Source organism: Schistocerca nitens, chromosome 1 (assembly GCF_023898315.1).
Source record: "Schistocerca nitens isolate TAMUIC-IGC-003100 chromosome 1, iqSchNite1.1, whole genome shotgun sequence".
Classification (NCBI taxonomy): Eukaryota; Metazoa; Arthropoda; class Insecta; order Orthoptera; family Acrididae; genus Schistocerca; species Schistocerca nitens.
The window spans coordinates 742938771-743082949 of NC_064614.1; the positions used below are offsets into that span (position 1 = coordinate 742938771).

Sequence of the window (144179 nt, forward strand, 5' to 3'; positions counted from 1 at the left end):
GCATTACATATGCTATGTATAATTTGGACCAGTATTTTTTTACTGAAATAAATGGTTGGATTTCCATTATAAGCTTCATTATGAACTATTCTTTATTTATTAGTGGTCACTAGTTTTGGACATTGTGTCCATTCTCAAACCTCCATCTTCGCAAGTAATGGAAAAACAGCCAAGCATGCTGTTAGAACAGCCACAAAGGACAACCCAAATGACAATGCGAATAATTTAACATACAATAGCAAATTACAGTGGAGTTTTATTGGTCCTGGTAATCATATAGTACACAAATAGTACAATCTGATGTAGGACAAGTCAATGTATAACAAAATATAACATTAAATTTGCATTAATTTCGTTATATCTACATTAAATGTTACAATATACAGAGCAAATAATGTACAAAAATAAAGAGTAGATATTTTAAAGCAGAAAGAGCATGTACTGTACTGGCAGATTAATATTTGTATTACAGTAACATTTACATGGTAAATCATTAAAGTTCTGGTAACATTTATATGATATATCACTAACGCAAAGACACAAATTGTTAGTGAAATTTCTGAAGGAACTCATGGAGGTTATAGAAGCAGTGATGAGTCAAATATGCCTTAGCAGTTGACTTGAAATTTGCCAGGTCATTTATTGATTTAATTTGTGGGGGAAGTTTATTATAAATAACTTTCTCATAATACAGGGTTCCTTTTTTATTCAGGGTGGTGTTGGTGGGCTCTAGATGAAAGTCTACTTTTTTGCCTGTTATAGGAGTAGCCTTAAGAGCTTTTGGCTAAGAGAAGAGTTACCCTAGAAAATAATTCCATATTTCAGTTGTGAGTATATAATACAGTTTTCAGAGAATCTTTGTTGTAGCATCCCTCTAATATTCTCATTAAGTAGCATGTAGTGCTCAATTTCTCACAAACTTTTTTGATATGCATCCCCCAATTTAAGATTATCTTGGAGCCATGCTCCTAAGAACTTAATGTTGTCTACATTTTGGAGGTCTTTGTCGGATATCTGAGTCTGAACAGTTTGCTCGCCTTTTCTCACATTATAGAAATTTGGTGCCACTGTCTTCCTTGCATTTATTACCTATTTGTTGTGGACTGAACCAGTTTTCAATATTGTTCAGCATCTCTGTTGTAGACTTCTGAAGCATTTCCATTTCTTTTCCACTCATTAGCACACTTGCATCGTCAGCAAACTGAATGACGTTCCCGCAGAATTTGTGTAGGTCATTCACATGTATCAGAAATAGAAGAGGTCCCAGAACTGAAACTTGTGGCACTCCATTTTTAATGGAGTCATAGTCTGAATGGTGTTAGGTGAGTTTGATGAAATTTTGATGTTGCACTTCAACCACTTTTTTGACCGCTTAGGTATGACTTTATCCAGTTGTTGGATGTTCCTCTAATCCCCATGTTGTCAAGCTTAGGCATTAGTTTTGAGTGATTTATATCAAAAGCCTTAGAGAGATCTAGATATATTCCAATGACATTTTTGCCATTATCTAGTTTCTGAAGTACTTCACTTAATAGTTCAAAAATTATTGTATCAGTTGATCGGCCTTTCCTTAAACCATGTTGTGCTGTGGATAGTATTTTGTGCTCTTCCAGAAAATCTACTACCAATTGAAAAACTTTTTCTGTGATTTTTGGGAATACAGATAGTAAAGCAATGGGCCTGTAAGCCACTTTATTCTCTTTACCTTTTTTTGAATAGTTGTTTGAGCTTACCTGTTTTTAGGCACGATGGGAAAATTCCGGTTTGAAAGGAGGTTAGGTTAGTGTTGTTTAACGTCCCGTCGACAACGAGGTCATTAGAGACGGAGCGCAAGCTCGGGTTAGGGAAGGAAATCGGCCGTGCCCCGTCAAAGGAACCACCCCGGCATTTGCCTGAAACGATTTAGGGAAATCACGGAAAACCTAAATCAGGATGGCTGGAGACGGGATATAACCGTCGTCGTCCCGAATGCGAGTCCAGTGCCGGTTTGAAAGGAACTATTATAAAGGTGAGCTAATGGTTCACTAATGAGATCTCCACATTTTTTTAATAACAGGACTTCTTTCTGGGTTATTGGAAAGAGAAACAGTGAAGCAGGATTTGTGTTGGTATTTACAGATGATACCGGGCAGTTCATATTGCAAGGTTTGATTTCAGTGATTAATTGCTCACTTATACTGCTAAAATAAGTATTGAATACATTTGCTATTTCTTTAGGATCATTAATTCCTTTGCCATTACAATTCAATTTTATATTGGAATTTTGAGGAGAAACATTGTCAGTTTGCTCTTTTCACTATACTCCACAGAGCTTTCATTTTGTTATTGGCGTTATTTATATAGCAGTCCTTTGCCATTACTTTAGCTTCTTTGGTCACTTTTTTAAGTATCATTTTATAATTCTTGAAATATGCAAGGAATTCACTGGATACCATTGAAGACTTTGAGATCTCATATAATCTTCGTTTTTTAGCACACAACTTTTATACCTGTTGTCAACCAGCCTGCTACACTTAATTTTCTGATTTTTAGCTGGTAATGACATGTTAAAATAATGTGTAAATATATCCATAAATATGCTGAACTTCTCGTTTATGTTTTCGTGTCTGTACATTTCAGTCCATGTTTTCTTCTTTTAGTAAATTCCTAAAGTATTCAATGTTTTGTGAACAGTCGAAAGAGAACTCTTCACTTTAAGAAAACCCACCACAATAGAATGGTTCCATTTAAAAGTAATCATCACATGCATTAAGACGTTTAGCATCAATTCCTGTTTCGTAGTATGCAGTCAGCCACTGATGGATCCACAACCACTCCCATCTTGCACTTCCACATCTAACAGAAACCGATATCCATCACACTTTTCTTTCTCCACAGCACCAATGATATGAAACCTCATGTAGAAGATCCAGGCAGTACAGAGGATGTTGCAGTGTTACACAACCAAATCACCAAAGCGTAAACTTCATCCTATTGGCAGTGTGGGTGTTACCGTGCAACAGGATGCTCCCTCTGCATGTCGAATTCCTGGAGCATGGAACCACAGTGTGCAGCACTATGAAGGCACACTGCACAAATTGACACACACCATAAAGTCAAATCGTCCAGCAATGCTATCAGACCAAAAATCCTGTAGCACGTTAACGTCTGCCCCCATACTGCCAATGGGACGATGGTTAAGCTACAGCAATTTGGTTTTGAAGCACTGTAACACCCTCCATACAGCCCAGATCTTTCACCATGTGATTTTCATATCACTGGCGACCTGGAGAAAGACAAAAGTGGACAACAGTTACAGTCATACGAGGAAGTGCAATAGCAGGTGTGGTTGCGGCTCCATCAGCAGTCCACCGCATTCTTTGAAATATGAATTGATTGTCTCATCTCCCAGTGGGTAATTGTCTTTACGCATGTGATGAGTGCTTTGGAACAGAACCATTCTATGGTCCCATTTAGACAGGTGTTTGGTTCTCTTTTGACAGCCCCTCATATCAAACTATTTGCATTACCATTTGGAATGTCTGTTGTGGCTGTTCCAGACGTGCATACTTGATTGTATTTCAATTACTCATGAAGACATAGGGTTTGAGAATGGACACAATATCCAAAATTGGTCACCAAAATAAATAATGGATACAACGCAACTTACAACAGAATTCCAACCCTTTATTTCTATGTAAAATTATTGGAGATTAATGTTCGTGTTCAAATTTCATTTAGTGTTATATGTATAAATAAGTCCCAAGATATAATGTAAAATTCTGCAGTCTGCAACATCTGTGACTTAATTTTTGTCCTGTCCATCAGACCACTATTTTTCTTAATTGCAGACAAAAATAATGGTCAATCACTAAACTAGCTCATTAGCATTTTTACTGGATATAAAAAGTCCAGAAAAAAATGGATCAAAATAAAAAATGAGCATTATATTTTTATTTTCCTAATTCCAAATGTTCTATCCATCACTCGTGGAAATGCCAACATTAAACTGGCAGACAGTTAAAAGTTGAGTGAATGTGCACAAAGTGGTGGGGGAACACCACTTAAATGATGATGGTGGCTAAAAAGGCAGTGCCCAATGCGCAACCTAGTTAAAATGACCTCCTCGCAGCAGGAGGGGCAAGAGAAGGTCGTCTAAGCCACTGGGAGAGGCTTAATAACCCAGAGCTTATTTCCATGAACGGAGGACCAGTGGCCATGCCAAAGTGACGTTGTTCTGACAGACAGCAACACGGAGGGAATATAAGAACTAGTGGGCTGAGCTGGGGGCGGGAGGGGGGTGGGGGGACTGTAACCTTGGCAGTAGTTTCAGCAGTGTAGAACTTCCTGGCACTTTAGAAAACAACCCCCACCCCCACCCCCCAAAGAAACTGCACGTTTTGAAAAGTTCTTTGAAGTGCAGCAACATGTATGCTGCATATTTTTGTATTATGAAAGTGTATGTTTGAATTCCATAACACAGCACGTTAGTTTCTCAAGCATTGAAACTGACATTACAGTGTGTGTTTGTAAGCCAATCACAGCTCATGTCACGTGATCTTGCCAGCTGATCAGATGACAGCAGATATTCAGAGCATAGGACATGTGATGTAGTCAGCCAATAGCAACGTCACTGTTCAGTAGCGCGAAACATAAACAGGAAAAGCTTACTATTTAAAGTAATACACATAGTGTAGCTACAAGAAAAGATAAAACTTCATATATTTAACATTAGTCTTTCTTTGTGCGTGACACACCTTCATATACATAACACAAATGTGTCCGTAAAATTCTAAACAATGACGTAACTATCTGGTTTTCTGAGCTCAAAATTCTTACAAGTGGATGGCCCTCAAAGTGTTAAGCTTTAAATGAGAATCAAACGCACACGTAACATAATGCATCCTCTGTAAAATGAAATGTAATTTGAAAGTAATGCACTTAGATCACCACTCGCAATATTTTCTTGCAACCACAGAATTCTTTTCAGCAGTTGTCAGAGAGTGCCAGAAAATGGCGTTACTGTGCATGCACATCTATGACGATGTAGGAAGCTAACATGTTCACCCCTATATAGCATTAGGAGATCTAACATTATGTTGTAAACTAAACAGGACATCAAGAGGATACTCCAAGAGCATTGGAATTTCATAAATCACACTAAAATGCATAATTCGGCTGAAAGTGCACGTTCATATGACCAGATTCACAAAGTAGGCTCCAACCTGATATTAAGCACTTAAGTGGTTTTCGGGCTCCAAATTTTCTTTGAGTACCAGTCTCTTATTATCTCATGTTTGGTTCTTTATTATAGCATAACATCATACGTGCCATAAGATGAAAATGGGCATTTGTAATTCAGCAAAGAGTTGACATTAGAGCCAATAGTGAGGAATGAAACGCTTAATTTCAAATAAAATCAGGAAACTGGAACTAATAACATATTTTCCTATTCCATAATTATGTGAATGTATTTTAATTCATTTGCTAGCTCCCGGCCACAGAAATTCATTTTACATGAGAGCTGTAAGTGAAGAGGAAACAAGAATCACAAACCCTAAACACAGGTCATGTGGAGACTATGCCCCATCCTCATTACAACTGAGACTACTCTGAGCATGTGCGAATCTGGCAGCTTGGATGCACCAGAAAATTTTTTCCAGGTAGCATCTAGCTGCTTGTTGCTACTGCTGATAACAGCAACAGTCACACCTAAAGTAGCCATAAGCAGGAGCAGGAGCAGGCACTGTTCATAACCGACTCAACTGTGCATGCACATGAATTTGCTGGCAACTGCTAAAATGAATCTAACGTAAACCGTTGTGACGTCACGTCATCTAAAGCAGTTTGTTCTTATGAATTATTGTATAGTGTTCATCCTAAAGCCTTTGACACATTTTGCTGTTGGCAGACGCTTGTGTGTGCACCGTGTTTTGTTGTTATAAAAGGTGCATTTCCTTTGCAACTTAAGCTTTATCCCCCCCTTTGTTTATGGTTTATTGCTGCAGTATTATTCTGTAGTGTAGGTTAAAGTAAAATTCTTTGTTAGAGTATCAGTTCTTACCAGTCAAAATTGCAAAAATTTAACTCAAAACTAAAACACTCACAAAAAGTCCTGGAATTTTTGAAAATTCATGTGTTTCTCACAGTTTTGTCTGAGATGAAAAAATTTCTCGTTTGTTTCCCAGATTTCCCGGAGCGTATACACCCTGGAGCACGGTCTAGCTTCCTCGTAGAAAAAGCGGCATTGTAACACTCACGATTCTGAGAAGAGAAGGGTATCACCTGAGCCTCCTCCACTCGTTTCCAATGGAGAAAGGCAGGGTGATATCGAGAGGAGCCTGAAATTTCCACAAAATGGCGGGTCTATGATGACATTGTCTGCTAATGTCAGGCCGGAAATTGGGGAACGGATCTTGGTCCTAGAAGCAGTCGGAGGTTGGCCCACACGACGGAAAAGGGAGTGTAACTGTTAAAAGAACTAGTGAATAAGATCCAGCTAGCTTTTTTCCTTTCCCAAAGAACCGACGACACTGTGCAAATACCTGATTATAATAAATGCAAGTCTCCACACACGAATTGAGTCGCGGCACACCTCAGTTTGTCTAGGGACCGAGACATGGCCTTATAAAGAGGAAGTTCGAAGAATGGAATGTTTGGCAGCATTTGTAAGATATTCTGCCTGGTCATCACAACTGGGGAAATCCTATTCGTCCGAGGTCACCATGGAGGAGTATACCCTCCAGTTGCTCCTAGTAACCTGCCATTTGAGTGTGCACGAAGGTGGGGTAGGAGTCAGAAAATGGATATCACACGGGAAACGATCGCTCGAGTAAGTGTGCGAGAGAACTGACCACTCGAAATGATGGGCAAGCTGGGCAGTGCAGAAGGATAGGTCCATATAGGAATAGGTGTGCATGGAGCCTGCAAGGGTGGAAAAAAAAACACGGATGGTGCACATTAAAGTGACCAAGCAGCAGAAATACGCGAGATCTGCTGCCCAAAAAGCTGGAGGAAATCTGCCCTGGTGACATCGAATGACGAAGAGATATAAATGGTACAAAGGGAAAAGGTCAATTTGACCGGTAAAGGCAAACTGCGACAGCTTGAAGGTGGGTAGTCAGGGGGATGTACTTATTATGAATGTCAACCCAAGGAGCAGCATGACTCCCTCAAGAGATGGAATGCCAACCTCGGCGGGGAGGTCAAAACTGACCAGGAAGAAATGAGAGAGCTCAAAGTGGCCGTGAGGATACAATTTTGCTTTCTGAAAGCAGAGCAGAAGTGGACATTGCAATTCTATAAGTAGTCATAAATCCTCTTTGTTGGATATAATGCCACAAAAGTTCCATTGGAGGAGAGTCATGTTGAGGAAAAAATGAAGAGGTGTCACCTCAGCAGCTGCCGAGAGGCAGCCTGAGAAGACTTGCTGCAACAGGGCACAGAGGATCCTGCGCCATAAGGTCCACAGAAGTTTCAGCTTTCTTCTGCTGTCGACCTGCAGAGTCCAATGCACAAAAACGGTTGGTGGTGCGCACCGGCAACACTGAGGACAGCTGGACGAAGGTATCATGTAGTGACACTGTCAAAGAGGATCTTCGAGTCTGAAGGAGAAGACTGTTTGCCTTTGTTGTACTACTTCGAGCCTTTCCAGTTAGCAGAGGAAGACTCGGGTGTTGGCTGGCTGGAGGTACCTAGGAAGTCTTCACTGTCCTTTCTGGCCTGCCACTTTGTAGCTGGTGACTTTGCCCCATGACGTGAGAGTTTGATGGCTTGTTGCACAGCTGGATGAGGGGACAACGCTGCTATCATGACACTGGGCATTTTCAAAACCTCAGAGATGAATTTGATATCACATGTCTGCGAGGCCAAGGTCTTCATGGAGCGAGATGTAGCAAGAACAGTACTATAAGTGCCAACGCTAGAACATAGGTTTTGTGACTTGCCAATAACTTGCGAGCACCTGGGTACGGTACTTTTTCCTTTATCCCAATTTCCTGGACAGTCCACTCATTGAGATATACAGGATGATCTGGAGAAAAGGCGGCATCATCGCCATTGCAGTTAATACAGCAGGGAGAAGGAGGTGGACAATTGCTCTCACAGACATTCCTACGACAACTTATACATTTGGTCAGGTGTCGACAAGACATTCTAGTATGGTTGAAACGATAATGCTAGTAGAAGCGCATCTGGTTCAGATTGTACGGTCCAACTGTGACAACTTCATAGGCTGCTTTGATCTTGGATGGAAGCACCCATCTATTGAAGGTGAGAAAAAGTGTGCATGTGGGCACTAAGGTGACATCTACCTTTTTCATCACCCAATGGATGGCAATGACACCCTGATCAGAGATGTATATCTGTGTTTAGGCCTCAGTGAGACCATCAAGCAGCTTAGTGTAAATCACACCACGTGAATAATTCAGAGTTCTACGGGCCTCCGCATGAACAGGATAGCTGTGGAAAAGTGAAGCGGCAAGCTTGTTGTGCTTGAGAATCAAAAGTAGTCTCCAAAAGCAAAGTCCCATTCCGTAAATGAGAGCAGGATTTCATTGGGCCGGCAATTGCAACAACACCTTTCTGAATCGGATTCACCCTAAGAACTGACTACTTTCAGTATGTGAAACCACACAGGGAACTGTAGTGCAGCTGACAGGGTCTTTGAAACAGGAGCTTTATTCTCTTGGCATTTGGTAGATGTGGACTGCAAAGATGATGATTGCATCACTGCAAGGAAATCCCCCACAACTGGCAGCATATTCGATGGTGCGCTCCTTCCAACAGGGGGCCCCCCTTCACAAGGGGGCGCAACTGCCTTGGGTGACTGTTCACACTTCAGGTCACACCACCTGAGCACCTGACAGAGGGACCAACTGGCGATTTGGGAAGGTAGCAATTCAGGCTATCACCCCTCCCTGGACCTGGACTGTACTAGGAGGTATGTGCCAAGGGCTGGGAATTATCCGTTACCCAGTCACCTGTTACGCATCAGACGTGTTGGTCAGCCTTCAGCTGCGCACAAGGAAGAAAGAAGAAAAAGATAAACCTTAAATGCCAAAGTGTAGGAAGGAGAGGGAAGGTGAATGAAGAAAGAAGACTGTTCTAATGTCAGCTGCTGAAAATGCGGAACACATTAACAAAAACACCCCAGACTTGTCCCCCATGGGAGGGGAAAAAAGAATAGCAAGAGGATAGACATGCAGCACGGAAAGAGAAAGATGCTGCAAAGGTTGGGGCCCAATGGTAGCCAAGTACAAACCCGCCAAAGAGCAGCAAGTCCCATTGGGGGGACGGGGGGTAGCGGCGGCAATGGCTCATTTGTGGGCAAAGAAGATGGTAGACTTCTCTTGGTTGGTAGAATACTGGGGAAGTCGTGAAACCTATTCTAGAATACTGCTCAAATATGTGGGACCCATAAGAAATAGGCCTTACAGGAGATACTGAACATGTAGAGACAAGGGTAGCGTGAATGGTCACAGATCTGCTTGACCCATGGGAGTGTGTTACAGTGATGCTGAAGAAAATGAACTGGTAGACTAAGATAGTTTATGTTTATCCTGTGAAAGTCTACTAACAAAGTTTCACAAACCGGCTTTAAATGATGACTAAGAATATACTACAACCCCCCTACATTATCGCTCACACTGGGTGTGAAAGGACAAGATTACATTAATGACAGCATACATAGAGGCCTTCAAACAATCATTCTGCCCATGCTCCATATGCGAATGCAATCAGAGGAAACTGTAATAACTGGTACAATGGGAAGTACCCTCTGCCATGCACTTCACAACCATTTGCAAAATATGGCTATTGATACACTGATAGCATAGCAAATTAATGGCTAGTGCAGTACCTGACTAAAAGATTACAGAAAGATATACTTAATAATTCAACCACAGTAAGTAGATGGGTTCTTTTGACTGGGAATAAAAAACTTACTGGGTTCTACTAGGCTCAATCTCAGGTCACTTATTTTTCATACATGCAAACAACCTTTCATCTAACATACACTTACCCAGTGATATGAAACATCTAACAGACAGTAAAGTTAAATTTGAAAACAAAGTAAAAAAAGTGTTTCTTTGATGACTCCAGTTATTCCGTAAAGGTATTTCTAACTTTATAATGTGCAAAAGGTGATGGAAAAAGCCTTTTTTCAGCATGATCAGCATGTGCCCATAGTTACATAGGAATATAAATGAATGTAAAATACGAAATATCATTACGATTAATTGTACAAATGATTCACAGAACATGAAACTATGTTACTTACTTACTTCCCAGAAGAAAAATTATTGGCGAAAATGGTGCTGTAGTGCAACTTATGGCTTGATATTTGACAGGAGCATCAATGATTTCAGAGATTTGTTGTATACTTCAGAATTACAGGAATGGTTTCTAAATGATGCCCTGGACAGTTCCTTTGCTGTCCTCCTTCAATACTGCTCCATTTTATGGCCTCATATTTCTTTAAAGACACACACACACACACACACACACACACACACACACACAAACAAACTCGCTTCCTTTTAATTCAAACCGACAGATTACTGCCAGTTAAAGAAATGAATACAACCACAACTGCTCCCCGACCCGTATTGTAATAACATTTTGTTTACCAAGCACACCCAGCAATTTTTCAAAAACAATTTAACCCAAAATGAAAAAAAAGCAATTGTCGCTGACAGTATTACACAACTTTTATACAAACTGCAAGTGGAATACTTTTTACGAAGATTTCCCTTGTCACACAGGTAAGCAGATTCAAGTACTGAGAACAAAGATCAGGGCTGCTGTTTGGTTTAAACAGTGCAACAATATAAATATACATTCTTAAATAATAAATTTGGAAAATCTATAGGCCTACACTAACTTCATGCTCTACAACAATTCCTCACTGATGTGTGTTATAGTCCCTTCATCTATCCTGCAAACCAATTTTGCATCAGTTGTCTACCGTTAATTTCAAACTAAACATTTTTATTAAAGCATCATAATTTATTTACTCACACTAAGGTTTCACATTTTAATTAGGGCTCATTTTTTCAGCTGCAGCTGGATTTGATACTTGAAAGTGTTATGATAAATGAAAACAAAGTGATGAGAAAAATACGTTGAGTAAAATCTAATACATGCAGCAGTAACAGCCATTTGGGTTATATTTTACAACTAAAACGAAACATTTAACATAGTTACGTGAGAACAGTATATAACAGAGGGCTGTCAAAATTTCACACGATCGGAAAACGAGAATAATTAACAGCTTTAAATAATCAACACTCACTAACACTCCCAAAGAATCACAAATGACTTGGCCTCTAAACGTTGAGAGTTCCACCAAAGTAATTTACCGCTCCTTACGAGAATATTCTCTTTCATAAAACACCAATATCGGATGAGAAAATACTTCCAGATTTCATTGGATGACTGATTCTTCAACTATTCGCTTTTTCAAAATACCCCCAATTAACTCAACTTGCGATACAAGATCCGAAATCGACCTTTCAACGTCTCTCGCTCTCTCGACGGAAACTGGCAGCCACTCTAGGGCGGCCAATGCGTCTTTTCCCGTCCTATCGTAGTTTGGTTTACTTGCAAGAAATATTTTATCTTCTTCTGTTAAAGCATCAAATACACCTTGATATACGATCTTGCTCGTATGAAACTGTTTTATAGCTTTCTTCCGAGTCTCTCTTCTTTGCTTGTACATTATTTTCCAGTCACTGATTTCATTTTTGAGGATTTCAACATAGGCTTCAAACCCCACCGGGTAGTTATCGCTTGGAGCATCAGATGAACTGTCTTCCTTATCCATGAAAGCAACAGAACTTCTTCTGGTGAATATTGAAGATTTCCTTTTAGCGACTGCCTTTTCCGGATACATGAACTTCGTAACTAATTCCTCTGCAGTAGTGTCAGTAATATAAACTGCACCACCAGTATCGTCCATTCTTAACTAGAATACAAATAATCGTTCTATTAAATCAGTGTGAATATTTAACAAAACGTGCACATTCATTCATCAAAATCTGCAGGACGCGTTGGTCAATTCTACTTATGCTAACCACACTCACCAAGGACATATTCAGATTTTTAATTATACTTCCTGCTCCATGAGTCTTGAATGAAGTTTCCTTTTCCCTAGCCACCGCGTAAATTTAAATCGCCGTCGGCATTCCACAGATATTCTCTGTTCGGCAGAGATCTCCCTCGGTCATCTCCACGCTGTTCTCTGACGTCGTGGTTGTCAGGCATCTAAAACTTGCATATGCGTCCTCCACGCAGTCGGGGGCTAGTAAGTGTGACCGCACATGCGGTCTAAATATTGTTCTGTACAGTTTAGCTCGAAAGCTTACGGAAACATTAACGAAGAAATAACGGATCCCTGATATACTGGATATTGAAACAGGCTCTAACGCCAAGCACACTATCGAAAGAGTTACTGGCAGGGAGCGAATTTCCATACGATAATCACTTTCCAGTAAATAAAAATAATGGTGAATTCCTCTTGAAACACGTTTCCTCCTCTATACAAACGTCAGATAAATATATGCAAAGTGTCATGCCAACTCAAGTTAAATTACATCTGAGTCATCCATGATTACGGACGTAATGTTTATACAATGTACATCGAGGCATTAACATGAAACTAAAGAAAAAATAGATAGACCTGAATATGAAAAGAATACAGCAAGGGTTTGATGATGTGAGCTGTCATAATTTGACACTAAATAAAGGAACGGGAAATGTTCAGACGAAACAAAACTTTCACTTTTCATGGAATGACCCATCTACGTCTACACTTCGTAAGTTCCATTAGCGTATGTGGTGGAGGGTAACACTGAGCTACCTGTAAAATGGTAGCATCCTTGCCCCCACTGCAGTATGTTTGCCGAATACCTCAAATGTGCTGTTTCTAAGTTTCCATCTCCGCCAATATACAGTAAGAAGTATACTAGCCAGACATTTCGCACTATTTCAACACATATGTACTGAGCACCATCACCATAGACGTTTGATGCAGCCTGAGAAATACGCTGTGGCAGAGAACTGTCTTGAACTCTCTTACCGAGGCACACAGAATGCTGCATGGTAAGACATAAATGGTTGTCTCGCTATTGGAACTATGGTTTAAAAGATGCTGTTCAAATTAGATTGGCGGACAATATTATAAACAGAGACCAGGGCTACACTTTAAACAAATTTTGGATCCCTGTTTTATGTGATATTAAAAAACAACAGCCGTTGACTCGACCGGCAGAATATATTGATAATAAAGCTCAAAGAGATAGAGTATACATAGAGAGGTTATTACAAACAAGTAGAACTGCTAGAGCATCAACTGCAGCAAAACTGTGCCATGCACTTAACAGGAGACGCTGCACAACAGCGAGCTGTCGCCGTTCAACTGCATCCTACTGCTGCGCCAAGTCACCAATGAGATGGCGCCGCAGAGTCCTCCAAACAGCACACTGCGCTGCTGCACTGCACTACTCTCTCTATATTGACCTTTGGCTCTGACGCTCTATCGATGCAAGATACCCACTACTAACACCTAACCTTGCATGATCTGTTGCAGGCAAAAAGAAATACACTACTGCTCATACTACCCGATCCGACGATCGCAGAGGTTTCTTCCCTTGGTCCTTGCTTGGCACTTTTTTTCCAATGCCCTTCAAACCACTTCCCTTTGTTCAACTTTCGACCCAGTCTGACTCCGGATGAGCGAGTATTAATAGTTAATCATAAACAGACGCACGTAAATGTCGCAATACTCACATCCTCTGAAGACTTCGCTTAGTGATGCAGAGATGGCAGTAGACCTTTGTGTTGCCCATCATGCTGGTGTGGGCGTGGAGCGGTTCCACTCTGCGATCTTCGTCTTGACTGCCAAATTTACGAAAGCGTTGTTGAGGATTCGATGGCAGCTAACTGTTTGTGACAAACAACACAATAAATATGATTGCTGATCGTTTCATTTTCAGCAATTCTAGTTGTGCTCTTACATTCCTTCCTGTTACCACTCTCAGATAACGCAATATATTCGGAGATAAACAGACACACACACAGGGTGTATCAAAAAGAATCATCCGATTTGGCACATCTATATTTCTGAATCTAATAAACATATACAATGAATTTTGTTTTTTGATGAACAACAAACCCAAAAAAATTTTTTCATATCTTTTAATTGTTGTTGTTGTTGTGGTCTTCAGTCCTGAGACTGGTTTGATGCAGCTCTCCATGCTACTCTATCCTGTGCAAACTTCATCTCCCAGTACCTACTGCAATCTACATCCTTCTGAATCTGCTTAGTGTATTCATCTATTGGTCTCTCTCTACGATTTTTACCCTCCACGCTGCCCTCCAATACTAAACTGGTGATCCGTTGGTGCTTCAGAACATGTCCTACCAACCGATCCCTTCTTCTAATCAAGTTGTGCCACAAATTTCTCTTCTCCCCAATTCTATTCAATACCTCCTCATTAGTTATGTGACCTACTCATCTAATCTTCAGCATTCTCCTGTAGCACCACATTTCGAAAGCTTCTATTCTCTTCTTGTCCAAACTATTTATCGTCCATGTTTCACTTCCATACATGGCTACACTCCATACAAATACTTTCAGAAACGACTTACTGATACTTAAATCTATACCCAATGTTAAAATATTTCTCTTCTTCACAAACGCTTTCCTTGACATTGCCAGTCTACATTTTATATCCTCTCTACTTCGACCATCATCAGTTATTTTGCTCCTCAAATTGCAAAACTCATCTACTACTTTAAGTGTCTCATTTCCTAATCTAATTCCCTCAGCATCACCCGACTTAATTCGACTACATTCCATTATCCTTGTTTTGCTTTTGTTGATGTTCATCTTATACCCTCCTTTCAAGACACTGTCCATTCCGTTAAACTGCTCTTCCAGGTCCTTTACTGTCTCTGATAGAATGACAATGTCTTCGGCGAACCTCAAAGTTTTTATTTCTTCTGCGTGAATTTTAATTCCTACCCCGAATTTTTGTTTTTTTTCCTTTACTGCTTGCTCAATATACAGATTGAATAACATCGGGGAGAGGCTACAACCCTGTCTCACTCCCTTTCCAACTACTGCTTCCCTTTCATGCCCCTCGACTCTTATAACTGCCATCTGGTTTCTGTACAAATTGTAAATAGCCTTTTGCTCCCTGTATTTTACCCCTGCCACCTTCAGAATTTGAAAGAGAGTATTCCAGTCAACATTGTCAAAAGCTTTCTCTAAGTCCACAAATGCTAGAAATGTAGGTTTGCCTTTCCTTAATCTATCTTCTAAGATAAGTTGTAGGGTCAGTATTGCCTCATGTGTTCCAATATTTCTACGAAATCCAAACTGATCTTCCCCAAGGTCGGCTTCTATCAGTTTTTCCATTTGCAAAAAGAATTCGCGTTAGTATTTTGCAGTCGTGGCTTATTAAACTGATAGTTCGGTAATTTTCACATGTCAACATCTGCTTTCTTCGGGATTATTATATTCTTCTTGAAGTCTGAGGGTATTTCGCCTGTCTCATTCATCTTGCTCACCAGGTGGTAGAGTTTTGTCACGGCTGGCTCTCCCAAGGATGTCAGTAGTCCTAAAGGAATGTTGTCTACTCCCAGGGCCTTGTTTCGACTTAGGTCTTTCAGTGCTCTGTCAAACTCTTCACTCAGTATCATATCTCCCATTTCATCTTCATCTACATCCTCTTCCATTTCCATAATATTGTCCTCAAGTACATCGACCTTGTATAGACCCTCTATATACTCCTTCCACCTTTCTGCTTTCCCTTCTTTGGTTAGAACTGGGTTTCCATCTAAGCTATTGATAGTCATACAAGTGGTTCTCTCTTCTCCTAAGGTCTCTTTAATTTTCCTGTAGGCACTATCTATCTTACCCCTAATGAGATATGCCTCTACATCCTTACATTTGTCCTCTAGCCATCGCTCCTTAGCCGTTTTGCACTTCCTGTCGATATTATTTTTGAGACGTTTGCATCTTATCATAGGTGTTCAATATGCCCCCCTTGAGATGCATGGAATTTGTCAATGTGGTACTACAATGGTTCACAAGCTGCAGTGAGCTTGTCTTGAGTTACAGTTTCCACAGCTGCTGTTATTTGATGTCTCAGTGCATTCATTGTTTTTGGCAATGGAGGCACATGGGGGGGGGGGGGGGGTCTTCTGTAACACCCCCACAAGAAATAATCACATACAGTCAGGTCTGGTGACCTTAGAGGCTGAATCATTTGGTCCAGCAGGACCAACCCATCGTCCAGTAATGCTTTGATTTAAAAATTCCTACACTTCCTGATGCCAGTGTGGCGATGCCCCAGACTGTCAGTAAATAAAGTCGTTCGAATCAGTCTCCAACTGTTGTCGTCCGAATCAGTCTCCAACTGTAGGAAAAGAAAGTTCTCAAGCATATAGAGGTATGTGCTTCCTGTAACAGTGTTCTTGGCAAAGAAAAACGGTCACCGCAAGACCGCTACGGTCGCAGGTTCGAATCCTGCCTCGGGCATGGATGTTTGTGATGTCCTTAGGTTAGTTAGGTTTAACTAGTTCTAAGTTCTAGGGGACTAATGACCTCAGCAGTTGAGTCCCATAGTGCTCAGAGCCATTTGAACCATTTGAATCAAAAACGGTCAGTACACCTTTTCGTGTGCAACTGCACAAAACACATTAAATTTCTTCTCATGTTGTACAACTTCATGTGGCTGTTCCGTACCCCATATTCTCATATTATGGCGGTTCACATTTTCACCCAAATAGAATGTTGCTTCTTCACTAAACATTAAGTGTGGAAGAAAACTGTCATCATCCATCTGGCCAGGAACGAAATTACAGAACTCCACACGTTATTGTTTGTCACCTTCACGAAGAGTTTGCAACAGCTGAATTTTTTATGGTTTCATGTGTAAACATAGACGCAATACACACCATATGGTCATCAGGAGTATGCTGAGCTGTAGAGCTGAATGGCGAACGGATTTCTGCAGACACCTTATGAAACTTTAGCGGATGCATTCGGCATCTGTGTCAGACACTCGGGGATGGCCCGGCGATTTGCCTTTACACAAACAACCTATTTTGTCGGAATTGTTCATGCCGTCGTCTAATGCTCTGTGCTGTAGGATATCAACATCAAACCAAATACTAAAGTCCTGCTGAACAGTTATTACTGACCCCCAATGCGCAAATGTAGAATACAAAATGCTTTCTGTTGTCCTGACACAATTTTTACTAGAACTGACGTGATTCTTTTTGATACACCCTGTATGTGTGGTTTGCAAGAATATTTCACTAGAAGGAATTAGATCAGATTCCTACCTAAACGCGTCTTTTGAAATCGCGAAATATACTGAAAAAAGTCAAATATTTGTGACAAGAAAGAATATCAATGTCATTACTCGTTGTTTCACTCACAGCAACATTATCTTTCTTTTTTAATCCGAATGAAGTAATGAAATCGAAGAAATTCATTCCTGGAGCACGCTCTTATACGCAGATAACATCGAACGTTACAGAATATAATTCTGTTATATGAATAACAAAGTCCCAAACTGTGTTACAGACGAGAAAATGAAGGGAAAAAAAGTATAGACCAGAATGCGAACATGCTTCCTTCGACTCCCCAATTGAACATCCTATCACATGAGCACAGCGACTGGTTACAGTTTCGAGAATTATTATCGTTGTTTTATAATCTCCTAACGACTTTTACAGTTGACGTGTCTTTAACTGACATTTAATTATAACAAAGCGTACCTTGAGTGATGTATTTGTGGTAAATCTTCAATGCCCTGAAACAGAATACTATCATAACACGTTAGTTATAATACGAGAAGAACGAAATGCGATAAGTCCTCTCAAAATTAACGAGCTTGGGACGTAACGTAACCACCGATTTCAGACAAACGTCGGTAGAAAACGGTTGTGGCTTTCTCATTTTAGTCACTCGTCGTTCTGTGCTTGTTTTAAAGCTGAGATAATGCATGCGCGCGAACTAGGAAAATACGCAATTGACGAATTTCTTTTGAAATCATGCCTTAAGTTTGTGCAGTATATAACTGCACGCACAATAGCAGAAAAACTAAGAATATGTCTCATTTCATGTGCGTACTGTTAACAAATATTATCTGTTAGTGGTTTTGTTCATTTCTGTTATTCACCAGCGCAGAAAGAATTTTCATGTTTTTAACTTAACGTGAATGTGAAGAAATTGATGAAATGTATGATGAGATAAAACAAATTATTTGGGTAGTGAAGGGAGATGAAAATTTAATAGTCATGGGTGACTGGAATTCGACAGTAGGAAAAGGAAGATAAGGAAACGTAGTAGGTGAATATGGATTGGGGCTAAGAAATGAAAGAGGAAGCCGCCTGGTAGAATTTTGCACAGAGCATAACTTAATCATAGTTAACACTTGGTGTGAGAATCATGAAAGAAGGTTGTATACATGGAAGAACCCTGGAGATACTAAAAGGTTTCAGATAGGTTATATAATGGTAAGACAGAGATTTAGGAACCAGATTTTAAACTGTAAGACATTTCCAGGGGCAGATGTGGACTCTGACCACAATCTATTGGTTATGAACTGTAGATTAAAACTGAAGAAACTGCAAAAAGGTGGGAATTTAAGAGATGGGACCTGGATAAACTGACTAAACCAGAGGTTGTACAGAGTTTCAGGGAGAGCATAAGGGAACAATTGACAGGAGTTGGGGAAAGAAATACAGTAGAAGAAGAATGGGTAGCTTTGAGGGATGAAGTAGTGAAGGCAGCAGAGGATCAAGTAGGTAAAAAGACGAGGGCTAATAGAAATCCTTGGGTAACAGAAGAAATATTGAATTTAATTGATGAAAGGAGAAAATATAAAAATGTAGTAAGTGAACCAGGCAAAAAGGAATACAAACGTCTCAAAAATGAGATCGACAGGAAGTGCAAAATGGCTAAGCAGGGATGGGTAGAGGACAATTGTAAGGATGTAGAGGCTTGTCTCACTAGGGGTAAGATAGATACAGCCTACAGGAAAATTAAAGAGACCTTTAGAGAAAAGAGAGCCACTTGTATGAATATCAAGAGCTCGGATGGAAACCCTGTTCTATGCAAAGAGGGGAAAGCAGAAAGGTGGAAGGAGTATATAGAGGGTTTAAACAAGGGCGATGTACTTGAGGACAATATTATGGAAATGGAAGAGTAAGTAGATGAAGATGAAATGGGAGATATGATACTGCGCAAAGAGTTTGACAGAGCACTGAAAGACCTAAATCGAAACAAGGCCCCAGGAGTAGACAACATTCCATTAGAACTACTGACAGCCTTGGGAGAGCCAGTCCTGACAAAACTCTACCATCTGATGAGCAAGATGTATGAGACAGGCGAAATTCCCTCAGACTTCAAGAAGAATATAATAATTCCAATCCCAAAGAAAGCAGGTGTTGACAGATGTGAAAATTACCGAACTATCAGTTTAATAAGTCACGGCTGCAAAATACTAACGCGAATTCTTTACAGACAAAATGGAAAAACTGGTAGAAGCCAACCTCGGGGAAGATCAGTTTGGATTCCGTAGAAATATTGGAAGACGTGAGGCAATACTGACCCTACGACTTATCTTAGAAGAAAGATTAAGGAAAGGCAAACCTACGTTTCTGGCACTTGTAGACTTAGAGAAAGCTTTTGACAATGTTGACTGGAATACTCTCTTTCAAATTCTGAAGGTGGCAGGGATAAAATACAGGGAGCAAAAGGCTATTTACAATTTTTACAGAAACCAGATGGCAGTTATAAGAGTGGAGGGACATGAAAGGGAAGCAGTGGTTGGGAAGGGAGTGAGGCAGGGTTGTAGACTCTCCCCGATGCTATTCAATCTGTATATTGAGCAAGCAGTAAAGGAAACAAAAGAAAAGTTAGGAATTGGTATTAAAATCCATGGAGAAGAAATAAAAACTTTGAGGTTCGCCGATGACATTGTAATTCTGTCAGAGACAGCAAAGGATTTGGAAGAGCAGTTTAACGGAATGGACAGTGTCTTGAAAGGGGGGTATAAGATGAACATCAACAAAAGCAAAACGAGGATAATGGAATGTAGTCGAATTAAGTCGGGTGATGCTGAGGGAATTAGATTAGGAAATGAGACACTTGTAGACTTAGAGAAAGCTTTTGACAATGTTGACTGGAATACTGTCTTTCAAATTCTGAAGGTGGCAGGGGTAAAATACAGGGAGCAAAAGGCTATTTACAATTTTTACAGAAACCAGATGGCAGTTATAAGAGTGGAGGGACATGAAAGGGAAGCAGTGGTTGGGAAGGGAGTGAGACAGGGTTGTAGACTCTCCCCGATGCTATTCAATCTGTATATTGAGCAAGCAGTAAAGGAAACAAAAGAAAAGTTAGGAATTGGTATATAGATATGTAGTAGTAAAAGAGTTTTGCTATTTAAGGAGCAAAATAACTGATGATGGTCGAAGTAGAGAGGATATAAAATGTAGACTGGCAATGGCAAGTAAAGCGTTTCTGAAGAAGAGAAATTTGTTAACATCGAGTATTGATTTAGGTGTCAGGAAGTCGTTTCTGAAAGTATTTGTATGGAGTGTAGCCATGTATGGAAGTGAAACATGGACGATAAATAGTTTGGACAAGAAGAGAATAGAAGCTTTCGAAATGTGGTGCTACAGAAGAATGCTGAAGATTAGATGGGTAGATCACATAACTAATGAGGAGGTATTGAATAGAATTGGGGAGAAGAGGAGCTTGTGGCACAACTTGACTAGAAGTAGGAATCGGTTGGTAGGACATGTTCTGAGGCATCAAGGGATCACCAATTTAGTACTGAAGGGCAGCGTGGAGGGTAAAAATCGTAGAGGGAGACCAAGAGATGAATACACTAAGCAGATTCAGAAGGATGTAGCCTGCAGTAGGTACTGGGAGATGAAGTGTGGCATGGAGAGCTGCATCAAACCAGTCTCAGGACTGAAGACAACAACAACAGGCTAGGTTTCGTAATTTCCTTCTGCACTATCATGTACCATGCGCCTTTGTTTCGAATTCCAAAAATGTGGCAGTGTTGCCACTCCCTGGTATTATATCATTGATGGTGGTACGTTCACTCGCGCTAGGGGCAGCAGCAACAATTTGTGGTGCATGCGTTGTTACCCTTCTACACCATAGAGAAGGTCCACCTTTCACACTTTCAGCAGCACCACCCAGAGACAAGGCCAAACAACCGCATCTTGACGTCACAGCAAAGGGGCGATAGTAATATATAACACCGACACCAAAGTTATTGTGGGGCCCTTGAAATGAGCGTTTTTTTTTAATTGATACTTGAATGAGGTTAGTTTGCAGAGAGGACACATATAGATATGTATGTAGAAATGAGATAAAAACAATTAAGAACGCGTAACTTTGACTAATGCCGTGCAATATGACTAGCACATTTGTAAACAAAACTACTGACGACTTTGGAAAAATGCATTCTCATGTATATTAACTGTGAGGAACATCTGGGACACTTTTTAATGTGCAGTATTTGTTTAGTGAAACATTCACACATTTCCAAACAATATTTGTGTGGAAAAACACAGAGGCATGCATAACTTTCTGTTACCAGTACAACTTCAAGAACAAATTCTGTGACAATTTTGTTTCAAGGAACTACTTTTGAACAGAGCTCCACTGACAAATGACGCTAAGCAATGGGGCTGTACAGGTAGATTGATATATGTAAAAAATAGTATTTTTGTGTCATTATTTTCACCTAATTCTTCTATAACGACATTATATTAATTTTATCTCTCATTTCCTGAAGGCTGTTGTATGAAATTCTTTTTAAATAATCATTATGGCTGGCTACACTAAGCTTGACACTTTCCTGCAGTACTGATGCCTCCAATGTACTTTATCTTCTGGTCACTCTCTGGATGATCCTGCAGCTGAAGATAGGTAGGCTGGACAGATCGGAAAAGTGCCTTGTTTGGCATCTGAAACAAATCGAGGTTATGGAAGTGGCTGTGGCAGATACTTCCCAGGTAATGTTGCTAGCTTTGAAATGCTGTCATTCATCTGAAAATGAGCAGTGAAGTACATTTATCGTAATATCTACGCGATTACTCTGCTATTCACAATAAAGTGCCTGGCAGAGGTTTTAATGAACCACCTTCATGTTGCCTCTCTACTGTTCCACTCTCGAACGGCACGCGCGAAAAACGAGCACTTAAATTTTTCTGTGCGAGCCCTGATTTCTCTTATTTTATCGTGATGATCATTTCTCCCTACGTAGGTGGGTGCCAACAGAATGTTTTCGCAATTGGAGGAGAGAACTGGTGATTGAAATTTCGTGAGAAGATCCCATCGCAACGAAAAAAGCCTTTGTTTTTATGATTGCCATTCCAAATCACGTATCATGTCTGTGACACTACCTCCCCTATTTCGCGATAATACAAAACGAGCTGCCCTTCTTTGTATTTTTTCGATATCATCCGTCAGTCCCACCTGATGCGGATCCCACACCGCATAGCAGTACTCCAGAATGGGGTGGACAAGTGTGGTGTAAGCAGTCTCTTTAGTAGACCTGTTGCACCTTCTAAGTGTTCTGCCAATGAACCGCAGTCTTTGGTCTTCTCTACCCACAATATTATCTATGTGATCGTTCCAATTTAGGTTATTTTTAATTGTAATGCCTAAGTATTTAACTGACTTTACAGCCTTCAGATTTGTGTGACTTATCGTGTAATCGAAATTAAGCTGATTTTTTTCAGTACTCATGTCAGTAACTTCAAACTTTTCTTTATTCAGGGTCAATTACCACTTTTCGCACCATACAGATATCTTATCTAAATCATTTTGCAAGTCGTTTTGATCATCTGATGACTTTACAAGACGGTAAATGACAGCATCATCTGCAAACAATATAAGACAGGTACTCAGATTGTCTCCTGTGTCGTTAATATAGATCAGGAACAATAAAGGGTCTATAACACTTCCTTGGGGAACGCCAAGTGATGTGGCCAACAATAATATACCATAATCTGAAACATGCATTACTAACTTACGACAGAATAATTAGTAACTGCAAAATCCTACACTGACTTTACAGCCTTCAGATTTGTGTGACTTATCGTGTAATCGAAATTAAGCTGATTTTTTTCAGTACTCATGTCAGTAACTTCAAACTTTTCTTTATTCAGGGTCAATTACCACTTTTCGCACCATACAGATATCTTATCTAAATCATTTTGCAAGTCGTTTTGATCATCTGATGACTTTACAAGACGGTAAATGACAGCATCATCTGCAAACAATATAAGACAGGTACTCAGATTGTCTCCTGTGTCGTTAATATAGATCAGGAACAATAAAGGGTCTATAACACTTCCTTGGGGAACGCCAAGTGATGTGGCCAACAATAATATACCATAATCTGAAACATGCATTACTAACTTACGACAGAATAATTAGTAACTGCAAAATCCTACACTGGAATTGAATGGAACCATTTCTGCCGCATTATACCGTCTTTACGAAACTTGAACACATGAACCTTGTTTCCTGCTGTATAATTTCCGTCACGTTTTCAGTACACAATAGTTCATAATTGAAATGAAGACGAAACTGCATAAATATATATTATGTTGCGTTAAACTCACACAGACATAACATAGCAACACACAGTATGACTTCTGCAAATGTAAATAACAATCTCAGTCACGTAGCACAACGAGTTTTTTTAATATCCATAACGTTATTGATAAAACACAAGACAGCTGTTGAGTTTCGCCACTTCTCTCTGATGTCACAACTTCGAATTCTCGCAGTTGTTCGGCCTTTCCATCTAGATAGTTTAGGAATCAGTCAGTTCTGGCGAGATTAGCGTATGGTGTTTTTACCAGAAGATAGGTACCACGTGGACCGTGGAAATATTGTGTTCAGAGGATTGTTTGATCTGGCTGCACACCTGAGAAGAATATCATCAGTTTATCAGCTGGGAAAGTCTACATAGTCAAACTAGGTTTAATATTTTTCTCAGAAGTCTTTCCATCAAAGTTAAAGCTACATATTTCCCCTTGTTTTCTTTGCTGCAGGTTGACTTCCAGTCGTATGTTTTAGTTGCTTCTTCTGTATCTTATCACAATTTTTCACCACAGCCTTGTTGCTTATCCATTTGCCATTGGCCACTTGTTTTAAAACACTCACTTCTCTTCCTGTTAGCAGGAACATGATGAAATGTATCCTTCCTGTAAACAGCGCTGTGCATCGTATATGAAACCATTAATCCATGATGCTACTCTATGTCCAGCTTCAGATAATGCAGTTAGTATGAAGGCTTAGGCTAGGACCACATGAATTGAATATTTCCACAACAGAGTATGAACTGCAGGGAGAGGCAAAGTCCAGAAGCTCTATGGTGAGCTGTGGAATGAAATGCTAAGAGCCAAATATCAAGTCATCTGCTGTGCTACTAAAAAAAAAAGTTTTATGTATATGAAGCCAGTTTCTCAGTAAAACATAATTTTCACTTAAAAAGATTAAAAAACACTGTTTCAGGATTCCTGGTGTTCTCCTCTATGCAATTTTTCACTCGATTTTGTGGAACTATTCGATAAAAGAATTGATTATTTCATATCTTATGTTCTGATATTGCAGTGTGATTATGAACTGGCTCTCTTTTCGTTATTCCTTATACTTTTCTACGATATTTCTAAAATGTGTAAAATGCAGCACAAATTTCAAAAAGTTTGTAGGTAAAATGTAGTCACTTGTGCATTTTAGATCATAAATTGCTGTACACGAAATGTAGCTAACACATCGAAATTGTTTTTAACTCTGGAAGGAGCGACATATGTGCATATGCGGTTTATGAAGTCAATTACGGTCCCATTTTAAGTTAGAACTGCATAAAAAGTTGGACAGAGTTAGCTATATATTGTACACAGCATTTGTTCTTATCTGCACTAACAGTTTTATTTATGAAACTTTCAGTAAGTGTTATTGTTAACTAAGTTTAAAAAAGTATATTAAAACTGACCTGTTAACAATTTATTTTGCCACTATATTACAACTGAAATTCAGTATAAGAAAGAGAACTTCACTACACATTTTGGTACAATGAGAAGTAGAGTACTCTTATAATGAAGATGGCATACTTCATAACCACAAGAATGTCATGCAAGTAAACTAAATTTCCTGTTCTTTCTTTTTCAACTGGTAGTCACAATAGATATTTGACATTGTGCAGTGGTGGCACATGTAGGGCTGGTGGTTTTGAAAAAGAGAAATATACATTAAAAGTACTGGGAACGTCCAGCATGAGTAGTAGTTTACTACAAGGAGCGTTTAACATTTTAACATGATATGAGGGGATGAACCGAAATTTTTTAACTACTTCAGAATGTGTTTCTCAAGCTCTGACGAATCACGACACATGCTTTAGAAGCGAATTACAGAAGCAAGACATGAACATGAGAATATTTATATTTTCAACAGAAATGTTGGCTATAACTTTAATGTAAGTGAATTCTAGTATATTAATATTCTACCTCAGTCAAAAATTATCTCAGTTAAAAATAAAATAACTCAGTAATGCCTGATACTATTATTAATAATACTTTTGCCTCAATTTTTTAGAATAATGAGTAAATGTAATCTTACATATAACTTAAGTCATTTTTTAGAGATAAGAAACGTCAACAAATTTTAAATGAAATTAACAGGATGGACATGAAAAAACAGAAGGAAATTAACTCTTTTTAATTAACTTTACTGAAAACATAATTAGCTCAGAAACAGAATGAACACAGTCTTTTGAAACCAAATGCGATTGTACTAGAGACATCACAGTTTCTTCTGTTTGATATTGTGGAGACTGCATCTGCCCTAATTGAGGAGCATCACCCTAATTGTAAATATTTGCTGGTGTGTGTAATTTTGAAATATGTCATGGGCTTAATGCATGCATCGGTACATATTGTATAGGTGACTGACACATTGCATAAAAACCATGAAATGATTGCAATTTGCATTTTGGATACATTGCAGTAGGCATAAAACCTCCAAACGGAATTCCAGCTTTTGATGTGTGTCAGAATTATATTAAGTGCGCCACAAGGGATTGAAAAATGATTTGTCTTCATAATCAGGGGACGGAGAAGGAATTGGAGGCCTAACCAGAAGTGTGCATAATTCGGATTCAAGATCAGATTTCACACTTCTGATTGTTATTTTGTTTTGTGAAATTGATGAGCTTACTGAACTCTATCCAGATATTAAAGCATCATTTGATATGAATTGATTACCAGTGTTGTCTTCTGTGAGGGTTAATTCGAAAAGCTGTTCCATGTTCTGTATTCTGTGTTATGTAGATTGAAACTAAATCTTTTGCTTCTAAAATGGGTGCCAAGAACCCCAGCTCATCAGCAACATGTATTTCAGTCTACTTACTGCTTCTTTAAACAATGTTCCTTTGCTTCCTTGGTATATTTCTGAATTTAATCCCTAATGTTACACCATTATTGTTGAACCTTCTCGTGTGCAAGAGAAAAAAAACAAAATGGACTTTTAACAGCAACTTTGAAGTTTTTAACTTCATTTAATAATGTGTAAACATTTACTGTAAATTTTAAATATTTATTTCATGGGTCATTACTTAGGCTAGTTGAACTGCAATGTACATACAGAATTGTTAAGTCAACAGCCTGTGTGCTGTGCGATTTAGGTCTGCTTGCATTACAAGTGTCTGCCTCAGATGGTAGAAGAGAGCTCAAAGAAATTTACAAATGTTTCCCAAATCCATGCAGATTTCCCAAATTACATAGGGCCAATCAAGGGTAAACAAATTCGGTTGGTGAAGCCAAAGGTAGGTGGGACACTTTTTTATAAAGTTATAATGACTTCCTTTCCATTGTTTTTTCAAGCAGTGGTCGACACAGATTATGTTGAATTTGGATTGTTTGGAAGTGACAACATTGTGGAAACGCATGAACGAAAATGAATTGTCCTTAGCTTACCAAATGCAAGTCAGATAGTTATGCCATATATGTTTGTTGATGACAAAGCATTTGGGCTCTCAGAACACTGACTATGGCATTATGAAGATAAAATAAGAAAAGAATTTATCATGGGTTCATAGATACATTGAATGGTCCATTGGCATATTGTCAGACAAATGCTGTGTGTTCCATTAATCAATGAATGTGACTGGACTTTGTTGTTGGCATACGAAAACCATGTTGTGTTGTATATAATTATACACATGAGACACGGGCAACAAACTGAAGACGCATTTGGTGTGAAAGGATTTGCATCTGCCACAAATGTGGACAAAATAAGAAGGAATGAGCCAGCAATAATAAACAGAGGTGTAATGACAAATTATTTTGTAAGTGAGACTGATAAAGTGTCTTGGCAGTCTGGCATGAGGTCGGAAACGAAAGCGAAGGGTGCATGGGACAGGGGGACCTGTGGCCAGGGAATAAAGATTTGTCCCTTGGGAGGGAGGGTTGAGCGAGGCTGCTAGGCTGGAGGGTGTTGCTCGCCCTGTGAGTGACTCCCCTGTGCCGGGTGGCTGCAACTCCCTTTCCTCCTTGTGCAGAGCACCGAACACCAGGTGCTGTGCATGCTGGCGACCTCTTTTGTCAGCATGGGATATCGGCGCGAGTCGGCAAGGACACTTTGCCGCGCCAATGGGTAACTGGGGTGTTATCCACCAAACCCAGGAGCTGGTAACATCGCCTGGGCCAGGTTTGCTGGGTCCAGACCGCTGGTCGACTGAGTGACCGGCCCACCACCTAAGTAGGAGTGGGTCCTTGGCCAAGAGGTGGATGCCAGGGCTAGTAGGCGGTGAAGGGCGAGAAGTGCATCTGCTTATCCAGAGTGTGATGTATACTTTCCGAGGAGCACTGCGTGAAATCATTGATGATGGGGCCACCGAAGGGGACAAATACGTTGGTGGCGGCATTTTGAACACAGCAGCTCAGGGATGCCCTTGGCCTAGGGGCGAGATCGGTGGGCGAGATGCATCAGTTCCCCCCCCCCCCCCCCCCCCCCCATACCCATGCCAGAGGAGCTGGTCCGAGGTAAGAGACAGGCTCCCACCTTTTCACTTGTCTATGCCTCACAATGGCTGATCATGAGGCGAGCGACATGAATGCTTTTTTGAGGTCTTTGGTGCTTACTATTCCTACCTCAGAAGAGGGCCTGGGACAGAATGAAGAAACTGTTATTGAAAGGCATACTAGAATTAATCAAATACTATATTTAACTGTTAAGAATGGGAAAACTAGTCAGGCAGCAGTCCTGGCAATCAAAAATGAGCTCGCCACCTGGGCCCTCGCTTGTGCAAAGTTCGAGAGGCGACTGGAAGAATTAGAGAAAGAGAATGAGCGGCTGCATAAGCAACGAATAAAAACATGGGCTGGAGGGGCTGCGCAAGCACCCACCAAGACACAGACTGCAAAAGAAACAATTGCCAAAGTATCGAAAAGACTGGACACAGTGGTCTTCTTGAGACCTCTGCAAGACATTAAAAAGGTGCAGGAGACTTTTACAATCACTGTAAACTCTGCGAAAGACAAAATTAAAATAAATAAAGTAAAGGTGACAAAAAATGTAGTTATAGTGCATGTCACCACGGAGGAAGGTGGGAAGAAAATCTTAAATCATTCAAAATTAAAGAAAGCAATAAGGTGTGAGCTGCCCTAGAAGCGGAACCCTTTCCTAATTCTTGATGATGTACCTGTCACACTAAAAGAAAATGACATTTACGAAACAAACTGTCAACAAAATTTTAAGGACATAAACCTGGAAACATTAAAAAACGAGTTTAAGCTGCTTTTTAAAACTGGACCCCGGGAACGAGATGTCATACATCACATGGCTGAAGTCTCTAGGAAAATGTGGCGCAGGCTTACCACTATGGGCAAGATATACTTGGGCTTTCATGACATCAATGTGAGAGATTACTTAGTAGTAACCCTCAATTGTGGCGACTTAGACCACATTCACAAGCACTGCAAACGGGAGCCGGCTTGCTCCACGTGTGAGGCTGAAGACTGCGGCAGGACTGGGATATGCACCCCCTGTACGTGAAGAGGGAAGAAAACCTGCAACACCGCCGGAAGAAACTACCCTACCTACACGATGCTAGAGCAGAGGCTCATTGCCAGAACTCATTAAGGCTGAGACTACACTCGTACACAGGAACCCTAAGAGAAAGTCCCCGAGCAAAAGGTTGAGGGATGCACTGAGAGCCAGCAGATTCAGGGAATTTATGCAAAAGGTCACCAAGACCCAAACTCAAAGAGTGTTAATGAAGAATGTATGTATACAAACAGACCCTTGTGGTCAAAAAGATGCTTCCTCTCCTTCAAGGCAGGGACTAAGGTCGCCTGAAGATCGTGAGCGACCGAAAGGGCATCCTGTGGTAGGGAGTCTTTCGGTGACAATGCACAATGAAATGGTCACAAAATAGCGAGTGCAGGCTAACGTTGTGAGTAGTACAAAATCGCCAATAGACCCACCTTTCCAGAGAGGTTTGCAGGTGGACTCTATTAGGGTATACCTAAACCTAGAACACGCTATGCAATTAGCGTGCATTGATGAGCCCGCTCTCCTCACTAAAGCACTGACACATGTGGTGCGTCTCAGACACGAATATGGTAGGGACGTCACCTTATCGGTAATAGAGGCTGTGGATAGGATACAGCTCAAGACGATGAATCTCTCAACTGGTTTCGGGGCCCTGAAAAACTTAGTCAAAAAGGTGTTCAATTGGCGAAATGAAAAATTTGATTTGGAAGAATTATACAACCAATTGTTATTACAAACATGAGGATAGCTCATGACTGGAGGAAGAACTGGCTCGACTCTCACATACGAACAAACTTTCCATGAGCACGTTAAACATTGGACAAATAAATGTGCACAACAGTAAACTAGTAATGCAGTAACTCCAAAGGGTGGTGGAGGAGAGCAGTCTGGGCGTGCTCTATCTGCAGGATCCATACTCCCAAGCTGGGCAGATCCCCTTCGCAGCAGCGAACTGGCAAGTAATCCATAGTGAAGCGGAACCAAGAACTTCAATCATAGTCATAAATAGCGCACTGAGAGCTATAGTTCTCGCACAGCTCTCTGATAACCACTGCAACGTTGTGGAACCACAGTTGCTTATTGGGGTGCTGTACCTCATCAATATGTACTTCCAGTGTGGCAAAGGAATTGATGAATTCCACGGCATTGTGGGGGCACACATTTGTCATGACAGCAGGCATAAACGCGAAGCCCCCCATATGGTTCAGTGGCACTCGAGATGACAGAGGAGAAAAAGCAGAAGAAACTATCATGGCGTTGCAATTGATGGTTGCCAGTAACCAAGGGAACGCCTCTACCTACACTGGTGGTGGGGGTGAGGGCACAAATATTGATATTACCTTAGTAACGTCTAATCTCATAACTAAGGTAAAAGATTGGACTGTATGGGACCAAATTAATACTAGCGACCACAATCTAATAACTTTCTGATTGGGTGATAGGGAGTGTCACTGGGACGTGGGGTGGGAAATACAATTCAACTACAACAGGACTGACTGAGACCAATTGGCAAGGGAGAGTGATGTACCGACATTGCCAGAAGGTGACGAGAACATAGAGGAATATACCGAGGAACTGGTGAAAGCAGTTATCAAGGCGGTGAAGGCAGCTGTACCAACCATGAGGAGAGCCGTTGCGGCTTCTTCATCACTATGGTCAGCCGAACTGAGGCAGATGCGCCAGTCTGTAAGAAGGCCGAGGAGTTACTACCAACGAAGTGTCATCTCGGAAGAAAATCATTGTTGGTTGCATGTTTATAGGGAAGCAAAAGATCAGTCTCAACAGGAGCTAAGGGCAGTGAGGTTGAAGAGCTGGCAAAAATACGTTCAAAGCCCACTGGCTACTGACCCATGGGTATCCTGTACAAGTTATTACGGGAAAATAAAGATCACCAATGGTGGCGCCCACCGTCAGGGATGGTGGCTGGACGATGGATACTTGGCGGGAGACTGCCGAGGTCCTCCTCTGGCTCCTGCTGCCAGACAAGAGAGAAGATGATGATTCAGAGGAACAACAACAAATCAGGATAGAAAAGCAACTGGCTTATGAAAATAATTGCGTGGTTTATTCCTTCTCTGGAGAGGAGGTCGGTACCCAAATAAAAGCCCTTAAGAAGGGCAAAGCACCTGGCCCAGATGGCATTACAGCAGAGGTGGTGCAATTCTTGGCCCCCACTGGTGGCGCCTCTGACTAGGCTACACAATGAGTGCCTAAGGCTCAGGAAATTCCCCTCCATCTTGAAAAAGGCAAATGTACCAATTAAGAAATGTCCAAATAAAGACCCAAAAGAAGCAAACTCATACAGGCCCATCTGCTTGCTGGACCTTCAGGGGAAACTTTTTTGAGAGGCTGCTAGCAGACAGACTGACAGCACACTGAGTATCGTGTGGGATGGGTGACAGCAATTTGGCTTTCGGCCGGGGTGATCAGCATCTGACATAGTCACCCTGGCTACGGAGGTCTGTGGCTCAGCCCCTCACAAGTACATTGTTGGCGTCATGGTGGACATCAGTGGCGCCTTTGACAGCCTGTGGTGGCATTCACTCTTCTCCTGCTTGTAAGAGGAGGAGCTTCCAGGACCCCCATATGGCTGTCTTAGGAGCTGTTGGGAAGAAAGGGAGGTCTGGCTATCGTCCCCTAGCGGGAAAACCAGTAAAACGATAACAGAGGAGTGTCCACAGAGCTCTCTCCTGGGGCCAATCTTTTGCGGCATTGGTATGGAACACCCTCTTGGACAACTTAAATAACAGTCATGATGTGCTAGAGGTCGTAACTTACACAGATACCTCCTCCTGCTGGTTGGCGATGGTAGCTGTGAAGACGTAGAACCGAAAGTCGAAAGGGCCATATCCATCTTGACCACAAGGTGCCGAAAAGCAAAAATGACGGTAGAGCCTAGCAAGACCACTTATTTACTATTAAAAGGACAACTTTCAAGAAACCCAACAGTTAGAATAGACGGCTCACCATTCTTCAGCACTGCGAGGGCCAATATCTAGGTGTAGTCGTCGACGAGAGGTGGAATTATGCATCACATATTGAAACTCTAACACAAAGATCCCTGGAAACACTTAATAACTTAATTGGGATCGGACACAAACGTTTCCACCTGCCACCAGACTTAACAAAATTATATCATAATAGTATACTAACTTCGATTGTAGGATATGGGTCAGGAAGCTGGGCACACAAGCTCACAAGGGCTATGCTGCCATGGCCGTAAGAAGAGTGCAGCGTAACATGCTCTTGCATTTGGTAGGGGCATACAGAACAACTCCCGGGGGAGCACTACTAGTATTAATGGGACTCCGTCTTGATATAAAAATTAGAGAACAGGCAGCCTGGTATTGGGTGAAAAACGAAAAAAGGGAAAAAATAGTTGAAATAATGGGGATTTACGTAGAAGACAAATCTGGAATTAAAAAAGGGGGGAGGAGTTATGGCAGGAACAGTGGGTAATGAAGAAAAGGAGCAAAGAACACACGACTTGTTGCCCAATATCAAGGAGTGTCTACAGCTTAGATACTTCAAACCAACAAGAGGACTGTTGCACTTTCTCTCTGGACATGGACCCTACTGGCATTCCTATGCTGGTTTGGGAAGCGGGCTACACCAGCGTGTGACTGTGGTGCCGTACAGGGCACCCCACACATGTGGTGTATGAGTGACCCCTCTTCGACAATGTAGCAATGCAATGTCTCAGTGACGACATGTACCACCTGCTCAGGCAAGATGACACCTTTCACATTCTAAACAAACTTTCAAACGAAAAGTTTTGAAAGAATTTCAAAGGAACAATCAGCAGTAAATAAAACCCAATTAGACTCCATGCACCTGTCCTGTTCCTCCAGGCCGTGACTTGGTCAGGCGCTTCATGGATGGGATCCGCCACATAACGGATTAGGGGGAGGGTGTACATTACAACCGATCATGACCTTCACCAGAAATGACAGTAGAAATAAGAATTAGGTTTAGATGTAGGAGAGGATAAGATAATCCACTAGGATAGAACTGCAGCGACCCCAACATGTTGGGCCAGCCCGGTACCAGGGGTATGGCCACTGGGATTAGCTCGGTGGGCAGGGCCGACAAATTAGGTTTGTAATACGCTGGCACACCCATAACGCTGCAGGTAGCGTAGATACGCTTTAGTAGAGATAAAGTGGCATATAAATAAAAAAAAAATAGCAGTAGTCAACTAATCCCAAGTAACACAGTAATAAAAGAAACATGTAGCATAAGATAGCAGTAAAACTTAACAATGGCCATAGTGAAAAGGTAGTAGTACTAACACACCTGTAGTAATAACAAGATAAGCGGCAGTATTTGTAATACAGATATAAATTTAGGACCCGCTAATGTATTTAGGTAGTGGGTTAAATATGTATCATGTAGTTTTCTTAATAAAGAATTTTTTTATAAAGAAAAGTGTCTTGGCAGGACAGAAAAACTTGTGAAATGGCTTGCCACAGATGCACAAATGGCATCTATTATGTGCTTCTTAGATTTCAGGAGAGCCTTTGACACCACAGACTATGACATTTTACTCGCCAAACATAATAGCCTAATTTCTCGCCCTATGGTTTTGCTCATATCTGATGTCTCACCAGCAGTGCATCATGTCCGTCACCATAAAGTCACAATGGATGTAGGTAGCAACAAGCATCCCCCAAAGTTCAGTATTAGATTCTATATTCTTTTCATTGCACGTAAATGATGTATCATGTCTCTTGTCCTCTTCCAAATACCGCATGTATGATGGTAAACTCCCGACGTATCTAAGTGCAAAAACTACAAATCTGAAAACAGCTATTGAGAATCTCATTACCGACCTGTGTGCACTGTCAAAATGAGCGCAAGATATAGCATTAAAGCTCAACCCGTCCAAAACCCAAGCGATACTGGTTGGTCATTCTACGCTCATTGGCCCGAAATATCGGGAATACCTACAATCTTTGCCACTAAATGGGATAAATGTCAACTTCTCTCCTTCAGCAAGAATCTACAAGTAATAATAGATGAAAATCTAAACTGGATTGGGCACATAATTGTAATATGCAAGAAGACGTCAGCATCTCTCCATGGCCTACAAAATATAAAAATCTCTTCCTTCCTGATCATTGATTACAATGATATTATCATTCAAAACCTTTCTCAGTAAAGCTCACAGTGCCTGGGACTGATTATGAACGACTGTGCTCATTAGATCTGTGAGGTTCGGCTTTTTGATCACATTTCACCATCATATGCACAGCTATCCTGGCTGCATACAGACAAGTGCAAAGATTTCCATACCGTCTGTCTTCTCTACTGTCTTATTAATGAACACTGTCCCCCATATCTCTCCTTGGCCTTAATGCTTTTGTCTGAATAGCATGGCAGGAACAGCCATTCCCACCAGAGCTAAATCTTTTCTGTCCTGTGAATAAACTTGTTGTAGCTGGGATTCACAGTCATAAAAATTTTTTTGAAGGAAATCACCTTTACGCCAGTCACTGGCTGTCCTTCAAAAAATTTTCTGTCCTACTACATCGTTCAGCCACCTTTTCAAAGTCCTTCTTAGTAGCAGGAAACATACTTTGGAACAATCTCCTGCATCATATTAGAGAAGTAAATAAAATCTCCAGTTTCTGAAGGCAGGTAATGACCATATATACTAAAGCAGCAATACGGTTATCATTGTCCCTGTATGCACTAGTTACCCTTGCACATCTCTCTTTTCAGCTTGGCTTCCTCATTTCTCAGTCTTCTTAGCTAATGTAGTCTCCTTAAATTTCCCTTTCTCAAAACTCGCTACATCAGAAAATATCATTTTGTAGACCCATAAATTCTTTTTATCTGTCTCTGTAAATACTGTTATTAACGCCACATTTATTGTCATTATTATTATTATTATTATTGTTGTTGTTGTTGTTGTGTTATTATTATTATTACTGTTATCACTGTTACTGACTGCAGCTGCAGTAGTACAGATAATGCCAGTATTAACTTTGTTAGTTTACAGTCAGTATAATTTACTCACACTGCCATTGCATACGCTCATATCATTTTAATACTAGTTGCCACACTAAAATTGATATTTTCTGATGTAATATATACTGTATGTGTGAAACCCAGGTCCGATGAAATAGAGGGCCCGATGGTTCTAATCAGATCAGGTTAAATTAATAAAAAATTAAAAAAACTCATGGCAGCTGCTCACTGCTAGCCACACACTCTCCATGCACTGCTTGCCAATTGCTCACCATTCACCTACCGTTCTTGAATCCACACAGGGAAGACTGCTAGGCAACTATTGAGTCACCCGGCTCTTTGTGCTCTTGAGTCTTTTGCTGCTTTGTCTTGCTGCTTTGTCTCACACTTGGCCTGATTTGTTTGTCTCTATAGATGGGCGATTCGCTCCTGGATTGATTCAAAGGGCCAGATACTTCTAAGGAGTGAGCGATTGGTGACTTGGAAAAAAGTAGGGTTAGCTCCTCAGATCCAAAAATGTCTCTGTGGTGATATTAGTGACCAGAATGAAGATTCTGTGGCAGGCTGCTGGAACAACACCCCATGCCACATGCTGAAGGGAACATTTGCCAAGCTGCAACAAAAATGCACTGAAGACTTTGTGAATGTCTGGATTTGCACATACGAGGTGTGGCAATAAAGTAATGAGACTCTGAACAGTTCTCGGGTATCTGACCGAGTAGCGTTGTAAGTTCTCCACAATATTTCAGCAGACATACACGCTGCCATCTTCAGGTGGTTCCTGTGTATGTCTGCTGAAATATTGTGGAGAAATTACGACGCCACCCAGTCGGATACCCGAAAACTGTTCAAATTGGAAATATGAAGGGAAAACTTCAGATCGCATATAAAGTAATGAGACTGATTTTCTTTGCAAGATGTGGCAACCCTGCAGGCTTGCATAGGCACAATATCTTTGACCTTGGTCTATAAGCTGCTTCTAGTCCATGTGGCACAACCGATGCAACTGCTCAGTCGTGAGTTGTGCTGTAATAAGTTAACACACGTTTGTGTCTCTCGTCACGGAAATGGAACCGCACAATATTGTGCAACAGTATGCCATTTGTTTTTCGTTAAATTGGGTGAAAACGCGACGACAAATTACTGTAAGCTTCAGAAGGCTTTTGGAGAGGAGGTTATGTCAAAAGCTCAAGTTTTTCGTTGGCATAAAGTGTTTAGTGAAGGCAGAACGAATGTTGAAGATGAAGACCGCAGTGGACGACCATGCATGCTTGTGTGCTTCTTTGATTCCAAGGGAATTGATCATAAAGAGTGGATGCCTCCTGGACAAACAGTTAATCAATATTACTACAAAGAAATTTTAGGAAGACTTCGTAAAAGAATTCTTCATGTTCGTGCCAAAATTGCTGATAATTGGATTCTGCATCACGATAATGCGCCATCACATACTGCTCTGTCAGTACAGCAATTTTTAACCTCAAAACAAATTTCAGTACTACCACAGCCACCTTATTCACCAGATATCGCTCCGTGCGACTTTTTTCTATTTCTAAGAGTCAAAACGGCGGTCAAGGGACACAATTTTCAAACAACACAAGATGTCCAAAAAGCTGTGATGAGGGTCTTGGAGCATATTACAGAAGATGAGATCCAGAAATGTTACCATCAATGGCAGAAGCGCTCGAAAAACTGTGTGCAATCAGAAGGGAAGTACTTTGAAGGAGACAACACTAAACTTGACTAAAACAGTAAGCAACATTTTTTTTCACATCAGTCTCATTACTTTATTGACACACCTCGTATTACTAATGTTTGCAGCTTTTCGTAGCAATGAAAAGAATAGAAAATGAAGGAAGATAAATTCTACAGGGTACTGCATTAACGCAGAAAACACTTTGCGCCTTGTGCTGTGTGTAAGTGCAGTTTACAAAGTAATAAGTGCCGTAGAGGAAGTCGAGAGGGAAAAATTTGTTATAGGACACTTGGGAAATTGCTTCACATTGGCCTCAGCAAAAGCACGTCACATGGGATTTTCAATATTCTCTCGCTCTGTTCATGCATACTATTGACCCTAGAGAAAAAATGAATAGGTCCTTTTCTTGTAAGAAGTTTAATATCGTTTGATTTTATACTAGAATACGTTTTCGCTAGACGCTGCGATTTCGAGTTTATCAAGGAAAACGTACAAATCTGATATGCAAACTACATAATTAATAGTTTGCTTGAAGATAGTGAGAAAATAATGAAAATCTCGCGCGATTTGAATGCCCCCTAATTTAGGTGGTTTTTAGCTTATTTAAGGTAGTTTCGCAAGTTGATAGACGACAAATATCCTATATCAAATTGTTCATCTCGGCTTCCTCTAGACTACTGTGTTACACAGTAAACAGTTATCGTTTACATCCTGTATTTCTGATCTTGATGTGAAAAGAGAATTTCAATTTTCAGGAGGCCAAAAACGTGTACATACTACTGAATGAATCGTTACTTCTTACCCTTTGACATAACATTCCACTGAGAATATGTTGCTGGTGATCACGTGAGTCTTGCAAGCAGTAGTCTCCTATCACCACTTGCACAAAGCAGATCACAGAGTGATGCTTCCTTATGGTTCAACAGTCGTTACTGATTGCCAGCCGATCCTATGCACTGGCCGATCCTAATCGCCAGCCAATCCCGTGCGCCAGTTGATCCCGATTGCTGGCCACTCCCGTGCGGCAGCTGATCCTGATCATTAGCCAATCCCAAACGCCAGCCAATCGTGCATGGCAGCTGATCCCAATCGTATGGAGTTGTGGAATCACTCTGCTCTCTGCGCTCTTCGCTCACTCACTGATTTAGTTTGAAGCTCACGTCCTTGACACAGTGCCTCTCTATCCAGCTTTACTGGATATTTATGTGTTTCTATAATTATTTTTGTATTTATAATAGTGTATGTATATATTGTTATTTATTTATGTAAACTGACCAGATTAATTCTTTTAGGACATCTCTTACACTGGATCAGCGTTTTATATGTAACTTCAAAACTTATTACTTCACAGTTACTTAAAAAAAAAAAAAACAGAAAATTTTTGAAACTTCCTGCCAGATTAAAACTGTGTGCCGGACCGAGACTCGAACTCAGGACCTTTGCCTTTCGCGGGCAAGTGCTTTACCAACTGAGCGACCCAAGCACGACTCCCCCCCCCCCCCCCCCGTCCTCACAGCTTTACTTCTGCCAGTACCTCGTCTCCTACCTTCCAAACTTTACAGAAGCTGAAGCTCTCCTGCGCTGCGAAACTTGCAGAACTAGCACTCCTGAAAGAAAGGATATTACGGAGACATGGCTTAGGCACAGCCTGGGGGACGTTTCCAGAATAAGATTTTCACTCTGCAGTGGAATGTGCGCTGATATGAAACTTCCTGGCAGGTGCCGGACCAAGACTCGAACTCGGGACCTTTGCCTTTCGCGGGCAAGTACTGGCAGAAGTAAAGCTGTGAGGATTGGGCGTGAGTCGTGCTTGGGTAGCTCAGTTGGGAGAGCACTTTCCCGCGAAAGGCAAAGGTCCCGAGTTCGAGTCTCGGTCCGGCACACAGTTTTAATCTGCCAGGAAATTTCATATCAGCGCACACTCCGCTGCAGAGTGAAAATCTCATTCCAGAATATTTTTGGTGTGAGATGTATTCTTCTTTTGTCTGGATGTATCATGCATTTGTCTGTTACATCTTCTCGATTGAAATTATTGATCTTTCCATCTTTTCCTCGGTCTTCCTAAAGATATTAGGCTCACTGAGTAATAACCCTTCATTATTTTGTGTATTCTGTTATCTTTCATTCTTCTGATACAGTCCATTCAGTTGTTCCTGCAGTCCTTAATTTGTTCAATTAAGCTTTTCTCTCCCTGTTCTTCTTTGATGCCAGCAAACATCCTCCTGTCAGATAGTGTGCACCAAGCTATGCTTCCTATGAATGACATCCAGAATGCTTGTCTTCTCTACTTATTTCTTTTTGTTACAGGCAAAGATTCACTTCCAAATGTCATAGTTGCCTCTGAAATCGTTTTGTAGAACTTAGGTAGCGTTGCCTTTCTTACTCTAGTTCTGAAGGTTCTCCATACAGTTCTGTTAACATGATCAAATCACTCTGCTTTCTTTTGTATGTCCATTTTTGCCATGTACGAGATAGTATTTCCAAAGACGTGGAACGAGTTTACTCTTTATACTTTCCAATCATTTGTTGTCATTTTGCTGGGAATTGGCTCCTGTCCCCTGAAAGCCTTAACTTATTTTCTCTCTGAAGGTACAAACAGATTATATCCCTTAGCTGTTGTGTATAAAATGTTAACAGCTGTCTGGAGTGTGTTCTCAGCTCCAGGAAGTCATGACCTGAGATGTGTGGTGACTCTTGAGCTGTTATCAGATTTTTTTTTACTATGGAGACTCGAGATTAAGCTTTAATTACAGGTGAACCAATAGGTCTATCTGAAAATGAATTATATCATTATTTTCCTTGTTTCATTCCGTGCTGAGATATATGGAGCAATATGGTTTTCAGGTTCAAGATATATTTTTTATTTTAGGTCGTAGTAAGGATTGTCTGGTTATCGGCGTCTTCACTATGAGCTGATCACTTCAAAACTTGATACCTTGAAATGTATTTGTTCAAAAAATGGTTCAAATGGCTCTGAGTACTATGGGACTTAACTTCTGAGGTCATCAGTCCCCTAGAACTTAGAACTACTTAAACCTAACTAACCTAAGGACATCACACACATCGATGCCCGAGGCAGGATTCGAACCTGCGACCGAAGCGGTCGCGCGGTTCCAGACTGTAGCGCCTAGAACCGCACGGCCACCCCGGCCGGCTGTATTTGTTCGACGTTAATTTAATGTTAATAGGTTATACGCACATTTATGTGTAGTGAAAATGTCAAGTTAGAGAAGTTTTCAATAACTCGAAAAAAGTTCTTATGATTTTCCTAAAATATGTTTTTCTCAGTGCAGGATCACACATGACAGAAAGTGTGGGTTTGTTTGAAGGTCTCTTTTGTAATTGTAAGAAACTACAACCAATGTTAGAGTATAGTGTGATACGTATTTAATAAAGAGTGATATTTGAAACTCGTTCTGTGGTGCTAGACCCCAGAAATAACACTGTATAGTGGCGGAGTCAGTTGCTCTGTTGCCAGTCACAGGCAAACCGTTTTCCAACAAGCTGCGAGGTCTAGCACCCACAGAACCAGTTTTAGCTATCACTCTTTATAAAATCCATATCGCAATGTATGGTCACAATCGTTGTAGCTTCTTATAACCAACTTACTTAAAAAAAAACCCACGCTTTCTGTTATGCGTTTATCCAAGACAGAGAAAAAGTTTCTTTAGAAAAATCATAAGAACTTTGTTGTGGGTGATTGAAAAATTCTGCAACTTAGATTTCCGCTACCACTATGTGTGCCTATAGCCTATTAATATTGCATTAATGCTGGACAAATATATTTCAAGCTATATTGTTTTGGAATGAGTAGTTCGTAACAAACCAAAAAATTCACTGAAGCGCCAAAGAAGTTGGTATAGGCTTGTGAATTCAAATACAGAGATATATAAACAGGCAGAATACGGCACTGTGGTCAGCAACGCGTATATAAGACAACAAGCGTCTGGCGCAGCTGTTGATCGGTTACTGCTGCAATGGCAGGTTATCAAGATTTAAGTGGGTTTGAACGTCGTGTTATAGTCGGAGCACGAGCAATGAGACAAACCATCTCCGAAGTTGTGACAAAGTGGGGATTTTCCCAAACAACAATTCCACAAGTGTACCGTGAATATCAGGAATGCGGTAAAACATCAAATCTCCGACATCGCAGCGGCCGGACAAAAATCCTGCAAGAATGGTCCCAACGAGGACTGAAGAGAAGGCAGAAGTGCATGCCTCCCGCAAATTGCTGCAGAATCCAGTGCTGGCCCATCAATAAGTGTCAGCGTGCGAACCATTCAACAAAACATAATCGATATGGGATTTCGGAGCCGAAGTCCCACTCGTGTACACTTGATGACTCTACATCAAAAAGCTTTACACCTCGCCTTGGCCCGTCAACACTGACATCAGACTGTTGATGACTGGAAAACGTTGCTTTGTCGGACGAGTCTCGTTTCAAATTGTATCGAGCGGATGGACGTCCATGGGTATGGAGAGAACCTCATGAATCCGTGGAGCCTGCATGTCAGCAGGGGACTGTTCAAGCTAGTGGAAGCTGTACAATGTTGTAGGCGTGTGCAGATGGACTGGTATGAGACCCCTGATACATCTAGACACTATTCTGACAGGTGACACGTACAAAAGCATCCATTGTGCATTCCGACAGACTTGGACATTTCCAGCAGGACAATGCGACACCTCACACGTCCAGAATTGCTACAGAGTGGCTCCAGAAACACGTTTCTGAGCTTAAACACTTCCGCTGGCCACCAAAACCCCAGACATTGACATTATTGAGCATATCTTGGATGACAAACTGCCTATTGGCTTCTGTCTCGCGTTCTTCGGCCGACGTTCGTCTGATGATCTTACTGACGTTTCGCCAGGACGAGTGGCTAGCATTATCAAAGCTTCACCCTCCATTGCCGGTGGTGAATTGGAGCCGAGCTCGCGGCCGCAGACTATATATGTACCTGGCGCGCCAACGTCCGAGGTCTTCTCTGCTGTCATTACCGGTGCGGTTCTCTTCTTGCTAACTGCGACGGTCGTTCGCTGCAATACAGGAAGCCAGGATCCGTTTACCTTCAGTCTTTCTTCTTTCTTGTTGAGGCTGTTCCCGTGTTTTTGTATTTCTACAGCTTCTCTGAAGCTGATAGTGCTTCTCTACAGCCAGAACTTCCGTGTCGGCGAATTTTATTACGTGGTCGGTCTCACTCAGCGCGTGCTCTGCCTCGGCCGATTTCTCCACTTGCCCCAACCTACAATGTAGCTTATGTTCTTTGACCCTGGTGTTGATTGATTGTCCAGTCATTTCGACATAAACTTTTCCGTATGTGCATGGTATGCGGTATATTCCCGACATTGCAAGTGGGTCCCTTTTCTCCTTTGCCGATCTAGGAGGCTCTTTGATCTTCCTTGTCGGTTTGAAAATCGTCTGTACGCCGTGTTTGCTCAATATACGGCCGATTCAGTCCGTCAGTCTGTGAATGTATGGCAGAAAGTCGTACCTGACATTTATTTTTCTGATTTCTTACTTCACCGGCTGTTTGGCTCTGTTGCACTTCTAATATAATTTATGGAGTACCCATTTCTCCTCAGAGAAAAGGGATCCACATGCAATGTCGGGAATATACCACATACTATGCACATGCGGAAAAGTTTGTCGGAATGACTGGACGATTAATCAACACCAGGATCAAAGAACATAAGCGACATTCCAGGTTGGGGCAGGTGGAGAAATCGGCCGTGGCAGAGCACGCACTGAGTGAGACCGACCACTTAATAAAATTCGCCGACACGGAAGTTCTTGGCCGGCGGGAGTGGCCGTGCGGTTCTAGACGCTACAGTCTGGAACCGAGCGACCGCTACGGTCGCAGGTTCGAATCTTGCCTCGGGCATGGATGTGTGTGATGTCCTTAGGTTAGTTACGTTTAATTAGTTCTAAGTTCTAGGCTACTGATGACCTCAGAAGTTAAGTTGCATAGTGCTCAGAGCCATTTGAACCATTTGAACGGAAGTTCTGGCTGTAGAGAAGCACTATCAGCTTCCGAAAAGCTGTAGAAATACAAAAACACGAGAATAGCTTCAACAAGGCCGGCCGTGGTGGCCAAGTGGTTAAAGGCGCTACAGTCTGGACCCGCGCGGCCGCTACGGTCGCAGGTTCGAATCCTGCCTCGGGCATGGATGTGTGTGATGTCCTTAGGTTAGTTAGGTTTAAGTAGTTCTCAGTTCTAGGGGACTGATGACCACAGCAGTTGAGTCCCATAGTGCTCAGAGCCATTTGAACCAGCTTCAACAAGAAAGAGAAAAGCCTTAAGGTAAACGCATCCTGGCTTCCCGTGCTGCAGCGAACGACCGTCGCGGGTAGCAAGAGGAGAGCCGCACCGGTAATGACAACAGAGAAGCCCTCGGACGTTGGCGCGCCAGGTACATATAGTCTGCGGCCGCGAGCTCGCTCCAGTTCACCACCGGCAATGTAGGGTGAAGCTTTGACAATGCCGGCCAGTCGTGCTGGCGAAACGCCAGTAAAATCATCAGACGAACATCGACCGAAAAACCGGAAACAGAAGCTAATAGGCACCTTGTAAACAAGTGGCCATGAAAGCCCTTACAATTTTGTATATCTGTGACGCCTTGCAACGTGCTGTTCAGAAGAGGTCTCCACGCCCTCGTACTCTTACAGATTTATGGAGAGCCCTGCAGGATTCATGGTGTCAATTCCCTCCAGCACTACTTCAGACATTTGTCGAGTCCATGCCACGTCGTGTTGCGCTTTTCTGCGTGCCTGCGGTGGCCCTACACGATATTAGGCAGGTGTACCAGTTGCTTTGGCTCTTTAGTGTATATACTGAACTTAAAAGAAACTTGCTCCATGTAGCCTAAGGCAGAATAAATCAAGAAAAGGGTTGGTGTAATTCATTTTGTTTGTAATTAAAGCTTAAACTCGAGTCTCAATAATAAATACTCCTATCGTAGAGAAACATTTATCTGAGGCATTTTTGCCTAGAAACGGCGCATCCTTAAACTGGTGGGAAAGCTATGCCAGTGTCCTGTGAGTGCATTTTTTCAAATGTAGGACCCTAATGCACTGAGAAAAGAAAGTGACCCATTTTGAGTAAAATAGATCAAATTTTATTTATAAATCACACTACTGCGAATGACGACTGTAGATACTTAACTACAGTTACGCTATATTTCTTATATTCTATTTTGTCTCCAATAAAATTATTAAAACGTAACTAGAATCAGTGTTACTATTAAAATGTACCCATTTCATGAAAAATATTTAGGATTTTGTTGTAATATTTTTAATTTTTACAGCAGATGAAATGCAGAACATTTAAATTTAAAAACTTCTAGGGACATAACATAGACTTATTACTTCTCTATCTATGATCTTCCAAAACATGACTAAATCAGATTAAAATACAAGTATAATGACCTAGGATTAAAAAGGCAAGGTGATTTTATTGACTTTTGTGAGTGATGAGTCAAGAAAAAGGGCTAGTTCACTCCAGTGAGTAACCAGCTCTGATCTGATCTCTGAAAAGAATGGTTTTTGACCATCTAAATTCTTCACACAGAGTTCGACATTTGAGTTCGTTTTAAGATTTTACTATTCAAAGAGTGCATCTTGATAGCAGTTACTTTAATTTTTCCATATAGTGTGTTTTCCAGCGCTGCAGAACATAAGTCAACCACACTGCCTTCGTCGGGAAGAGCCTGAACCGGTATGTGGTATCATTTTACCAAATTGGACGAAAAAAGGAAAACTGCATTGCTACCAGCAGATAACTTCCTGTTCTTCTGGTTCCTCATCAAATTTGAAGAGATGTCTAAAGTCCAAGCGTCGAGCAGTACCTCCGGAATGGTGGATCAGGAAGCCAAATAAAATCTCAGTCAACTGGTGATATTTACGCAGACATTCGAGAAATCGTTTCTCGCAATTAGTTCTCTCTGGTATCTGCTTCCACTTCAGATGAAGTCCTGCTTACACGAAGTCAAAGTGTGTTTTAGTTCGTGTTCAGTTCACCATTGTCATTTGATTCTTGGCGTGATTCTGTTTTATTAACTTTTGTGACTCTCTCAACCCCAACTTATTTTCGTTTGGAAGAACCCATAAGAATCTTTACTAATCACAATTAATAAAATGTTATGGTGCTCCAATGCCTTGGTCGAATGGATTTAAGACTGAAACCCAACATTTCGTCCCCATGTGCAGAGAACACGTCTTGTTTGTGTATCTTATTCACACCCCAGCTCTCTACTGACTACAGAAAAATTCCGTTATTGCGTGCTTCCGCACAGGGGCATGACGTCTCATTTTTGAATACCTTAACACAGTCGGTCGTTGTCGACTGCCGTCGTCCACAGTTGCTATCACCCCCTGGCAGAAGACTGGGACACAACTTCTTCAGCACCGGAATCCACATATCATTCAGCCTCACCCCCTACTCCTTCCTATTGAAATCCCTGAGGTTTTTTACAGTCTCTATGGCTTCTCTGTGTAGCCTTTCATGATATCTACTTGTGGCTGCTAGTACTCGAGTCCTAGCAAAATAAATGTGGCGGTCTCCCCGCTGCTGTAGAGGACAAGGGGTTATTTTTAGGAAATATGGTGCGAAATTGTGATTTAGTGTGTTTCAGTGCGCGATGCGCCAGCCTCATAGCAGACGGTGGACGAAGGCTGGCCGGCGCGTTATGCAGGTGACACAGTTTTACAACGAGCGTCGGTATGTGTGTACATGCGCGGCAGCCATCAACAGCCAGAACGCTGCATTAGCAGAATTACGCAGGCGTTGGCCACGTGTGGCGCGGTTGCATTAGCCAACTCATCGAGAACGTTCTAATAAACACCGCGCCGCGTAACCGGCGAATTCAGCAGCGGTCTGCACTATTTAAGGCAGGGCTTCACAACATACGTGCTCGCGGAGCAAGCTGTGAGTTGCAAGGCGCGAGCACGGAGCAGCGCGAACACGCTACCCCCACTACCGGACCAGAGCGGAGAGTGGGGAGAGTCACGTGGGGTACACAACAGCTGCCGCCAGTCGATGAAAATCCTCGGCCACCTGCAGGGATATCACTCACGAATTATTACTGCGACAAATGAAACAAATAAAGGAGAATGTACACGTGCCTCATAATTTTATTAGGTTAGTGTATGCCTCTACCATCTGTAGACACTGAAACTAAATAATTCCACGACAATCCTATATTTTCAACACTTTCTTCAACACCACTTAAAATATCACCTCCGGTAGTAGTGTTCTTCATGGCTACTACATCGAGGAGCTCCTCCCTCACCTGAAGATCTCTATTAACACCTCTAATAAATATGGCAAGCTGCGCTGTTCCAGTGATATCAACACTTTCGTCCAGAGCTAGAGAATACGCCATAAAATCTTTACAGATATTTGCAAACTGGCTCTGGACGTCGTCTGCCATGTCCTGTATGCGACGCATAATGGTCATGTTAGATAATGGCACAATCAGAAACTGTTCAACTTGAGATGGACACAAATGTTCCGCTGCAGCTACCAAACATTCTTTTATTAAATCGCCATCAGTTAAGGGGCGCAGGGATTTTGCTAAAAGCAAACCAATTTTGTAACCCACTCTGAGAGCTGCCTCAGTTGATTTTTCTTCGTCGTCCAGATCTTCTTCGGATAGCTTCCTTTTAAGTTTAATAACTTCCTGTGCATGATCTGGTCCATCACATTTTCCACGTCCGTAGTTTTTCGCGTGGTACGACATATGTCGCTGCAAATTAAATTTCGTAAAAGAATTCAGCGTTTTGTGACATACTAATCATTTTGCAACACCATCTTTTTCAGTAAACAGATACAATTCCTCCCAATGGGGGTTGAACTGCGAAAGCATGGTTGGGGTTACACAACGGCGACTTCACATGACTCTTAACCAGCGAAGTGACTGTTACGAGCTGATCGTAGTACTTTAAACGTTACACAGTCGGCGCGAATTCAATAGGCACGCTGCGGCCCTATTCAAACGTGCGCGCGCATTTCCCCTCCCTCCCCACTCCGCGACCTTGCAGCTGCTCGCGAGCACGTGCCTGAGCAGACGCGAGTACTCGTGCTCAAAACCGGCCAGTTGTTAAGCCCTGATTTAAGGGCAGCAGAGTTGGGCATCGGCATCGGTTCGACCGACTGGGTGTCCGGTCGCTGTGACATCGTCGTCATCAGTGACGCTGTCCTCGAGGACCAGCCGGGGGAGGGCATTGCCTGCTGCTGCACCGGCGACTCCCGGCGTCGCCACGAGCCGCCGCATCTGCAGAAGGCGAGCTGGGCCAGGCCTCGTGCTGCTAACCTCCTACTGCCTGCACAGCCACTGATCGAGCACGGCGTCGAGTTCCTCGGGCTGCATGCATCAGCACGTCTCCACCACGACACGAGCGGTGGGGCTGGGCTACCGTAAAATGTATTGGAAGAACCAACAATAAACAGGAAGATTGCTAAAAACAGCCACCTTCTTCTACCCAGTCATGCCCTACAACCCCGACCACATCACCCGCTCCAGTCATCCTATTACACTGCAAAGCATGTTCCGCAACAGCTGATCTGTCAGTCCTCTCCCCCCTGCCCAATCCTTGCCCCACCCTTTCTACAACTGCCATTGTGCTCTTCTAGTCGTTTATTTGCCCATTTTCCTTTGTAGTACCAATGTACACATCCCCACAACTACACAGAATCCTGTAAATTCCTGATTTTTCCGGTGGTTGGCGAGTATCTTTGGCCTATTTTAGGTGATCTTTTATCTTCCACGTAGGTATGTAGATTAAGGTAATGTTCGATTTTTCAAGATTTTTCCTGTGCAGTCATGGACTTCCTTAATAAAATGCAGGAAAACATTGGATTTCACAGGCGCTTGCACATTGCTATGATTTTTGTGCAGTGGGTAACACTCTTTTTACTTCAGCAGATGAATAACAATATTCTTGAGCAATACATTAGTGAAATGTTTTAATTCTGCGTCAAGCATCTCTGCTTCGCAGATGTTCCTTGCTCTATCTGTCAATCTTATTATGATACTTTGCTTTTGCTGTGGATGGTAGTTCGAATCCCAGCATTGGTAACGGTCTGCATGTGTGGGTTTTCAGTAAATTATGTGGACTAAGCTACCATTTTCTTTCTTGAAAACTATCAAATAAAGAAAATTTAATCTTTCTCCTGTTTCCTTCTTCACGGTAAACTAAATTTTTGGATTGATCCCGTTGAGATGTTTGTGAAAACGACCTAGTTCTTCTCTGCCACACCTCCACAAAACAAACGTGTCATCCACATACCAGAATCATATATTCAGTTCCTTGTTGGCAGTTTTCACTGCCTGATCCCCAAATTTTAAGGGGCCCATGCTCCGCAGATGGGGACGAAACGTTGGGTTTAGTTGTTAAAGCTATTCGACCATGGCATCATAGCCTGGAACATTTTATTAATTGTGACATTTCCAGCCTTGAAAGTTTTCTTTGCATGTTACAACTTTCCCACTGTTATCGTATTAAATGAAATTAGACCATTAGATACACAACATTCAAAAAGTCATAAATATAACCAAACTATAATTACATGTTCGAAAAACGTTATTTGAAAAATTAAAAATTATTTCATAGCTGAAAAGACAATGACAAGTGTGCAATTACAAATAACTTTAGTGTCCACGAACGTTTTATAAACGAGAACACTCAAAGTAATACCCTCTTCATTGCCTCCAGTCTGAAGATAGAAACGTTGCAGAAAATATTTCAAACTGAGCAACGACTTTTACCACCAATTCTAATATGACTCACTGTCATAGTAATTTCAAACACGAAATGAGCTGTCATTTTTCTGAAATTTCCACATGTTCCACTCTTTGCACATTCTTTAAACCTCGTTGTGCAACATGCAATACGAAATTCAGTACAGAAAACTGTTGACGAGGTCAAAAGAGCAATTAAATTTCTTAAAAAGTGTCGATTTGCCGTTAGTGAACTTGCTGAAATACTAGAAAATTAAGAAAAAAACACACCAACGAATTACCTCCATAATGAATGGGAATTCTTCAATTTGGGAAAATTCAATGATGCCATCAGTCAGTTCCATGGAGCCGGCCGGGGTGGCCGAGTGGTTCTAGGCGCTACAGTCTGGAACCGCGCGACCGATACGGTCGCAGGTTCGAATCCTGCCTCGGGCATGGATGTGTGTGATGTCCTTAGGTTAGTTATGTTTAAGTAGTTCTAAGTTCTAGGGGACTGATGACCTCAGAAGTTACGTCCCATAGTGCTCAGAGCCATTTTGAACCAGTTCCATGGAAGTCACAACCCAGGACCTGTGACAATTACGGAATTAGACAAATATTTAGACCTGTCATATTTTTCTAGAACTAGAGATTCCTTATGCTTGTGTGAATCTAGATAACTGCTGTTTCCAACGGTTCGCCAGCAAGTTCTGAAAATATTTTTCATCAAAGCTATGTTAGTGCACTGTAGCACAGTATTTCAAAAGAAGCACTAATATACGCTGAGAAAAGATATCGAGTCATTTCACATAAAACTGGTCAAATTTTGCTTCTAAATCATAATACTGGTTAGTTCCTTCCTCTTAGGAACATAAATTATACTGTCGTGCTGATTGTAAACAACAATTGCAGATTTTTTTCAGCGGGCTGCTTAAATTTGGCCGAGCCGACTGCGACCTACATTCTCCCCTTTCCTCCAAAATGTATTTACTCTCTTGCAATACTATATTAACGGAAGCCACGAATTGTGTGCACTATTAAATCTTAAAATATGCATGCATTCATGCGCTTTTACATGACAAAACACCCACAATTAAAGGAAAAAACATCCAATATGAGAATTCCATTTTTGTTGAGAAGCATTTTATTCTATTTGGAAATACTGCACGACAGTCAGCCTTTTCCAAATTTTCCACTGACTGCCAACTCTGAAAATGCGTTACTGTGGTTTACTATTTTCAGTTTAGGCAAATACCGGTATTGTTCCCTTACTACAGGCCATAATCAATTTTTTCCGAATTACTTTCTTTCCCGACAGCTTTCAGTTCTCTTAAAGATGCAGCGTCTCTGCTTAAATGAAAAGAGCTGGATCGAAGGCGAGCCGAACATCTCTTGAGAGGCTCTAGGCATAGAAGCCACATTTACATTGGAAGGCGGCTAGCATTCGTCACTTTGTACTATGTATCACTGCATAAACATGCCTCACTTGTGGAAAGGCGATGTATCATGTCTTCAAGTTTTACTATAAGAATGATGTTCTACTGTGAAGTGTATTACTCGTAATATCCTTGGAACGGTCTAACGTCACAATTCCAAAGTATTTATAAATAATCACCTTATAAGCGACAACAGATGTTGTTCATCATGGAGGAGTTTATTAGCGTCAAAAACTGTACAACCACATTATCATGTATAAACACAAATTGATTTATGGCGTCGCATACATTAGACTGTAGCAGAAATTAAGCTTTAGTTACAAGTTTACTGTTGAAAAAATAATTTGAAAGAAGTTTTGGATCAGTCAAGGAAACTAAAGCATTTCAGTGGAATGAAAGATGTTAATTAAATTTGAGTTTCACTTGAGGAACTTGGGATGTTTGATGTGCTGAAGAAGTCCTGACTTGATTTCATATAAGACGTAAATTTAAATAGAAGATTGTAGTAGGAGAAAGATAGCTATTGTAGAAAAAGATTTGAACCCATTTAACTTTCTACAAATTATTAGGAGAAAGATAGCTATTGTAGAAAAAGATTTGAACCCATTTAACTTTCTACAAATTATTTAAACCAAACTTAAGATATATTGGAATTTTAATTTACATTTTAATTTTAATATACAGGATTACAATTTTTGATTTGTATGAAATAACATCGTCATAATTTCTGAATGGTTTGCGTTAGAACGTTCAAACTGCACGGTTGGCCACGGGCCTTGATGAGAATTAGTATGCGCAATAAGGTTTTGTTTAGTGACAAAGCCCACTTTCATTTGGATCTGCTCGTCAATAATCAAAAGTGGCGGATGTGGGGGACTGAGAATCCGTATTTCGCGATCGAGTAGTCTCTTCACTCTCTACAGGTGACAGTGTGGTGTGCAATGTCCAGTCATAGAATAATCGGTGCGATATTCCATGATGGCACAGAGACACACAAACGGTACGTAAAGGTTTTGGAAGATAATTTCTTCCCCATTATCCAAAGTGACCCTGATTTCGACAAGATGTGGTTCATGCAAGACGGCTCTCGACTTCATCGAAGCAGGGGACTGTTTGATGTCCTTAAGGAGCAATCTGGGGACCGCATTCTGCTGTGGGGTACACAGGGGCCACTGGCATGGGCCTCGATTGGCCGCCATATTCCCCGGATCTGAACACATGCGATTCCTTTTGTGGGCCTTTGTTAAAGGTAGGGTGCACAGCAATAACCCCAAAACCATTTCTGCGATGCAAACAACAATTCAGGAGGACATCGACAGCATCGATGCTCCAACACTTCGGCAGGTCATCAGAATTTCGTTATTCGTCTGCGCCACATCGCCAATTAGGGCAGACATATCGAACATGTCATAACCTAAGGCTGAATATCTGTAGTGACTTTTACATGCTGAGTGTGTGCACGCCGTAGTTTGTAACTACTGCCAAGTATATGTGTGAGACACCGTTCTCTTGTGGCCGCGCGGTTTGAGGCGCCATGCCACGGACTGTGCGGCCCCTCCCGCCGGAGGTTCGAGTCCTCCCCTGGGCATGGTGTGTGTGTTGTTCTTAGCATAAGTTAGTTAAAGTAGTGTGTAAGTCTAGGGACCGATGACCTCAGCAGTTTCGTCCCTAACGAATTCAAAAACATTTGAACACCGTTTTAGTCAAAAATGGTTCAAATGGCTCTGAGCACTATGGGACACATCTGCTGTGGTCATCAGTCCCCTAGAACTTAGAACTACTTAAACCTAACTAACCTAAGGACATCACACACATCCATGCCCGAGGCAGGATTCGAACCTGCGACCGTAGCAGTCGCACGGTTCCGGACTGCGCGCCTAGAACCGCGAGACCACCGCGGCCGGCGTTTTAGTCATCTGAGAAAGTTTGAAAATAGTCTCATTGTGTGCCTCCATGTCTGGTCGAATCGTACTGTGTACAGATTTCTGGGGCATACGCATGTGACAGTGGCCCGATGTTGAACCACATGGGAACGTGAGGGCAGGTGCAACACGACCACGTCTGACCCTCACAAGGGAGGATCTTAATCCCTTCATATACGCGTCTGCCATTCGAGAACAAGCATCGAAAATAAGCTGCACTTTTTACCCCCTATTTATCCCCAGACGGTTAGAGTGCGGCTTATATCTGCTAGTTGCGTTTTACATACCCTTGCTGTAAAATAATTATGCTCATTTGCGATAATACAGCTAACGTCTATAACCGAAACTGATAGCAAGGTATTTTATTATTACTACGCAACAGTACAAACTTTTGCCGGTATTTTATTGCGTTAATATTGTGTAGGTTTAACAGCATTGAGTCACTATCTTACAGTCCAGTTTCAGTTCCATATTCTTAGAGCGAAAAATATTACCAGGATGAAGAATTTGATGCAGTGTTAATGTAAGTTTCAAATTTACAGTTGAGCGCCATGTCAAAACAACTATCAACCGGGAGGCTGGAAAAAAGCATAGACAGGGTTGCTTCAGAAGAAAAATGTAAGAAGGCGGTATCAACGAGAAAATCATTCAGGGGCCGAAATGTGGCAAATATCCGGAACCCAAAGCTGAGATCCTTTCCTACGTGCAAGATAAGAGGAAAGATGGGATACCTATCTCACAAGAAATAATCCAACTGAAGGCCTTGGAAATCGCAAGAGTCTTAAATGTGCGATAAGGAGAATTCTATGCGAGTATTTGTTGGTGTCGTCGGTTTATGCAGAGAACTGGTCTTTTTCTCCGACGAACTACTACACAGCACACAGAATGCCAGCAGATTTCAAGGAGAAACTGATCAACTTCAAGTAGTGTTTCATCCGGTTCCGGAAGCCAGCCATACCCTTTTCATCAGACTGATAATGCCGACCAAACGCCTGTATTTTGTGACATGTTGAGCAATGTGACCGTAGACATGAAAGGAGCAAAAAGTGTCCCATTAAAAGAAACCAGGGATGAAAAAGTAGAATGATTGTGATCGTGGGCGCCCATAACCAAGAACCCCCCCTCCCCCCCTCCCCCCCTCCCGCACGGAGCTTTAGGGAAAAAGAAACAAATATATTGTAATCAGGTGTTTTTCGTTCAAGAAACTGATTTAAAACCAGTATTACGTACAAGTGGTTCAACATTAAAATATTTTAATATAGTGTTTTTTACACGTAAGCTTCATTTATTCATATGATATCAAACGTTCTAAAGACGCAGTGTATATAGATTATCCATCTGTCCCGATATATCGGGACCGTCAGAGTTAAGAACTTCTTGTTCCGAAATCCCGACAAGACCCAGTTTTGTCCCGATTTTGCAGAATACTGTCACGAGCATGGCTCAAGTACTAAAGTGACATCATCTCTTAGCGCAACACGTCAACGAGTTTATGTTGACAAGATCGTCTCACAGACAGCGTTGCATGTTGCGTATCGTGTGCCATTTCTGTGTAGTTCTTTTCTGTGTCGCTGCTTATGGCGAAACAAACAAGTTTTAAATTAGTGCAATAAATACATGTGCATATTTAAGTCACTGGCTTTCGTTTTACCCATATTGGTCAAAAGGTGTAGAATTTTGTGAGACCAATGTTTAAATTCAGGTTCTCTGTTTTCATTGGGACATACGCTTCTCTTATTGATCTTGTCATATTTTTTTTTTTTACCTTTTTAACTTTTTCGCCATTTCCACTATCAGAGATAACATCAGCCTGGTTAGGACTTCCCTGCTGCAATCTCTGTCATCACTTAGGAAATATTCAAGAGCAACAGTAAGCGTATTATCTTGCAACGGATGCCCACAGTATGAATCTGGGCATGCCCAAATACCTTTCTCATTCTTTATTTTACGAGCTTTTGAAATCAAATAAGGTGGGGAAGTGGGTATGTATATCTGCATCTGTTGCTTAGAGTAGCTACGTGGTATGAGTACCAGTAACAGTACCTTCTCTGTGTAGGCGGCTGCTGAGATAGCAGCATTTAGGTTTCAAAATCCCACATCACATTTCGTGCTCATATCACTATCTTCAGGTTCTGCACTAAGTGCATTTACATTATACACTTTACAAAGTTTTGAAGATGTTGCTCTTGTAAAACTTGTTTCAACTTCTGCCACTGTTCATTTTACATACTGTTTTCTTATTGTGCTTCGTACCTTTCCCGGACGTTTAAAGGGGGATTTAGTAGCGGCTACAGCAGAAATGCTGACATTCAACGCATTAACAGCTGCACACCTATGAATATATGCGTCCACACTATCTTCTTCAGTTTCACATTCGGATGATGGTGATCGTTCAGGTGGTTGTCACAAATTTCTTCTTGTAGTGAGTGTAGCAATTCCTGCACAATGGATGTGATGCTAATACCGTTACTTGAGGATCAAGATATTTCTGCAATACCTCTGACAGATTTCCAACAACTGTGACAGATTTCCAATAACTGTGACGTGTTTTTCACTTTTCTTAAAAACCACCTTCTTGTGTCTTTTTCATAGTCCACGCACCTCACTCTTTCACTACTTTTATTTCCTCACTGACATTGTATGTAACAAAAAGTTCACGCCAAACACAAAACTCGATGCAGAGTGGTTTATGTGCAAGTTCTCACTAGTTTGTTATAAACAGAAGAGCGCTGGAAGCAGTATTGCCAATATGCGGATTTTACACTAGAAATACAGTGATGCGAAATATGCAGAAAGTTGAAAAATTTTTAACAGAAAAATATAGCCCACTGATTACAACCTATCAACCAAACAATATTTTGTGTAATTCTCAGAAGTTTTCGGATGGGGGTTTTCGAGTAAATAATTTGTAAAAACTCGTAAAAATGCAATTTTTTACCTTTTTAGTAATATATATTTACATAATACAGACAACTGGAGCAGAGAAGATACTGTTTGTAATTACATTAGTAGTATCTGGTAATAAGATAGAAAACATAGCGTTCAGTGACTTTCCAAACTAGAAACAAAATTTTAAGTGGAAAAACAAATTTGTAAGTTAAAGCAAAAGCAAAACGAGGATAATGGAATGTAGTCGAATTAAATCGGGTGATGCTGCGGAAATTAGATTAGGAAATGAGACGCTTAAAGTAGTAAATGAGTTTTGCTATTAGGGGAGCAAATTAACTGATGATGATCGAAGTAGAGAGGATATAAAATGTAGACTGGTAATGGCGAAGAAAGCGTTTCTGAAGAACAGAAATTTGTTAACATCGAGTACAGATTTAAGTGTCAGGAAGTCGTTTCTGAAAGTATTTGTATGGATGGTAGCCATGTGTGGAAGTGAAACGTGGACGATGAATAGTTTAGACAAGAAGAGAATAGAAGCTTTCGAAATGTGGTGCTACAAAAGAATGCTGAAGATTAGATGGGTAGATCGCATAACTAATGAGGAGGTATTGAATAGAATTGGAGAGAAGAGAAATTTGTGGCACAACTTGACTAGAAGAAGGGATCGGTTGCTAGGACATATTCTGAGGCATCAAGGGATCACCAATTGAGTATTGGAGGGCAGCCTGGAGGGTAAAAATCGAAGAGGGAGACCAAGAGATGAATACACTAAACAGAGTCAGAAGTATGTAGATTGCAGTAGGTACTGGAAGATGAAGAAGCTTGCACAGGATAGAGTAGCACGGAGAAGTGCATCAAACCTTTCTCTGGTCTGAAGACCACAACAACAACAACAAGTTAAAGGAAGCCCATAACTGGGCAGGTGTCTACTAAATTTCAACCTTAAAAGGGAAATTTAACGCAAAACATCTGTTAGGTCTCCAGTACTTTTGGTTTATTAGTTTTTTTTTGTTCTCTACTGTTTTAAGAGTTATTTACAAAACATTCATTAGCGCCATTTACAAAAATTAAGATAAAACGAAAATAATTTATTTTTTAACACTCATGATATGGAGGTCTAATACATATTTTTTCCAGAGAACTCCATAAACACGAGTTGACATGACCTGTATGATTTGAGATGAAATTACGCAGGTCTTGAAACGAAACGATATTCGACGAATGACTTGGCCTGCCCGTTCCCCAGACTTAAATCCCACCGATCACGTATGTAATGCGCTGGGGAGACGTGTTGCGGCACGTGTACACGCACCAACGACCGTACAGCAGTTGCACCGCGCTGGTTGGGACGCCCTCCCACAACAACTCGTGAGCTACGTTGTGGCCAGCGTTTGAGCACCTTGAACATCATGCGCTCTCGTCCGCGGTATTCGCACACCATATTAAGAATAATGTCCCGCCTTTTTAAATACCCACGGGACAGTCATGAATCGCGGTGACTTCAGAGTAATTACTGTCTTTGAATAAAAGTCACGTTCAGTTGGTGTCATCGGGATTTCTTTCTATACAGTATACTACACTTTTTTTGTTATGGTTTTAGGGCGCAAAACTGCTACAGTCATTAGCGCCCGTTCTGTGGCTTAGGGAAGCGTAAAAAAAAAAAAAAATAGAAATCAGCAACAATGGGAGCGAAACTCAAAAAATGGGGAAACTAAAAAACAGAAAGAAAGCTTAGAAAACAACTATAGAAGGGGCTTCAAATGACCGACGTCATCCCACTGATAGTGATAAACTCGAGGACGCGATCGGCTGAGCGCTTGTCATCTGCTAAAATGGAAGATATATCAGGCGACAGCTGTAAACGGGCGCGTAGTGGGGTAAAACAGGGACACTGAAGTAAAAGGGGTCTCACCATCCACAACTGAAAGCAGTGGGGACAAAGCGGGGGAGGTTCGCCACTTAAAAGGCCTCGGTGACTAAAAAGACAGTGGCCTATCCGGAGTCTAGTTAAAATTACCTCCTCCCGACGACGAATTCGGGAGGAAGAGGCCCAAGCACAGGGAAGAGCTTTCACGTCCCACAATTTATTATTGGGAAGTGTAGACCAATGTGCGTGCCATAAAAGAGCAACACGACGACATAAAACACTCTTTAGATCGGCGAAGGGAATCACGCGAACAGTAGCCTGAAGAAGAGAGACTGCAGCCTTGGCCGTTATATCGGCTGCCTCGTTTCCACAGATACCAACGTGTCCTGGGACCCAGAGGAATGCCACAGAGACGCTCCCCAAGTGGAGCAAGTTGAGGCAGTTCTGAATCCGGTGGGCCAGAGGGTCGACAGGCCAAAGAGCTTGGAGACTGAGGAGACAGCTGAGCGAATCTGAGTATACAGGGTGATTCAAAAAGAATACCACAACTTTAGGAATTTAAAACTCTGCAACGACAAAAGGCAGAGCTAAGCACTATCTGTCGGCGAATTAAGGGAGCTATAAAGTTTCATTTAGTTGTACATTTGTTCGCTTGAGGCGCTGTTGACTAGGCGTCAGCGTCAGTTGATGCTAAGATGGCGACCGCTCAACAGAAAGCTTTTTGTGTTATTGAGTACGGCAGAAGTGAATCGACGACAGTTGTTCAGCGTGCATTTCGAACGAAGTATGGTGTTAAACCTCCTGATAGGTGGTGTATTAAACGTTGGTATAAACAGTTTACAGAGAATGGGTGTTTGTGCAAAGGGAAAAGTTCTGGACGGCCGAGAACGAGTGATGAAAATGTAGCACGCATCCAGCAAGCATTTGTTCGCAGCCCAGGAAAATCAACTCGCAGAGCTAGCAGAGAGCTGCAAATTCCACAATCAACTGTATGGAGAGTCCTACGAAAAAGGTTAGTTATAAAACCTTATCCGTAACTACCTAAACGTCAACTACCCAAGGCGATGGATCGGCCGCCAGGCAGCCCGTGACAGAGCACTTCATCACTGGCCTCCAAGAAGCCCTGATCTTACCCCCTGCGATTTTTTCTTATGGGGATATGTTAAGGATATGGTGTTTCGGCCACCTCTCCCAGCCACCATTGATGATTTGAAACGAGAAATAACAGCAGCTATCCAAACTGTTATGCCTGATATGCTACAGAGAGTGTGGAACGAGTTGGAGTATCAGGTTGATATTGCTCGAGTGTCTGGAGGGGGCCATATTGAACATCTCTGAACTTGTTTTTGAGTGAAAAAAAAACCTTTTTAAATACTCTTTGTAATGATGTATAACAGAAGGTTATATTATGTTTCTTTCATTAAATACACATTTTTAAAGTTGTGGTATTCTTTTTGAATCACCCTGTATAATATACTGTATCCGCTGATGGCGACGGATGTATTGGACAGCCTGGAGAACAACGTAAGGTTCCGCAGTAAAAACCGAACACTGGTCGGGAAGCCGAAATCTATTAGGGGTGTCGCCAACATTACAGGCACTCGTAACACCAAATGATGTTTTTGAGCCGTCAGTGTAAATAATTGTGGCATCAAAAATGGTTCAAATGGCTCTGAGCACTATGGGACTTAACATCTGTGGTCATCAGTCTCCTAGAACTTACAACTACTTAAACCTAACTAACCTAAGGACATCACACACATCCATGCCCGAGGCAGGATTCGAACCTGCGACCGTAGCAGTCGCGCGGTTCCGGACTGAGCGCCTAGAACCGCTAGACCACCGCGGCCGGCCAATTGTGGCATTCTTCATTTGTGCGCATAGAGTACCAAATGCCCGACGATAAACGAGAGAAGGGGTACCATCTTTGGGAAGCTGACAAAGGTCACGGAGCAGACAGGTGTGGGGGGAGGGGGGCGGAGCCAAGGCGGTGCTGTACCCCCAGCTGTCAAGAAAATTTTTGGAAAGTGGAGAGAAAGAGAACGCAGCAGTTGACGGAAGCGGACTCCCGGTGGTAGTAGAGAGGAAGGGCGACCTGCATACCCTAAATCCAAGTAGGCGTCGATAAAAATGTCATGGCCCGGATTAGCAGGCGTTTAAGACACAAAAGGACAGCTCGCCGATACTGTAGTATATATATATATTGTATATATATTATATATTATATACTAAATACTATACTGTAGTAGTTCTTTCTACTCTTGGCCCAAGTTTCATCGAGTTATGTTACGTGGCAGTGCCACATAATACGAAAATTAATTTCGTCGTTAAGGTTTGAACACCTGTGTGCATGTTGGAACCTATTTTCAACTTTTTATCTGAATTTATAGCAAAAGTTTGATTTTTCGATATCGAGTTGAATGGAAATATCTTTCTAAACATAGTGAAGACGAAAATAAAATAAAATTTGTGTCTTCTCGTACAACCCAAAATTATCAGGAAATATTGTGATATACACAAAAGCTCGCAACACTTGCTTCCTTACTTGGAGGATTTTCCTATTCATGCCACGCCAAGTACTGATTCTGTAAGACCTTTATCTACTTTCTCTAAATATGATAAACTTTTATCGCCGGCCGCGATGGTCTCGTGGTTCTAGGCGCTCAGTCCGGAGCCGCGCGACTGCTACGGTCGCAGGTTCGAATCCTGCCTCGGGCATGGATGTGTATGATGTCCATAGGTTAGTTAGGTTTAAGTAGTTCTAAGTTCTAGGGGACTGATGACCACAGATGTTAAGTCCCATAGTGCTCAGAGCCATTTTGATAAACTTTTATCGCCTATTTCACGAGTGACTGATCTCGAGTGGCTAGTCATGAAGCGTGACATTGCTACGATTTTTGCTATCTTGAAAAGATTAATGAAGTCACAGTTCGATCCTTTTGAGAAAATCTCGTTTTGAAACTAACTCTTATTTTAAGTTGAGCGGAGTAAATCTGTTTGTCTACTGCAAAGGTTATCCTTATTATCCGGAGTGTTTACCAAAGGTCCCCTATATCACAGTATTTACAACTGAGTCAGGAAACAGTTCAAATTCACCTCGAGCATTTTCCTTCTGAAATGAATAACCAGCTGTGAAGGGGCAAAATTTGAGACTAGTTCTCTTCACTGAATTTCAACTTGTTATTGAAATTTTCCTTAAAAGAATTCAACATTAATTTTAGCTCAAGAATGAAACTATCAAGACACTTAGTATTGATCACTTTTGCAATCAAATTAACAAAGCTATTCAAACAGAACTGACGTTACTCATTTTGCCTTAATAAATTTATTTTAAGCTTAAATAACTGAGTTTCACACTTGTAGTGTAACTTTCTTATTCAATACAAGACTTTATAATGCCGCATTTTTGTAAATAAGCTACACTAGGAAGTTAAGTACGAAAAGGGGCAAAATGTATTTTTCACTGATAGTAAGACAAGTCGCTGTAGAATGATCACTCTATTGTTTAAACATATCACTACACTCTCCCCAAACATGGCTGCCTCTTCTGTAAGAATTATAAACATGAGTGACAAAAACCTTGCTTTTGCGCAGATTAGCTTTCACGGTATCTTCACATCTCTTATTAGACATAGTACGCCGTATTGTCTACCATTTAGAACAATGCTTGATGTGTAACCCAAAGAAGACACAAAATTTTGCGTGGAATATTACGGATCCAGGGCAACAGCTTGTATGAGACGACTTACAACCGCCGTTTTCTCCCAGAAATTGCATAATATTTCTGCACGATTATCAACTTCGTAGAGCGCACTTTACCTGGACTGTACTCAAACACTGCCTCGGGGCGACTGTGTGCTTTTTGTGAGCTTCGTAGAGCGCCCAGAGAAAAGGCGGTAAAAGCAAGGTAAAACGTCCTAACGTTAAATAAAATATTCTTTCCTCAGAAGGAGAACGAGCATTTACAATCTGTATTAATGAAAATAATCATATATAAAACTAAGTTATATGCAACAGGCTGTTAAGTACTAAATACCTACACAGCAGTTCAAATGGTTCAAATGGCTCTGAGCACTATGGGACTCAACTGCTGAGGTCATCAGTCCCCTAGAACTTAGAACTAGTTAAACCTAACTAACCTAAGGACATCACACACATCCATGCCCGAGGCAGGATTCGAACCTGCGACCGTAGCGGTCTCGCGGTTCCAGACTGCAGCGCCAGAACCGCGCGGCCACTTCGGCCGGCCCTACACAGCAGTCTAACGTAATTGGTTTCATAGGACTGGACTATCGACGTAATCGATATTGAATTGTTGTTACCAACAACACATTACACAAAACATAAATGTAATGGTATTTCATTACAGTCTGTTCTTTCGGCAGCTGTGTCGTACTATTGGCTGTTAAACTCTGCTCACACAAGATTATCAACCTTACGGTCCCTTTCAGACACTGGCTGGAAACGAGAATGAACTGAAATTTTTCCTAGTCGTTTGGACTCCTGCGTTGCGCCAGCGTCCTACGATAAATTGCTGCTAGCACATTTTACTCTCCCATTGCGACAACGTAGCATCTACTTTTAGAAAAGTGGAGAGCAAGCGAAACAGCGCCCGGAAAGCAGCTGATTTCGTAAAAAGTGTTATCTTCGGACACTTAACCAGAACAAGTTAGGAGCTCAGCGAAATCCAGAATTTCAGTAAGCGGGTTTCGTGCCAACTAAATCTCTCAACCAGATGCTGGAAAAGACAGCTTTATCAAACGTTGTGATGTATCTGGATGTAAAAGTGGACGGTGACAGGGACCACTTGTAGATTTAGAAAACGCTTTTGACGATGGTGAATAGCATTGGCTCTTTGCAGTTCTGAAGTTCTCACGGATAAAATACAGCCAAGGATCAGAGACGTAGGTAGACTGCGGCAACTGTGGTCCCCGAGAACAACGGCCTCCTGGTACCCGAAGGATGAAATGAAAAAATTATGAGGATAAAATTAAATGAAGAGCAGAACTGGAAAAATAAGTAAAATCGATCAGTCAGATGACTCTTTTCTTCCTAGTATTATTTGACATTGCTATTGTTTCTAAACATGACAGCATTTAGGGTATAGTGGCGTTTGAGGTACGGGTTGAAACTGATTCGTAAATCGTTCGTGTGTGCGGGATGGTCGATGAGACCGACCGATGGCAGGAGATATTGCTGTCGACATTGTCAGTGATGTATCCCTCTTGTATCGGGTCTTTAATGAACTCATTGTCGACTCGACTCTTTGATGTGAAGGACCAGGAGCAGACAACGATGTGTAAATGATTCTTATTCATATGAAGTATTTACCACCGAAATGAAACTCAGCAATAAGCATTGATATTTATAGCGTCACGCTTGTTGGACATGGTATCGTTTGATCGCCGAAGTTGGCAGCGACCTAAGTCTGTCCGATACCAGAGACGTGAGGAGCCAAGGAAATATGGCATCACTGAACTGGAATGAAATTTTCACTCTACAGCGGAGTGTGCGCTGATATGAAACTTCCTGGCAGATTAAAACTGTGTGCTGGACCGAGACTCGAACTCGGGACCTTTCGCAGGAGAGCTTCTGTGAAGATTGGAAGGTAGGAGACGAGGTACTGGCGGAATTAAAGCTGTCAGGGCGGGGCGTGAGTCGTGCTTGGGTAGCTCAGTTGGTAGAGCCCTTGCCCGCGGAAAGGCAAAGGTCCCGAGTTCGAGTCTCGGTCCGGCACACAGTTTTAATCTGCCAGGGAGTTTCATCATTGAACTTGGTTTGAGGACTGACACAAAGACGATAAAGTTAATTATTTTGAGCAGAAGCAACAATTTCATTCCGTTAACAGCCAAACTATCTAGAATGCCTACGATTTACAGGGCAACTTAATTGCATGATAAAAATACAGCTTAGTAACTAAAATTCGTCTATCAAATGTTAGAAATTCATATAAAAATGTATTATTTCTTATGATATGTGCTTGAAAAACATATCGCCGTGGTGACACACTTGAATAGTTACACATTTTCTATACTTGCGAATGTGTAAGGACACTGGACACGGAATGAATAATTTTTCGAAACATAAATAACTTCAGAAAAGCCGTTATAAATAGTTTCGATGACTGATTTGCAAAATCGAACTGTCCTGAATATAACTACCGTCTCAAAAATCTCCATAGACTTACAGGGCGTAACTACGTTTCCTGTACAGACTTCAAAGACTTGTGGAAGGGAACCAAGACGGTTAAGTTTAGCGGAGGAACTCATGTGCGGAAACGCACCGTTTTACCGCTATACGGTTGCTCTCTGACTCCTGCTTTTTGTCGTCGTCGTCCCAGTTACAAGCAGAGCTCGCTGAGACGACCGCCGACAAGACGGATACGGAACCTTCGTACCACATTCCGGTACACACGATCACCAGTCCCTGGTCCTCCAGCAATCCGCCCCAGCCATAATCTACGCCAGTACGTCTTCCTTTGATACCGCAGGGGTCTCATAAATCAAGGATTTCATGTGACGCCTCAGCTGGTAGTCTAGCGAGTTGAAGTCGCGAGAACGTATAGGCTAAGCAATAGTGCCACCATGACCTGTCCACTATCGCCCAAATCGTTGGTCCAGATGATCTCGGACCGAATGTGAAAAATGAGGTGGTACATCATATCAAACTCAACTGAACGGCATGCAAACAAAACTGAACGGGCATGATAAATCACGTAATCGGTGAAGGATGTACGTAATACCCCAGTCAATGGCGCTGAATATGTGGGAGATTTGAAGGTGTGTTGTGGTATGTTGCATGTAGCGATGAAACGGTACGTTTCCAGGTGTGAAAGTAATAGCAATAATGATCAAATAATGAAAAAAATATATGTATTAGTAGCAACATTAGTTGGAACAATATCTGCATAATTATATATTAGCTAAAAATAGAGAAAATGAAAGTTTGATAGAAATATGAATACTAGACAGAACAAGATTTAAGACTAAAGAGTGGAACTGACCGCAAGACCGCTACGGTCGCAGGTTCGAATCCTGCCTCGGGCATGGATGTTTGTGATGTCCTTAGGTTACAAAATTGTTAAGGCTTTCGTGGCCACTTGTTGACAAACTGCCTATTGGCTTCTGTCTCGGGTTCTTCGGCCGACGTTCATCTAATGATTTTTCTGACGTTTCGCCAGCACGAGTGGCTGGCATTGTCAAAGCTTCACCCTCCATTGCCGGTGGTGAACTCGGACCAGTTCACCACCGGCAATGGAGGGTGAAGCTTTGACAATGCCAGCCACTCGTGCTGGCGAAACGTCAGAAAAATCATTAGATGAACGTCGACCGAAGAACCCGAGACAGAAGCCAATAGGCAGTTTGTCCTTAGGTTAGTTAGGTTTAACTAGTTCTAAGTTCTAGGGGACTAATGACCTCAGCAGTTGAGTCCCATAGTGCTCAGAGCCATTTGAACCAACCAGTGGAACTGAGTGGCAGAGTGGAACAATTAGAGTGAACATTATCACCTTTTAAAAACAAATACGCCTGACCAAAAAACTGATGCATCCAGCAGTAGAAGAGGAAACGAAATGAAACTTCACTAGTTGAGAGTGCATGTTATATTATTTCAGTGATCATAAAATCGAGTCAACTTTACAGGGGACTTAACGGTATGAGCCCAGTTATGAGTATGACGTCGCGCCTCCTCTGGCCTGGATGCGTGCATTGATTCGGTTTGGTATCGCGTTGAAAGCCGTTGTATCCTCCCCTGAGGCAATCTGCCCACATCTGTTGTAAATGGTCCTTGATATCTCGGACAAAGACATTTATATTGAGTTGACGTCAGAGCTGGTCCTCACATTTTCTATCGACGACGGATCTGAAGATCAAGCTGGCCACGGGTCAAACTTAGCAAATCAGACAGTTGGTTGAGAGACGTGGGATGTGTGTACCAGCATTGTCTTGTCCAAAACTGGCACCACAACACTGTTACGTGAGAGGTTGAGTGAGGGTGCACGACGTCCGTGGCGAGCAGTTGTCCCGTCAAGAGTTCTCTCACTCACTACACGCTATGATCTCGTCATAGCCGGTACCTACCAGCATCGTGATGCCACAAGTAACGCTGTAGTGCCTCTCCAAAACATTGGAAGAATGGCACCTCTCTACCCAGGCCTCCGCCAAACTCGCCGACAACCGTCATCCGGGGTAGTGCAGAAATACAATTCAACGCCGAACATAGTGCGACGTCATTCATAAGTAGTGTACGTTTTCCGGCCACGACACCATACTAATCGCAGCCTTTTATATTTATCCCCACTGCAAGTCCTCAAGAGTCTGTATAGATTATTTAGTTACACCCGGTATATACTGCAATGATTTATGTTCGGCATCTGCAGAAAGGTGCAGTGGGACTGACGCCTGTGTTTTGGTTGCCGGGGATTGTCAGAACTTGGATGTTTGTCGGTGGTTTACTTACCTTGTCAGTGCTACTGCTGCTCCGTGTTCTTATTGCATTTCGCACTTTTCTTCTGTGCTGACAAGGGACGGACATATTCGTTCCAATCGTTTCGTCTCAGACTGTTGCTGAGCAACAGTCTGGGTCGTTGCTGGAACCCCTGTATTGTTGAGAAATGCGTCACATCGCGGTTTGCTCTTTACATGCGGACATGCGGAAATTAATCTCCATCTAATTAAGAAAACTATCCAGCGATGACAGCAGGCGCAACAAGCGGGAAAATGTCCAGGGACCTCCGAGGATACTGGGCGTGTATGCCGTACGAAGAAAAGAGAGGAAAACTCAAAGTGGAAGAGAAAATTGGAAAAATTAGAAAAAATGACCAGTCAAGAGAAGTCTTTGGCTGTATTAAAATAATAAAAGATGGTACTGGAGATTCTTCAAATGTACACAAATGCAAATAATTTACTTTGTTCGATCTGTGGATCATTGGTGAAATGCCACACTACGGATACGAAGGTCTGCTGTTCGATCTCCGGCCAATCCTAGGATTTTTACATGTCACTTATCACTTCTTTCACCTCAGTTGATGTTTGTCAGCCTGAAAAAAGGCGAGCTGCATAGTGATTCGAAGTCCATATTAAACTGTAGGTAACTGGCTGAGTCTGTCAGTTCAAACATCACAGGATGTCAACGGCGTACCAGACCAACAAGAGAAAAAATGTTCGATTGTGTGTGAAATCTTATGGGACTTAACTGCGAAGGTCATCAGTCCCTAAGCTTACACACTACTTAACCTAAATTATCCTAGAGACAAACACACACACCCATGCCCGAGGGAGGACTCGAACCTCCACCGGGACCAGCCGCCACAGACCGCTCGGCAAATCCCGCGCGGCACCAGCAAGACTATGACTGGAAAAGCCCTGTGGTGTTCAAACCAATCTTCGGGTGGGGCACAGCTTTACCTTTACCTTTTCACTCACGCCAAGATCAGTCTGCATTAGAACTCGAACATCAGCTATTTGAATCTATAGAACGATAGGAACTAGACGTGAGCGCTACGGCAAAGTGTCTGTCAAAAGTGGTGTATACACCTGTGTGCAGAAAAGAATCTATTCACAATTTAAATTTAGTCATTTAATGTACTGTAGGAGGCTAATCAAGAAAGAACTCTGCATTTTGGAACAGATGTCGACATCTAATTTTTTTCTTTTTTTGGTCACTGTGCTGCGGTTTAAAATGGCTCTGAGCACTATGGGACTCAACTGCTGAGGTCATTAGTCCCCTAGAACTTAGAACTAGTTAAACCTAACTAACCTAGGGACATCACAAACATCCATGCCCGAGGCAGGATTAGAACCTGCGACCGTAGCGGTCTCGCGGTTCCAGGCTGCAGCGCCTTTAACCGCACGGCCACTTCGGCTGGCCGCTGCGGTTTAAAACTTATTACGTGAGCACGTCCAAAGTAACGCTAAAGGCATTAAACCAAGTGCGTCGGACTGGCAGATGCAAAGTCAATTATGAACGTACACAGTAATATTAGCCGAACGGGGTATCCGCGCGGTCTGAGGCTCCTTGTAACGGTCCGCGCGGCTTCCCCCGTCGGAGGCTCGAGTCCTCCCTTGGGCATGGGTGTGTGTGTTGTCCTTCGCGTAGCTTAGTTTAAGTTAATTAAGTAGTGCGTAAGCTTAGGGACTGATGGCCTCAGCCGTTTGGTCCCATAAGACCTAACGGTAAATTTCCAGAAATATTCACTGACGTTTTTAATGCTCTGATAAATATAATTGTTACAAATAAGAAATACAATGAACGAGGTGTAGGAATAGATCCTAAAATGAATCGATATAGTGCCTACGGCCACGAAATGTGAAAGTATGGATGTTTGCAACTACGTATGATCTCTTAGGAACGGTGCTGTCAGGAAGAGTCTTTCGACAAACATTCTACATTTGTGAAGAAGGGACATCGAGCGTAAAGTTCCTAAAAAAATAGAATAAAAACACTAAATAATAATTTTGTCGACATATATGAAAGTGAAAGGCTGACAGAGCCTACACTGAGGTGACAAAAATCATGGGGTGCTCCTACTACCGTGTCGGACATACTTTTGGACGGCGCAGTCCAGCATCTTGACGTGGCATGGACTCAACAAGTCTTTGTAAGTGCCCAGAAGAAATACTCAGCCATGCTGTATCTACACTCCGTAATTGCGAATGTGTAGCCGCTGCAGGATGTTTTGCACGAACTGACCTATCGATTATGTCACATAAATGTTCGATGAGATTAATTCGGCTGATCTGGGTGCCCGAACCATTCGCTCGAATTGTCTAGAATATTCTTCAAACCAGTCGTGAACAATTGTGGCCTGGTGACATGGTGCATTGTCATCCATAAGAATTTCAACATTGTTTGGGAACATGACGTCCATGAAAGGATGCAAATGGGCTTTAAGTAGTTGAACATGCAGAGCACCCAGTCTATTCCATGGAAACACAGCCTTTGCCATTATGAAACCATCACCAGTTTGCATAGTGTGAAATTACAATGAAATGAATATCCCCAGCTGCATACAGGTGTTGATAGACGTCTACGGGGACAGTTGAAAGTATGTGCGCCGATCGGGACTCGAACCCGGGATCTCCCTCTTACATGGCAAACGCTCTATCCAACTGAGCCACCGAGGACACAGATGATAGAGCGACTGCAGGGACTTATCTCTAGCACGCCTCTCGTGAGACACACATTCCCAGCTTATTGTCCCGCACTATATTCATAGTGCCCCTGCTCATTATACTCATTACTCGCGGTTTTTTGCGGATTCCCGTAAGAGTTCGGGCACAGTTTGTGCATCCGCACAGAAGAAGATGGTCAAATGGCCGGTGAGCCTTATATATATATATATATATATATATATATATATATATATATATATATATATATATATATATATATATATAGGGCCTTGAGTACCTTGTTGACAACTTGGATCCATGGTTTCGTGGAGACTGCGCCACACTCGAACCCTATCAGCAGCTCTTACCAACTGAAAACGGGATTGATCTAACCAGACCACGCTTTCACTGTCGCCTAGGGTCCAACCGATATGGTCGCGAGCCCATGAAATGTGCTACAGGCGATGTCGTGTTGTTGCTAAGGCATTCGTGTCGGTCTTCTGCTCCTATAGCCCACTAACGCCAAATTTCGCGGCACTGTCCTAATGGATACATTTGTCGTACGCCTTACATTGATTTTTGTGATATTTCACGTAGTGTTTTTTGTCCGTTGGGACTGATAACTTCACGCAAACGTCGCTACTCTCAGGCGTTAAGTGATGGTCGGCGGCCACGAGTTGTCTCTTGTGAGAGGTAATGCCTCAAATTTGGTATTCTCAGCACACTCTTGACACTGTGGATATCAGAATAGTGAATTCCCTAACGATTTCCGAAATGGAATGCCCCATGCCTCTAGCTGCAACTACTATTCCGTCCGTCAAAGTCTGTTAATTCCTGTCGTGTGAGCCTAATCACGTCGGACACCTTTTCACATGAATCATCAGAGTACAAATGCTAACTCCACCAATGCACTGCTCTTTTTACCTTGTATTCGCGATACTACCGCCATCTGTATACACGAGTATCGCTATCCCATGACATTTTCACCTTAGTGTATAACTAGCCTTGGAATGGCACTTTGTTTACACAATGATTGACAACATTTAATCCGAACAAAACGCTTTGTTTTAAGGAGTAATGTAAGATATAGAAGTTTTCGGGGTAATCCAGCCTTTGGTCATATCTGCCCACTGTGACGAAACTCTTAAAAACAACGCACTTTTGTTTTGCTAAGACATCTCCTTAGGACATTTCTCTTCCGTTTCCAGCACCACCCTGATGTGTCTAACAGAACCTACAGCTGCTGCAAAAGAGAAGCGTTCTTTTTCCAATCTAAAAATATTTTTAAAGTGCTTATCTTGTGCACTGAGTCAGAAACGGTTATCTGGTCTATGAATAGAAGGGCGGTGCGTATCGTCACAGCACTGTTTGACCGGGGAATGAGCGTAACAAAAAAGCTGAAAAATCTTACGAGATGAACACGGCAAGGGCTGCAAACCTATTTCCCAGAAACTTCGCTCAATGGATGAGGGTTCAGAATACGCGAACACGTGTCTCGAGTTATCTGTAGATATTCTATCGTTTTTAAGAAATAGTTTTCGAGGTGATTTATACTATGTGATCAAAAGTATCCGGCCACCTGGCTGAAAATGACTTAAAGTTCGTGGCGCCCTCCATCGGTAATGCTGGAATTCAATATGGTGTTGGCACGCCCTTAGCCTTGATGACAGCTTCCACTCCGCAGGCATATGTTCAGTCAGGAGCTGGAAGGTTTCTTGGGGAATGGCAGCCCATTCTTCACGGAGTGCTGCACTGAGGAGAAGTATCGACGTCGGTCGGTGAGACCCGGCACGAAGTCGGCGTTCCAAAACATCCCAAAGGCGTTCTATAGAATTCAGGTCAGGATTCAGAGCTGGCCAGTCAATTACAGCGATGTTATTGTCGTGTAACCACTCCGCCACAGGCCGTGCATTATGAACAGGTGCTCGATCGTGTTGAAAGATGTAATCGCCATCCCCAAGTTACTCTTCAACAGTGGGAAGCAAGAAGGTGCTTAAAACGTCAATGTAGGCCTGGGCGGTGATAGTGCCACACAAAACAACTAAGGGTGCAAGCCCCCTCCATGAAAAACACGACCACGCCATAACACCACCGCCTCCGAATTTTACTGTTGGCACTTGACACGCTGGCAGATGACGTTCACCGGGGATTTGCCATACCCACACCCTGCCATCGGATTGCCACATTGTGTATCGTGATTCGTCACTCCACACAACGTTTTTCCACTGTTCAATCGGCCAATGTTTACCCTCCTTACACCAAGCGAGGCGTCGTTTGGCATTTACTGGCGTGATGTGTGGCTTATGAGCAGCCGCTCGACCATAAAATCCAAGTTTTCTCACCTCCCGCATAAGTGTCATAGTACTTGCAGTGGATCCTGATGCAATTTGAAATTCCTGTGTGATGGTCTGGATAGATGTCTTCCTATTACAAATTACGACTCTCTTGAACTGTCAGTGGTCTCTGTCAGTCAACAGACGAGGTCGGCCTGTACACTTTTGTGCTGTACGTGTCCCTTCAAGTTTCCACTTCATTATCACATCGGGAACAGTGGACCAAGGGATGTTTAGGAGTGTGGAAATCTCACGCACAGACGTACGACACAAGTGACACCCAGTCACCTGACCATGTTCGAAGTCCATGAGTTCCGCGGAGCGCCCCATTCTGCTGTCTCACTATGTCTAATGACTACTGAAGTCGCTGATATGGAATACCTGGGAGTAGGTGGCAGCACAATGCACCTAATATGAAAAACGTATGTTTTTGGGGATGTCCGGATACTTTTGATCACCTTGTGTATGTGCCTGTTAGCGAGCAGACATTCCAACCCCAGCGGTAGCACAGTGGCTGGTGTCACGCCTTTCTATTGTGGCAAGCCGTGTTCCAAACTTGGTCATTATTTTTATTTTTGTTTTTCATTTATCCACACATGTGCGTAGAAAATTACTAGACGAATGTTTTTTCAATATATACTGAAATAGCGTTGTCCTTACTCGTCTACTAACTGTATATCTGATGAGTAAATTAAGGAAACCATACATGACTGGAAAAGTTTACTGAAATGTCTGATGAATAAATTAAAGAAATCATAAATGAGGGGAAAAATTATTTGAAATGGTTGTCGGTGAAATTCCTGTAATGCATCTTAATTCATAATCAATTGCAAGGGCCAGTCTCGGAAAAGTGATCCGTTATGCTTCATTTGAGGCGAAATAATTGCTAACGCATGAAATCTTCAACAATGTTATCGACTGCTCTTTCCCGACGAAGACTGATGTGAATAAATGTCGCTGTGGCAAACTTGTCTTGGGCATGTTTGGGACTTCTATATTTTGAATGTTTCTATGATTGGTATCATTCGAGAGAATGCACTCTTCCTGAAGAATAAACGTAAGAATAAAATACAAGAATTAAGATGTGATCTAAGAATGAAACATAAGAATACAAGAATTTAAAAAACACTGTAATCAGTGATAACACCACAGACAGCTGTTTTTATTGTTGTGATCTTCAGTTCAAAGACTGGTTTGATGCAGCTCTCCGTGCTACTCTATCCTGTGCAAGCCTCTTCATCTCCGAGTAACCACTGCAACCTGCGTCCTTCTGAATCTGCTTAGTGTATTCATTTCTTGGTCTAGCGATCTCTTGGTGCCTCAGAATGTATCCTACCAACCGATCCCTTCTTCTAGTCAATTTGTGCCACAAATTCTTCTTCTCTCCAATTCTATTCAGTACCTCCTCATTAGTTACGTGATCTACCCATCTAATCTTCAGCATTCTTTTGTAGCACCACATTTCAAAAGCTTCTATTCTCTTCCCGTCTAAACAGTTTATTCTCCATGTTTCACTTCCACACAGGGCTACACTCCATACAAATACTTTCAGAAAAGACTTTTGACACCTAAATCTGTACTCGATGTTAACAAGTTTCTCTTCTTCAGAAACGCTTTCCTTGCCGTCACCAGTCTACATTTTATATCCTTTCTAGTTCGACCATCATCAGTTATTTTGCTGCCCAAAACAGTATCACTCATCGACAGTCGTTTTCTAGGAAAAAAAACTGTCGAGTATCTACGGATGAGCCGAGGCACGTGTTTGGTTATTTTGACTCCTCTTCCAATGAGCGAAATTTCTTGGAAATCGGGTTATGGCACTTGCCGTGTTCTCCTTGTCAGTGACAGAACTCGAAGCAAGACGCTGTGCTTCTCGCAAGAACGTGCTGCCTGTGAGTGAGACGACTTGAGTGCCACATTTTGCTGAGATGAGAGTGGGCTGAGGGGGGGGGGGGGGACAGACGTGCAGGAGTGACAGGGGATCCCGTTCTAGAAACTTGCTCTGGGGGACCTATGACTATAGTTACAACACTCGTAAGAATAATTATTTACATCAAGTGCACAAACCTGATTGCATTTATAAGGGTCAACGGACATGAAATGGAGGCAGTACCTGAATAGGGAGTGAGTTTGTACATTGAGCAAGCAGTATAGGGAACTAAGGAGAAATTCGGAATAGGAACTATATTTCAGAGAGAATAAATAAAAGCTAAATAAAAAGTAAAACACAGGAAACGAGAGTACTCGAATTAAGTGAGGTGAGGCAGTTACACTGCCGGAAAAAAATGCAACATCCTCAAGGACTTTGTTCATTGACACCACGGTATAATATGTACATACTGAAGGGTTGTAACATTAGTGATTTGTTTGTCACTGTTATTGGCAATCAGATGCTGCTCAGGAGGCATGTCTGGACGCCCTCTGTTTTTAATACGAGGGTTGGAACTTAAATAGTGGCAACTATTTATTTACAGCTCGTACAAAATAGATACGTGCTTCAAAGTTTTACTGACCTTCAGAGTAGTCACCAGCATTGTATATATCCCGTTGCCAGCGATGTGGATGTCGTAGGATACTCTTAGCAGTGCCAGTTGTGTTGACAGTTCGAGCGGCGCGGTCTATTGCCCGACGAATTTGTAGCAGTTCTGAATCGAATGCCGTGAAGTGTTTCCTTCAGTTTAGATATCGAGTTGAACTCATGAGGGCTTAAGTCAGGGGCGCGCAGCAGGTGATATAGCACTTAGCAGCCCCATCAGTCAAACAAATCAGTAACAGCTGTACGTACTTGAGAATTGATTGTCCTGCAAAATGATGGTAAGGTCCTGCAGAAAGTGTCATCACTTCTGTCTCTATGCTGTTCATTTTCGGAACACAACCTGCGACCAGCTTAGAGACAGAAGTGACGACAAGCCGAGCTACCGTGCCGGCAACCATTAGGCTATCCTAGCACGACTCAGAGCCTGACCTAAACTTCCATATGTCGTCAACCATGTCTATCCTATTTCGGAATAACACAGCATTGTAAAAAATGACATATTCTTTCATGTTTACAATGATCACATATGCATATCTTATGAAATAACCCTTTCCACACCGTTTCGATAAAAGAATCTTTCAAATGGTCTGTGGGACTCGTAGTTCCTGAGATACTCAGATGTCTCAGATGTCTGTACGGTGGAGCCTGTAACTTTCTTTGGCTGAGGACTTGCAGCTTTATTGATTAAAATTCAATTAAAATTATGAGAACATCGTTGTACACTATCCTGGAGCTAATTCTCTACTCGCTTTGATTTTGAGAAATTAGTGGCGTTTTAATAATATTCGTACTAGTGCATAATGTGTCACATGGTGGCGAACTGGTGACAGTAGACATAGACTATCCATGCTGTCTGGTAGCAACAAGTCCGTTAACAGTGACAGCGAATTATCAGGATACGAGGCAAAAAATCGATTCACTACCTGATTGAGTGTACATAAGATCTTCTCGTGCAACTTTCCTCCGTTAACTGAAGCTTTGTCTCGCGTTGAATTCCGTGACCCTGACTGGTGCTAAGTAAGGCGTGCGGCGTGGCTATTGGCGACGTGGGCGTTAATGTAGATGTATAAGGTGCAAACTGATGCTATGTCTGCCCCGAGGCGACAGCTGCGGTGTCAGGAACGGCGAGTGCCGCCATTTCAGAGCTGTGCCGAGAACAGCAGACATGTTGTGTAATGAAGAGTCCCTAATACCGGTGTTGGTTTATACAGACGAAGAATGGGCTCATTCCCTCATGCGAGTCTGTATTCTGTACGTTTACTACAGTTCCAAAAGGAAGTTTTTTGTATTGTTCAAAATCCGGTAATAGGGGCAGCTTGTCAGTGGCCATATTGCTGGTCTTTAGACTTTGAATAAACTATTGCAAATACATAAAGACGCTCTCTTGCCAATAAAAAGGATAATGTCAAGCTTGATGGAACACACTGCCTCACATAAAAAGTGAAGCGCCCAGAAGACATGGTCCGATGTCAATGTAACTTCGTACGCTTACACACCATCGGCGGTTGTCTAAGTGATTTAAGAATTTGCAGTTCTGCGTGGCAAAGACAACAGCCACCACAGTGGATTAGTATTGCTCGTGTATAGTGTTGTTACCAGGCCGGACACGATATACACTGAAGCGCCAAAGAAACTGGTATAGCCATGCGTATTCAAACACAGAGATATGTAAACAGACAGAATATGGCGCAGCGGTCGGCAACGCGTATTTAAGACAAGAAGCGTCTAGCGCAGTTGTTAGTTCGGTTACTGCTGCTACAGTGGCAGGTTATCAAGATTTAAGTGAGCTTGAACGGGGTGTTATAGTCGGCACACGAGCGGTGGGACATAACATGTAGCGATGAACTGAGGATTTTCCCGTACGACCGTTTCACGAGTGCACCGCGAATACCAGGAATCCGGTAAAACGTCAAATCCCTGACATCGCTGCGGCCGGAAAAAGATCCTACAAGAACGGGACCAACGACAACAGAAGAGAATCGTTCAACGTGACACAAGTGCAACCATTCCCCAAATGGCTGCGGATTTCAATGCAGAGCCATCAACAAGTGTCAACCATTCAACGAAACATCATCGACATGGGTTTTCGGAGCCGAAGGCCCATTCGTGTACCCTTGATGACTGCGAGACACAAAGCTTTACGCCTCGCCTGGGTCCGTTAACACCGACATTGGACTGTTGATGACTGGAAACATGTTGCTTTGTCGGACGAGTCTCGTTACAAATTGAATCGAGCGGTTGGACGTGCATGGGTATGGAGACGACCTCATGAATCCATGGAACCTGCATGTCAGCAGGGGACTGTTGAAGCTAGTGGAGCCTTTGTGATGGTGTGGGGCGTGTGCAGTTGGGGTGATATGGGGATCCTGATACGTCTATATATGACTCTGACAGGTGACACGTGCATAAGCATCCTGTCTGGTCACTGCAGCCATTCATGTCCATTGTTCTTTCCGACGGACTTGGGTAATTCCAGCAGGACAATGCGACACCACACTCGTCCAGAATTGCTACAGAGTGGCTTCAGGAACACTCTTCTGTGTTTAAACACTTCCGCTGGCCACCAAACTTCCCAGACATGAACATTATTGAGGATATCTGTGATGCCTTTGAACGTGCTGTTCAGAAGAGACCTCCACTCCCTTGTACTCTTACAGATTTATGGACAGCCCTGAAGGATTCATGGTGCCAGTTCCCTCCAGCAATACTTCAGACATTAGTCGAGTCCATGCCACGTCGTGTTGCGGCACTTCTGCGTGCTCGCGGGGGCCTACACGATATTAGTCAAGTGTACCAGTTTCTGCGCTTCTTCAGTGTATAAGGAGAGTGAACGGAGAGTCAGATGCAAGGACGTAATCAAAGAGGCGTTCAGATGGTCCGGATCCCCGATATCACCTAAACGAAGTAGGACCTAGTTGCCATGTAGCGAATTTGAAAATATAAGGGTGGATCATAGACTTTTAGTTTGAGGGTCTTGCTACATCGTAAATGTTACGTACCGACACTCCGGAGCGGGTACACAAGCATCGATATCTGGGCAAGCGATTTGGACGGCATTCGTGGCTTTCCGAAATGCGTGCGGTGCGATGTAATCGCCGAATGCATCCAAACAGCACCAACGTGCTGTTATTTATTTCTTGACATCCACTGAAGAATGAAGAATATGTATGGGGCAGTGTGTCGGCCGAAAACCACCATTGTGGAATCGTGTGATAACGCACGTCCCCATATCGCCAATGTCGTAACGTAGAAGTTGTGGCAACTCAAGTGGGAGACACTCGAGCACCCGCCCTGATTTCTCCTCATGCGATTGTCACGCCTTCGGTCCCTTGAAAAAGGCCTTGAAGAAGCGACGATTGCCGTCGGACGAGGACATCCAGCAAGCAGTTAACGCACTTCTTCACGCAGCGGGACACGATGTTTTACCAAACAGGTATATTCAACCTGGTGCGACGATGGGACCATTGCCGCAAGGCCAGGCGATTTTGTCTTCTTGGCATAACAATTCAAGGCTGTACGGCCTTCGAACGGAAACTTTTTGATCGCCCCTTATAATTTGTTTTCGGTCGTACGACGAAAGAGAGTATTATCTATAATTAATAAGGTCACCGAAAGATTTAAGCTGCCGATATATCGGTAGCACTATTGGCTATCACCAATCTTACTTTATCCAAGACAAACTATTGTACATTGTTGGCCTTTCTTGAGTTCAGTTGTTATTTTCTTAATCAGTTCACTTTTTACTTGTAGTTGAATTTGATGTAAGCGCTGACGTTTGTTATTGTGCTGTGTGTTGTTCTGATAATTTCTAACTATGGATAAGTTTGTAGCGAGAAAGAGGAGAAACACGATTTTGATTCGTCCACTCGCGTTACGGCAAGTTAAAAATATGTATGCACTACTATATAGCCTAATTATCTATCTGTTGTTGTTGTGGCCTTCAGTCCTGAGACTGGTTTGATGCAGCTCTCCATGCTACTCTATCCTGTGCAAGCTTCTTCATCTCCCAGTACCTACTGCAACCTACATCCTTCTGAATCTGCTTAGTGTATTCATCTCTTGGTCTCCCTCTTCGATTTTTACCCTCCACGCTGCCCTCCAGTACCAATCTGGTGATCCCTTGATGACTCAGAACATGTCCTACCAACCGGTCCCTTCTTCTTGTCAAGTTGTGCCACAAACTCCTCTTCTCCCCAATTCTATTCAATACCTCCTCATTAGTTATGTGATCTACTCATCTAATCTTCAGCATTCTTCTGTAGCACCACATTTCGAAAGCTTCTATTGTATTCTTGTCTAAACTATTTATCGTCCATGTTTCACTTCCATACAAGGCTACACTCCATACAAATACTTTCAGAAACGACTTCCTGACACTTAAATCAATACTCGATGTTAACATATTTCTCTTCTTCAGAAACGCTTACCTTACCATTGTCAGTCTACATTTTATATCCTCTCTACTTCGACCATCATCAGTTATTTTGCTCCCCAAATAGCAAAACTCCTTCACTACTGTAAGTGTCTCATTTCCTAATCTAATTCCCTCAGCACCACCAGACTTAATTCGACTACATTCCATTATCCTCGTTTTGCTTTTGTTGATGTTCATCTTATATCCTCCTTTCAAGACACTGTCCATTCCGTTCAACTGCTCTTCCAAGTCCTTTGCTGTCTCTGACAGAATTACAATGTCATCGGCGAACCTCAAAGTTTTTATTTCTTCTCCATGGATTTTAATACCTACTCCGAATTTTTCTTTTGTTTCCTTTACTGCTTGCTCAATATACAGATTGAATAACATCGGGGAGAGGCTACAACCCTGTCTCACTCCTTTCCCAACCACTGCTTCCCTTTCATGCCCCTCGACTCTTATAACTGCCATCTGGTTTCTGTACAAATTGTAAATAGCCTTTCGCTCCCTGTATTTCACTCCTGCTACCTTTAGAACTTGAAAGAGAGTATTCCAGTTAACGTTGTCAAAAGCAATCTCTAAGCCTACAAATGCTAGAAACGTAGGTTTGTCTTTTCTTAATCTTTCTTCTAAGATATGTCGTAAGGTTAGTATTGCCTCACGTGTTTCAACATTTCTACGGAATCCAAACTGATCTTCCCCGAGGTCCGCTTCTACCAGTTTTTCCATTCGTCTGTAAAGAATTCGCGTTAGTATTTTGCAGCTGTGACTTATTAAACTGATAGTTCGGTAATTTTCACGACTGTCAACACCTACTTTCTTTGGGATTGGAATTATTATATTCTTCTTGAAGTCTGTGGGTATTTCGCCTGTCTCACACATCTTGCTCACCAGATGGTAGAGTTTTGTCATGACTGGCTCTCCCAAGGCCATCAGTAGTTCTAATGGAATGTTGTCTACTCCCGGGGCTTTGTTTCGACTCAGGTCTTTCAGTGCTCTTTCAAACTCTTCACGCAGTATCTTATCTCCCGTTTCATCTTCATCTACATCCTCTTCCATTTCCATAATATTGTCCTCAAGTACATCGCCCTTGTTTAAACCCTCTATATACTCCTTCCACCTTTCTGCCTTCCCTTCTTTGCTTAGAACTGGGTTTCCATGTGAGCTCTTGATATTCATACAAGTGGTTCTCTTCTCTCCAAAGGTCTCTTTAATTTTCCTGTAGGCAGTATCTATCTTACCCCTAGTGAGACAAGCCTCTACATCCTTACATTTGTCCTCTACCCATCCCTGCTTAGCCATTTTGCACTTCCTGTCGATCTCATTTTTGAGACGTTTGTATTCCTTTTTGCCTGGTTCACTTACTACATTTTTATATTTTCTCCTTTCATCAATTAAATTCAATATTTCTTCTGTTACCCAAGGATTTCTACTAGCCCTCGTCTTTTTACCTACTTGATCCTCTGCTGCCTTCACTACTTCATCCCTCAAAGCTACCCATTCTTCTTCTACTGTATTTCTTTCCCCAACTCCTGTCAATTGTTCCCTTATGCTCTCCCTGAAACTCTGTACAACCTCTGGTTCTTTCAGTTTATCCAGGTCCAATCTCCTTAAATTCCCACCTTTTTGCAGTTTCTTCAGTTTCAATCTGCAGTCCATAACCAATATATTGTGGTCAGAATCCACATCTGCCCCTCGAAATGTCTTACAATTTAAAACCTGGTTCCTAAATCTCTGTCTTACCATTATATAATCTATCTGATACCTTTTAGTATCTCCAGGATTCTTCCAGGTATACAACCTTCTTTTATGATTCTTGAACCAAGTGTTAGCTATCTTTAAGTTATGCTCTGTGCAAAATTCTACAAGGCGGCTTCCTCTTTCATTTCTTCCCCCCAATCCATATTCACCTACTATGTTTCCTTCTCTCCCTTTACCTACTGACGAATTCCAGTCACCCATGACTATTAAATTTTCGTCTCCCTTCGCTGTTGTTGTTGTTGTTGTTGTTGTGGTCTTCAGTCCTGAGACTGGTTTGATGCAGCTCTCCATGCTACTCTATCCTGTGCAAGCTTCTTCATCTCCCAGTACCTACTGCACCCTACATCCTTCTGAATCGGCTTAGTGTATTCATCTCTTGGTCTCCCTCTACGATTTTTACCCTCCACGCTGCCCTCCAATACTAAATTGGTGATCCCTTGATGCCTCAGAACATGTCCTACCAACCGATCCCGTCTTCTGGTCAAGTTGTGCCACAAACTTCTCTTCTCCCCAATCCTATTCAGTACTTCCTCATTAGTTATGTGATCTACCCATCTAATCTTCAGCATTCTTCTGTAGCACCACATTTCGAAAGCTTCTATTCTCTTCTTGTCCAAACTATTTATCGTCCATGTTTCACTTCCATACATGGCTACACTCCATACAAATACTTTCAGAAATGACTTCCTGACACTTAAATCTATACTCGATGTTAACAAATTTCTCTTCTTCAGAAACGCTTTCCTTGCCATTGCCAGTCTACATTTTATATCCTCTCTACTTCGACCATCATCAGTTATTTTGCTCCCTAAGTAGCAAAACTCCTTTACTACTTAAAGTGTCTCATTTCCTAATCTAATTCCCTCAGCATCACACGACTTAATTCGACTACATTCCATTATCCTCGTTTTGCTTTTGTTGATGTTCATCTTATATCCTCCTTTCAAGACACTGTCCATTCCATTCAACTGCTCTTCCAAGTCCTATGCTGTCTCTGACAGAATTACAATGTCATCGGCGAACCTCAAAGTTTTTATTTCTTCTCCATGGATTTTAATACCTACTCCGAATTTTTCTTTTGTTTCCTTTACTGCTTGCTCAATATACAGATTGAATAACATCGGGGAGAGGCTACAACCCTGTCTTACTCCCTTCCTAACCACTGCTTCTCTTTCATGTCCCTCGACTCTTATAACTGCCATCTGGTTTCTGTACAAATTGTAAATAGCCTTTCGCTCCCTGTATTTCACTCCTGCTACCTTTAGAATTTGAAAGAGAGTATTCCAGTCAACATTGTCAAAAGCGTTCTCTAAGTCTATAAATGCTAGAAACGTAGGTTTGCCTTTCCTTAATCTTTCTTCTAAGATAAGTCGTAAGGTCAGTATTGCCTCACGTGTTCCAGTGTTTCTACGGAATCCAAACTGATCTTCCCCGAGGTTGGCTTTTATTAGTTTTTCCATTCGTCTGTAAAGAATTCGCGTTAGTATTTTGCAGCTGTGACTTATTAAACTGATAGTTCGGTAATTTTCACATCTGTCAACACCTGCTTTCTTTGGGATTGGAATTATTATATTCTTCTTGAAGTCTGAGGGTATTTCGCCTGTTTCATACATCTTGCTCACCAGATGGTAGAGTTTTGTCATGACTGGCTCTCCCAAGGCCGTCAGTAGTTCCAATGGAATGTTGTCTACTCCGGGGGCCTTGTTTCGACTCAGGTCTTTCAGTGCTCTGTCAAACTCTTCACGCAGTATCGTATCTCCCATTTCATCTTCATCTGCATCCTCTTACATTTCCATAATATTGTCCTCAAGTACATCGCCCTTGTATAGACCCTCTATATACTCCTTCCACCTTTCTGCTTTCCCTTCTTTGCTTAGAACTGGGTTTCCATGTGAGCTCTTGATATTCATACAAGTGGTTCTCTTCTCTCCAAAGGTCTCTTTAATTTTCCTGTAGGCAGTATCTATCTTACCACTAGTGAGATAAGCCTCTACATCCTTACATTTGTCCTCTAGCCATCCCTGCTTAGCCATTTTGCACTTCCTGTCGATCTCATTTTTGAGACGTTTGTATTCCTTTTTGCCTGCTTCATTTACTGCATTTTTATACTTTCTCCCTTCATCAATTAAATTCAATATTTCTTCTGTTACCCAAGGATTTCTACTAGACCTCGTCTTTTTACCTACTTGATCCTCTGCTGCCTTCACTACTTCATCCCTCAAAGCTACCCATTCTTCTTCTACTGTATTTCTTTCCCCCATTCCTGTCAATTGTTCCCTTATGCTCTCCCTGAAACTCTGTACAACCTCTGGTTCTTTCAGTTTATCCAGGTCCCATCTCATTAAATTCCCACCTTTTTGCAGTTTCTTCAGTTTTAATCTACAGGTCATAACCAATAGATTGTGGTCAGAGTCCACATCTGCCCCTGGAAATGTCCTACAATTTAAAACCTGGTTCCTAAATCTCTGTCTTACCATTATATAATCTATCTGATACCTTTTAGTATCTCCAGGGTTCTTCCATGTATACAACCTTCTTTCATGATTCTTAAACCAAGTGTTAGCTATGATTAAGTTATGCTCTGTGCAAAATTCTACCAGGCGGCTTCCTCTTTCATTTCTTAGCCCCCAATCCATATTCACCTACTATGTTTCCTTCTCTCCCTTTTCCTACACACGAATTCCAGTCACCCATGACTATTAAATTTTCGTCTCCCTTCACTATCTGAATAATTTCTTTTATCTCGTCATACATTTCATCAATTTCTTCATCATCTGCAGAGCTAGTTGGCATATAAACTTGTACTACTGTAGTAGGCATGTGCTTTGTGTCTATCTTGGCCACAATAATTCGTTCACTATGCTGTTTGTAGTAGCTAACCCGCACTCCTATTTTTTTATTCATTATTAAACCTACTCCTGCATTACCCCTATTTGATTTTGTATTTATAACCCTGTAATCACCTCACCAAAAGTCTTGTTCCTCCTGCCACCGAACTTCACTAATTCCCACTATATCTAACTTTAACCTATCTATTTCCCTTTTTAAATTTTCTAACCTACCTGCCCGATTAAGGGATCTGACATTCCACGCTCCGATCCGTAGAACGCCAGTTTTCTTTCTCCTGATAACGACGTCCTCTTGAGTAGTCCCCTCCCGGAGATCCGAATGGGGGACTACTTTACCTCCGGAATATTTTACCCAAGAGGACGCCATCATCATTTAATCACACAGTAAAGCTGCATGTCCTCGGGAAAAATTACGGCTGTAGTTTCCCCTTGCTTTCAGCCGTTCGCAGTACCAGCACAGCAAGGCCGTTTTGGTTAATGTTACAAGGCCAGATCAGTCAATCATCCAGACTGTTGCCCCTGCAACTACTGAAAAGGCTGCTGCCCCTCTTCAGGAACCACATGTTTGTCTGGCCTCTCAACAGATACCCCTCCGTTGTGGTTGCACCTACGATACGGCCATCTGTATCGCTGAGGCACGCAAGCCTCCCCACCAACGGCAAGGTCCATGGTTCATGGGGGGGGAATTATCTATCTATAGCAAATTAATGTTGGCTTTGGAGTCGTTATTTTAAGGCTGGTAGAACTTTGGGGTTGCAATGGTTCAATATTTAAACGGCAGTGGAACAGTTAACAGCATTATAAATAATCTTAAAATCAGTGCATCAGAATACATCTGGATCTGCCTCGTCCCCACAGAAATCTCGTTGATCAACAATTTTATCGCCCAAACGGCGATTGTTACTTTTCTTTCGAACAATTGCTAAAAATCCTGCAGTTATTAGTCCAAATGGTAAAATATCGCCCAATCTGATCGCACAGGCAGTACTCAAGTTATGAAACCCGGTTCCGATACGGAACGACGGGGGTTTTCGGAAAGCGGAAGGGTTATGTGATGACAGCACGTTCTATAGTTCATTCGTTTCCAAAATATTTTTTTCAGCGGTCTGGTTAAATTTATCCGAGCCGACTGCGACCTACATCCTCGTCTTTCGCCCAAAATCTATTTATGCTCATGTAATGCTATAATAACTGAAGCCACGACTTCACTGCACTACTAAATCTTAAAATATGCATGCATTCATGCACTATCACATGCACAATTAAAGCAAAAAACATGCAATATGAGAATTCCATCTTTTGTTGTGATACTTTTTATTCTATTTTAAAATCACGTACGACAATCAGCCTTTTCCAAATATTCCACAGACCGGCAACCTCGAAAATGGGTTTCTGTGGGTTCCTATTTTCACATTATACATCATGTATAAACACAAACTGATTTATGGCGTCGCATACATTAGACTGCAGTAGAAATTAAGCTTTAGTTTCAAATTGAAATAATACACTCCTGGAAATTGAAATAAGAACACCGTGAATTCATTGTCCCAGGAAGGGGAAACTTTATTGACATATTCCTGGGGTCAGATACATCACATGATCACACTGACAGAACCACAGGCACATAGACACAGGCAACAGAGCATGCACAATGTCGGCACTAGTACAGTGTATATCCACCTTTCGCAGCAATGCAGGCTGCTATTCTCCCATGGAGACGATCGTAGAGATGCTGGATGTAGTCCTGTGGAACGGCTTGCCATGCCATTTCCACCTGGCGCCTCAGTTGGACCAGCGTTCGTGCTGGACGTGCAGACCGCGTGAGACGACGCTTCATCCAGTCCCAAACATGCTCAATGGGGGACGGATCCGGAGATCTTGCTGGCCAGGGTAGTTGACTTACACCTTCTAGAGCACGTTGGTTGGCACGGGATACATGCGGACGTGCATTGTCCTGTTGGAACAGCAAGTTCCCTTGCCGGTCTAGGAATGGTAGAACGATGGGTTCGATGACGGTTTGGATGTACCGTGCACTATTCAGTGTCCCCTCGACGATCACCAGTGGTGTACGGCCAGTGTAGGAGATCGCTCCCCACACCATGATGCCGGGTGTTGGCCCTGTGTGCCTCGGTCGTATGCAGTCCTGATTGTGGCGCTCACCTGCACGGCGCCAAACACGCATACGACCATCATTGGCACCAAGGCAGAAGCGACTCTCATCGCTGAAGACGACACGTCTCCATTCGTCCCTCCATTCACGCCTGTCGCGACACCACTGGAGGCGGGCTGCACGATGTTGGGGCGTGAGCGGAAGACGGCCTAACGGTGTGCGGGACCGTAGCCCAGCTTCATGGAGACGGTTGCGAATGGTCCTCGCCGATACCCCAGGAGCAACAGTGTCCCTAATTTGCTGGGAAGTGGCGGTGCGGTCCCCTACGGCACTGCGTAGGATCCTACGGTCTTGGCGTGCATCCGTGCGTCGCTGCGGTCCGGTCCCAGGTCGACGGGCACGTGCACCTTCCGCCGACCACTGGCGACAACATCGATGTACTGTGGAGACCTCACGCCCCACGTGTTGAGCAATTCGGCGGTACGTCCACCCGGCCTCCCGCATGTCCACTATACGCCCTCGCTCAAAGTCCGTCAACTGCACATACGGTTCACGTCCACGCTGTCGCGGCATGCTACCAGTGTTAAAGACTGCGATGGAGCTCCGTATGCCACGGAAAACTGGCTGACACTGACGGCGGCGGTGCACAAATGCTGCGCAGCTAGCGCCATTCGACGGCCAACACCGCGGTTCCTGGTGTGTCCGCTGTGCCGTGCGTGTGATCATTGCTTGTACAGCCCTCTCGCAGTGTCCGGAGCAAGTATGGTGGGTCTGACACACCGGTGTCAATGTGTTCTTTTTTCCATTTCCAGGAGTGTAATTTAAAAGAAGTTATTCATCAGTCAAGGAGACTGAAGCGTTTCAGTAAAATGAAATACGTTAAATAAAATTTGAGTTTGAATCGAGGAACTTGGGATGCTTTATTGTGCTGAAGAAATTCTGACTAGGTTTCAGAGAAGATGTAAATTTAAATTGAAGATTGTTGTAGGAGAAAGACAGCTATTGTCGAAAAAGATTTGAACCCGTTTAACTTTATATAAGTTATTCAACCCAACCTTAAGATTCTTCTGCTCTACTACAGTGAAATTTATATTAGAAAACTGAGCCGTATTTTGTTAGCAAAGCAGCAGCCATTGTACCGAAATTTATACGAGGCTGATGGTTATTGATCTATATGAAATAAAATCGTCATAACTTCTAAACGGTTTGCTTTAGGACGTACACACTGCACGGTTGGCTACGCCCATGATGACAATTAGTATGCGCAGTATGGTTTGGTTTAGCAACGAGGCCCACTTTCATTTGGATCTGCTCGCCAACAAGCAAAATAGGCGCCGTGGGGGACTGAGAATCAGCATTTCGCGATCGAGTAGTCTCTTCACCCGCAACAGGTGACTGTGTGGTGTGCAACGTACAGTCACGGAATAAACGGCACGATATTTCTTGATGGCACGGTGACACCCGAACGGTACGTGAAGGTGTTGGAAGATGATTTCATCTCCATTATCCAAAGTGACCCTGATTTCGACAAGATGTGGTTCGTGCAAGACGGAGCTCGACCCCATCCAAACAGAAGAGTGTTTGACGTCCTGGAGGAGCACTTTAGGGACCGCATTCTGCCTGTGGGGTACACAGGAGTCACTGGCATGGGCCTTGATTGGCCGCCATATTCTCCGGATCTGGGCACATGCGACTAGTTTTTGTGGGGCTGTATTAAAGGCAAAACCATTTCTGAGATGAAAACAACCATTCAGAAGGTCATCGACAGCATCGATGTTTCGACACTTCAGACACGAGAACAAGCATCGAAAATAAGCTGCACATTTTACCCATAGTTATCCTCGGAAAGTTAGGGTGCGGCTTATATCCGCTACTTTGCCTTTAACATACCCTAACTATAAAATAATTATGCTCATTTGCGATAATACAACTAACGCCTGTAACCGAAACTGATGGCAAGGCATCTTATTACTACTACGTAACAATACAAAGTTTTGCCGGTATTTTATTGCGTTAATTTGTGTAGATTTAACAGTATTGAGTCACTAGCTTACAATCTAGTTTCAGTTCCACATTCTTAGAGCGAAAAATATTACCAAGATGAAGAATTTGGAGTAGTGATGATGTAAGTTTCAACATTACAGTTGTGCACCATGTCAAAACCACAACCAACAGGGAGGCTGTAAACAACCATGGACTGGGTTGCTTCAGAAGAAAAATGTAAGAAGGCGACATCAACAAGAAAATCATGCAGGGGACTGAAATGTGACGAACATCCGGAACTCAAAACAGAGGTCCTTTCCTACGTGTAAGATAAGAGGAAAGATGGAATACCTATCTCACAAGAAATAATCCAACTGAAGGCCTTGTAAATCGCAAGAATCTTAAACGTGCGATAAGGAGAATTTCGTGCGAGTATTTGTTGGTGTCGCCGGTTTATGCGAAGAAAAGGTCTTCTTCTCCGACTAACTACTACACAGCACAGAGGATGTCAGCAGATTTCGAGGCGAAACTGATTAATTTCTAGCAGTACGTCAATCCGGTAGCGGAAGTCACCCACACCCTTTCCATCCGACTGATAATGCCGACCAATCGCCTGTATTTTGTGACATGTCGAGCAATGTGACCGTAGACATGAAAGGAGCAAAAAGTGTCCCGTTAAAAGGAACCGGGAATGAAGAAGTAGAATGATTGTGATCATGGGCGCACATAAACAAGGGGGGCCCCTCCCGCACCGACCTTTCAGGAAAAAGGAAAAAAAATATATATATACTGTACTCAGGTGTTTTTGTTCAAGAAATTGATTTCAAAACCAGTATTATGCACAAATGGTTCAACATTATAATATTTTAATATAGCGTTTCTTACACGTACACTTCATTTATTCATATGAGATCAAACATTCTTAAGACGAAGTTTACATAGATTTGCCATCTGACCCGATATATCGGGAGGTCACAATTATGAACTTCTTGTCCCGACATCCCGACAAGACCCAATTTTGTCCCAATTTTGCAAAATACTGTTACGAGCATGGCTTAAGTACTAAAGTGACACCATCTGTTAGCGCAGCATGTCAACGAGTTTTTGTTGAGAAGATCGTCTCACAGACGAAGTTGGATGTTGCCTATCCTGTATCGACGATACAAGACCTTCTAGATCTAGCGCCGTCATTTGAGAAAATAGCAATCTTGTCCAGTAGTACGGGGCTGGAACTATTTAAACAGCTCCACGAGGGAATCGGGGTAGTTGTCATTCGAACAGCGATCTGGTAAGACGGTTCTTTCTAGACGTAATACGAACAACGAATGCAAGGTAGCAATGTTTGAAGTTTTTATCGCGGCTATAAAGGGCGTGAAGTGTATAGTGACGTATACTTCGATGATTGAAAACACTATTAAACACCTGACTAAAAATGGTGTGAAAATTTCATGCGACAATTGTTTTCACGAATATATGTATCTGAATAGAGTTTTAGAAACTCATCATAACTCGGAAGATTGGAAGTCTAAATACTCCGTCGAAGAAAGATGGGTTTAATTTCTTAAGGAAACCGAATCCTGAACGCAAATACCAACGCTAAAATTATGCCAGTATTTGTTTTCTATTCCCACACCACAACGCCACTGTGGAATGTGTATTTTCGCCGATGTTGGGCCAGTGGACTGATGGGAGAAATCAACTGCTGCCAGCGACTGTGGAATCAATCTTATAGTACCAGTTTAACTAGAAGCTGACTGCATGGAGTTTTATAAATAACTAAAAGCGAAAAAACACTTGCTGAAAAAGGTGAACTCATCCGAAAAATATGGTGTATCAACTACTTCTGCCGCAACAAGTTCCATTAATTGTGTTGTAAATAAAAATTAATTATGTTACATAAATTTTTTACTTCATTCCTTGGCCGGCCGGGGTGGCCGAGCGGTTCTAGGCGCTACAGTCCGGAACCGCGTGACCGCTACGGTCGCAGATTCGAATCCTGCCTGGGGCATGGATGTGTGTGATGTCCTTAGGTTAGTTATGTAAGGTGTCAGGCAAATCCAACACCTTCCATGAAAACCCTGACATGATAATCAAATCCAGTAGTATGTCACATAGCTCCGAATAAATCGTGACATTAAATTAACCAAAGTAATACGAGTAACGAGTGAGCAAATGGAATATCACAGACTAACACAAGAATGCCTAAATGCATGTCATACCTTCCCACCGTGAGGGAGACGCAGTTCCGAGGGGAGAAACGAGAACAGAAGCCGAGAGCAGAACCGTGTTAAGCTAGATGGTCCTACGATAAGGGACGGACACCCACGTCTCCAGCTAACCGCTAGGACCACCCCCAGCCCATGTTAAAAGCTAGAGCCCTCCAGAAGAACAGTATGGATCTTACGATAACACTAAAAGGGCCACCCCAGCCGCAAGTTTTAGCGTGAGACTTTTTCGCGTCTCTGTTACGTCAGGACCACCACCCAGCCCATGTTAAAAGATAGAGCCCTCCAGAAGAACAGTATAGTTCTTACGATAACACTAAAAGGACCACACCAGCTGCAAGTTTTAGCGTGAGACTTTTTCGTGTCTCTGTTACGTTGCAAACTTTAAAAACATTGCCCCACCACGAAAAGTATAACGTTTCTCATTGGATAGACAGAATTTTTGTAGGCGGAGCTTAAGGTTAACATTGAGACCCTGATTGGTCAGATGAAAACACAGCCAGATAGTTTTTTTTTAAACCAACTTCGGTAAATTGTAGTAAGGAGAAGTTAGGACAAGAGTTACTTCCGAGACAGCGAGGTGAGCGGAGCTGGTGCTGTCCGCCGCCCCCTGACGAACACCGACAAGCTTATGAACGTACGCGATGCCGTATAACAGCGCATAAAGCTTCACTTTTTGCGTAATACTAGTGTCGATCGTCAATTAAAGCTCATGGTGTTCACATTTGCCACTTGAAGCAAAAATCTGAAACGCGATGATTTTTCTGTTATATAGTTATTGAGAAGCCACATCAGCCACTGTAATTTACGACAAGTTAGATAAGTAATCAAAGATAATTGAGGGTCACTGTAGACCATTTTGATAGTTTTCTCTTTTGTGAAACTTAATTTAAACCTAGATTATAGATGTGATATGGCGTAGGTCATCCTTCGATCCATTGTAGAACTTGGAAACCCATTCAGGGAATATTCGTTCACATTTTTGTTGAACGCAGTTGGTTTTTACCATCCTGTATTAAAACATTTCCTTTTATCAATAGTGCAATTTATAAACAATGTTTTGTGAGAAGAACAAAATTTCCAATGGTAAACTTAACTGCTTTCTCGACGTTATTTTACCAGCTAACTAAAAATAGGAAAGCCTTGAACCCCTTCCACTAAATTTAATTAGTATTAAGATTCTTTTACAGGGAGTGCAGTGGAGCTGACGCTGAAATCATTAAGTATTTGGTTATATCATCGCTAGTCTCACTGAACTCTTCTGAACTCTACATGTCATGTGTGGTCTGACGTCTCCTTACCAGCAACAGGTCCCAGGTTCAAACTAGTCAATTCCCTAAAAAACACGCTCAGAGCGTCGTTGCGCGAAATTGGTAGGGAGACACGATATAGAACAAACAGACACCACGCAGAATGTTAGATTTAGGTTTAAGTATTTCTACGTTCTAGGGGACTGATGGCCTTAGAAGTTACGTCCCTTAGTGCTCAGAGTCATTTGAACCATTTTGAACTTCACTTCCTCACCCCCTCTCAGAGTGTCCCGACGAGGTCCAAGCTAGCTATGGCAACCCCAGATGAGCTCCATACCATCACTCCTCCTCCCTTGTCTTGGCCCTACCTACAGTTATCGTATGGGCGCGCTTGACTGTGGTGTTAGCTGTTACAGGGGATGGGGGGCGGGGGGGTGGGGGGCAGTTAACCCCTTGTGTCACTCTGAAGAGAAGACCTGTGCCCAAAGAAAACTATCCTAAGGGCTTACTGATTCGCTGACAATAAAAGGGCTGGATGACAACGCAACTGATTGTTGACTGGCTGTGTACTGTTTGATATCGCAGACCTGGGCCACTGTTTGCTAAGAGAGCTATGGTAGTTCTGGATGCTTTTAAGGGACACCTAACTGCTGAAGTGAAAGATAACCTCGCTGCACAAAAGAGAGACCTTGTCTCAATACCCAGAGGAGTGATTTCAAAACTAAAGGCGCTAGATGTGGCCATAAACAAGTCATTCAAGGACAACCTCCGAAAAATATATTCAGATTGGCTCCTGGAGAAAGAAGTGCCCCTTACACTGTTTGGTAAGATTGTGCGAGAGGATTCTTGCGTCATTGTCCCCCACATCATCAGATGATGTTTGGTTTGTGAGGCGCTCAACTGCGCGGTCATCAGTGCCCCTAGAAAGTCCCAATTTTTTCAAATTCCAATCTAGCCACGGTCACCAATGATAATGATGATGATGATGATGAAATTATGAGGACAACACAGACACCCAGTCCCTGGGCAAAAAAAAAAAAAAAATCCCCAACCCGGCAGGGAATCGAACCCGGGACCCTGTAATCCAGAGGTAGCAACGGTAACCACTAGACCACGAGCTGCGGACCACATCATCAGAGTCCATCATAGAGGGTTCAAGAAATGCTGCGTATCGAAAGCGCTGGATGGCATCGAGGGTGACGTACTGTGTGAAGAGTGTGAAAAAAAATTGGGAGTGAAAGTGATAAAGTAAATGCCGGCAGTGATAGTGGTGCCGTATCATATGTTAGAACAAATGTTTACGGTTCGCACCTAGGTCTTACATGTAAGGCCAAGAGAATGTCTGGCATTTTTCTCTTCTCGGTTATAGTGAGGCTTATTTTAGTGCAAAATGGATAAGCTTTAATTCCTTCCTCGAAATTTAGAGGTGCCGTTTATATATAACGGCGGCTTATTATCGGGCCACTACCATAATGGAATGCCTGAAACATTCTGTGTCATCCTTCAGCACTGGTCGGACACTAGCAACAGCCAGGCTAAGGAAGAACCTTCCAATGCTCCTCCTCCACAACACAAACGGCTGTCCTTGGAGTGGTACCGTGACCGGGAAGCAAGGACTGCTGATGATTGGCGTCGTATTGTGTTCAGCAACGAATCGCTGTTTTGCACTACCCTGGACGACCATTGTCGGCGAGTATGGCGGCGACCTGGGGAGAGGTGCCATTCTTCCAATGTTTTGAAGAGGCACAGCGGTGTTGCTTCTGGCATCATGACGTGGAAAGCATCGGATATAACTTCAGGTCACCGATAGTAGTAAAGGAGGGAACTCTGATGGCACAACGCTATGTCACGGACATCCTGCGTCCTCGTGTGTTACCTCTCACGCAGCAGTATCGCGGGGTCAGTTTCTAATAGGACACATTATGTCCACACATGTTACGTGTCTACAAACAGTCAGCGGGATGTGAGTTACCCCGATGGCCAACGAGATCGCCATATCTCTCCTCCAAGGGACATGTGTGGGATCAGCTCAGACATCAACTTCATCCATTGTCAGTATCCAGGACAGCAAGCACCAGTCACAACAACTATGGGCTAGCTTGCCTCACGAGAGGATATAAGGGCTTCACGGCGTCCTTTCGAACTGAATCAGTGCATACATTGAAAGGGTACAGTACCGCCCAACATTGAAAATAGGTACGAAATTCTTGTCAGAACAACACATTTTTTGTGTAAAAGTAACTCAATTTCAATTAATACAGCGAAGCCGGATACCAGTGTGGCAAAGAATGACAATTTATTTATTTAATTGATCACATGTGCACTCCCTCAAAATAAATCCCTACATCCAGTTTGGTGAGATCTGTGAAATGAATGAATGTATGGTCGTCTGCTAACCACAGATAGTGAATGGGAATATATGATCATCTTTGAGTCGATCCTTTGGCTACCTTTGGTGGGACCAAAGAGATGGAAGTTACCAGAGCTTTGAGCGTCTGAAAGGTGGCTGACCAATAAGGTAGCAAGGTGCTTCTCCCACTTCGACAGAGGTGCGAGAGAACCGGAATACGGCCATGTTTCGGCACTCAGGCACTGAACCTTCTGCTGTAAAGACCTGTTTTTTTGTTGTGCTCCGTAATGAAAGTGTGGAGGCATGGTATGGATGTGGAATATTTAAGAGTAGTTAGAACTAATCATTTCTCTTTCCCAGGAACTTTTGTGGGGAAAATTAGAAAGTGAGGCAGGTAATTTTAAGGGGATTGTAGTAAACCAACGGTCACAATGAGCCCACGTGTAGTTATAAGTTGAGATACTAGCGTGTGTACAATAAGCTGAAATATTTAAGAATTAATAGCGTGTGTACAATAAGCTGAAATATTTAAGAAATAGCGTGTGTATCATAAGTTGAAGTATTTAAGAAATATAATTCCGTGTGACGCTAAATTTAAACTCTGAGAGAGAATCAAGGTGAGTCGGCCGTTTTTCCAGCAACGCCACTTGGCTTGCATTGCACAGGAAGACGTGCGTTTATCTCCCGAGTTCACAGTAGGAAAGTAGAATTACAAAGTGGGGCAGTGTCGCGTGAAACTGGGATAGATATTGATTGAAGTGGGAAAGCGGAAAGTGATGATGTTGTAACAGTTCTTTGTGTTGTATTTCATATTGTTGTTGTATATGTCATGTAATTTGGGTATGTGTGTTTTGCATGGGGGTAGCAAGGTAGTTTCGAAAGATTTGTGGGTATGCCTGTTCCTTCTGTATCGCTCGATCTGGAGGAAAGTTTCGTGAGGATGATTGTGAGAGGCGGAGTGTGAGGTATAATAAAAGATCCACCATCCGATCCAGGGAGTGCACTGTTGCGGTAAATAGATTACGAGACCATAGTATATAGATTCACTAACGTAAAGCCATGCCCACTGGGCGGAATTTCTCATGTGATTTTGTTGAAGGTTGTAGAATTTGTGTGTTTAGGAATAAATCAGATAGTGAATAGAAAGAGATTGGTGGCCTTTTTTTATTAAATTGTATGTTGTCATAATGTCCCGAATTCATATAAAAGCCATTAAATCAAAGACAAAAAGTAAATGTGGTATTGCCAGTGCGTAGTGTGCAGTCAGAGTTCTATAAATCACTGATAGTCAGATGCGTGTTTCCGTTGCGTATTATTCATGCAGGAGGATAATTTGTAACTAAATAGTAAGATACGAGAATTCATGTTGCTCGATAAATTAAGGAAGAATCCACTCGCTTGGCAATCCACTCATCTTGCAGGCCTGACTGCTTGATGCCACAGTATGAGAAAGGCAAGTGGGTGCCTCTCAACATCCAGAGCACACGGATGCAACGTCGTGCTTGTAAGTGGCTGATACTGGCCAGTTCTTTATAAAATTGACTCGATTTTGGTATCACTGAAATAACATCACATACTCTGTCAATGAATTAAATTTCATCTCGTTTCCTTCTCCTCTTATGGCAACTTCACTTTTTTTATTGTGCAGTGTAAATGCATTTTTTAAATAGATAACATTCTTGGTAAGGTATCTGGATAAATGGACTGTGGATAAAATTATATTAAAGATGGATTTTGGAAAATTCTGGAGGGCGAAGAGACGAGATGTAGATGGTAGGTGACAGGATCGTAGATATGCAGAAAGAAAGTGGATTGACTGCTTCATTTGGAGTAGAAGAGGTAGCGTGGTTCTTATTGATATTACAAAAAAATGGTTCAAATGGCTCTGAGCACTATGGGACTCAACTGCTAAGGTCATTAGTCCCCTAGAACTTAGAACTAGTTAAACCTAACTAACCTAAGGACATCACAAACATCCATGCCCGAGGCAGGATTCGAACCTGCGACCGTAGCGGTCTTGCGGTTCCAGACTGCAGCGCCTTTAACCGCACGGCCACTTCGGCCGGCTATTGATATTACACTGAAGAGCCAAAGAAACTGGTACATCTGCCTAATATCATGTAGGCCCTCCGCGACCACGCAGAAGTGCCGCAACACGACGTGGCATGAACTCGACTAATGTCTGAATTAGTGCTGGAGGGAATCTGTAAGAGTACGAGGGGATGTAGATCTCTTCTGAACAGCACGTTCAAAGGCAACCCAGGTATGCTCAATAATGTTCATATCCGGGGAGTTTGGTGGTCAGCGAAAGTGATTAAACACAGAAGAATGTTCCTGGAGCCACTCTGTAATAATTCTGGACCTGCGGGGTATCGCGTTGTCCTTCTGGAATTGCCCAATTCCGTCGGAGTGCCCAATGGACATGAATGTACGCAGGTGATCAGACAGGATGCTTACGTACGTGTCACCTGTCAGAGTCGTATATAGACATATCAGGGGCCCCATATCACTCCAACTGCACACGCCCCACACCATCACAAAGGCTCCAACAGTTTGAACAGTCCCCTGCTGACATGCAGGTTCCATGGATTTATGAGGTCGTCTCCATACCCATGCAAGTCCAACCGCTGGATACAATTTGAAACGAGACTCGTCCGACCTGGCAACGTGTTTCTAGTCACCAACAGTCCAATGGTGGTGATGATGGGCCCAGGCGAGGGGTAAAGCTTTGTGTCGTACAGTCATCAAGGGTACACGAGTAGGCCTTCGGCTCCGAAAGCCCATATCGATAATGTTTCGCTGAATAGTTCACACGCAGACACTTGTTGATGGCTCACCATTGATATCTGAGCAATTTGGAAAATGGTCGCACTTGTGTCACGTTGAACGATTCTCTTCAGTTGTCGTTGGTCCCGTTCTTGCAGGATCTCTTTCCGGCCGCAGCGATGTCGAAAATTTGATATTTTACCGGATATCTGATATTCACGGTACAGTCGTGAAATGGTCGTACGGGAAAATCCCCAGTTCATACTGTGTCCCATCGCTCATGCGCCGACGATAACACCACGTGCAAACTCACTTAAATCTTGATAACCTGCCATTGTAGCAGCAGTAAGCGATCTAACAGCGCCAGACACTTGTTGGCTTATATAGGCGTTATCGACCGCAGTGCCGTATTCTGTGTGTTTACATATGTCTCTATTTGAATATCCATGCCTATACCAGTTTCTTTGGTGCATCGGTATATAATAACCGAATATTCCATAGCAATGGAAATTTTACCTACAAACACTTCTCGTTTCTAATAAAAAAAGCTTTATTTGAAAACCAAACATTTTAGCACTATTGATATGGTAAATTGATATGCCGGTCTTTTTACCCGGTAATTAGCAAAAAATGGAAAGAAAAGACGCTGTAACCGAGATTAAACTAATACTGAAAAATTCCGGTTATTCAGAAATACAGTCGGTAACGGTTTTTCCCGTTCCTAGTCCAACAGCCAACCAGTCAGATTGTCAGTACTATCAATGGGTTTCTTATCCCTGATTATTCCTGTTTTCTGTCCTTCATTCCACCTGCCGATCTTACACTTTTGTTTCTCGCTCTTCTCAGGCTCAATTAACTTTTCCAAATTGAATCATTCTGCACAACTGTCATACATGCTGTTAGCTGTCATAGCTGTAAATGTGTGAATAGGAAAGATGTGTGAATAGGTAAGATGAATCTTACTAATTTTTCATTTTTATTTACTGAAGAAGAAAATTATTTGTTGAAATTTAATGGCTTGGTTCAAATGGCTCTGAGCACTATGGGACTCAACTGCTGAGGTCATTAGTCCCCTAGAACTTAGAACTAGTTAAACCTAACTAACCTAAGGACATCACACACATCCATGCCCGAGGCAGGATTCGAACCTGCGACCGTAGCGGTCTCGCGGTTCCAGACTGCAGCGCCAGAACCGCGCGGCCACTTCGGCCGGCCTGAAATTTAATGAAATTAGCAAACAGCATTACTGAGATACAAGCAAAGTCTGTAACCAATTTTTAATTTAATTTAATGTTGTTGGAGCTTTGCAGGAAGCCATATATCCATTACAACCGCTTAGGTTAATTACTACAATTAAATTTTAAATGCACAATTTTTGATACATATATAAAACTACAAATTCATTATTTGATATGTCAGAGCTCCATATCCGCTTCTTACAGGTAACGCGCTATTAAAATGTTAATTTTGAGTTTGTTTTCACTCATTAGAGTTTTATATTTGTTGGCAAGAAAATCTTCATTTTTAAAAGGTTTCCCCAGATTTTATTTTGATGTGGAGCGAATTTAGCACATCCCAAAATGATGTGGTTGAGATCTTTATGTTCGCAGTGTGTGGGAGAGCCAATCACGGACTGTACCGTGAAACTTGTGTGTCCCAACCCTATTACAGTAACTGACGTCATATACTCTTCATCTATAATCAGTAGTAAAATTTGTATGGACCAAAATGACATCCTTGGAACAGCAAAAGCAAGAGTACTTTTCTAAAGCGACAAAAAAAACTCAATACGACGAAAAGAAAATTTAAGTGATAAGAAATTTTCTCCTCCAATTAGCTTAGTTCTACGACAGCCTAGGAAGAACCTGTGATAATGGGAGAAGTGAGGAGATGACAAATATAATTATCAGATGGGTTACCAAGAAACATGTCTGAATAGCGGCTACTGCGTACTGAACACAACGATGTGAGTCTATATCCACTCCCAGTGCCTTTGCCGGCTTATTGCAACTGCATTGCGGCGGCACCTGATGGCGAACTAACACGCAACACTACACAGTTTTCTCTTTTTGTTTATGTGCATATTATAGGCATCGTAAGCACTCGCTCCATTTCATTAAGCACCCCACTCGGTCACTGAACACTTCCGGAGACTGCTGCTGGGTCGCCAGTGGATCGTATCTTGCTTTTTTCTGGCCTAAAATAGTCCTCATTTGACAGGAAAATCGCCATTCTCGTTCTGTTCGGAGATTTAGATTTTTCCAACAAAACGGCAGGAGAACAGAAGTCATTCCTTCTTCCACTTATCTATTTCCCACCAACAAACAGCTCACATGAAGCTCAAAATACTGTCGGTCAAATAAGTATTCGAATGAGTCTTTTTTCACGTGAAAAAACGGGACATTTGCAAAAAAATTGGGATAAAAAACTGGGCTAAATGGGACTCCACACAAAAAAAAGGTATTCTGCATATATGACTGCACGGCTTTACCAAGACAAATAAAAACTAAAGTTTATGCACGGAAAAAGGCATGTATTTTAACAGGCCACTCAAAACATGCTTGTAATAGCACTGCGTCACATAATAATTCATTGTTTTTCCAAGAAATGATTATAATTCAAAATATTGAGAAACTGATAGAATGATTTCTAACAAACGAACACTAATACGTAAACTGTTCGCCGGTCGGTGTGGCCGTGCGGTTCTAGGCGCTCCAGTCTGGAACCGCGCGACTGCTACGTCGCAGGTTCGAATCCTGCCTCGGGCATGGATGTGTGTGATGTCCTTAGGTTAGTTAGGTTTAAGTAGTTCTAAGTTCTAGGGGACTGATGACCACAGACGTTAAGTCCCATAGTGCTCAGAGCCATTTTTGTAGACTGTTCATCTACTTATCGGGAACACTGCTTCTAGCTTCCTACTTATCAAAAGACCTAATAACTTTCAAAAATTTTGAATTAGTTAATAACAGGTTGCAGAACACCTTGCAGGCAAGGTCTTGATAATAAGTCTTAGCCGGCCGTTGTGGCCGAGTGGTTCTAGGTGCTTCAGTCCGGAACCACGCTGCTGCTACGGTCGCAGGTTCGAATCCTGCCTCGGGCATGCATGTGTGTGATTTCCTTAGGTTAGTTAGGTTTAAGTAGTTCTAAATCTAGGGGACTGATGACCTCAGATGTTAAGTCCCATAGTGCTTAGAGCCATTTGAATAAGTCTTAACTAATGCAATTGCTTCAATAGTTTCAGAATTAAAACCGTTTTTCGCATCGATCCAAAGAGAATTCAAAATTGCAAATACCCATTCCACGACAGCATTTGTGCCTGGTTCAGCAAGAGCAAAACTCACAAGCGTCTCTATATTTTTTACACGAAGTACCCGTACTTTTAAGCCTCTGGAATACATCACATCATCTCTTACTTGTTTCCAAGTTACCTTTATCTCCTTCCTCAAATTTCTATGATACAATGTTGTTGACGCATTCTATCTCATCAAACAATGCAACTTCATCTCTGTGATACGTTGCACTTGAACCTACTATCTTAAGAATTTGCAGACAATTTAAAAATTTAGCCACAGGAACTGAATTTTGCAGTGTTATCCAGTTAAATGATTTCAGAGGTCGAAATGGATAAGTCCACTTTTCTAAAGAAGTCTGATTCTGTTACTGAAATCGTGGTTCTTGCCAACATTTGGACTGAATTTTAAAACATTTTTAATTAGCTTTGTGTGAAAGAAAGCCAAAGAAATGACTGTGCGTTCTTAAAAAACTGTTTCAATAATGTACAACAACTATCCTGAGACAGGAAATAAGATTTCAAAGGGTCATACATATCAATAACGCTTTTGATTCTCGTCAACAATGACTACCAACTAGTTCTGATACTACGTAGCATTTAGAATGAAATTTTCACCCTGCAGCTGAGTGTGCGCTGATGTGAAACTTCCTGTCAGATTAAAACCGTGTACCGCACCGAGACTCGAACTCGGGACCTTTGCCTTTCGCGGGTAAGTGCTCTATCATCTGAGTTAGCACGCACCACTCACGATGGCTGCTCACGGCGTCACTTCCTCCAGTACCTCCTCTCCTACCTTCCAAACTTCACAGAAGGTCTCCTGTGAAACTTGCAGAACTAGCACTCTTGGAAGAACTCCCGAGTTCGAGTCTCGGTCCGGCAAACAGTTTTAATCTGCCAGGAAGTTTCATACCCAGTATTTGCTTGTATTCAGTATCAACGAAATCACAGAATGATTTCAGTTCCTCTATATTCACAGTGTAAATGTGAAAATCTTGGAAATTCACAATTTCCATGTCAATGGAAAGAAAGTCTGCACTTGTTTGAACTCCACTGTGTGCCACGCGGGCTGCACAACCGATGCTTTGGATGTTCATCTTGAGAAAACTGTTTATAGTGTGGAATAATAATTGCTTGTTCCTGCCCTCTTGTACCCATCAGTGTTGGTATTACAGTTATCTGCACATAATGCGACAATCTTGTCAACTATATCTTGCTTTTTTAAAATATCCAGAATGTAGCTAGCTAATACACTACTGGCCATTAAAATTGCTACACCACGAGGATGACGTGCTACAGACGCGAAATTTAACCGACAGGAAGATGCTGTGATATGCAAATGATTAGCTTTTCAAAGCATTCACACAAGGTTGGCGATACCTACAACGTGCTGACATGAGGAAAGTTTCCAACCGATTTCTCATACATAAACAGCAGATGACCGGCGTTGCCTGGTGAAACGTTGTTGTGATGCCTCTTGTAAGGAGGAGAAATGCGTAGCATCAAGTTTCCGACTTTGATAAAGGTCGGATTGTAGCCTACCGCGATTGAGGTTTATCGTATCGCGACATTGCTGCTCGCGTTGGTCGAGATCCAATGACTGTTAGCAGAATATGAAATCGGTGGGTTCGGGAGGGTAATACGGATCGCCGTGCTGGATCCCAACGGCCTCGTATCACTATCAGTCGAAATGACAGGCATCTTATCCGCATGGCTGTAACGGATCGTGCAGCCACGTCTCGATCCCTGAGTCAACAGATGGGGACGTTTACAAGACAACAACCATCTGAACGAACAGTTCGACGACGTTTGCAGCAGCATGGACTATCAGCTCCGGTTACCCTTGCGCTGCATCACAGACAGGAGAGCCTGCGATGGTGTACTCAACGACGAACCTGGGCGTACGAATGGCAAAACGTCATTTTTTCTGTTGAATCCAGGTTCTGTTTACAGCATCATGATGGTCGCATCCGTATTTGGCGACATCGCGGTGAACGCACATTGGAAGCGTGTATTCGTCATCGCCATACTGACGTATCACCTGGCGTGATGGTATGGGGTGCCATTGGTTACACGTCTCGGTCACCTCTTGTTTGCATTGACGGCACTTTAAACAGTGGACGTTACATTTCAGATGTGTTACGACCCGTGGCTCTACCCTTCATTCGATCCCTGCGAAACCCTACATTTCGGGAGGATAATGCACGACCACATGTTGCAGGTCCTGTACGAGCCTTTCTGGATATAGAAAATGTTCGACTGCTGCCCTGGCCAGCACATTCTCCAGATCTCTCACCAATTAAAAACGTCTGGTCAATGGTGGCCGAGCAACTGGCTCATCACAATACGCCAGTCACTACTCTTGACGAACTGTGATATCGTGTTGAAGCTGCATGGGCAGCTGTACCTGTACACGCCATCTAAGCTCTATTTGACTCAATGCCCAGGCGTATCAAGGCCGTTATTACTGCCGGAGGTTGTTGTTCTGGGTACTGATTTCTCAGGATCTATGCACCCAAATTTCGTGAAAATGTAATCACATGTCACTTCTAGTATAATATATTTGTCCAATGAATACCCGTTTATCATCTGCATTTCTTCTTGATATAGAAATTTTAATGGCCAATAGAGTAATTCTGTCGTTTCTCTACCAGTGTTCTGAAGGCTACTTTGCACTGAACATCTGTGGTAGGAATAAAATACCTGAGTAGAATCGGCTCTAGCCGATTTGTGATTTGATTTGATGCATCAACCATCACATACTTAGCATTTTGACTGAACTTCATGCACTGCGTATGGCGATAAAACGTTCACTAATAGCGACTCACATTTTGCCCTTGAACATGTGAATTTCTTCTCCAATAGATCTCTGATGAGAAGAGCCGTGCAGACAATTGAACGGAAAGAATGAGTGTGCTTTCGGTATGGAACGCAAAGAGCCCTCCTGTCACAGCGATAAGTTTGTCTTCTTCTGTTTGTAGTTCATTCATGCTTACAAAAGAAATTATGCTGCTAGAAGTTCTCGCAGAAACTGCCAACAAGTGCTTCTTTTTCTTTACGCGTTGAGTTTTATCGGCGTGTTCAATGGAAAAAAACTGAATGACACAACGTACATTCTGCCTTCGTACTCGTGGTTTCCGCTAAGAAAGGGACCTCTTCTTTCATGGTTTTCGAGAAATATCTCGTCCTCTTCCCATATTAACGGTCACGAGCTAGTCTCATAAACTAGCAAACAGACAATGGTGCACACAAAGCAAGCTTGCCGAACCCAGTGTTGGAACTGCCGCCTACTCCTCATTGTTGTCTGTAACAGTCCGGAGACATCGTTTCGGATGCATCTACTGAAAATTTTCGTCATCTAACTGTGAATAGCTAATTCGTAACTACAAATATAATCGATCATTGATAGCCCTATAACGTTACATCCATCTGTCGTTTCTGCAGTAGCAAATAATCAATACGAATCGCGAACCCAACGCGTAAGTCACTGGCACTGAGCATGATGATGGAAAATCTTTTGTTCACACCTCTCCTCATGCCGTGACCTAAATTATGCATGCTTATTTGACCTTTGTGTTCAGGACAAAGCAAATATTAAAAACTATATCTGTAACATTAAATTGATGTAAACATAAATAAAGACAGAAAATGAGGCAAATGAAGATAAGGTTATTGCTGATTACAAAAATTCGGGACGTTTGGGATCCGTCTGAATATTTTGCGAGACAACGGGACATAGAACGTATAAAAGGACAGTCGCGTTAAAAACGGGACTTCTGGTCATCCTGTCTTATCCAGATTACAAATATGTATTCATACTGCCGCATTCTGCGATTTGCCCCGTTTTACTGAGTCTTTCCAGACAAATAAAGGCGCAGATCTAGGTTTCGAACCGGGTAGGGTCACAGTTCGTTACTGTCCTCCCTTCCAAATTTAACTTGCTATCACACTAACAGTTAATGAACCAAAGATAACGAAGTTTTTATAACGAGAACTATATTATTAATATTGGAGTAAAACATTTCGTACAATTTATGTACACCAGTGCTTGGTATATCGCTTGGCCATACTTTCCGAAAAATTCAATTCAGATTAAAACATCACCTAAAAGTGTCCACTTATTTGAGAAGTACCTGTGTTAAACATTTGTTTTAAGAACTACAATAATGACAAACTTCTACAGTTTTGACAGTTTCGTAATTTATACGTAAAATTAATCTGTGTTAGTAACTGGTCTGGAGCTCTGAAGTAAAAACGTGCAAGTGCTCCCCACTCGCCTCTACAATTAACAGCGTTGCATATTATGCAACATTCCATTCATAATCTGGCCACTGGAAACAACAGTAACACCATGAGGCTGTAGCAAGACCTTGGAGCATTCTGCATTATGAATGCAGTATATTTGTAAAATAAGAGTCGCCTGACCATGGGAGAAGGTATAGGAAATAGGGTTCACAAACAGAAGCCGATATCACAATTATCAAACATTCAGGCACATAAAAAACATTGAATCTGACTGAAATGTGCCTGTTTAAAAACAAAAACACAGAGAACTAACACAAAAAAGCTGAAGCTAATTATGTGGGACTTGGATTAACGTCGTTACTAAAACAGATACTTGTTGACATCGTACATCTACATGATTACTATGCAATTCACATTTAAGTGCTTGGCAGAGGGTTCATCGAACCACAATCATACTATCTCTCTACCATTCCACTCCCGTACAGCGCGCGGGAAAAACGAACACCTAAACCTTTCTGTTCGAGCTCTGATTTCTCTTATTTTATTTTGATGATCATTCCTACCTATGTAGGTCGGGCTCAACAAAATATTTTCGCATTCGGAAGAGAAAGTTGGTGACTGAAATTTCGTAAATAGATCTCGCCGCGACGAAAAACGTCTTTGCTTTAATGACTTCCATCCCAACTCGCGTATCATATCTGCCACACTCTCTCCTCTATTACGTGATAATACAAAACGAGCTGCCCTTTTTTGCACCCTTTCGATGTCCTCCGTCAATCCCACCTGGTAAGGATCCCACACCGCGCAGCAATATTCTAACAGAGGACGAACGAGTGTAGTGTAAGCTGTCTCTTTAGTAGACTTGTTGCATCTTCTAAGTGTCCTGCCAATGAAACGCAACCTTTGGCTCGCCTTCCCCACAATATTATCTGTGTGGTCTTTCCAACTGAAGTTCGTAATTTTAACACGCAGGTACTTAGTTGAATTGACAGCCTTGAGAATTGTACTATTTATCGAGTAATCGAATTCCAACGGATTTCTTTTGGAACTCATGTGGATCACTTCACACTTTTCGTTATTTAGCGTCAACTGCCACCTGACACACCATACAGCAATCTTTTCTAAATCGCTTTGCAACTGATACTGGTCTTAGGATGACCTTAGTAGACGGTAAATTACACCATCATCTGCGAACAACCTAACAGAACAGCTCAGATTGTCACCCAGGTCATTTATATAGATTAGGAACAGCAGAGGTCCCAGGACGCTTCCCTGGGGAACACCTGATATCACTTCAGTTTTACTCGATGATTTGCCGTCTATTACTACGAACTGCGACCTTCCTGACAGGAAATCACGAATCCAGTTGCACAACTGAGACGATACCCCATAGGTCCGCAGCTTGATTAGAAGTCGCTTGTGAGGAACGGTGTCAAAAGCTTTCCGGAAATCTAGAAATATGGAATCAACTTGAGATCCCCTGTCGATAGCGGCCATTACTTCGTGCGAATAAAGATCTAGCTAGCTGCGTTGCACAAGAACGATGTTTTCTGAAACCATGCTGATTACGTATCAATAGATCGTTCCCTTCGAGGTGATTCATAACGTTTGAATACAGTATATGCACTAAAACCGTACTGCAAACCGACGTCAATGATATAGGTCTGTAGTTCGATGGATTACTCCTACTACCCTTCTTAAACACTGGTGCGACCTGCGCAATTTTCCAGTCTGTAGGTACAGATCTATCGGTGAGCGAGCGGTTGTATATGATTGCTAAGTAGGGAGCTATTGTATCAGCGTAATCTGAAAGGAACCTAATCGGTATACAATCTGGACCTGAAGACTTGCCCGTATCAAGCGATTTGAGTTGCTTCGAAACCCCCAAGGTATCTACTACTAAGAAACTCACGCTAGCAGCTGTTCGCGTTTCAAATTCTGGAATATTCCATTCGTCTTCCCTGGTGAAGGAATTTCGGAAAACTGCGTTCAATAACTCCGCTTTAGCGGCACAGTCGTCGGTAACAGTACCATCGGCACTGCGCAGCGATGGTATTGACTGCGTCTTGCCGCTTGTGTACTTTACATACGACCAGAATTTCTTCGGATTTTCTACCAAATTTCGAGACAATGTTTCGTTGTGGAACACTCACGTTAAATACGTAGTTGTCACATCCCGAGTGGACACTAGGGAGCTCAGGCACCATTTTCGACCGTGCATCTGGAAATCTTTACTTCAGAACACGGTGAGTAGGGCCTCGAAACCTCCTAGACTGCCACTCAAATCTTGAGTAAAGCTTTTATGCCACAATTCGACGGCAAATACGGGTTGTCCTGGTGTAGACTACGTTACGTGAGAAGCTGTTAACAACCTTCCAAATGTTTGTACTGCCCGCTTTTATTCATGAAAGAAATGTTGTTTAAGTGTATAGTGATCTGTGTAAATCACGTTACATATGAAATACAATCGGTGTGTGCACTCACCTTTAAATGTTTCGCTAAGTTCCATGACTGTTATCTGAGGTCTGCACACAATGGTTCTGTGAACATAGAAATTAAGTGAATGTGGCACGTAGGGACTACTGAAAGTAAGTTACACGTGTCGTCCAACGCTAAGAGCATTGCACAACAAGAGTGGCACATTATCAGGAGAGGTAACCAAGTTTGCTGTAGAAACAGTTCTGCTGCGGTACGGGGAAAAGGTACGTTACAGCGTGGGAGTGAAATGACGCGACAACGGGAAACTTACTTCAAAGTTGCCGCGCGGTTCTAGGCGCTTCAGTCCAGAACCGCGCGACTGCTACGGTCGCAAGTTCGAATCTTGCCTCGGGCATGGATGTGTGTGATGTCCTTAGGTTAGTTAGGTTTAAGTAGTTCTAAGTTCTAGGGGACTGATGACTTAAAATGATTCAAATGGCTCTGAGCACTACGGGACTTAACATCTGAGGTCATCAGTCCCCTAGATCTTAGAGCTACTTAAACCTAACTAAGGACATCACACACATCCATGCCCGAGGCAGGATTCGAACCTGCGAAGGTAGCGGTCCCGCGGTTCCAGACTGTAGCGCCTACAACCGCTCGACCACCCCGGCCGGCGATTGGAAGAAAGTTCAGATCGTTGTATGCAGAGATTTGGTAACTACTTTGGAAAATAGTGTCATATATCTGTGTCAGCTTGAAGTGTAGTGTAATTTTCATAAAAAATTATTTAACTCCTAAAATAACCCGTAACTTACTTTCAAAAGTCTCCTCGTAACTTGCTGTGGTTCCCACCTATGTTCGGGGAAGTCAGTCTTGTCGTTATTGCACTATTGGCCATTAAAATTGCTACACCAAGAAGACATGCAGATGGTAAACGGGTATTCATTGGACAAATATATTATACTAGAATTGACATGTGATTACATTTTCACGCAATTTGTGTGCATAGCCTGAGAAATCAGTGCCCAAAACAACCACCTCTGGCAGTATTAACGGCCTTGATACGCCTGGGCGTTGGGTCAAACAGAGCTTGGATGGAGTGTACAGGTACAGCTGCCCATGCAGCTTCAAGACGATACCACAGTTCATCAAGAGTAGTGACTGACGTATTGTGACGAGCCAGTTGCTCGGCCACCATTGACCAGACGTTTTCAATTGGTGAGAGATCTGGAGAACGTGCTGGCCAGGGCAGCAGCCGAACATTTTGCGTATCCAGAAAGGCCCGTACAGGACCTGCAACATGCGGTCGTGCATTATCCTGCTGAAATGTAGGCTTTCGCAGGGATCGAATGAAGGATAGAGCCACGGGTCGCAACACATCTGAAATGTAACGTCCACTGTTCAAAGTGCCGTCAATGCGAACAAGAGGTGACCGAGACGTGTAACCAATGGCGCCCCATACCATCACGCCGGGTGACACGCCAGTATGGCAATGATGAATACACGCTTCGAATGTGACCAACGCGAGCAGCAATGTAGCGATACGATAAACCGCAATCGTGATAGGCTACAATCCGACCTTTATCACCAGGCAACGCCGGTCAACTGCTGTTTGTGTATGAGAAATCGGTTGGAAACTTTCCTTATGTCAGCACGTTGTAGGTGTCGCCACCGGCGCCAACTTTGTGTGATTGCTCTGAAAAGCTAATCATTTGCATATCACAGCATCTTCGTCCTGTCTGTTAAATTTTGCTTCTGTAGCACGTCATCTTCGTGGTGTAGGAATTTTAATGGCCAGTAGTGTATATCTTATTGAGGATCTTCCCCCTACTGTCTTACCACCCCGCAACGGCCTGCAGTTTGTCAGTTCCTCATGTGGCCTCACAAACTGTAAATGACTAATTGTTTGCATCATTTAAGGTGAGCCTGTCAGCGGGCGTGTTTTTCAAAGCAGCTGAAAAGTTTCCTGTGTTAAACAAAGCTCGCAAATTTTTAGATTTTTTGCCATTTCGAGACAGTTAGTTTTCGCTATGGTGTATTAACGGAAAGTTACTTGAAAATTAATACATATAGAAATATAAACACTTTCTAGAAAATGTTATTTGTTGGTTGGTCATGACCGCCTTGACCGTCCCGCCATCCTCCCTAGGAATGAATTGATAAGACGTAATCTCCTGCGCTGACTGCAAGTGTCTGTCTGATACGGGCCTTGACACAGGCGCACGTCTCACACATTATCGAACTGCTCCTGGTTGAACGTCCTTCTTAGAAGGTCACCCGGCTAACACGCCGACCGCACAAGGAAACAGCCGCGACCTTGCGTAAGACTATTCAGCCTTTCCTCGCCAGCGACTCTCCCGGACACAGCTCGCTATGCAATGTGCCTGCAGTGAACGTATCCCTATTTCTTTCGGTTATCAATATATTGCTACCAAATGAGAGGTGTGACGGTGAGTGGATACAATACTCTGCGACTGCTATTTTCATTCGTCTATTTTCCTTACTACGTCTATTGTAGTGCTACCCACTCATCCTCTAGTCACTGTCGAACGACATATTTAAATTAAGCAGACTGTTGAAGTATTGGCCCTAGTACAACATCGTAATGCTTGGTATACTGAAGTACACTGAGGTGACAAAATTCATGGGATACGGACCTTCTTTTGCACGGCGTATGTAGAAAAGCGTCTTGGCATGGATTCAGCAATTCGTTGGAATTCCCTTACAGAAATATTAAGCGATACTTCCTCTATAGCCGATAGCAAGTCCAAATGAGTTGCCTGCGCAAGATGTAGTGCACGAACTGACCACCCAATTATGATCCATGCGTGTTGGATGTGGCATATATATTGGATGATATGAGTGGCCAAACCATTCGCTCGAATTATCCAGAATCTTCTTCAAACCAACTGCGAGCGACTATGGTCCGGCGACATGGCGCAATGTTTTCTACAAAAATTCCATCTTTCTTTGCAAACTTGAAGTCCATGAATGGCGTCCAAGTAGCCGAACATAATCATTTCCAGTCAATGATCCATGTAAAAAATGTCCACACCACTATGGAGCCATCACCAGATTCCACAGTGCGTTGCTGACACGTTGGGCCCATGGCTTCGTGAAGTCTGCGCCACACTCGAACGCTACCATCAGCTCTTACCAACTGAAATCGGGACCCATCTGACCAAGCCACTATTTTCCAGTGGTCAACGTTCCAACCGATATGGTTACAAACCCAAAAAAGGGACAGCAGGCGAATCGTGCAGTTAGCAAAGACCCTCGCGTCGGTCGTCTACTGCCATAGCCCATAACGGCAAATTCCGCCGCCTGTACTAACGGATACGTTCATCGTCCATCCCCATTGATTCCTGCGGTTATTTTGAAACGTCCCCTTAGAACATTTATACAGGACTGTGCTTAAACTGACGCACAATATTTTTTTTTTTAGCGCAACGCAATCTGACTTTCAACACACAATATTTTGTTAGCGCAACGCAATCTGACTTTCAAAATTCTCTACAAGAGAATGGCCCTGACTAACATTAAACTATACGTCTCACAAATCACTTACCTCACCAAAAATCTTCGCTGCTCAAGCTACTGCAATACAGCGAGCGCCACTACTGCCAGCTAAATAAAAGATTCAAACTATGGAAGGCACTAACTACTGATAGGGATAGTTAGCAAATGAAAGATATTAATAGAGAACAAACAATGTATTTACCTTGATATCATGACAAATTACAAAACTCCGCCATCTCTCTCCCCACATCCACCACTGCTGGCGGCTCACCTCCAACTGCCCAACGCTACGCGCTGTTCACAGCCAGCTGCCTAACACTACAATGGTTGAGTATTACAACAATGCAAAGCAGCCACAGACTGCACACGGCACAGCCGGTGATTTTCATACAGAGGTGGCGTTACTAATAAAAAAAACCTAAACAGCCTACTTACATAGCCCCCATGCTCCCCACAAAAAATTTTACAAATTTTGTTGGGCACTGGCCAATACATATTTGTTAAAATTTTTTTTCACAATTACAATAACAAAGAAATCAAATGCACACACTTATTGATACAATGTTGGTCAAAAGCTAAAATTTTCTCACAGTCCATAAAGACAGTCCTGATCATTCATCACATTGCAGTGTTTTTCTCAAAGTCTGAGCAGTAAAAGAAAATGCACACGGAAGTAGTGGATTTCCATGCAGTCTTGAAGAAGTATCGTTGTCCTTCCAACGGAAAGACAGTGCTGACTCTCGACATGCTGACAGGTAATGGGCCACAAGAGAGCAAACCCACAGCGGAGTCAGTCGAAGTTTTGAAGAGTATTGGTGGGTAGGTCATCACAGAGCAGACCCACTGTAGTCCTGGTAGAGATTACGGTATTGGTGGGCCACCAGAGGTGCAGACCCACTGCAGTCCTTGTAGAAATAATGGTATTGGTGAGTCATCAAAGGTGCAGACCCACTGCAGTCCTTGTAGAGATAATGGTACTGGTGAGTCAGCAAAGACGCAGACCCACTGTAGTCCTTGTAGAGACGGCCAGCAGCCATCTGCTGCGACTGTGCAGGTGCACAATCACCATCGAAGAGTCTTGCGGATAATGTAGCAAGTCCATAACCACCACTTGTGCACTCACAAAGTTTTTGAATTGTCCTGAGAACCAGCAATGCTGTTAACCAGTCCCTTGCTGAATTATTAACACACGTGCAAACACTAACAGTCCCTACTTTTCACATATTGTCCATATACTATGACCAATAGAAACGTGTGCAGTGAAATGTAACTTGCAAGTTACCCAATTTGACGAACCGGTGTCAATTACAATTTTATAACATAAGAATACAATTACAAAGATACAAAATACATCATTAAGGAACATAACAATACAGATAACACTTGCAGTAATACAGGCTTTACAAAGGAATAAAAATGTATACATCAGTGTTACATAAATAATGACATAAGCACATACATAAAAGATCAGAATAACCCTCGAAACATCAACTTCACACATGAGCAACAAAACAGAACAGATAAATAATGTCTAACATCTCTACAAAGAAAATAACATATTATTAATGCCAATTATATTTGAGGATAACAGCATTCCTCATCATAGTGAATGTAGCTTAGTATTAGAAGAAGAAAAAATTCTATGAAACTACACAAAGACAGGAAGAAAACAAATACACAAGGGTACACAAACACATAGTGGGATAACACAATGGAAAGGACAGGGTTCGTTTTCAGTGTAACTTTTGGTACTGCAGTCCAACCCAAAACTTCATTCCATAGATCTTTCGTCTTATTTCCACATTTGTTTCCACCAAAAAAATCCTATTCAAGCATGCTTTCTGTATATATATATGTTCACATATTTCTTACCTCATTATTTATTTTCCATTATCTTACTTCATCATTTATTTCCAAGAAAATCCTACCTAAACCTGTTGTCCCTAAACCCTACTTTTTTTTGGTTCATATCCTATTTCAAAATACTGTTTTGGCCAAACCATTTTCTTATAGATTTTCAATGTATTTCTTCCAATTCATCATAGTTAGTTTCTTATATAGTCTACCCCCTCTTAAGCTAACTTAAATCTACTGAGCTCAGATATATATACCAAGGGACGAGGCAATGCAGCATCACATAAAACAATTAATATAAACAGCAATGAAAAAAAAACGCAGATTTGCGAAGCAAGCAGTATTAAGAAATTAGCAAAGCAATTGTAATATTACAACTAATCTAAGGCAATGTGCAGCAAACAATAAAAATATAAAAATAAATCATTAGTAAAACTGGCTTAACAGAATAATACAAAATCAAATTCAATAACACTATGCCTGGCAAACAGCAGCAACTTATACCTAAATATGACATAGCTCAAGCAGAAAAAATAGTACACTAAAGATAACAATGCAGATAAGGGAAATGTATAATCACATCTTAATGTCTAAGTAATTAAAGTGGTGCACCACAAAAACTAATTCTACTAAAAATTACCCAGTAGTTGAAAAGAAAATTATGTATGCAGTTCCTGGTATTAGTCCCTTCTTATTGTTCTTTCCATTCCAAGAGCTCCTTTTTCGAAGAATGTGGATTACAAAATTATTATTTAATAGATCTGCAGACAGAAAATATTTATATTAGTACATCTATAAAATTTTATTTTAACCAGTGCTGCAGTGCAGCTAGAAACTAGATATTAAACAAAATGGGCAAAGCAAGGCGTGAAACGTCATTCACTAGCCATATGGCATTTCTCTCAATTAGCACGACAATAGCCGTGAAATGTTGCGATGCTTTCTACAAAGGAACGTCAATAGCGATTATAATGGCCTCTTTTTTCTTCTACCTGTGCAGCTGGAAGGCTAATGGTTTTTTTTTGTTCGGGCGGCTGTCGCCCAGGTGTCTGACACAGCTGTGTGCCCACGACGTATTACGTGCAGGTGGTCACTTAACTTTCGTACGGAAATATTTACGACAGCAGTTTCCGCTACAATGGCAGTCTTAAATAAAAATATTTCACAGGTCAAGAATTAGCGTTGCAAACCTGTAAAAACAAAATCCCATGAATATAACAGTGTCCAAAAAATTTTCGTCGGCATTGTGATACATTCACGCATTTACACACATTTCATAATTCTAAAAGTACGATTCTCGGTTTCCAACATACGTCTTCACAAGGCAGAGTTCCTAACCGCTACTCATTACTCCTTACCTTATTACACATATACAAATTCGTCGACGCTTCTTCAATACTTCATCATTAGATACATAGCATAACCAAATTCTTCATATAACATTAGCTTACTAATCATAAACATACCTCAACAACATAATACACATCGTCGTCGTAAAAAATAACATCATAACACCTCAGTCAAATCTCAAAATCGTCGTAGCTTCCTCCAATAGTTTCAAAACCTAAAAAAAATTCTCTGCTCATTTCAAAAGTGTCATCTGCCTCAAACGTACTTTAAAATCATGATTCCATACCAAACACATCATTCAAAGCTCACATTGTATCACAATGGTTCCGAAAAAATATGAACAGTTTACAAAGTACAGACAAAATACAATTTCATACGTATGAAGTTATTCAACTGTGTAATTACGTAAACATCTGTCACTGACGTAGTAAAAAAAATGTTTGTCTCTCTCAGTTAAATGATCTGATAGCTGTGTAATACTGTGTTGGAGAAATATGGTACCGATGTGTAAAGTTGTATAAGCAAATACCGTATTAGCTAGGGTTCCTTGTGGTTGCCACACACATGGTACACAAAGTAAGCGTGTACCCCCCTGAGGATTAATGTAATTATACCCTCAGGTGTTACAGATTACAGCAATGGAATGAAATGTATCTCGGAAAACTTTCTTTGCAATTTAAAAATCTTTAAAAATAAATGTTTTAAGTACAAAATTAATCACTCAAATACGTGTCCTGTAGCGCTAAACTGTGCGTCTTGTTGTAAGATAATTCTGTGGAAGTGTCGTAGTTATCGTCCTCCGAAAGCTATGTTCTGCAGAAGTCAATGTACTTACCTCATGATAAACAAAAGTGAAATGCTTTGCGTATAGATATCGTAGTTATTACGCTTATTGTTGTGATGAAGAAAGTACTGTACTGTAACGTATTGTTGTGCCACGGAAAAGGCTGCCTCCTTGTAGCTATACCACAAAAGTTACTACTAAAACATGTTTTACTTTCCAGAAGAAGTCAGAAAAACTGTGCAGATATAAAACAGATACACCGCAAAAGCAACAAGGTGAATTGTGTCACACATTAGTAGCGTCGTGATATAGTCGTGTAGCTGTCAAATAAACTAACCACTGTGTCACCTGGTATCTCTCAGAAAGCACCTTGAATCCATAATGTATTTGCAAGTAAACCAAAATGTTGCATTAAAATCTCAAGCTACAAAAAAGCACATTATCTCTCAATAAACAGTTATACGTGTAAAATGTGGTGTAAACCTTTGCTCTTCCTAGTACTCAGAGTTTGAACTTGAATGCAATTATCATGCGGTATACGTCGGTAAAGAATACTGGAATTTTTCTCAAGGTTAGCGTCAATGTTATTTTTCTCGGAGCCAGCCGGCGCAGGTGTCTGCCTGCAGTGCGGGTCATTGTTGGCGCGCGTCGTTAATGGGATTCGGAGACCGAACTTCTAGAAATTCGCCTTGCCGAGAGGGCCCTGCCGTGTTTAAATCCCACCAGTTCTGATGCAATTCAGGTCTGTCGTTACAAATATATCGTCTGTCGTCATGTCGGTAGGTTCCGTAGTTTCTTCCTTGTCCGTCACGTGGTGGAGAATTTCTCCCTGAATCGTAACTGTGCGCCGAACTGTTGCGTCTGAAGTTATTCTGCCTCCCTTGATAATAATAATTGTTTTGGTTCCCATATTGTCTGTTTCTATGATTGTCTCTGTGATGGTCATTACCGCGGAGAGGTGATCTTTCCCTGTAATAATTACTACTCTGCCAACGGTTGTCATACGGGTGGTGTCTGTTTCGGTCTCGATTTACGTTGAAAGAATAGCCTTGTCGTGTCCAGTTATTACTTCTTTCATCGCGGAATTGCGACGGATGTGATCTGTAATTGTTGTGCTCGTGCGTTCCGCGATTGTCAGTGTCAATTTCCAGTTCTTGTAAGAGTCCTTGAAATGCTTCAATGTCGTCTTTGCAACGTCCTGCCAAAATAATATGTCGCAAATGTTCAGGCAGTTTGATTAAGCAAATGCGGATGAGTTCTGAGGGGCTGTATGGGTTTGACAGGTACTGATTCTTGTGCAACATGTCTTCAAAATATTTCACAAGACTGGAGAATTCAGATTGTTCGAAATGTTTCATCATTATGATGCCATGTTTTACTCGGTCTTGTGTGGCTTGAGACCAATATGCTGAGAGGAAGGCATGGTAAAATTCTCCTTCACTATGACAATCATGAATGACCGAACGCATTCTTACAGCTGGTTCATTCTCTAAATAGCCACACATAAATTCTAATCTGTGTTCTAATGACCAGTTGGGGGGAAAACAATGAGAGAATTGATGGAGCCATGCTTGTGGATGAATGTCGTTGGCAGAATTCTTAAATGTTTTGAATTTACGTGTAGTAATAAATAGCTTATAGTCAAAATCATCGTGTCGGCGAGTAGCATATCTGTCATTGTTAGGTCGTATCGGCCGTTCCATCTCAAAATTCGGTGCACATTGCCAGTTTCTTTCATAATTTCCGAAGTGTCCTGTGTTATTATCTTGTGGGTGTTCCGTATTTCTAAGTCCCTCTTCCCGTGTTGGGGCGAGAGTATCCTCTGAAATACGTAATTCTTGTATAACCTGCGTCAACTGATCTTGTACTTCCCGGATTTCTCTTTTGTACTGTGTATTGATTTGATTTTGATTTTGTTTGAATTTTCTAATTTGTTCATACTCTTCTGTGTCAGTGAAGGCTACAGGTGTAGTGTCATTCAGATCATCATCTACCTTCGTAGATAAGTTAGTGAACTGATCTGAAAGTTCGGCTACTTTATCCGATAGTGTACTTATTTCCTCAGTGTGTTTTTCTGAACCAAGTTTCAGAGTATCTATTGTGTCCTTTAAGTTTTCCTGAGATTTTGCAAGTTGCGTAACCGAATCGGTAGATGCAACTGAGTCAATTTTAGCTTGCAAAGTCTCATGATTTTCATGAACAATAATTTGCAGTTCTTTTATGGCTGCTTCGTGATTCTGTAATGCATTTTCATGCCGCGAAAAAATAGGTTGAAAATGCTCACAAATTTGTGTTTTTACGTCATTACAGACTTTTTGACATTTCGATTTAATGTGATGTAACTCATTAGTTAAATCCTCACGTGTTTGTTCAAGTGTGGTGTCTAACTTTTGAAGATTTTGTTCCATTGCGTCTAACTGTTGCTGTGTTTGTCTCTGGTGTTGTTCCATTGTGTCTAACTTTTTAAGATTTTGTTCCACTGTGTCTAACTTTTGTAGCTTTTGCTGTGTTTGTCTCTGGTTTTGTTCAATTTGTCTCTGATTTTGTTCCATTTGTTGCATTAATTGCAATAATAATGTATTAGTGTCTGGAATCTGTTTCTCTATGCTTTTTGGCAGTGCATTTTCACCGGCAACATTCACATTTTGACAAGCAGAAAATGTGTCTTGACTCATTTGAGAAAACGGTGATGACCCAGAACCTGAATCTACAGTATTTGCGAGATCGTGTCGTGTCATTTCGGCTTCCTGAGGCGAGCTATTGCCGACCGATCGATCGATAATGCTTCCCTCTTCACTAATTGTTTCACTGTCCACGCCATTGTTTGAAACCCGCTCCATTTCCCTATGCGCAATTACCAAATTACTACTATTAACATTAGTTAATTCATTATTCTGCGGCGCTAACATACTGCTTTCGTCTTCGCTGTCATTTCTCAATTTACTTTGGAGCCTAGTGTTACGTTTTTCACACGCCATTATTGTCACAGTGTTTCACACGACAACACAGAAAAACACAATTTCAAGAGCAAAAATAAGAGAACACATTAACATAACACTGAAAATAATATCTAGTTAATTGCAGCTGCGAAATACTTGGTGCAAATCTACATGCATGCCACAACTGTTTTACTGTACAACAATGAAAAAACTACAACTACAATGGAAATTTCTCTACAATTACGCGCTAGCAATAAACAAAATCTACACTAATTACACAAACTACAAGAAAAAAAATCAGAAGATTCCAGTGAGGTATCCTAGGCTAAGGGTCGACATATGAAACGTCCCCTTTTTTTACATTTATACAGGACTGTGCTTAAACTGACGCACAATATTTTTTTTTTTAGCGCAACGCAATCTGACTTTCAACACACAATATTTTGTTAGCGCAACGCAATCTGACTTTCAAAATTCTCTACAAGAGAATGGCCCTGACTAACATTAAACTATACGTCTCACAAATCACTTACCTCACCAAAAATCTTCGCTGCTCAAGCTACTGCAATACAGCGAGCGCCACTACTGCCAGCTAAATAAAAGATTCAAACTATGGAAGGCACTAACTACTGATAGGGATAGTTAGCAAATGAAAGATATTAATAGAGAACAAACAATGTATTTACCTTGATATCATGACAAATTACAAAACTCCGCCATCTCTCTCCCCACATCCACCACTGCTGGCGGCTCACCTCCAACTGCCCAATGCTACGCGCTGTTCACAGCCAGCTGCCTAACACTACAATGGTTGAGTATTACAACAATGCAAAGCAGCCACAGACTGCACACGGCACAGCCGGTGATTTTCATACAGAGGTGGCGTTACTAATAAAAAAAACCTAAACAGCCTACTTACAATTTCACCGAGTGCTGCTTGTCCGTTAGCACAGACAACTCTACACAAACGTCGCTGCTCTCGGTCGTTAAGTGAAGTCCATCAGCCACTGCAGTGTCCGTAGTAAAAGATAATGCCTCACATTGTGGATCTCGGAATATTTAATTCCGCTAACTATTTCCGAAATGGAATGTCTTATATGTCTACCACCAACTATCATTCCGCTTTCAAAGTCTGTTAATTCCCATCGTGCGGCCTTAATCACGTCGAAAACCTTTTGGCTTGAATCGCCTGAGTACAAATTATACCTCCGTCAATGCACTGCCTTTTTATACATTGTGTAAGCGATACTACTGCCATCTGTACATGTGGATCAAGCCATTCCATGACTTTCGTCACCTCATGCTATGTCGGTCCACGCTCTCGGTTATACTATTGCATAACATTACTGATTCTTACACTTTAAAAGTTAATACGAATGCAAAACACACGTTCTTCGCTCGCATTACCCTCTCGCAGAAACGGTAGAAATAAAATCGTAGTGGTCACTTCTGTGACACCACATTATTCACATAAACTTTTCCTCAGAACAAACACTGCTGGGTAAAGTTCGTCTAATAGGTACACTCGGTCTATTAGTAAAATACAGCAGAAATGAAAGTCACGCCGGATGTGTCGAATGACGCGTAATAGAAACGCTAATGTTCTCATTATACACTGGTGTACAAAACTTAAAGACGATAGTAACTTTCGTATGAAATGCTCAAAAAAATGGTTCAAATGGCTCTGAGCACTATGGGACTCAACTGCTGTGGTTATCAGTCCCCTAGAACTTAGAACTACTTAAACCTAACTAACCTAAGGACATCACACACATCCATACCCGAGGCAGGATTCGAACCTGCGACCGTAGCAGTCACACGGTTCCGGACTGCGCGCCTAGAGCCGCGAGACCACCGCGGCCAGCGTATGAAATGTTACTGGCAAGTAAGGTGACTGCCTGTTGCTACTCTAGCCCCTGCATGTGGGCTAGCGGAATCGCAGGTGTGTCATGGGGTTACCTACCTGCAGCTGCCTAGAATTCCGTAACTATTTTTCTCTGTGCGGGTAGATGTGTTTTAAATTCTCAACAAAGGAGGGGGGCGGGGAGGGGGTGAGACCGAGTGTGTTAAAGAACTGGATCGTCTTAGAGGAACCCTTTGTCGTTTTATGCACCCATGTCTCCACAGGCCAACTGCTTGTATTCACGCCACAACCAGGGCGCAAAACAGGAGGGCTGAAAAAGTGCAAGCACCCTTTGCTGCTTCGGATCAACTTCAAATTTCGTCGAATAGTTTTGGAGGATCCTTAGTAGTTACACCCTGTACACCAAAGCAAACACGGTTGTCGCACTGCACTCTAAAGAGGTGTGATTGCTTTCAATAGTCTTACGGGACAACAATGTACCGGGTGATCAGAAAGTCAGTATAAATTTGAAAACTTAATAAACCACGGAATTATGTAGATAGAGAGGTAAAAATGGACACACATGCTTGGAATGACATGGGGTTTTATTAGAACCAAAGAAAAAAAGTATTGCTAGACACGTGAAAGAACTCTTGCGCGCGTCGTTTGGTGATGATAGTGTGCTCAGCCGCCACTTTCGCCATGCTTGGCCTCCCAGGTCCCGAGACCTCAGTCCGTGCGATTATTGGCTTTGGGGTTACCTGAAGTGTGTCGTGATCGACCGACATCTCTAGGGATGCTGAAAGATAACATCCGACGCCAATGCCTCACCATAACTCTGGACATGCTTTACAGTGCTGTTCACAACATTATTCCTCGACTACAGCTATTGTTGAAGAATAATGGTGGACATATTGAGCATTTCCTGTAAAGAACATCATCTTTGCTTTGTCTTACTTTGTTATGCTAATTATTGCTATTCTGATCAGATGAAGCGCCATCTGTCGGACAGTTTTTGAACGTTTGCATTTTTTTGGTTCTAATAAAACTCCATGTGTTTCCAAGCATGTGTGTCAATTTGTACCCCTCTATCTACATTATTCAGTGATTTATTCAGTTTTCAAATTTATACTAACTTTTTGATCACCCGGTACTTATAGAAGGGTTGAATCGCTCGGTGGGCGCAAGTGGTGTCAAAGATGGTCAAGTAAGTCACCCTGTTGCTCATTGCACTGCGAAGTTTCGTTTTCGACCAGGAAACATGTGGGAATCAACGCCCTAAGGAAGGGAACAATTGACAGGAATGGGGGAAAGAAATACAGTAGAAGAAGAATGGGTAGCTTTGAGGGATGAAGTAGTGAAGGCAGCAGAGGATCAAGTAGGTAAAAAGACGAGGGCTCGTAGAAATCCTTAGGTAACAGAAGAAATATTGAATTTAATTGATGAAAGGAGAAAATATAAAAATGCACTAAATGAAGCAGGCAAAAAGGAATACAAAGGTCTCAAAAATGAGATCGACAGGAAGTGCAAAATGGCTAAGCAGGGATGGCTAGAGGACAAATGTAAAGATGTAGAGGCTTATCTCACTAGGGGTAAGATAGATACTGCCTACAGGAAAATTAAAGAGACCTTTGGAGAGAAGAGAACCACTTGTATGAATATCAAGAGCTCAGATGGAAACCCAGTTCTAAGCAAAGAAGGGAAGGCAGAAAGGTGGAAGGAGTATATAGAGGGTCTATACAACGGCGATGTACTTGAGGACAATATTATGGAAATGGAAGAGGATGTAGATGAAGATGAAATGGGAGATACGATACCGCGTGAAGAGTTTGACAGAGCACTGAAAGACCTGAGTCGAAACAAGGCCCCCGGAGTAGACAACATTCCATTGGAACTACTGACGGCCTTGGGAGAGCCAGTCCTGACAAAACTCTATCATCTGGTGAGCAAGATGTATTAAACAGGCGAAATACCCTCAGACTTCAAGAAGAATATAATAATTCCAATCCCAAAGAAAGCAGGTGTTGACAGATGTGAAAATTACCGAACAATCAGTTTAATAAGCCACAGCTGCAAAATACTAACACGAATTCTTTACAGACGAATGGCAAAACTGGTAGAAGGCGACCTCGGGGAAGATCAGTTTGGATTCCGTAGAAATACTGGAACACCTGAGGCAATACTGACCTTACGACTTATCTTAGAAGAAAGATTAAGGAAAGGCAAACCTACGTTTCTAGCATTTGTAGACTTAGAGAACGCTTTTGACAATGTTGACTGGAATACTCTCTTTCAAATTCTAAAGGTGGCAGGGGTAAAATACAGGGAGCGAAAGGCTATTTACAATTTGTACAGAAACCAGGTGGCAGTTATAAGAGTCGAGGGACATGAAAGGGAAGCAGTTGTTGGGAAGGGAGTAAGACAGGGTTGTAGCCTCTCCCCGATGTTATTCAATCTGTATGTTGAGCATCGAGTAAAGGAAACAAAAGAAAAATTCGGAGTAGGTATTAAAATCCATGGAGAAGAAATAAAAACTTTGGGGTTCGCCGATGACATTGTAATTCTGTCAGAGACAGCAAAGGACTTGGAAGAGCAGTTGAATGGAATGGATAGCGTCTTGAAAGGAGGATATAAGATGAACATCAACAAAAGCAAAACGAGGATAATGGAATGTAGTCGAATTATGTCGGGTGATGCTGAGGGAATTAGATTAGGAAATGAGACACTTAAAGTAGTAAAGGAGTTTTGCTATTTGGGGAGCAAAATAACTAGTGATTGTCGAAGTAGAGAGGATATAAAATGTAGACTGGCAATGGCAAGGAAAACGTTTCTGAAGAAGAGAAATTTGTTAACATCGAGTATAGATTTAAGTGTCAGGAAGTCGTTTCTGAAAGTATTTGTATGGAGTGTAGCCATGTATGGAAGTGAAACATGGACGATAACCAGTTTGGACAAGAAGAGAATAGAAGCTTTCGAAATGTGGTGCTACAAAAAATGCTGAAGATTAGATGGGTAGATCACATAACTAATGAGGAGGTACTGAATAGGATTGGGGAGAAGAGGAGTTTGTGGCACAACTTGACTAGAAGAAGGGATCGGTTGGTAGGACATGTTTTGAGGCATCAAGGGATCACAAATTTAGCATTGGAGGGCAGCGTGGAGGGTAAAAATCGTAGAGGGAGACCAAGAGATGAATAAACTAAGCAGATTCAGAAGGATGTAGGGTGCAGTAGGTACTGGGAGATGAAGAATTTTGCACAGGATAGAGTAGCACGGAGAGCTGCATCAAACCAGTCTCAGGACTGAAGACCACAACAACAACAACAAGGAAAGGTTTGGTTTCATTCACGCTTTTATGTCATCCCCTGACGAATTTTTGTGTCGGTTCTCAGTGATGCTGTGTCTGAAATGGTTGGCTCGACCACCCATAATGAAACAGCATCTTTTCAACGCTGGGCGTCGCAGTTTTGCGACTAGGACGACCTCCACATGCTCAGAAGTTCATGTTTGTCAGACGCAGATTGTACTTGCTTCAATCGTCTTCTTTTTACATGCTATGTTTTTTTCCCACAAAATTACTGATGTGCACTCTTTACTCTTCCGCTTTAACTGAAACTCGCCCACAACCACAGGTCGAAAGACGGCCTGTCAACACCTTGACCACCCACGGCCTAATGCGCAGCTTCCCGAGCGGGAAGGCGTGCTCGTCCCCGGCACGAATCCGCCCGTCGAATTGTGTCGAGGTCCAGTGTGCCGGCCAGCCTGTGGATAGTTTTTAAGGCGGTTTTCCATCTACCTCGGCAAATGCGGACTGATTCCCCCTATTCCGCCTCAGTTACACTATGTCGGCGATTGCTGCGCAAACAAAATTTCCACTTCCACGTACACACACCACCACCATTACTCTACCACACAAACATTTGAGGTTACACTCGTCTGGTCGTCTGGTATGAGCCGTTCCTGAGGGCGAGGGGGGGGGGGGGGAGGGCACTGGGGGCCAAACCGGCGGCGGTGGGGTGGGTGGACTGCTGTGGCTTGTTGTGCGGTTGTGAACCACTGAAGACTACGGCGGGACGAAGCCTCTCCGCCGTTGCTAAGTTCCCGGTTAATGCACACAATACAATACACGGCCACGGCACATTCAAACCCAAAAACGCAGACAACGTTATGCCGATGAGTCTCTCTATGCGAGGCAAGTCTGACTGCCCCCTCATATAGGCTTAGTCAGCCTAGCACACGGCTGCAACAAGGAAGCTGATAACGCGTAAATCACGGGCAAGTCCAAACGACAAGCTACATCGAGGAACCGATTTGAGGGTCAAATTGGCCTCTCTGAGTTACAGGAAATCGACTGCTGCTTTTAGTCCAGGAGATATCGTAGATGTTTAGCAACAACGGGAACTTGACAATTATTAACATATCCTAGCAATCTATAGGAACTTTCGTTGCTGGCAGTACAGTCCACAAGCAGTCCTACCACCCGACAGGTAAAGGTCTTGGGCACCTTTGAGCCGAATTTCAAACTTATGCGTCGCAATTGGAGATAGTTATAGGGTTGCGAAAAAATGATCCTGTAATCATGTTGTGCAGTGTGTGTAACAAAGCCTAATACTTCTTATCGACAGTACAACAATCTTCTTTGCTATTCTAGTAAGCCGAGGAGAATGTGTAAAACATATTATTCCCTTCTTCGTTGGATTTTGTTAATGTTATTAGAGCACAGAACAAGACTTGCATACCTCAGCACCTTACGAGACTATTTATCCGTGAAAATCGGTTGACAAGGAGACAAGGAGTATACACAAAAACAATGCTGAAACTTGTGATAGAACGACTAGCCTGGAACCATAAGCAACTCTGGGAGAGATTGGTACACCACCAAATAAAGAACACGCTACTCCGGCAAAATCGAAGTATATTGTTGGGGTTTTTTGTCCTCCAGTTTGTTTGGTGTACATGAGCCACAAGAAAAACACAAAGCCACAATCGCCACTCAGCAGAATTCAAATGGCTCTGAGCACTATGGGACTTAATACCTATGGTCATCAGTCCCCTAGAACTTAGAACTACTTAAACCTAACTAACCTAAGGACAGCACACAACACCCAGTCATCACGAGGCAGAGAAAATCCCAGACCCCGCCGGGAATCGAACCCGGGAACCCGGGCGTGGGAAGCGATAACGCTACCGCACTCAGCAGAATTCACAGAGCCTATACGATAGACGCTAATTCTGCCTCACAAGCAACACTTCTACTTTTAACTCCGTATAAAATCACAATAACACAGTTGCTGTCATGTAGGACTTGGAAACGGAAAACCAGGGTAGTTCTGAATCTTCTTGGCAACAACTCGAACTGTATTCTTCAAGATAATAAAAAATCTCACCTCACAGTCACGACCGAAGGTCATCAGCGACGATTTAATTCAACACTGAGGAAAGTTCACAACCAGATAATAAACATCGTCCAACGTACCAATGGGAAGATGAAAACTGCGTAACGACTCTAGATAAGCTCTGTTAATTTACGCGACCAGCGTCTAAGTCTATAGGTACTATTAAAATCAAAAGCGTACTTTCAAAACGCCAGTAAAGTCATTGCCTACACGACTGTTCACTTTCAGACTTAATCAACGTAAAAGGAAGAATTACAATACTTATTGCGCCATTGAGATACGGCTGCTATCAGACACAGACCCTGCCTCAGCCAACAACTCCAGATTCGGGTTTTTTCTAACAATATTGTGGAAAAATACTTTCTGTTGGGAACTTTTGGGGAAACGGAAACGGTGAAGAAATTTTTCGGAAAGAAAAATTCGGTACCAGGGAAACTGGGGAACCATTTGCTCTGTCTAGCCTTACTACTTATGCCATTACTGATATTTTAGTTAAAACAACACATATTTAGTTTTCTAGACATTCACTAGATGTCACTATCTCTTCAGACCAATCGATACACCTTTCCTTTTGTGGGAGGCGTTGGGTTCACCACGGTGATAATTCTCCGTGACGTCACGATGATGAGTAAAATGCCCAGTTTTGACAGTTTGGGATGTCTATCAACATTCGTGGTCGTATCGAGTGCTGAGGAAACGCCATATTGGATTTTGTCGTTTTATTTGAATCTTGTATTTGATGGGTTTTGTATTGCAACGTAAGTCCTTTGAAAATATGCTGTTTCAGATATTGAGGATCTCTGAAAAAGGCGTCGGTATTGGTATAATTTGTTATAATTAAATATAAGGTAATGACAGACGGTGGTTAAGAGTCTTCAGGGAGTTAAGGTAAAAAGGACAGGTACGGATTTTATGTGTTCACAGTAGCGTAGTTGATAGGGGTGTCAAGTTGCGAAGTGAGATATGGATGGTGCGCTAATGATAAATCGATAGAATAATGAAAAAAGCCTGAAGAAACTAAGAAAAGCCCTTGACCAATTTTTTTTATTTTTCTGGACAGGTTATTGTTTCTTTACGAATTAAAAATTTTACTTTATGTACTATAATGTTTTCATATGTACGATAATTTTATGGCCCTGAACACATAATTCCAGCTCTTCAAACTGCCAACACTGTTAATAAATAATATTGTACAGGAACAGATAGATTAGGATATTTGGGGAAAAGGTGGCGAAGTTGTATCATTTTGTCTAGTATGGGGGAATTTCGAAAACTCAGTCTGGAAACGCTGCTCTCATCCAGCGCCGCATTTGTTCTGGTGACATTTATAACATTTCTGTCGACTAAGACGTCAGGCAAGTCACTTTACTAATATTTACACTTATTGATAATATCTTGTCCTACAGTGACTCCTCCAGTGTTAACTCTTTCGTACCGCTACCTAATAGAATTTTGTGGCTACTCTACGTAAAACATATTTTTCTGAATGGACTATTTTCCCTGTCCCTGGCTTCAGGGCTTGAGAGGAATCCAACTGCCTGTTGCTAAGTGGTGTCTGGCCTCATAGACTACACCGCAGCTTTACGTGGTTATTTTTCCCGTGGTATCGTTCCACCACCATGCCAGAGAATTCCGAACGCCTCGTTCCAAGCCCCCATATGGTGACAATGGTCGCATTCGGTCGTCACGTGCCCCAGTGAATTCTGATGATAGCATCAATTAAAATTTCAATATCTAATCCAAAGGTTGGACCTCGATGCCGTTTCCACCAATCAGTCTTAAATAAAGTAAATCACACGTACATGTCACGTTCCACCATTCTTTCTTATCTTAATCTAATGTCTTCATTACATAAATTAAGTAACAGAAAATGAGCGCGATCAGTGAGATAGCGAATCACTGTTACGTCTGAAACGGACACTCAGTACATAAGAACTGCCCTTTCCTATGACAGTGGCAATGAGATAACGCCATTTTTACTTTTCATAATGCGCCAGAAAGTTATCTGACACGTTCTCAGAGATCATTAGAAGTGTCTCTTCCGTCACTCGTGGAAGATGTATCAACATTCGGTTTTTTAAAATGCACTCGGTGGGGAATCGTCGCATCAGTCAGCATAACTCTGGATTATGCATCAAGCAGTTGTCAATCTGATAATGGAGGGAAAGGTGGGAGGTAAAAATTGTAGGTCTATATGGAGATCGAGGCTTCAGCACTATATGCAGAAAAGCGTTCAAATAACTTTTTAAGAAGTCTAGATTAGAAAAGACGCTCTTCGGAAGGCCACCATTTTTTTAACAAATCAGGTACTGCCGGATAAAATAATATAATTTTGCAGATAAATTCAGTAGTATATGTGGATACTGTCCATAAAATGCGCTACGGATAGAATTAGTAGCCGGCCGCGGTGGTCTAGCGGTTCTGGCGCTGCAGTCCGGAACCGCGGGACTGCTACGGTCGCAGGTTCGAATCCTGCCTCGGGCATGGGTGTGTGTGATGTCCTTAGGTTAGTTAGGTTTAAGTAGTTCTAAGTTCTAGGGGACCTATGACCTAAGATGTTGAGTCCCATAATGCTCAGAGCCATTTGAACCATTTTTTAGAATTAGTAATAAAGGAGTAATAAATTAAAATGTCGTGCCTGATTCGGCAGTTTTGCTGCAAGCACTGCGAAAACGTAGTAAGCGATAAATTTTTTTCCTTTCATCATTTTGTGGGAGGTGTTAGCGAGATAAAGTTTCGTAAAGGGTTGAAATTATGCGTAAAGTTTGTTGGAGTTGCTCTCTTTCTCAAATATTGGGTGATTGGCGCGCCGGGTGGTAACGCTGCCCCAAGACATACAAACAGGTTCCAACTGTAATACTTGTCTTACTCTCTTAAACGTTTGACAGAGCACTATAGCTCTTCAAGAGTAGATTATGCCATCCAAACTTTACATACGCTGAAAATCTTGACGTTTGCTACCGAAAATTTCGAGAAGAGCAGAAATGATATATCTAAAGAAGAGAAGCCGAGCGAGATATTGTGGTTACATGCCAGAATGGTTCCTTTGAGAAAAACACGACAGATTTCCTCCCCAATCCGAACTTGTTATCCGTCGCTAATGACCTCACCGTCGACGTGACATGAAAATCTACTCCTTCTCCCTTCCTCTCAGCCTTCTTAACTTAAAAAAAAACCATCTGAGAAAATAAGACTGCGAAACAAAGAAATACTGGTTATTCTTAAGAGATGTGAGACAGAGGTAGAATTTATCAACTCGTTTGTTAAATTTTACGTCGAAGAGGCAACAGAGAAAGTACTAGAAAATACTGCATAGGAAGAAACCGCAAGAACAGTCGAAACAGCTCTCGAAGGTTCGCAAGAGAAAATGTTACCAGTCTCGGTGAGAATAAGGTAATCAGAGAAAATGGAAAGAATGTTTAGGGTGGAATTCGTGTTTCGACTAAACAGTAAGACAACTTTAAAAAATCGTGGAAGGTGTATTACTGAGAGTTAGTGAAACAAGAAAAGTATAAAGACACGAGAACTGATGCAGTAACTGCCTGCCAAACTGGAACTGGAACTGAAGAAACGGTTTCTCAATCAATATGTTTCGGGGAACATCACTACTTTTGCAGTCATTAGTTTGATTACTCTTTTCTTTTGCAAGTTTTTTCTTACCTGCTTAATTAATGTACTCTACATCAGTTTAAACCTCCTTACTGAATTAAAGCCTTGTTCACTGTCTATAATGTGTAAGTCTCCTCCTTGCATCCATAACCGAATCAACTATTCCTTGATGGCTGTCAATTTATTTTGGAACATATGTTCTGTTCCAGCACTTTCAAAACCCTCTATGACACATAACCAGCATGGGTACAGAAAATGCAATTCTTGTGAATAACTTGAGTGCTTTCACATTAGGGGGCACAAGTTGATTCCGCATTTGTGTATTTCCTGAAAACTTTTGACGCCGTTCTTCACAAGCGGCTTCTAATTGCATTCTATGGAGTATCATTTCAACTATGCGACTGGATTCGCGATTTCCTGTGAGAAGACCTACAATTTGTAGTAACTGACTGGAAGTCACGTTTCAGCCGAGCGTCACTACACTACTGATCTACTAACCGTTTGCAGGCATGCGGCAGTGGCGAAGGGATTGCTTGCCCACAGGCATCTAGTAATCAATAAATCAATCTTTGTACAGGTACATTTTTAAAGTGCTCAACATGGTGAGCGGGTGGCACCAAGGGTGTTAAAATGCCCCTTTGCTGTTTTATTGATGCTCATGTAAATATCGCACCATAACCCCCCCCCCCCCACCCTCCTCCCCACACGGGATAACACCACAGGAAAGCGCGAAACAGGAGAGTAGAAGAAGTGTACATTTGCTACTTCGGATCACGTTCAAATTTCGTGGAATAGTTTCGAACGGTGCCCAGTGGTTCCACCCTCTATAACACAGCAAATATTGCTGTCGCGCTACACTTCAAAGAATTCAGATCACTTTCAACGGGTTTACAGCTCGGGGATGTCCTTACATAAGGGCTGAATCGTCCGCAGGGTGCCAGTAATGGCAAAGGTTGTCACGAATGTCGTTATGTTCCACAATGCACTGCAAAACTGTCGTTTTCGACAGTGAAATGAAATTATCGTATGGCATTTATTGGCCGGCATATCCGCTTTCGGGGTTCGGCGAAATATGTAAACGCCCCAAGGGAAGGGGTAGTTTCATTGACGCTCCTTATACCAACTTCTGAGGCCTTTTATGAGTCGCTCCTGAGCGGCGTGATTTCAGCGCTAGGCGTCGCGGACCTGACAACCATCGCTGAGGCATCAAAAGAAGTTGTGAGGAGTTTTAGGTAAGACATAAAAAAAAAAAGAATCACGGCACCACGACGACAAGCAGTAGAAACCATCGGCGTATAAGGGCGGGCATTATCTTGGTTAAGCACAGGATGGCTTGCCACGAAGGGCAACAATATGGGGCGTAGAATACCATAGACGTACCGCTGTGGTGTAAGGATGCCGCGGATGACAACCAAAGGGCTCCTGCTATGAAAAGTTGTGTCACTCCAGATCATCACTCCTGGTTGTCAGGCCGTATGGCGGACGACAGACAAGTTGGTATCTAATCAGCGTACGTGTCGTCTTCACACACGTCTTCGGCCTGGAATACCATTGACTGGAGTAGAAATGTTTTTAGTGATGAGTTCCGCTTCGAACTGAGCCCCAGTGACCAGCGAAGACGCGTCTGTAGACGACACGGACACCGATGGGATACCAATCTGACTGTCGTCCGCCATACGTCCCAACAACCACGAGTGATGACCTGGAGTGGCACATCTTTTCATAGCAGGAGCCCTTTGGTTGTCATCCGCCTCACCCTAATAGCACAGCGGTACGTCGACCATATTCTACGCCCCATTTTGTTGCCCTCCATGGCAGGCCATCCTGTGCTTACGCTTCATTAAGATAATGTCCTCCCGCACATGGCGAAAGTTGTCCTCGTGTTTGTCACAACCCATGTTGGCTAAGAGCCCTCCAACCAACGATTTAACTCACCAGTTGGCGCGATGTCTCTCAGGACGGCATCCAACAACTCTATCAATCTATGCCAAGCCCAATAATTGCTTGCGTAAGGGCCAGAGGTGGACCAATGCATTATTGACTTGCTCAGATTGTGAAGCTCTTTCTCTTAAATATATCACTCAGTTCTTTCTGTTGTTTGACTTTATATGTTCACCACACCACATCTACCGATTTGTGTCCCAATAGGACAATTCCTTCGTGGTGACTTGTTTTATATCTTTTTTTTTTTACTGAGAGTGCTGAAATGTTACTTTATAAATGTATAAAAAGTAGCCCCTTTTTTGATGAACTCCTGAAAATATTATAAATAATTTTACACATATAAATAAATTTATATATTAATTGAAAGAAATGATGTACTAATGAGATGGTGTATTTTCAATTATTTATGAATTATTTTGTAAAGAAGTATCTATGAGTTAAAATATGTAAAGATAATCTGTGAAACAAAATGTAGTAAAACATTCGTTTGTCTAACGATATAAAAACGCGAAACGCGATTTGTTCGCTCTCTCTCTCTTTTGTCCTCTGCTACCGAGTAAGTGTCACTTGTGTCATGTACGCTTTTGTTGAAAAACTTTTCTAATTTGATGTTGAGTAGCCGAGTTTCATTTGAAGATCCCTTTCCTTGCTATTCATCTTATATGTGATTTAATTATGCATTTTTAGTTCGCCGGCCCGTGGTGACCGAGCGGTTCTAGGCGCTTAGTCCGGAACCGCGCGACTGCTACGGTCGCAGGTTCGAATCCTGCCTCGGGCATGGATGTGTGTGCTATCCTTAGGTTAGTTAGGTTTAAGTAGTTCTAAGTTCCAGGGGACTGATGATCTCAGATGTTAAGTCCCATAGTGCTCAGAGCCATTTGAACCATTTTTAGTTCAGTTTCAGGCTGCATCGAAGAGAAGTTGCTGGCGCATTGTTTGGTGGGCACGGCCGAACACTGTTAGTGTTCATTCGCCGTTTAATCCATCATATTATAATTCATAAGTCCCTGAAATCATTTTACCGATACTTTTCTCTCAAAATCCAGGCAATGTTATTACGCGAACCGCGTAATATTCAGATAGGTCATTGGCGTCCTAACAGTGTCGTCTACCAACGAACTCGGCGCTCTGATGTAAAGCCGATGCTGGAAGGCAGAGTTCAGCTTGATTAGAAAAGGCAGTAAAATTCTTCTGTGCTAAGTTTTATCATTTTAAAAGTATTACCTCCATCAAAGCAAGAAACATTCATGTTATGTTCTCAACCAGTAGTTACCAATTATTCAATGCTTTCTTAATAGTCATGTTCATTAGCAGAGATAAAATCTATGGACATTCCAGGTTAATTAATTAATTAATATCTATCTAACCAATAATAATATAAAATATATTTTTTTTATTTTTTTTATTGAGTATCGCTACAATGTATTTATTTACAATCGCGTCTTCGGCTTTTGTGTCAGTCCCACGTAACAGGATATTATAAAAGGCGTCGATACATATTCCGTCTTCTTTAACCATTCATGTTGCTCTTCTTTGTAGACCTACATTATCCCGTTGTACGAGTTACACACACACGAGCAACAGTCTAGGAGGAGTTACACGAGTGTTTAAAAATAAACAGTCTCCTTTGTAAACTGATTGCATTTAACCTGTTTCCTAACAATGAACCGAAATCCGTCACCCACTTTACCAACGACTGAGCATATGTTATCGTTCCAGTTCATATCCCCACAAGCTGTCATTTCTAAAATACTGAAAGACTGTGGACGCAAGTAAACAGAAAACGAAGCACCACGAAAGAATTATCCGAGTGATATGAAAATCGGTAGTTGTGATGCATACGTATAGATAAACAAATGGTTAAAATTTCAGAAAAATTGGATTATTTATTCAAAAGAAAGAGCTTCAGAAGTGGAGCAAGTCAATAACGCGTTGGTCCACCTCTGGCCCTTATGCAAGCGGTTATTCCGCATGACATTCACTGACAGAATTGCTCTTGAGGCATATCATGCCAAATTCTGTCCAATTGGGGTGCTAGATCGGCAAGATCTTCGCTGGTCATCAAGGCTCGATTCGAAGAGGGACTCATCACTGGTGACAATTCTACTCAAGTCAATGAGATTCCAGGCCGAAGGTGTGTCCGGGCACTCCCCAGACAGCAATGTGCTACCAACCTAACCGTCGGCCTCCATAAGCCCGACAATCAGGAGTGATGGTCTGAGGTGCCATTTCACTTCATATCAAAAGCCCTAAGATTGTCATTCGCGTCACTCCTACAGCACAGCAGTACGTCGTCGATATTCTACTCCTCTTTTTGTTGCCTTTCACGGCAAGCCATCCTGGGTTTACATTTCAGCAAGATAACGCCCGCCCGCACACGGCGAGAGTTTCTACTGCTTGTCTTCGTGCTTGCCAAATCCTACCTTCACTAGCAGGGTTGCCGGATCTCTCCCTAGCTGGGAAAGTCTGGAGCATTATGCTCAGGACCCTCTAACAAGCTCGGGATTTTGAAGATTTAACACGCCTGTTGGACAGACTTTGGCACGATAGCCCTCAGGAGAACATCCAGCAACTCCATCAATCAATGCCAAGCCGAATAACTGCTTGCGTAAGGGTCAGAGGTGGACTAAGGCATTAGACTTGTTCAATTTGTGAAGGTCTTTCTCTTCACTAAATCGTCCAACTTTTCGGGAATTGTAATCATTTGTTTGTCTGTAAACGTACATTACATCTAACGATTTCCTCCACCTCGGATGATTTCTTTGTGGTGCGCCGGTTTTTTGTGTGTGAGTATGCCCATTCGCGAGCCTTCTCTCCTGGTTTATCCATAACGGCCTACAATTTCCTATCTTTTTTCACAGAGCTTTATGTTGTGTTACCTGGGTGTCTCGCTTCCTTTGTATCTAGACGTAAACACAGGTGGCTGTAAGCGAGTGTGTGACATCGCAAAGGCCTTCGGCAACAGCTGTTTCTTTATCTCTCGCGGGAGTTGCAGTCCACACGGTTGGTCGCACGTGGCTCTCAGCGGTGACACGACGTACTTTGCCGCGAATAGCATTTGGCCACATGTCGCCTGCCACAGCCGGTGCCCTGACGTCGCTTATCGCGGTCTGCGCTGGTTTCCAGAATGCACGGTCCCACTTATGTTTTCCCTAGTTGCGCATTGGTTGCTCGAGTTGATAACGCAGCCAATAATTTCCGGTCTAACGAAAGAGCAATTCCGTCATTAGCGAAGGCTGTGTACGTCAATCTAAAGACGCGAATAGATAAATTCACATTATTCCCACGACAACTCATGGATGTAATTGCTGATAATCTATAGCTCCCGTTAGTCGCCACAAGTAAGCGCTAGGACTTATGACTCGATAACGATGCAACATACGAATGGCTAAACATACCATCTGTGACTTCAGATCACTTTCATTTTAATTATTCAGTCGGAAAGCGTTATCGTCACATAATATGATGTATGTTGTTTGTCAGAACCAAAATTATTCATTCCTGTTTACAATATTACCGCTGAAAATCAGAAACACAACAAAAAACCGTTCGTTAACGTTGTACGTTAGTGTGTCTCAGTAACGCAACTCCGCTTCCGTCAGTTCTAAACGAGACAGCTATCGTCGAGTTAATTAACATTAGAGGAGGACGGAGAATGGGAACCCTGTAGCGTGGGCCTATAAGAATGAAGAGTTACTGACATCTGATACAAGTTGTAATCATAAGGGTCACAAACCTGCGGGCGCTATGGACAACGGTTGCATTGTCTTGCACCACCGCCTCTACCTACATTTCAGTACACCATTGATGGATAATCCTAATCCTAAAATAAACGTAAAGTTCTTCTTAACCCGGAGGTTGCCTTGAACACCACAACCTTTGAACTGACTTACCTAGTCATTTAAGGGAGTGTCTACAGGTTGAAGTGGACTTCGAACCATGGAACCATGGTGCAACTCGACATTTTTCACATTAATAAATAATAATTCACCGGAGATGAAAGTAATGCTAAAAGACACAAAAAAATCTTTGGGACTGGGCTCATGACATTTCTGTTTATAATTCGACCCTTACCAACTGTTTTTTTTTTTCAACTTAATTTTTATTAATTCTGGTATTTATACTTACACAGTTCCATTTCTACGACTAACTGTTGAAATATTGTTAAATTCCGTACCTAAAATGTAAATGTGAGTAGATCCTTTTTACTAGTTTTGCAGCAGAAGGAAAAAGCTGAGGCTCACATTATTTTGAATAGTTCAGGATACACCTTTAAGATGACACTGATTTCAGATTACTAAAATAAGAACTGCCTATTAAGCTAAAAGGTATGCAAAAACGTAATATTGATTATTTCTGGGTACACAAAATAGAGAACTAAGATATTGCAGTGCCTGTATTGTTGAGAAGAATGATTCAGTTTCCATCGGGCATGTATGCATGACGTTGCATTGTTCTTCCTAACACCACAGGCACTTCAATATCTTATTTATACGCCGATATCAGGTAGAGACTCTCAATTAAAATGTGCTCCCCTGTACGGGTATTACGCAATGTGTGTACGAGTGTAGGCTGCGACGCAGGAACGACGACATATTGAAGTTTGGGTGTGGCAGTGAAACGTGCACGGATAGCGTACTGGCAAGGCGACTGACTGCTCGCGTAATGCGGGAAACTCTGGTTGGAGTCTCGGTCCGGAACAAATTTCACTGTCGTTAATGCCTTATCCAGCTGATAGTTGTTCGTATTCGCAACAACGGCGAATACATTTCATGTGCCAGAGCAATAGGACGTATGCCTTTCTTTCACAAAGCTATATGGAGAGTCCTTCTGGGATTACAGTGCATTTAATAAAGTATTAAGCAGCTCAGATATTTCTTACTACACAGTACAATGAGCACCACACGTAATTCTCGCACTTATCTGTCCTTGCTGTCTACAGAATTGTGTGGATGATATTTTCCCGAAAGTCTGATGATATCTCTCCTGACTCTTAGATTTTGCAAACCAAATATAATAATCGCTTGGTTGCATTTTTTTCATTGATTTCAGATATTTTGAAGAGATGTTATCTGTCCCTTCTGCCTTATTTGATTGTAACTCTTCCAAAGCTTTATTAAACTCTCACTTGATCCACACTTAAGCTATGCCAATTAATATGACCTAATGGGTTTTCACTGTTAAGGGTCACAGTGACTGCCATTTTTCAAGGTCTGCTTTTCTCTCTTACGTGTCAACTTTCTTCTGCAAATACAACCGCACGTCGTCTTGCTGATGATACTTCATTTCCAACTGCAGCCTTCTGCACTTCTTCACTAGAATCATCCTTCAGACGCTTCTGACATCTGTCACATTCGTAACTCGTCTCCTTATTTGGGAAATGTAAAGAAAGATTGAATTTTTCATTGAAAATTTCACTGTGAAACAGTTTCTTTGCTTTTTTGTCTGAAGTAACAGTATTTTAGTTACATTCTGTTACAAGCGCTCCGTACGTACACTGCCGGAAAACAGTTAGTAGGCCTGGAAAGACGACATCGATTTTCATCAGATGATGGCATATGCCACTTGGGGGATAGTACATGTGCTGGTAATGGCGTCAATGTCGCCCGCCAACAGATAGCGTAGTGGCATATCTGTCAGAGCACCATGTGTGTATACCTTTTAATAAGGAATGCTCACAGCCAAAGGCTCAGTGTGGTGCAAAAGTGTAAAGCAAGTAGGCAACCGTGCCTAGGGGACGCAATCGTGCTTCCTATAGCCCACTGAGCGAGTTTGAATGGGTTCACATTGTTGTCCTTTCGGAGAACTGCCACACAAGCTGGACGTGCTGCGTCAGTTGCGCAACGATGCTGGTGTCAGTGGTCAGTGGTCACGTGAACGTTCTCACACCCGTAGACGAAGTTCTGGACGTCCACGAAGCACGGACGCCCGCCAGGATCGTCGTATGGTAAGGGCAGCAGTGGCAGCTCGTACAGCTACCACAGCACAAATAACAGAGCTTGTGAGCCCAGACGTGTCAACACGAACTGTTGCGAACCAGTTATTAGCACCGGTATCAAGGACACGAACACCTCTAGCCCGTCTTGAACTCACGCCGCAGCATCGACGTGCACGGATCGACTGTTGCCGTCAGACGATCTCTTGGAAGATGGGATGGCACCCGTGGTCTTCAGCGATGAAAGCAAATTCTGCCTGCACACAATTGACGGTTGTTTGTGCATACGATGTAAACGCGGTGAGCGCTATCTCGTACAGTGCATTCGTTCGTGACACACTGGTCCCGCCGGCCTGGGTGGCCTTGCGGTTCTAGGCGCTACAGTCCGGAACCGCGGGACCGCTACGGTCGCAGGTCCGAATCCTGCCTCGGCCATGGATGCGTGTGATGTCCTCAGATTAGTTAGGTTTAAGTAGTTCTAAGTTCTAGGGGACTGATGACCTCAGATGGTAAGTCCCATAGTGCTCAGAGCCATTTTTTGAACACTGGTCCCACTCCAGGCTTTACGGTCTGGGATGCGATAGGCTACAACCCTCGTTCATCTTTGATGTGAACCAACCAGCGCTCGGTACGTGCAGAATGTTGTTCGACCCGTTCTCTTCCCGTTCTTGTAAAAGGAAGGTGATGTGTTGTTCCAGTGGGATAACGATGGCCTACACACTACCCATGAAACTTAACGTGCTCTGGAAGACTTGCAGCAACCTTCCTGGCCAGCACGATCTCCGGACTCGTCTCCAATCGACGATATGTGGAATATAATGGGACGATGAAACTTCCCCTTTGAATGACAAGAAAGACTGCTGGTAAAACTTCTAAGTTACTTGATTTTCAAACTCCAGAGTGAAATTGAACGTACTGCTACTGTTTTCTCTTTACTTATTTTGATCATTACTAAACTGACACACAAATTTTAGCCCAACGCAATCTGACTTTCAATAATCCCTACAAAAGAATAGCCCTGGCTAACAATAATCTATACCCTTCATGAATCACTTACCTAGCAAAAATCTTCGTTACTCGTACTGCAATACCGCTAGCGCCAATACTGCCGGCTAAAAGAAAGATTCTAACTACTGAAGGCACTAACTACTGATAGGTATACAGTTAGCAAATGAAAGATTTTGGTAGAGAACACACAGTGTATTTACCTTAATAGTGTCCAAAAGTCATATATATACACTCCTGGAAATTGAAATAAGAACACCGTGAATTCATTGTCCCAGGAAGGGGAAACTTTATTGACACATTTCTGGGGTCAGATACGTCACATGATCACACTGACAGAACCACAGGCACATAGACACAGGCAACAGAGCATGCACAATGTCGGCACTAGTACAGTGTATATCCACCTTTCGCAGCAATGCAGGATGCTATTCTCCCATGGAGACGATCGTAGAGATGCTGGATGTAGTCCTATGGAACGGCTTGCCATGCCATTTCCACCTGGCGCCTCAGTTGGACCAGCGTTCGTGCTGGACGTGCAGACCGCGTGAGACGACGCTTCATCCAGTCCCAAACATGCCCAATGGGGGACAGATCCGGAGATCTTGCTGGCCAGGGTAGTTGACTTACACCTTCTAGAGCACGTTGGGTGGCACGGGATACATGCGGACGTGCATTGTCCTGTTGGAACAGCAAGTTCCCTTGCTGGTCTAGGAATGGTAGAACGATGGGTTCGATGACGGTTTGGATGTACCGTGCACTATTCAGTGTCCCCTCGACGATCACCAGTGGTGTACGGCCAGTGTAGGAGATCGCTCCCCACACCATGATGCCGGGTGTTGACCCTGTGTGCCTCGGTCGTATGCAGTCCTGATTGTGGCGCTCACCTGCACGGCGCCAAACACGCATACGACCATCATTGGCACCAAGGCAGAAGCGACTCTCATCGCTGAAGACGACACGTCTCCATTCGTCCCTCCATTCACACCTGTCGCGACACCACTGGAGGCGGGCTGCACGATGTTGGGGCGTGAGCGGAAGACGGCGTAACGGTGTGCGGGACCGTAGCCCAGCTTCATGGAGACGGTTGCGAATGGTCCTCGCCGATACCCCAGGAGCAACAGTGTCCCTAATTTGCTGGGAAGTGGCGGTGCGGTCCCCTACGGCACTGCGTAGGATCCTACGGTCTTGGCGTGCATCCGTGCGTCGCTGCGGTCCGGTCCCAGGTCGACGGGCACGTGCACCTTCCGCCGACCACTGGCGACAACATCGATGTACTGTGGAGACCTCACGCCCCACGTGTTGAGCAATTCGGCGGTACGTCCACCCGGCCTCCCGCATGCCCACTATACGCCCTCGCTCAAAGTCCGTCAACTGCACATACGGTTCACGTCCACGCTGTCGCGGCATGCTACCAGTGTTAAAGACTGCGATGGAGCTCCGTATGCCACGGAAAACTGGCTGACACTGACGGCGGCGGTGAACAAATGCTGCGCAGCTAGCGCCATTCGACGGCCAACACCGCGGTTCCTGGTGTGTCCGCTGTGCCGTGCGTGTGATCATTGCTTGTACAGCCCTCTCGCAGTGTCCGGAGCAAGTATGGTGGGTCTGACACACCGGTGTCAATGTGTTCTTTTTTCCATTTCCAGGAGTATATATATATATATATATATATATATATATATATATATATATATATATATATATATATATAGGGTGTTACAAAAAGGTACGGTCAAACTTTCAGGAAACATTCCTCACACACAAAGAAAGAAAATATGTTATGTGGACATGTATCCGGAAACGCTTACTTTCCATGTTAGAGCTCATTTTATTACTTCTCTTCAAATCACATTAATCATGGAATGGAAACACACAGCAACAGAACGTACCAGCGTGACTTCAAACACTTTGTTACAGGAAATGTTCAAAATGTCCTCCGTTAGCCAGGATACATGCATCCACCCTCCGTCGCATGGGATCCCTGATGCGCTGATGCACCCCTGGAGAATGGCGTATTGTATCACAGCCGTCCACAATAAGAGCACGAAGAGTCTCTACATTTGGTACCGGGGTTGCGTAGACAAGAGCTTTCAAATGCCCCCATAAATGAAAGTCAAGAGGGTTGAGGTCAGGAGAGCGTGGAGGAATTGGTCCGCCTCTACCAATCCATCGGTCACCGAATCTGTTATTGAGAAGCGTACGAACACTTCAACTGAAATGTGCAGGAGCTCCATCGTGCATGAACCACATGTTGTGTCGTACTTGTAAAGGCACATGTTCTAGCAGCACCGGTTGAGTATCCCGTATGAAATCGTGATAACGTGCTCCATTGAGCGTAGGTGGAAGAACATGGGGCCCAATCAAGACATAACCAACAATGCCTGCCCAAACGTTCACAGAATATCTGTGTTGATGACGTGATTGCACAATTGCGTGCGGATTCTCGTCAGCCCACACATGTTGATTGTGAAAATCACGTTGAAATGAAGCCTCATCCGTAAAGAGAACATTTGCACTGAAATGAGGATTGACACATTGTTGGATGAACCAGTCGCAGAAGTGTACCTGTGGAGGTCAATCAGCTGCTGATAGTGCCTGCACAAGCTGTACATGGTACGGAAACAACTGGTTCTCCCGTAGCACTCTCCATACAGTGACGTGGTTCAAATGGCTCTGAGACTATGCGACTTAACTTCTGAGGTCATCAGTCGCCTAGAACTTAGAACTAATTAAACCTAACTAACCTAAGGACATCAGACACGTCCATGCCCGAGGCAGGATTCGAACCTGCGACCGGAGCGGTCGCTCGGCTCCAGACTGTAGCGCCTAGAACCGCACGGCCACTCCAGCTGGCACAGTGACGTGGTCAACGTTGCCTTGTACAGCAGCAACTTCTCTGACGCTGACATTAGGGTTATCGTCTACTGCACGAAGAATTGCCTCGTCCATTGCAGGTGTCCTCGTCGTTCTAGGTATTCCCCAGTCGCGAGTCATAGGCTGGAATGTTCCGTGCTCCCTAAGACGCCGATCAATTGCTTCGAACGTCTTCCGGTCGGGACACCTTCGTTCTGGAAATCTGTCTCGATACAAACGTACCGCGCCACGGCTATTGCTCCGTGCTAATCCATACATCAAATGGGCATCTGCCAACTGCGCATTTGTAAACATTGCACTGACTGCAAAACCACGTTCGTGATGAACACTAACCTGTTGATGCTACGTACTGATGTGCTTGCCCGCATCTCGTGGTCGTGCGGTAGCGTTCTCGCTTCCCACGCCCGGGTTCCCGGGTTCGATTCCCGGCGGGGTCAGGGATTTTCTCTGCCTCGTGATGGTTGGGTGTTGTGTGCTGTCCTTAGGTTAGTTAGGTTTAAGTAGTTCTAAGTTCTAGGGGACTGATGACCATAGATGTTAAGTCCCATAGTGCTCAGAGCCATTTGAACCATTTTTGATGTGCTTGATGCTAGTACTGTAGAGCAATGAGTCGCATGTCAACACAAGCACCGAAGTCAACATTACCATTACCTTCCTTCAATTGTGCCAACTGGCGCTGAATCGAGGAAGTACATCTAATATGGAAATTAAGCGTTTCCGTACACATGTCCACATAACATCTTTTCTTTATTTGTGTGTGAGGAATGTTTCCTGAAAGTTTGGCCGTACCTTTTTGTAACACCATATATATATATATATATATATATATATATATATATATATATATATATATATATATATATATATATATATATATATATCGTCTGCTCATATTACCATCTCAGAACTCTGGCGTCTCTCTCCATACATCACCACTGCTGGCGGTTCACCTCCAACTGCCCAACACTACACTGGCGAATAAACTTCCAATAACGAGTCCAACCAGCCACAGTCTGCACACAGCGCAGTCAGCGATTTTAATAGAGAGCAGCGCTACGTGGCGTTACCAACATAAAAACCTAAACAGCCTACTTACATAGCCCCCATGCTCCCCACAAAAAATTTTACAAATTGTTTTGGGCAGTGGCCAATACTGATTTGATAAAATTTTTCGTATTAACAATAACAAACACATAAAATGCACACACTCATTGATACACTGTTGGTCAAATTCAAAAATTGTCCTCACAGTCCATAAAGACAGTCCTGATCATTCATCACAGAAGTAATTACAGTTTTATGCACAAACTCTGTATAGTAAAAGAAAATGCACATGGGAGTAGTGGATTTCCATGGAGTCTTGAAGAAGTAGTGTTGTCCTTCCAACGGAAAGACAGTGCTGACTCTTGACATGCAGATATGTAATGGACCACAACAGAGCAAACCCACACCAGAGTCATTTGAAGTTTTCAAGAATATTGGTAGGTAGGTCATCACAGAGCAGCCCCACAGTATTTCTTGTAGAGATACTGTTATTAGTGGGCCACGACAGGTGCACACCCACTGTGGTCCTGGTAGAGATTATGGTATTGGTGGCCCACCAAAGGTGAGGACCCACTGTAGTCCTTGTAGAGATGGCCAACAGACATCCGTTGCGACTGTGCAGGTGCTCAATCACCACAGGAGAGACTTGCGAATATTATAACAAGTCCATGAACCACCACTTGTGCACTCACGAAAGAAGTATTTGAAATGTCCTTAGAACCAGCAATGCTGTAAACCAGTCCCTTGTTGAATTTTCAACACACGTGCGAGCACTAACAGTCTTTTTTTAGAGAACAAACAATGTATTTACCTTAATAGTGTTCAAAATTCAGTTTAACAATGGCATCTCTCTCCCCACATCCACCACTGCTGGCAGCTTACCTCCAACTGCCCAACACTACACTGGCGAATAAACTTCCAACAACGAGCCCAACCAGCCACAGACTGCACACAGCGCAGTCAGCGATTTTAAGAGAGAGCGCTACGTGACATTACCAACATGAAAACGTAAACAGCCTACTTACAACGACAAGTGACTCGTGCGACTCGTCAGCCCATAGCTCTTACAGAAATACGCGGACAGGTCGAGCAGGCGTGGCATGCTGAAACATCCATATTAGTACGTATTGTAGGTCGACCTGTAAGAGCTATGGGCTGACGAGTCGCACGAGCCACTTGTCGACTGAATGCTAGAGTCAGCGCCTGCATTGCCACCCGTGAAAGCTACAGTAAATCTTCCGTGAACTGTTAACCCCTGAAAGGGGTAACAAATTTTTTTTCCAGGAGTGTAGCTTAAATGTTATAGCTAAGGACCAACGTATAGTGCCCTTTCTCTGGAATAGTGACTCTCACACTGTGGATATTTATAAATTTGAGATTTCGCGGACTCATTTACTGATTTGGGTATTTTGTTGCATGTTTCAGTTTCCCTCTTTGATCAAAGGTCACAATACTTTGATGTTCTTTGTAAAACCAGTCATAACAAACTTGTGCAACGTATCAAATATGTTCAAAAACATTATTTTACCCACTCGAATCTACACTACACCTACATCAATAATCCGCAAGTCGCCTGACAGCGTCTGGCAGAGAGCACTTCTGGTGCCAATAACTGATTCCCCCTTCCCTGTTCCATTTGCGAATGACGTAAGGGAAGAATGATTGTCGGTAAGCCTTTGCATCGGCTCTAATTTCTCGAATTTTCTCGTGGTTGTTTCACGAGATGTATGTTGGAGGAAGTAACATGTTGTACGACTCCTTCCGGAAAATGCTCTCTTGAAATTTCAGTAGTAAAACTCTCTGCGATGCTGAACGCCTCTCTTGTAGCGTCTGCCATTGGAGTTTGTTGAGCGTCTCTATGACACTCTCGAGCCAACAAAATGATCCCCTGATGAAACGCGTCGCTCTTCGTTGGATCTTCTCTGTCTCCCTCTTTCTCTCTCTCTCTCTCTCTCTCTCTCTCTCTCTCTCTCTCTCTCTCTCTCCCTTCCATCAGTCCTAACTGGTAAGAATCCCAGATCGATGAACAATACTCAAGAATCGGCCGAACAAGCGCCTTGTAAGGCACTTATTTCGTGGATGAGTTATATTTCCTTAAGATTCTTCCTATGGTTCCTGTAAGGTATCCGCTGCCGTTTCAAGATCAGCCCTGAGTGTGGGTAGGTTAGTCACTGTTCTTCACTCGTTGTTTTCCTTAGGCGGTCTTTGTTTTTTGGTAATTCTTTTTCTGAGATCACGATTACTTGACCTTTTGGTCTATACTTAATGAGATGTTGCAAAAAAATGGTTCAAATGGCTCTGAGCACTATGGGACTTAACTTCTAAGGTCATCAGTCCCCTAGAACTTAGAACTACTTAAACCTAACTAACCTAAGGACATCACACACATCCATGCCCGAGGCAGGATTCGAACCTGCGACCGTAGCTGTTGCAAAAATTATTAGCACAGACCTGTTTTTCTTTTGCGGCTACCATGACACTACACTTCGTCCTACATTCATCGTGTAAGCACACGGAGTTGAGCACGAAAGTGCCTCTATCTTTACTAGTGACTGAGAACTAGCACAGTCAGCCATGTGGTCTCTTATCTTTAGTACACTGTCGTTCCCGGCGGGATGGATTATAAATTCCTTCCCTTGACGTCTCCCATTATCTTCTTCTCAGCCTTCCTGAGTAAATGTCGCAACGCTTATCACTATGTATCAACGAAGATAGCTAGTAGTGGTGTGTGTGAAGTATTATATCAGATCCGCAGCTAAGTAGTATAAAATAGGAGTAGCGGCTTTTTTCAAAAAAGTAAACAGATGTCTTTCTTCTAAACTCTACATATTAGAAAAATGTGTGTATGTATGTAGGTACGTTCAACATTTTCTAAACCACTAGATCGATTTCAGCGAAGCTTGGTACGCATATCATATGTTATCTGGAAAGAAGCGCTGTAGCTGCAATAACCAGCTGCACCTCAAAGGGCTGGGGTTGAGGGTGAAAAAGAAGTGTAATGCACCGCGTCCAAGTACCCATACTTCTCTCATCCTGTATTTGAGAATGAGGGAACTTAACGACTTACAACACACTTTCAACACAGTTTCTTTACCTTTTCAGTCCGCAGCTCTTGGTCTTGCGGTAGCGTTATCGCTTCCCGAGCACGGGATCCCGGGTTCGATTCCCGGAGGGGTCAGGGATTTTTCCTGCCTCGAGATGACTGGGTGTTGTTGTGTGGTCTTCACGATCATCATTCATCCCTATTACGGTCGGAGGAAGGCAATGTCTAACCACCTCCACTAGGACCCCGCCTAGTACAGCGGTGCGGGTCTCCTGCATCGTCCCCTACGCTCCTCGGAGTATGGGACATCATCATCTTATTTTTTCAAAAGTTTTTCTCACTAACATGCTTAACGTCAAATATTAACACATTACCTCCTTTATAAAGTAATTAGAAGTTCGATTCTTTAAAGAATCAGGGACTTACCGGTAACTTACCGTGTGGAAAGAAGCACTGTGGGGTTAAGTGCCACCCACATCCCATGGACGTGGGACTGGAAAGAGGGGTGACACTTATGATGACGCAGCACTTGAAGCAATTTCATCCAAATCTGTTAGGTACATGACTTTTATTGGTATAAAAATAGAGTAAAAGTAAAATCCCCCATTACCACTAGGGGTGAGGGTTGGACAATAAGGGGTGACTTGAAAATGTTCGAAAAAGACTTGATCGTATTTATTTCCTATATTTAGTTGACTTGGAATACTTTTAATCGCATTCGGGAGGACAACGGTTCAATCCCGCATCCGGCCATCCTGATTTAGGTTTTCCGTGATTTCCCTAAATCACTCCAGGCAAATGCCGTGATGGTTCCTTTGAAAGGGCATGGCCGACTTCCTTCCCCGCCCTTCCCTAATCCGATGAGATCGATGACCTCGCTGTTTGGTCTCCTCCCCCAAAACAACCCAACCCATACTTTTAATCCTGTTCGATGTGTCTCCAGACGCGTCTTCGGCCTAGAGTCTCATTGACTGGAGTAGAATAGTCTTCAGTGCTGAGTCCCACTTCGAACTGAGCTCCTATGATCAGCGAAGTCGTGTCTGGGGACGCCTCGGACAGCAATGGGATACCAATTTGATTGTCGCCCGCCATACTGCCCGACAATCAGGAGTGATGGTCTGGGGTGCCGCTTCATTTCACAGCAGGACCTCTTTGGTTGTCATCCGCGGCACCGTTGCAGCACAACGATACGTCGACCATATTCTACGCCCCGTTTACTTATCTTTGAAGGCAAGCCCATCCTGGGCTTACATTTCTGCAAGGTAATTCCCGCCCTCACACTGCGAGACTTTTTACTGCTTGGCTTCGTGTTTGTCAAATCCTGCTTTGGCCAGCAAGGTGTGCTTGTCTCTTCCCAACTGAGACCGTTTGGAGCATTATGGGCAAGGTCCCCCAGTCAGCTCTGGATTTTGACGATCTAACGCGCCAATTGGACAGACTTTGGTACGGTATCCCTCAGGAAGACATCCAACAATTCTATCAATAAATGCTAATCAGAATAACTCCATTAGGGCTAGAGGTGGACCAACACGTTACTAACAGCTCAATTTGTGAAGTTCTTTCTACTGAATAAATCATCCAATTTTTCTGAAGTTGTAATCATTTGTTTGTCTGCACTTGAAAGTTACATCCAGACTTCCGTCCTTTTCGGAATTTCCTTTGTGATACGTCGTTTTTATGTCTTAGAGTGCACCAGGGCAACACGGGGTTTCTCAGCTGATATTACATACGTAAAGTAATCCAGAAATATTTCCGAGAATTATCAGAGCGAAATACTCTTATTGTTGTCAGTAACTTTACAGAATTAGTCAGCAATGATTGGCTCTGTCTTATAATTTATAACTTTACTCTTTCCACATACCTGAAGATTTCCTTCGTAATGGGATTTACAGAAAGTGGTGTGTGAATGTATAACTAGAAGAATATTTTAATACCTAACAGAGAAAATGTATATCATGTGATACATGCAGATATTGTATGACGTAGATCTTTTTTAGGTGATTTCAATTTGTCTAACGTTCTTCGAGCCATTAAAATCCCATTTCTCATGTGCAGTCCTGGAAGAAAATGAAAGCTCATTGTAATACTTAGGTTCGTACACGTAAGTGTCAGGGTGGTATATGACAAATATATAAAACTTATTTTGATGCCGAAATATTAAAATCTCAGTGCAGGACACCAGAATTATGTAAAAATTCATTTTAGAACGGAAATATGTAAAGCTCGCGCTATACGATGCGAAATCCAGATTAGCCTGCACATCAAACAATTCTTCTGCGAGAAATCAATCCGTTTTCAATTAAATTTACATATGCCATCTGACTGCAAAACAAAATGGCTCAGATTAAAATGTTGGCCCTGAATATTGTTAATCTTTCTCTTAGACTTGCAAACAATCACGGTACCAGAACTGTTATTGTCATTACACAGCAAAAGAACGTAAAAATTGACGCATCTGATTTTTAATAAAATTGCTTGAAATTTCACAAGATAGCAGTTTTCTGAAATGTTCGACTGGTCTTAAGCCTCTACACTTGCATGATGTTATTTTCACTACTATCACTGTGCCTTAGAGTGGACGTGAACTTTGATGGTAATCATACGAGTAAATTTATTAGCCTATTTGTGCGCACGGAACGCTCGTCTCCTCCGCAGCTTGTTGCTATTAGGGATAACGATATGACTGTCAAAATTGAAATTTCATCTGCTGTACTTGCAATGTGCCATGCAAGACGGTATTTTACTAATTTTCATAAATGCTTTTCAGCAATTTCTACAGTAAATTTCAACCATTCACAATATTC

At 42.4% G+C, this 144179-nt stretch overlaps 1 protein-coding gene across 1 annotated transcript; it reads right to left on the reverse strand.

Moving 5' to 3' along the window:
* Window positions 1-10971: 10971 nt before the first annotated feature.
* On the reverse strand, window positions 10972-12220 carry LOC126236936 (uncharacterized). The gene is made up of 2 exons (XM_049946629.1): window positions 12063-12220; window positions 10972-11944 (listed from the first exon to the last, which is right to left on the reverse strand). Exons 1-2 carry the CDS (start codon window positions 12069-12071, stop codon window positions 11405-11407), a joined length of 549 nt encoding a protein of 182 aa, XP_049802586.1. The 5' UTR covers window positions 12072-12220; the 3' UTR covers window positions 10972-11404.
* Window positions 12221-144179: the final 131959 nt, after the last annotated feature.